Here is a 144,179-nt window from a genome sequence, read left to right on the forward strand (position 1 = left end):
TTAATGACTTGGAGAAGATCTGCAAAGAGGAGTGGGACAAAATCCCTCCTGAGATGTGTGCAAACCTGGTGGCCAACTACAAGAAACGTCTGACCTCTGTGATTGCCAACAAGGGTTTTGCCACCAAGTGCAGAGGGGTCAAATACGTATTTCCCTCATTATAATGCAAATCAATTCATAACATTTTTGACATGCATTTTTCTGGATTTTGTTGTTGTTATTCTGTCTCTCACTGTTCAAATAAACCTACCATTAAAAATATAGACTGATCATGTCTTTGTCAGTGGGCAAACGTACAAAATCAGCAGGGGATAAAATACTTTTTTCCCTCACTGTATATGTGCTTTCTTGAGCAGGCGGACCTTGCGTGCGCTGCAGGATTTCAGTCCTTCACGGCGTAGTGTGTTACCAATTTTTTTCTTGGTGACTATGGTCCCAGCTGCCTTGAGATCATTGACAAGATCCTCCCGTGTAGTTCTGGGCTGATTCCTCACCGTTCTCATGATCATTGCAACTCCACGAGGTGAGATCTTGCATGGAGCCGCAGGCCGAGGGAGATTGACAGTTCTTTTGTGTTTCTTCCATTTGCGAATAATCGCACCAACTGTTGTCACCTTCTCACAAGCTGCTTGGCAATGGTCTTGTAGCCCATTCCAGCCTTGTGTAGGTCTACAATCTTGTCCCTGACATCCTTGGAGAGCTCTTTGGTCTTGGCCATGGTGAAGAGTTTGGAATCTGATTGATTGCTTCTGTGGACAGGTGTCTTTTATACAGGTAGCAAGCTGAGATTAGGAGCACTCCCTTTAAGAGTGTGCTCCTAATCTCAGCTCGTTACCTGTATCAAAGACACCTGGGAGCCAGACTTCTTTCTGATTGAGAGGGGGTCAAATACTTATTTCCCTCATTAAAATGCAAATCAATTTATAACATTTTTGACATGCGTTTTTCTGGATTTTTTTGTTGTTATTCTGTCTCTCACTGTTCAAATAAACCTACCATTAAAATTATAGACTGATCATTTCTTTGTCAGTGGGCAAACGTACAAAATCAACAGGGGATCGAATACTTTTTTCCCTCATTGTATGTGAGGAGTCTGTGGGTCGCAACAGCACGTACGGCTGGAAGTAGGACATTCCAGACTAAGATGGTTCATAATGGCCGTGTCAACGAGACTGAACGAGCCAGCACAACTCACTGCCAATAACACATCACGTAATTCACCCTTAAGCAATTGTTCAATCAATTAATTGAATCACTACAATTAAAATCAAAGAATATCCCAGAACAAACACTTCGCACTCTCCTCCGTCAGCCACCTGCATCCACAATAGAAACGCATCAGTCCAGCAGTGGATAAAACCTGGTGTGGGAGGTATGGGGGGGCGGCTTACACTTGCGGTGGGCAGCAGGGGGGTGGCTGCATGCAGTAGCCATCGCAGATCAAGCGGTAGAACTTGTCATCGACTGCCATGCGCCAGGGTAAGGGGCCTCTCCTACACCCACACACGTCACACCGAGCGTCACGCACGTCACACCGAGGAGCACGCACGTCAAACCAAGGAGCACGCACATCACACATCCAGCGGCACGCACATCACACACCGAGGAGCACGCACATCACACACCGAGCAGGTTGCACAGGTCTCCTTTATCAAGACAAACGTGGAGCAGATTACACCTACTACAATACGCCTGTCACAATGCCCCTCTCTCCCCCCCCCCCCCAGTTTATGGGGGGGCGCGGGCCTCACTCCCCCCTTCGCGTCAGCCCCCCCTAATAAATGGTCCGGTTGCATTGTGAATGCACCACTCGAATGACGTGCAGTCCCGTGGCGCACTGTAACGGGCTCGTGATTTACTCACTAAAATTCAATGTAAAAAAATAAAAACGATCCCAAGACATTATTTAAAATAAAGTATGGCCATCGTGTGTCAGCATCACAGGCGAAAATTGTCATGTAAAAAAAAACTTCACTGCGACTCACTCAATTGGGATTGCTCGCAGCAAACAGCACTTGACCTGCTTACAGGTTAGGTGCAGAATAACCGTGTGTCACACAGAGAACAGTTGCCACTGTGGGTGCCCTTTTCAAATGCTTGAGATGAGACGTGATTATCGCGTATAAATGTACACACTCAAATAACGAAAAAATTATAAGCGAACTATTATCGTTTCAGGTGGCAGGGTGGTGCAGCGGTGATATTTGACCCTCGCAACAAGAAGGGCCTTGGTTAATTATCCGACTGGCACTTTGCGGAGTTTTCTACGTTCTCCCCTTTGTTCTGTATGGGTTATCCAGTTTGCTCACATAGCTAGAAAACACACAATCACAATGTAACTGGGTATTGGCCAAGCATCCCAATGCTAAAGTTACCTGCAAATTACTTCATTGGGATGACACTCGGCAGCAGAGCCGGATGATGGCATTGCTGGGGCCCTATGCCATTGTCAAGCTTAAGAGGCCCCTTCTATGAATGCCTGTATATTTTTGTTAGCAGAATGAAAATAACTGCTTTGGAGAGTCTTTTTTTCTCACCGATCTTTATTTATTAAACAATTATGTTAAAACTCTAAACCTCGTGTCTATTTCTTGTTTCGTATTTAGAGACCCCCCCCCTCTCTTAATGCGAGGCCCTAAGCTGTAAGTGTAGCCGGTGTGAGCTCGCCTGTGATGAATCACACGTATAATTGTGCACTCTTATTTTCTATGGGTGGCCAGGAGAATTTATTATTATTTAAGTGAATGCAATTGTGATCAGGGGATTGGACCCAGAGCCCCACGTAGACAGTAGAGTACAAGGGAACGCCCACAATACAGATTTGAGCTGACCTCCGGATTGAGAAATTGAACTGTTTTGTGACGTGGAGGGTGTTTCTGAACGCTATTGTGACCGACCCGTCCCGACGGGAGGAGAGAGGACAGGGTGGACCGGCTGCATGAGCTTACTCTCCGGCACTGCACAGCACAACATCGCCTCCCTACTGCAATAATAGGACCCTCCTGAAAATAAAAGTCTTCGGAATCAGTGAGGCCTGTCCTTGGGAGGACAGGCGTAGCCTTGGTCGTCACAAGCGAACATTTGTTTCTCCACATTAATTTGTATCCCCGGGTTACCATCAGGGCTGGGCATTGCAAGCTTAGCTTCTGAGATCTGATGAGACTGGTAGCCGTTTTTTAAAAGGTAATTTCGGCATCTGGAGCCCAAGCATGCAACAACTCTATGCAACTTCTTGGTTCTTTTGGTAAAGTCACGTTGAATGGAAATAAAATAATAAAAATAAAACATAATAAAAAATTAAATTCTCACGACGTTTCGGCCACAACGCAAGTAGCCTTCAGGTGAAGGAACAGAACTGTAGGACGACAGCGCTTCAATAACTGCTGCTAAGATTTGCAGCGTCTTTTAAGCTCGCTGGGAGAGGTAAAGCGCCTTGACAAAGGAGTTTACATATCAAACAGGAGAATTTAGCATTGAAATCGCTGTGTTAAAGTGTTGGATCAGCAGAGTGTTAAAGTCAGAAATTAGCATGTAACTGGGAGATTAGCATCATGTTAATATGAGGGATTAGCATGTGACTGGTCACGGAAATAGCTATGTTAAAGTCAAAGTTTACATCTCAACAGAGGCGTTTAGTTTATGGACGCTAAAGGACTGCAACTACCCAACTATCATACAATAAACCGATGTGAAAAAACTAAGTATAAACTACATCAATATAATAAATGTACTCAATATATTCTTCAATAAGTTGAGCTATAAACATAAAGTAACTGGGTATACACTACACTATATAATGAATACCATATAGTAAACGAATTAATACAACTAAAATATAAACTACATCAATGTTATCAATAAACTCTATATACTCTCCAATCAGCTGAGCTACTAACAATAAGTCATACATTACAATGCCATATGGCGAAAAAAAGGGTGGCGGTTTTTTCCTTCTTTCCAACGTTAGCACCACGGAGAGCGACGAGCCTCGTTCAGACGGACGAGTCCATCCATGCTCGGAACGGAGGAGGGGGGAGAAACAGCCACGATGTGCTGCTCTGTCCTGTGTTGCGTTACAACCATGCCATAAACTAGACTACTATACATTGTAATGTTATACCTTCCAATCTAAACTACATTGTATAATATCGTATACACAGCCCAATGTAAGCTCGAACATTATGCAGTATATTGATATGTCTCCAACTAAACTTTTTCCTACATTACACAACTATACACCGTAATATACACTACCATAGACAAACCCACCCTTGAATTATACAATGCGTTACTTTACACTACCCTATACTTTAGACTGTAAAATGTTAGACTTGTAATATTACACTATGTATTATTCTACCAACCCTACTGTATACCACACTGCTGTATATTCACTATACAATTACGATACTATATATTGCCTTATGAATTATGTTAAACATTACAATGTTATACTATTTTGTATTATTATATAACATGCTATAAACCATACCATTGATCGTCGTGTGAAGAGGCAGTGCCAGCGAATGGACTGCGGTCTGAAAGTCACCATAAAATACAAGCCGGATGGCTTGCAGAGAACCTCCGTCTTGGAGAAGTCAATGTCATGTGAGCCCACTGAATTATAACAGTGATCTGCCACGGCTAAGGTGTTCGTCCTACAGTGTTTCAAGTCTGCTTTATGTTCACGGATGCGGTCCGAGATATGTCGTTTGTTTTCTCCAATGTAACTGCTACCACAAAGGCAACTTAGTTTGTAGACGCCCAGGTACTGTATGTCTGGAACCACATCTTTTACAGACGGAACCAGATCACGGATTTTATGTACTGTGTTGAATCGGACCTGGATCTTGTGTTTATTCAGGATTTTGGAGATCTTATTTGTGACCCCCGCAATGTAGGGTAAGGTGATGGTTTTGAATGGCTCCTCAAGAGGATCCTTCTTCATGGCTGGAGTGATGGCTTTGCGGATTGTGTAGTCGGAGTAACCATTAGCCTTGAGAGCTTGGTGTACATGCTTGAGTTCACTGGCAATGTGTTCCTGGTCGGAAATGCATTGGGCTCTATGGTATAGAGTCTTGATGAGGGAGTTCTTCTGGGATGGATGGTGGTGGGAATCCGGTTTTAAGTAAGCATCCGTATGGGTAGCTTTACTGTAGACAGAGTGGCTCATTGAACCATCAGCTCTCCTTTTAATTAGGACATAAAAAAGGGTCCCTTGCCATCTTTTTCGACTTCCATGGTAAATCTGATGGCTGGGTATATGGAATTGATGTGGTCGAGGAATTGGTCTAGAGCAGGCCAGCCATGTGGCCAGATGACAAAAGTGTCATCCACGTACCTCTTCCATAACGTCGGGCGTAGAGTGGCAGTCTGGATGGCGTCAGTTTCAAATTTCTCCATGAAAACGTTGGCTACAACCGGAGATAGGGGGGTGCCCATTGGGGTGCCCTCAGTTTATTTGTAGAAAGTTCCATTCCAGGTGAAATATGTGTTGGTTAAGCAGTGTCTCACCAGGGGGAGTACATCAGTATGCAGTCCTTGATGAACCAAGTCTTCAGTGATTGCGATGGTGTCAGGTATCGGAACTTTGGTGAATAAGGAAAGCACATCAAAACTGACAAGCAAGTCGTCTGGGGACAGGGAAATGCCCTTAACCACACGTCGCTCTGCACCTTGTAGAGCCCATGGAACATGCTTTCTGGAGACATGACCGCATGGCCACAAGCACAACAACAATACGTTCAGTAAATTCAGTTCAGGGCGATGCTTCGCGATTCGTCATACGTTTTTTTGCCTGAGGCCACATTCATCTGGCCAAATTAGCGTAATCTAGCCCTCCACTACCCTGAAGGGTTAAATGTGTAATGATATCACGGGATGTCACTGTGTAGTGCCAGGTGTAGTCCCGGCCCTAGAAGGGCTCGGTCAGCGCTGATTGATCAGCTGGATGGCATCACGCTTGGCGTGCAGTGCCAGCCCGACAGGATAGGGTGTGGGAATGCCGGCCGTAGTAAAGGGGTTACTAAAGGCCATGGCACTCTGGTTGACCCGAGAGGACACGTGACCGGCTAAGTCTACAAAGGGGCCCCAAGTGGGGGCTAGGGGTGGTCACGTGGTCGGGGTCCAGATCCTGCTGCTCGAGGATTCTAGAAGGTGGTCGTGGCCAAGGGCGGAGCCAGCCACGCCACAGAGAATATAAGCCGGGTCCCCTAGAGGGACTGGCGTTGTTGTTCATCTTGAAGAAACCTTTGTCTGCGTCTACGTTCTACCGAGTCTCCAACACGTGGACCTGGACCCGAGCTGTGGTCCCGGTCTGTCGTAGCTAGTCATGTTGTAATTAGTGTAGTTAGCCTGGTGGTCACCACCACAGGTTGTTATTCTGGGCCAGTTACCCCGTGTACCACATGGTGGGGGGGGGGGGAGGCGATTTGTAAAATTGCGCCATATTTTAAACTGTCGGCAGAGCAGAGAGATTGAATCCAATTACCGACCTCTGGATTGCAAGTCCAGGGTGGGAGAGCCATTGCACCACCGTGTGTGGCAGCACCCCCACTCTTTTTTTCTTAGGGGCTGTGCAAAATAAAATAAAAACATTGAGTACAATTAAAGTGATGGGCCTTCTATCCCGATGATGGTGATGACATTAGCGATACTGATAATGATGCTGATGATGCTAAGTAAGGCTAAGGACTCACATTGCCCTTCACCACGTAGTTGGGGTCAAGCTGGACGTCCCGTGCCAGCCCAAAGTCGCAAATCTTGGCGATGTGTCCATGGGTTACCAGCAATTTCCTCGCAGCCAGGTCGCGGTGGATGCACTAAAAAAAAGAAAAAAAATCCCTGTGTGGCCTTCAACAAACTTGGGGCAACTTCTGTGAAGGTCGGCCACGGTACAAGACGGGGTGGGTGCCCAGCACCACGCTCGGCCGCCTTTGTCTCCCCAGTGTAGATGTTTACACACCGCACCAGGTACTCATTTGAGACTGAGTCCACCTGGGGAGGCCCAAGACCGGTTCAGATAATTGTCACTGGTGTTGGCCATGAGCGGGAATCGAACTCTGGCCGTTGGGTTCGTAGCGCAGTGAACTAACCACTGAGCGACCACTCGCCACCCAGACAGCCATATTAAGGGCAACAAAGACGTGCACCACAGACACAGTCACATACAAAGACACAGTTAAACACGCACAGTCACAGAGACACAGTTAAACATACTCTTTGGTTCTTTCGGTAAAGTAACATAGGTATAAAATTAAACAAATCACGACGTTTCGGGCGCTAAACCCTGTTTGTTTAGTATGCTTCTCTCTCTGTGTCCCCTGTTGTATCTGTGTTAGTTCCCCCCTACTTGTGTGTCTGTATATACATCTGGGGTTATGTGTTTCCTCTCTCTCGTAAATTTAGCTCTTCTGTACCTGATGATGGCTGCTTGTGTTGCAACCGAAACGTCGTACGCTATTATGTTATTTTATTATTTCTTATTTATACGTGACTTTACCGAAAAAACCAAAGAGTAATTCCTGCAGTCACGAAAGCTTTGAATCAAGTCTGTAGTGCCTCTTGTTAAACAGTGCTTCAGTTAAACAGGAAAATTAATAAATCCAGCAGGCATGACTTGAAAAGTAACAAATTTACATTTTGGGTGGCACTCTAAATCGTCCGGTAAATCGTGTCGCCAATTATAATTTCTGCGTTTATCTGCGCGTGTCTGTGTACCCCCAGTGGAGGAATACGTGCGCAGCTTGCTGGACAACCCTGACTTGATTGACCGTCTGGCACTGGCCTCGGAGCAGGTGAGACTCCGTATGCGTGCATCAGCTCTGCCCCCCCCTCATATTTTTGGTGCGGGCCTGTACCCTTGTCCGACCCCTCACTTCCGCGTTGCATCCAGCTGCCTCACTGAAGAAAGGGACACTTGCCTTGCGCTGAGTACGACGTTTCGCTGGTTGTAATCGCCAGGGAAACGATATACTCGATTTGTAAGTGTTGTGGGTTTACTCTCCAATACACTGGCGTGCTGCAGTAGTAACTAATTGACACGTTTTGTTTTACGTAACAAACCTTACTAATTGGCTGTACCGGGTTAACTACACCAATTTACGTGCTCTTACCCAAAAAAACCTTTATTATGGATAATATTGGTCGCAAAATAATACGTGTTAAACAGCTCCCTTTTAGAATGTCTCATCCTCACCAGCAATGGTCAATCAATCAAATAAATCGGTTTAACACGTAGGCTTTCGCGACCAATATTATTCATAATAAAGGTTTTTGGGTTAGATCGCGTTATTTATAAATGTCTCGTAACCCTCCACCACCTGACACGGCCAATCAGTAAAAAAAGTGTCACGTTGACAAAAGACAAATAATTCACTACTTTAGCCCACCGGTGTGTTGAAGAGTGAATCCACAACATTTACAGTTTGAGTACTCAATTGGATTCACTCTTCAACACACCGGTGGGCTAAAGTAGTGAATTATTTGTCTTTTGTCAACGTGACACTTTTTTTGCTGATTGGCCGTGTCGGGTGGTGGAGGGTTACGACACATTTATAAATAACGCGATCTAACCCAAAAACCTTTATTATGAATCAAATAAATCCTAGATTTATAACGTGGCATATTTATCAAAAAGCAGAGACGGAAGGGTGAAACTCTAGAGGTAGCTCTATGATATCCGCTTTTGTGGAACGTTCTCTAACACGGATGGCCGTACTGCTCTGAGATAAATCAGAATGGATCCTTCGTTTCGTTACGTGATGGCGGTTGCAAAATTGTTGTTGACGCGTGCATGTGCCGTGCATGTGCTGTGTACGTGTGCAGGATGTGGTGGAGTCCTGGGTAATCTTCTCCGAACATCTCTCGCTGTCCCAGCTGCAGCAAGGTGTGCGCTCCGGCCGGTTTGTCCAGGGAACCTTCCTTGCGAGTCGTGAGAATTACCTGGAGGGGACTCTGAGGGTGCGAGGGGACGGTGACAGTGATAAAGAGGTACACGTTTCACAAGCCTGCGTCCGGAAGGAACAATGCTGTTCGATCGTATCTGTGTGAGTTTTAAAAACAAATTTATAATGAAGCAGTGGCATAGCGTTCTTGGCATGAGCAGTAGCTCTTAACCTTTACTGAAAGGCTGCAGTAAAGGTTAAGAGCTACTGGGCTAAAATATTTGTATTTTGAACGTCTTTTGCACCCTACGTAGGTGTCGTAGCCTGGCTCCTGCCCCCCCGGCCTGTGGGTCCTGGTGCAGTTGCACTGCCTGCACACTCGATAGCTACGCCACCACAACCACAGTATATACGTTAATTGTGACTACTTTAATAATAGGGTTTTTCCCTTTTTTTCTGGCAACAAAACTGAAACCTTTTACAAGGAATCATGTGTGCATTAACTACAATACTTGTGGTCAAAATGCAAACAAAAAACACACTATGATAATATATGCATTGTCCTTGAGACTGATTGGTCCACACCAGGGACGGCTTTCTTTTGAGCCTCGACCCAATTGGTGCGAGGCCAGAGGACGCCAAAAGGCGTACGCATATATGGCAAATATTATCAGTGTGTTTTTGTTTGCATTTTGACCACAAGTATTGTGGTTAATGCACACATGATTCCTTGTAAAAGGTTTCATTTTTGTTGCCAGAAAAAAGGGGAAAAACCCTATTATATTTTGGTACTGGCAAAGGAGGTCTAATGATGGTTGTGACTACTTTGTTAACAAAATGAATGGTCTATTTCCACCTCCAAAATGTAACGTTAAATAACAATTAGGTACATTGGCCCTTTGTTGGAAAAAAAAACCCAGTCCAGAAATTGCCCTGCTTGAACATATGTTACTGAAAAACATTGGTTTCAGAAGATTCATGGGCTCACTCTTGTACAGTAAAACCTTGGATTGCGAGCATAATTCGTTCCGGAAACGTGTTTGTAATCCAAAGCACTCGTATATCAAAGCACTCGTATATTAGTTGTGATCACGTGACGCTCGGCAGTACAAAGCTGCTCGTATTGCAAGACCCTCGCTCGTTTATCAAATTAATATTTATTAAAAATTTTGCTCGTCTTGTAAAACACTCGCAGACCAAGTTACTCGCAATCCAAGGTTTTACTGTATATGCTGCTCTCTAACAGCACTTGGCCCAGCGGTCTGTTAAGGCTATAGGGGGGATCTTTTTTTTTCCTGCGTGCAGGTGTTGATCCAGGGGCTGCAGCATTTAAACCGCGCGATGCACGACGACATCGTGTGCGTGGAGATGTTCCCCGAGGAGCGCTGGGTTGCCCCCTCCTCGCTGGTCCTGCACGATGAGGGCGTCGCAGGGGACGTTGCAGAAGAGAATGAAGAGGATGTGGTGAGTGGAGCGCCAACACTGCCGAACCAAAATCAAACCCAGACACCTGCAGTGTGCGTGTCTCTCTCCCCGTGGTCGCATGGATTTTTCTCCAGGTCCTCCGGCTTTTCCCTCCACAGTTACAATCTGACATGCACTTAGAGTATTTGGCTGCTATCAATTTCAAATGTGATAAGATACTTCATTGAACGATCATTTGTGGCCAGGTCACTTAAAAAGAGCTATATAGCTCTCAGGGTCCTTACCTGGTAAAGTTATTTAGTTTATAGTTTTTAAATAGTTTTAATATAGTTTAAACAAAGAATAACAACAAAGACTCAACCACTTCAAGAGAGACCTTAGACATAATGAACACCGTGTGACCAGACAACAATCCACATTAGAGATGCTGTTAGCTTGATTTTGCATTTATTAAATGACTTTACATTACATTACTTCAAAATCAAGTCAGGAGTGCTAATCATTTCGTACTATTTTTGTATGTACGTAGGGGTTATTTGACCATACTTCGGTGCGGGTTGGTGAAGGGGGGGGGCATAGATCAGGAGCATAGAAGGACAGGATAACAGTTCATTTTGCTGTACTGCGCTCTGCTGCCAGCAATTTTGGCGCAGAGCCTATACCACCTGTTATGCATATCCAGGCTCAACACGGCGTCGCTTCCACGGTCTGAGCTCCTTTTTAATGTTCATTTTAATTAACTTAATTAGAACTCAAGAGATCAGGACACGTATCATTTGCGAGAGTGACCTGGGTCACAGGGTGGCCTCTATATTGAAAACTAATTTCTTTAGTACTGCTTTTTGTATTTAGATTGTAGTCCTTGTCACGCACCTCTTTTTAGCATGGTTGGCTGTGTACGGTGCGAAATAAGTTCTACATGCATACATACCACAGTGACAAAATGCAAAACATAATAAAGTACAGCAATGAAGTTAATTGAAATTGGCACAAAAACAACCGTGGTTTATGAAAAGTCGACAATATTTCACAAACATAAACAAGTGTTAGATATGAAATCGCATGTAGTGCAAGTTGGCTTGGGCAGATTATTTATATACTGATCATTGCACAGTTATACTTATAAAAACGTTACGTAAACATTAAACACATATAGGGTGACTGATGTGCTAAGCAGGTAAGAGAAAATGTCAATCACAATTGCAAGTGAAATCATAAAGAATCGAGAGATTAAGCATCAAATTGTGAATTAGATGGGAGGGTAACCTTTGTTGTACATAATATTGGTCGCAACAGCCTACGCGTTTTTTTAAACGTGTGGTATCTGATGGGCGTGTTCCGGTTGATTCTATCAATCGCCAGAACTGTTTTAACTTATAAATATTTACTGAGGACTCCTCACTGTGATCTTTTGTCATTTTAACAAAGCGTCAGTCTCATTATTGACATTGATGAGACACAGCATGAAACCACATCCGCAGGTTAAGCGCTATTGTTTTGGATTGCTCCTTCCCCTGTAAGCCAAATTGTATTGTGTTACGCAGTGAGCTGGTAAAAAAATAGTTATTTAATTACTTCAGTGTGTGAGAGAGACGCCACTGTGGTGAGTGCTCATTTGAGTTTGAGTTGTCATCTCCCGGTGCTATCCCAGCTGCTGCTGCTGTCATCGCTCTTGCTTAGATTAAGCAACACGATGTTTGTCCTTTGTTTTGGTCTCCAGCTGAAAGCCGAAAGTGGGAAGATGCGTCGACCCACTGGCAAAGTGGTCGGCATCATCAAGCGGAACTCGAGGCCGCTGTGCGGCATGCTCATGCCCAGCCCAATCAAGGAGGTGGGCTGATCTTCATGTGTGTGTGTACGTGTGGGGAGCGGTGATGTAGCGGTTAGCGCGCTGCGCTACGAATTCTGGGACCCGAGTTGGATTATATTTATCGCTCATAACCAATAAACAGCGGCAAATGTCTGAACCTGTCTTGGGCCCTTCCCTAGGTCGACTCGGCCATAAATGAGTCTCTGATGTGGCATGTAAACATCAGCGCTGTGGAGACAAAGGCGGTCGGGCATGGTGCTGGCCGTACCCACCCCGTCGTTTGCCGTACCAGCTTGAATAGGTGTGTGCTGACGGCACTCGCCCAAACAGTTTGTTGAATGCCTTACTGGGGGCTCTTTGTGCGTGTTGCAGGCCACCCGCCACCTGTTCACGCCCGCGGACCGCCGCATGCCACGAGTGCGGGTGGAGACAAGACAAGCAGCGTCCCTGCAGGCCCACCGCATCGTGGTGGCCATCGGTGACTGGCTGCGACACTCCCGCTACCCGAACATACGACTGCACCGTGACGCCCCGCACGCCGTGACACCTCACCCGTCCGTCCCGTGGTCGGCATCGTCGGGCTCATCCTTCTGTCACTTGACGCGCGGCCACGTGGCTCTGTATGCAATACAGCCGTCGAACCCAAAACACGAACGGTGACACGGTGAATTGGAAGTCAGGGTGGATGAGCTGGCACCACTGTGATTTATTTGTTTGAAAGCATGGCAAACTCACCTGTGATTCAACCTAGGTTATTAAGGTGTTGTAAGTTGATAGTCTCAGCCCAGTCACCAATAACTGCACCAAAAACGATATTAAATTTGGTCGTGCACTTCTATTGTTTAATTTCAATCTCTGAGAAAACTACTGCGTTTGACTGCCATGTGATGAACATTACTTTGATTGGCAGAGTGGTTGGAAAAGCACTGCCCCCCTACAATTTGGACTGCATTTCACTTCAATGGATCTTAGAAGTAGCTCTGTTATGTCTGCGCCTGTGGGTCGTCCTTGACCACGAAGGGTTTGTATAGATTGCTTGTTTTGTGTGATACCATTAACACAATGAGAAACAAAATTGGTGAAAAGTTAAATATATTGTTAAGATGTATTCTTTGGGTTGTATCTTTGTTTAAACAGATGCCGGTTAATATTCTACATAATGTACGTTAGGTACAAGGTTGGCATTGTGGTTGTGCTTTTCATACCTATTTGCCACTGCACAACCGAGCGGCACCATGGCTGGCACGGTTTAGTAGGCTGCAGGTTGTTTATCCACTGCAAAAGCAGATCCATGCCATGGACGGTCAATGCTTTGAACAAGTCTAGGCACATGCAGATGACGCTGTGGTGCCACGTCCCCGTGGTGTACCGACTGCCGTCACACAATTAACGTGTCTCTAGCCCCGCCCCTGGCCTTCCTCGGCCCCCGGATAGATTTGGATGCCTTGTGGGGCCAGCATATCACGGTTTGGTTCTGGTTCAACACGGCAAAAAGCCAGTGGGTGACCACAGACACCTCGAGAGCTCTGCGCTGTCTGGGTTCCAATGTACCGGTGGAACAGGGATACCGGTGACGATTGGCCACGTATGTGCATATGCATGTTGAACTTCTTCCGTACCATACGTAGACAACCGTGCTAATCGTCGGTGTGCTTGTGCAGGGCCATTTTGTGCGCTCTCTGGGCGAATGTGGGGATAAGGAGACGGAGACAGAGGTGCTGCTGCTGGAGCACGACGTGCCACACCAGCCCTTCAGCCAGGCCGTACTTGCATGCCTGCCCCCTCCCACGTTCAGCATCACAGCAGAGGTACGCATGAGACATGTGACGATATGTCAATTCATCGATTGAGTTCAATTCTTACGCCTGCGGTGTGTTGGTGTGTTCGGTCGTGCATGTGAGAATCCTTTACTTCAGTGCTCTTTATTACAAGGCCCACGGGCCACTGGTGGCCCCTGGGTGGCCTTTGGTGTGGCCAATGACGTGTGGATCCCCGACGTATAGGCCCCTGACAATAGACAAATGCGAAAACACCCCCCATCATCATCATCGTGCTGTCAAACCTCAATAGTTTCAAGATGTTTGGCCTGCGTAGAATACCTTCTAGAGGGCCTCTCTGGAGCTCTCCCTCCAGTCGAGGTCCTTCCGCTGCACTGGCATAAACGAGAAGCCACGGGGCTCTACACCTTTACCGCAGACCGGATATAGAAAAGCCGTCGACCTGAAAGAAAGTCGATGGCTCGGACACATTATCGTAAGAAGAGAGGAAATTCACATCGGAGGAAGGAAGGCGACGGACTTATGGAAGCACCAGGGCGGAGACCCGAGAGGCAGGCCTCGAGAGATGCGGATCAAAGTGGTGAGCCAGGATATGGAGGACTCTGCAGTAGCCGTGGAGATGGTCCAGTACAGAAATAAATGGAGCAAGGGGACTACAGACTTTTTTCCTATAACGCTGTACTTGCGTTCCTGAACAACACCGAATTGTGGAAAAATCGCATAATAAATAATATAGGGTAAAGCACAGTCCGCGATAACACGTGATATGCGTACGCAGGCTTAACAAAGACTTCGGGTACGTGAGTAGCATCTAGAAGCATCCAGAAACATCCCGCCTTGTGTGATGCTACACCGAGGCAACCGTACAACCGCATATTCTGCCTCGCACAACGCAGTTCTGTTCACTCGATCGCCTTTTATCCAATTCGCATCCATGTTATGAAAAAAATGTGTTCCCTAATGCATTCATCGCATTATATCTAATTCACGATATGAAAACACGCAGAGTTATAGGAGAACGGACTGTACTTTCAAAATATTCAGTCGCCTATTGAGAAGATAGAACGCCATTAGCATGAAGTTGGTTTACCCATGTATGGCTCACCCTGTATTTTGTTTGTTGTAAGGCAGCGTTTTGTTGAACCTGGTGCTGTGTGTGTCCCGTACAAGGACCAGGCTGGCAGGGAGGACCTCCGTGCGTTGTCCATCTGCAGTGTGGATCCTCCAGGCTGCACAGACATCGACGATGCCCTACACTGCAAACCGCTCGACAATGGGAACACCGAGGTATTCATTTGGTGGTGGTAATCGTGGTCACGGTCGCGGTAATTCGTGCCTATTCCTTTCATGGTTTTGTCAATGCTAGCGGAGGTGACAAGGGGAGTTTAGTGGCACAATGATAAGTGCACTGCACATTTATCCTGTCAAGCTGGTTTAGTTCCAGTCATGGCTAACACCGGTACAGAGTGATATCTAAAAAAACTGCCCAAGTTCTCCCCTTCACCACCTGCATTGACCATCGTAATAAAGCAAGGTCAAATGACAATCGCGACCAATTACGGCATGGAGAAGCCCTCATCCTGCAGTGGATTGACAAAGGGGTGGACAATATTCCCGTTATTAAGTTTCCAAACATTGTTGCCTTAGTGCCCGTATTCTTGGTCTCTGCTCGGCTCAGGACTGACTTCAAAATGGCTCGGTTCTGGCTTGATCTGCTCCGTTGCCTCCAAAGAAGTATGAGTGGCTCAGCTGTGCCTTGGCTCAGGCTCAGCTCACAGAAATTCTGAGCGTGGCTGGGAGCATGCAGAGATATACGAGGAGGCACAAGAGACACAGAGGCTCAGGGCTGGAACCATGCTTAGAGGCAGCTGAGGTTTTAAGTGTTGATTTGATGTGGCTTATTGAGAATTAGAATCAGAATATTTATACTGGAGGAATCCAATGAGCTATAAAGCTATTTTTCACATGTCCAGTAGAGTCGGGTAAGAACGTTACAACAACAAACAGTGAAACAACATAATAGTAGTGCAAAGTACAAGAAAGATAAACAAATAACCCAAACACAAACAAATACAACGAAACCATCCCCATCCTACCAGGCAAAGCCCACTGAGGCATTGATTTATTTTTGATTAGTGACCTGGCCACAAATGAATAGCTCAACAAAGTGGCCCATCATTTGCACATTTATAGCAGCCAAAATAATAGAAATAATCTCAATGCATGTTGCGCGAGAGCCAAGCCTGAGCCAAGCCATGGCTAAGACCCCACTGGCCTAAGTGTCCACGTCACTGACCGAATGCCTGGTTCACAATGAATGCACCAGGTAGTAATGGATGTGCATTTCATTTCACATTATTGTGCTTTGGTTGAAGTGGCTATGGTGGAGGTTATACATGCATGTGGAGTGAGCGACTTCCGACAGACGTCTAGTAGAAGGCGTCTTCTCCTCCCTGTTAGTGAATGGGTTTCCTCTGCATTCATCAGATTTCCTCTAAATAAAACCCATACAATCTTAACTGGCATTCACGAAAACATCTCCTTGCTGAACAGTTACCTGCAGGCGACTTAATCATGTGTGGGTTTGCTTGCAAAACACTCGTTGAGTTGGTGCATATGTATTCGCCAGATTGTGTTTATTGACAGAGAAGTGTTTGCGTTTATGTGTTTGTGTGCCTGCAGAGGATTGATATGGTGCCAGAGTTATTGAGCTCAAACCTGTGTTCGTTGAGATCCAACATCGACCGTCGAGATGCACCAACAACTGTTAACTCGCGAGTGCGCACATTGCAACCCATACTCAGCAGCTAACGTGCGTTGTTGCCAGGTGCACATGTAATCCCATGATGCGTGGCACTGTTAAAGTGTCATTGTACAGATCCACACAAGCATGTGTACATACATAAGCAGCCAAACCAGGATGGCACAATAGTAACACGTGTCTCACAGCAAGAATGGCCTAGGATTGATGCCCGACTTGGTTGCCTTTCCATGTAGATTTTGTATGTTCTCCCCCTATTTAGCATGGGTTGACTCCAGGTTATCAGGTTTCCTCTCATCGCTAACATAAACGTGTTATTACTACTATGATCCTTAACCAAGGAAAGCCTCACTGAATCTCATAACTTCGGGAGGGTACTGCAAAGCTTTTGCAGTCGAACAATGGTTGCTACGTATATATTCCAGTTGAATAATTTGTAACAACCCAAACCGGTATTTGGCCAAACATCCCGCTGCTGAAAGAATGACTCGACTACCAAAAACTTGGCAAGACCCTCCTGAAAAAGAGTCTCGAGACTTTGCGAGGCTTTCCTGAGTGAACACCCTGCACCACTCCAATGACGACTCCGCCACTCGACGGTGAATGGCGACGGTGCATGTGCTGTGCGCGTGCAGGCTGGCGTTCTCGTGCATATGGGAGATGACTCCAAAGGATGAGATCGTGAGCACACGTTTTACCAAGAGCATCATCAATTCCAAGGTGATTTCCCCCCACCCCCACAGACGTTCAGTTTTTGTAAAACTCTCGTTTGCTTTCACGTTTATTGTATCGATGCCTTGCTATGTTGGTGCAGTTGAGGTTTCCGGATGGCTGAGAGGTCAGAGCATTGAGCTTGCACCTCTGGGTTCACAAGTGGAGCAAGAAGAACCGGGTTCACAAGTGGCAGTATGTATGTTGAACTTCTTTTGCACCGTACGTAGCCAACTGTGCTAATCGGAGGTGCGAGGTAGAACATGAAAGTAGTGAGTTGATGGTCTCTGTCCAGTCAACAATCACTGCACAAAACACAGGTTTTTTTTTTAGGTTAGATCGTATACATATGTAAATGTGTCATTAAACCCACCCCCACCCGACACAGCCAACTAATAAGGGTTGTCACGTAAACAGAACATGCCAATTCGTCACGAGTACAGCACACCGGTGTGTTGTACAAGTGACGAATTGGCCACGTTCTGTTTATGTGACAACCCTTACTAGTCGGCTGTGTCGGGTGGTGGCGGGTTTAACGACACATTTATGTATTTACACAATCTAGCCCAAAAAACCTGTATTATGGATGATATTGATCACGAAAGCCTACGTGTTAAACTCACTGCACAAAAAACCACCAAATTACATTGCACTAAATTTGGTTAAATTCCAGCTTTGAGAATTCAAAAAATATCAATTTTGCTGTCTTTGGGTGAGCGTAACCCTCAGTGGTCATCGGGAGCCACGTAGACATCTGTTGAGTTCTGGCTTGGGCTTGGATCAGGCGTGGGCATTGTGTAATTGCGAGGACCCCATGGTTCACCCGTGGTGTGTTCATCGTATCCCCGCAGGCGTCTCTGACGTACGCAGAGGCTCAGCTAATGATGGATGACGCCGGGCGGAAGGACCCGGTCACCAGCAGCTTGCGTGGCCTCAACTCCCTGGCCAAGATCCTCAAGCAGAGGCGCATTCAAAACGGGTAACTCATTGTCAAGATCCTCATCCCCTCCACCGCCTCTGGAGCGCTGAGCAGTATTAATGGGTGCACCACATTTAGTCGATCGGCAGGTCGCCTGTGGCGCGGTAAAGTGTGGTTACTCCCGTGTCTTCTAAGACATCCGGCCAGCGTGAAAGAGTAGGCTAAAATACATTGAGAGGGACTGTAAAAGGGTGTATCTCTAGAGGGGCCCCCTCTTATGGGAGCCCCCTTCTTCCAGCAGTGGCTTGAGCAAGCAATTGCAAGGCTGCACCTGTAGCTTTTTTTGACCCCATGATGCATGAGGCTTGGGTGAATACCATGCACAAACAAGTGTTACAGGATTCATACTCTTTGTTTTTTTTTCAGTAAAGTCACGTAGGTAACCTCTTCTTTGGTTCTTTCGGTAAAGTCACGTAGAATGAGAATAAAATAATAAATTGATAAAATAAAATAACACAATAATATTCTCACGACGTTTCGGCCACAACACAAGCGGCCTTCATCAGGTGAAGGGGGCGAGACTGTCTGGTAGGACAGCGCTGGAGGTAAAACTATAAAATAACTAAATTAAATCACGACGTTGCGGGCGCAACACAAGCGTCCTTCTTCAGGTGGGACAACCACAGACAGAAAAAATTGCTGAAGTGGGCAAAAAAGGGCTGTTGTAACAAGAGGCTATATAGGTAAGAGAGTGTTGGGAAGCAAGGGGGGAGAGATAGAGAGGGGGGATGTGGGATAGGGGAAGTGGGGTGCTGCTAGAGGGATTAAAGGGGCGAGCACGGCAAAATGCCGGGGGGGGGGGGGAAGTGAGCGGGGCTGGGAGTGGGAGGCTGAAGAAGCTGGAGATGCGGAAATGAAGGCAACAATAAAGAAGTTAAGGTTTTACCTGGTTAATAACATCCTTTTAGATTGGAGTGTTACAGGCTGCTGCGGGGCTACATTGTGGGCAATAGAGGACAATGCAGTGACACAAATTGTTTTACTCTTCTTAATGCTCCCATGTCTGTGCTCCCCCACCTTTGCCAAAGCGTACTGACCACCACGGTTAAGTACCACCCCACGACCCGCATGACATGGGGCGGCCCTCATCCAGCAGTGGATTGACTTAACGAGCTGTGCATGTTCAACTCAAATATCTGAGTTTGTGAAGTGTCTTATATTAAGATTCTGTGTTGTTTTGGCTGGACATGATACTCGCTCATGTCCCTTCTCCACCCGTAGGGCATTGACTCTGGCAGCCCCTGAGGTCCGATTCCACATGGACAGCGAAACCCACGACCCGATCGACCTGCAGACCAAGGAACTCAAGTGAGTCTCGTCAACAAGACACCTCCCATGACTGCAATCCGACTGTTGTGCAGATCTCTCTATCAGAATCAAAATATATTTCTACTGGAAGAATCCGATGAGCTATAAAGCTCTTTTTTCACAGATGTCCAGTTGGGGCAGGTCACAACGTTACAACAACAAACAATACAAGCACACGTTAGGATTGCAAAGTATTGGAAAGGTAAACAAATAACTTAAACAAATATACAAATAAAACTAAACTATTTTTATCTTATTCTTAGTTTTTTCGGTAAAGTCACGTTGAAGAGAAACAACAAAATAACAAAAGTAAAACCCTGACCACAAACGATAGCTGAACAAAGTGGCTTATCACGTAGGAAATTTATTATCGGCAAAATAATCTAAGATAAAGATTCTTGACCCTTGTGGTTGATGTGTTGTGGTGGCGGAAACTGGTGCGTGTACACAGGGAGACCAACTCGATGGTGGAGGAGTTCATGTTGCTCGCCAACATCTCCGTGGCGGAGCGCATCGTAGGCGAATTCCCCGAGTGTGCGCTGCTCCAACGCCATCCGGCGCCTCCGCCTTCCAACTACGACATCTTGGTGAAGGCGGCGAAATCAAAGGTAGAGTTAGAACCCCTTTTAACGACCACCCTTGTTAACTAATCGCTTAACAACGGGCCTCCATAGAGCTCAATGTGTAGGCTTAACCGACCATTTCCCTGTTAACGACGAGCTGTTGTAGGTACAATAAATATGAATTAATGCCACGTAGAAGGAAAACAATAAAATAAAAAAAAATATAAAACAATAAAATTCTCACGACGTTTCGACTGCAACACAAGCAATCATCATCAGGTGTGAAAACCACAACAAGAAAATTTGAAAAAAGTGGCAGTTATTTTTAATGTTAGCACCACGGAGAGAGATTTGACAGTTTGTTCAGATGGACGAGTCCAACTATGTTCGGAAAAGAGGAGGGGGGAGACAAAAAATAATGGATGCGTTCTGACAGCCACCTTAAGCGTGATCAATCAATTAAGACCCGAAATGGTTTATCAAATCTCTCTCCGTGGTGCTAACGTTAAAATAACCACCACTTTTGTCACATTTTCTTGTTGTGGTTTTCACACCTGATGATGATTGCTTGTGTTGCAGTCGAAACGTCGTGAGAATTTTATTGTTTTATATTTTTATTATTTTATTGTTTCCCTTCTACGTGAATTTACCGAAAGAACCAAGAATATGAATCCCTGCAGTCACGAAAGCTTTAAATCAAAATGAATTAATGCATTTATTCACAGTGTTTATTTTAATATGATGTGCTTATAATGTTAGTATCTTTATGTATTAATATCCATTGTTTAAATATTATAAAGTACGTTTTTTGGGTGAACAAGGGAAACTTTCGATGCTATCGGACCGAATTAAGCTTTTAACACGTATTTCCTATACTCGCTTAATGACCAAATCCTTTAATGCTCGGGTTCGTGGAACCAATTACCGTCTTAAAGAGGGGTTCTACTGTCTCTAGATTGCTGTTAACCTAACTTCAATATCATCCTCCTCGCAAGGAATTCAGAGGTCGCCGGGTGGCTCAAATTTTTGTTTGAGGTCTTTTGGTTTAACCGGGTGAGAACTCAAGAGACCATAATAGTCTCATTTGCAAGGGTCACCTGGGTCACCCTATGACGCAGAGATTACAGCTGGGACCCTGGCTTCAAAATCCAGCAGCCGCATTGAACATACTGTGTTATCAAGTGTAGGGAGTTGAAGGACTCGGCTCGTTTCCCAGCTACTCCACAGAAATAAGCAACAAAAAACCATCACGATAAATGTAGTACTGTATTTAATTTTAGATAAATTCCAGCACTGAAATGTTTAAATATCAGGTCGACTTATTGTGATGAACATTATGCTCAAGATGGGTGGGAATGTGCTACCCCCTACTGTGAAGCAGAGGTGTCTTGAAACGATGTCAGTATTGGCCTGAGCGAGCAGTTGCAGGGCTGCACCTTTTACCTTTATCTTGAGATGTAGCCGTATAGTTTCCACTCGCCCTTAGAGGCAGAACAACTCAAAAGCTGTGACGAACCACAGACAACGCTGGAAGGCAGCCAGGCACTGTGCCAGATGTAGATTAATCCACTTGCTGTACTGCCTTCTCCTGGCAAGCCAGGTTATGGAAACCTGAATGCCTACAGGAAGTGCGCTGAATAACGTTTTCTTTCCAATACACCACAACCCTTGCTGCTTCCCCAGCACTGAACTACAAGCCACGTGTGGGATAGTCACCTCACAAACGCCGGTGTGCCCGATTTTTTTGCGCAGAACATCGAGATCCAGGTGGATTCAGCTAAGGCGTTGGCCGAGTCCCTGGACCGGGCGGCGGTGCCGGGAGCGCCACCATACCTCAACACTCTGCTGCGCATCCTGGCCACGCGCTGCATGATGCAGGCCATCTACTTCTGCTCCGGCATGGAGCCCGACACCCACCACTACGGGCTCGCCACCGCCATCTACACCCACTTCACGTCGCCCATTCGACGGTGACGTGCTCTGGCGTCAGGCACACGCGTGAAATCGACCTTCGCGATTATTGAGGGGACTATGTTGTTGTCTTGGTGTGGTCTGGGACTGTGCTGCCTTTCCCAAGTTTAGGAATTTATTCATTAATTGATGTACTTATGCAATGTTAATTTGTCATTATGGCACACCTCCGATTAGCACGATTGGCTACGTACTTGTATATCTTTTTTCTATTATTTACTTTTAGTGATTTGTTTACCTTTCCTATTCTTAGCACTCTCTATCATCTACCAACTGGACATCTGTCAAAAAGAGCTTTTATCACGAATCGGATTTCTCCAGGATAAAGATTCAGATTTTGACTTATTTTTCTAAAAGGTCCTATAAACGGGAAGTTTGGCCAATTCCTTAAATGGTTGTTTGGCTTGTGTTGGAGAAAAACTAGAGGATCGGGAGAACACCAACGCCTACAAGGACGGTGACAGTGTTCCACGTGCAGAATCAAGAATCCATTGCCGTGTTGTAGCGGCGGCCAAAAGTGAATTGCAATTCTGCCATGGATCGCTAACGATTTTGTTGTGGATCTTAAATAAGAACACAGATATGAGCAGGCAGCAATTTGCATTACATCTGATGACAAATTAAAAATCCTCAACAAAGAATTAAATTCATACATTAACAAAGATAATTTCCACCAGCAGATGGTGCTAGAACGTGGTATGTCCAGAGTACAGTATTCTATCACAGCGTTAAATCCATCTGAGTCATTGTTTGCGTAGCTTTCTGGTGGATCGTGAAACCCGCTGAGATCCACCAGAATGAATCGCGGTGCTTGGTGGATTAATACCGCTGCTCCGTTGGCATCTCGTGGCCATACCGCAGCCTGTATCTACTGTAAATTTAATCTTCATATTAAATAGAGGCTACAACAAATGTGAATATTGTTGTTGTCTCCCTGTACAGTTACAGATACTCGGATGTGATTGTGCACCGGCTGCTGACCGTGTGCGTGGGCGCCGACCCCACGTACCCGGCGCTCACCGACAAGCAGAAGCAGCAGCAGCTCTGCAACAATCTCAACTACCGCCACAAGATGGCGCAGTACGCCCAACGCTCGTCTGTAGCTTTCCACACGCAGGTGGGAGGCGGAAGTGTCGGCCACGTGGAGCTTGCACGGCTTGTGCTTAGGCACCTGATAATGTGTCCATTCGTCTCTTGAAAACCATTTTTAAGGTCACGAAAGCAGGCATCGTATTGTGCGTGTAGTAAGAATCAATTGTTTTCTATTCGCACGCTTACGTGTGGTGGTGCCGTGGCTGTACTGGTTGGCTACACTTGACATTGCTTTTCAGCATTCTTCTGTGTTTGCTGAAAAACCTAGTCACTTGGCACATTTGCCCATGATGTGACAACTTTATTTGATTGGCTCTGTCAGGTGATGGAGGATTATAGTCAATACAATTGACATTGTACCTTCACGATTGAACTCAAACTAATCCCCATGACATGATGCCAATAGCACAACTGGAATAAATTAGCGGGGGGATGCAGAAAAATACCTTAAATTTTGTTAAGTAATTATGGGCTTGGTAAGTGATGCGCGTGTGTCTGCTCTTGGCCACGTAGCGGTGATTAACGGCTGCTGTTGTTGTGGTCTCAGTTGTTCTTCAAGAGCAAGGGAGTGGTGAGCGAAGAGGGCTTCGTGCTGTTTGTGCGCAAGAACGCCGTGGTGGTGCTCATTCCCAAGTACGGCTTGGAGGGGACGGTTTTCTTTGACTCCAAAGATCTCAAGCTCAACGTTACCTTCGACGAGGAGGTAGGGCATGTGTTCACTTAACCGGGAGGCATTGGCATTTCCCGAACGGCTGAATTCTGCATTTAAACCCAGGACTGGCTTAATGCACTGGGACCCAAGCCCCCTGACCATCTCTGTACGATTAGGTTTCTATCAGACACACAGACACTTGGTTTAAGGTGGAAGAACGCAGTGAGATACGAAGCTCCGTTTTTTTGCCATTTGGCAGTGTGGACTATTACAGAGGAAGTTACACCGGTGGATACATTAGAGTCGGATGGCTCACAGGGCTATACCAAAATAAACTGAAACCGAATTAAATGATGTAAATGCGTTTCAAATATAAAACGGTCACAATTAAATGTGCTTTGGAAATAACTGCCATGACGGAGCCCGTATTGTCACGGAGAGGACATCACATTAAAAATACTGTAAAATCCCTCAGATCCGGAAGAATTATAGAGAAAATTTAATGCTTTCTGTAAACAATGAGAAACTCGAAGGGCAGAAAAGTACTTGTAGAATAAAAACAAATGAGGGGAATAGTAGTTGATGCAAAAAATTATCTCTAGATGGCAAAAAGCACATTTGTGACCAGTGGATCTGGTCCTTTCCAGCATGCCTTGTATGCCGCATTACATTGTCACTCTGCGTGGATAATGCACACAGCCTAATTTGGACCAGAAGCTCAAAAGGGTCAACATTTGCAGCCATATTTTAGGTATGTTCTTAACTGCAATTGTACACTCCATATAACCTAAGGGGGGTTGCATCTACTCCTTAATGATGGCCAAATAAGGCTTTAAAATTCCTTGGCTGGCCCGCACATCACGATCCCTCGGTTGGTTTGGTCATTGCAGCCATCGGCTTCTCATGCCTGGTTTTCAGCTCGCGGTGTTGTACGTTTGTGCCATTTGTGTGTCCGCTGTCACAGATTCCAGGCTACAACCCTGTGGAGTCCACCCCATGGGGCTCGCCTTCTCCCCGGCCTAAGAAACCCAGACAGCACTAGTGTATCGTGGATGCGGTGTCAACAAGATGTCGGAGGAGGTGCATGAGTGGGCACACACTCTGGGTTTTACATCTGCAGAGTTAATTAAGTGTACATTTTGCTCGCAAGCAGAGGTGAACAATTGAAAAAAAAGCAGTGGCGGTTATGAGAAATGCTACCCTGAAGTAACAGACGGTTTGGACTCTGAATTTGCAATCCAGAGGTCACCGGTTCTTCGTTCTCCTGTCGCAGCGGTTCAAATGGTAGCGCAATTTTTTTTTTTATTTAGAATTTTTACCTTGCCAACCAGTACAATCAGCCAATTAAGGTGTATACGCGTCAAGATGTATGAAAGGTTTAGGATATCTTATGCCTCACTTCTTTGCCAGCCAAGACACTGACCCCCTTGTGATGAAGGTGATTTCACAAAAATATGGGTTACTGAATCGGTGGTGTTTATTGACTAACGCAGCAGTGTCCAACCCACAAAGCACTGTGATCCATTCTGGTATATCTCAACATGTTCCGTGATCTACCAGCAATATATGACCAACAGTTACCCGGATGGATTTAACCGACTAATAGAACACTGTAGACATGCCAAGTGCTAGTGCGATCTATTGGTTTAAAATATATATTATTTATCCATTAATTCTTAATCGGGGATTTTGTTTTGCCATCTGCTATAACAAGAATTGCTTTATATTAGAGGTGTTTATTCCTATTTGTCCCGAGATCCACAATCAAAATCTTTTGCGATCATCCACACATGGATCGCGATTCACATATCGGCTACCACTGATCTAACAGTTGAAAACCAGTTTAAGACGTAGGCTTTCGCGACCAATATCCATAACACTGTTTTTTTGGGTTAGATCGCGTAATAAATATTTAAATGTCGGTAAACCCGCCACCACCCGACACAGCCAATTCGAAAGGTTTGTCACATTAACAGAACGTGCCAATTCGTTACTAGTAACATCACACCGGTGTCTTGGAGAGCAAAGCCACAACATTTACAATCTGAGTACAATGTTTCACCAGTAATTACAACCAGCTTCATCAGGCGACAGCCAGATTCGTGGAGAATCCTCGTTCCTTAATGCGCATGCATAATGTGTGTTGATTAACATATAAATAACCCAATCGGCAATGGATACCCATAGTCATATGCATTCATTGATTCCCCTCCCAATTCGCGAAAGAAGTGCTCACAAGTGATGGCTGTCGCCTGATGAAGCTAGTTAGTGCTGGCGAAATGTTGTACTTAGATTGTAAATGGTGTGGCTTTGCTCTCCAACACACTGGTGGACTGTACTAGTAACGAATTGACATGTTCTGTTTATGTGACAAACCTTACTAATTGGCTGTCGGGTGGTGGTGGGTTTAACAACACATTTATATATTTAAACGATCTAACCCATAAAACGTGTATTATAGTTGAAAACCTACAATTGTTCCAGGTTTGGCCTGTCGGAGTGGGCCATTAGGGTGGCCACTCGGAGGGCAAAGCTCTGGGGAATCCGAGCAAGAGCTTCGAAGTATGATTGTGCACGGTGACACCCGCAGGGGTCTCGTGATGGATGGCAAATGGAAGATTTTTTATCGCGAGAGGATTCCCTGCAAGGGATGTTAGGTTACTTATTCTTGTGAGGATGCCATTTACTGTATGAAGGGGCAGCGGTCAGCTGCATAGAACAGAGTATAAAATTCCCCGAGCTGTTGCTGTTTAAATCGTCGGTTTAACGGAGAATTTCACCGCAGGTTTTTTTACACAGCTGCCCCACCCCTCATCGGACTCTGTGCAATTACACAAGGAATGTTTTTGGAAAAAATGTCGGTGTCAGAAAATTTTAAGGTTTAATCGTTTACAAATGCGCATTTCGTTACAGCTTCTCTTGTCCTTTAGACGTGCAAAGATAATTTCTGACAAAATATTGACACGTTTTCAAATTTTTTCGTAAATGGTCGTAACTTTGCTCACGTATATACAGTACTTGGGCAATAATTCTGAGCTCCTGGAGTAATGGTAAAGATTTAAGCGAGTTGATGTCTTTGCGACTTTGTGTAAATGTGTTTAACATTTTTTAGCTGAATCGTATATTTACAAGCATGTACACATGAGTTATACGCGTTTATATACAAAATTAAACCGATTTATTTTCCATGCATCTTCTGTTATTTTGGTTACTTTAAGTTACGTTTTCCACTGCTGGATGAACATCTCGCCACGTGATGTTGGATGTCAGGTTTAGTTTGACCATACTTCACCATGCTGGTCACTGTTGGATGATAATAATGTCCACTTGCAATGCACCACTGCGCAGTATTCACTTGCCTTCGAATCGAGTCCTGCACCGCCGTTTCACATGCAAATTTGATTCTCAATCCTTGGGCCAACTTGCTCCTAATTAGCATGCGATTTGCCACATTTCGATCTCGGAGGTGATTAAACGCGCCGGCTTCCAGGCTTGTTGAGCCGCTCGGAGCCCAATTAACGAAAATTGTTGCCAAAGCAAAAGCGTGAGCTTGAATGTTTGTCCGTGTTCTTTTCAAACCACCAGTCGAACGCCGGCCTCTGTCCACACCGACCGTGCGGAGGCCCTGGCCGTCGGGGAGGCCCTCATGGTGCCTCACAGCAAACGTGGGGCCCGGGTGGGCGCGTCGACGGTTGATCGCGTACAGGCGGTGCAACTCCCACAAATGAAACATCACACCTTGCTGATCTCGTGTCCAGGAGCATAAACGATAATCACGCAAACTCCGGTCATCCTCGCAGCAGCAGCTCTTGGCCATCGAACAAAGACGATCACCGCTTCCTTCCGATATTAGAAGCCACGAGCTATGAACGACTCGGAGGTTCGAGCAACCACAGCCGAGTGGGAAGGCAGCAGCAGCCCAGGCGGTGAGCCAGCTCCAAAATCCCCCAAGCACTGAAGTTCTCGATTTAGTACATTGAAAAACACGACGGTAAGTAAAACGTAAATCGAAACCAATTTTGCCATTCACTTGAGGGGCCGTCCATAAATGACGTCACGCAATTTTTGACCTCTCGTCACTCGGCGTCACAAAAAGTCAGACCCCCCCTCAAATATGACGTCACAAAGCGCTGCCAACCCCCCAAAACCATATTTCCATTTTGAAAATAAAACAATGCTTCAACTATTGTCATTGTAGTGCATGGCGCTGCACTGATGTAGGAGTGTTATAACAATTAGTGTTATAACAATTCTATACTTAAAGTTGCGCATTTTGATGTGACATCACATTTCTCAAACCCCCCCCCCTCCCCCTCGTCACACATCGTCACAAATGTCTGACCCCCCCCCCCCCCCCCCCGAGGTGCATGACCGCGTTACCGTGTTCATTCTGTGAAGGGATGAGGAAAAGGAAGAGGGAAAAGCATCCAGCGTCGCCGCACGCAGGCAACGTGTTTATCACACAGTGGTCAAAATATAAAAATATATATGTAGTGGGTTCCACGGAACGGAGACTGGAGACGTCTTTAGACGCAACACGGTTTATTTGTAACTATGAACAGAACTCCCCTTAACTCCCACTATCTAGGGAGGTACAGCCTCTGGGCTAGCGTGCCCTGGCACTGATCAAACCTGGCTCTCAGCCCTCTGGCTATCTGTGCCCTAGGGGAGGCTAACTGACCCGACCCAGCCAAGGTGCGGGTCCTGACCACTGGTCCGAGCTCGGCCCGGCCCTTACAAGGACGTCGGGCTCGAGGTCCCAGGGTCCTAGCTAGGGAGGCTACTCTGACCCGACCCAGCCAAGGTGCGGGTCCTGACCATTGGTCCGCGCTCGGCCCCGACCCTTATAAGGATGTCGGGTCCCAGGGTCCTAGCTAGGCTGGTCTTCTGTTCTTCGTCTTCGGAGCACTGCCCCGAGCTGTCCCAGAGGTGCCCCTTTAATACACCTCTCGGGGGCTCTCCGCCCCCGGTACCGCCCCCTCTCTAGAACCTTCCAGGGGGCTCTGGAAGAACCCCCCAACCCCTCACCTGGGGCCTGGCTCTCTCTGTCCTTCCCCAGCTCAGGGTGGCACCCCCTATGGGCTTGTGCCCGCAACTGCAGGTAAGTATACCGACGGTATAGGATGTGCATTTATTACGCTACATCTATGCGAGAGAGGCTGTGGACAAGAGTCTGCTCTGCGGGAAGCAAGCATTGCCATACGAATGAGATGAGCTCGCGTTCGATGCGGGCAGTCTTGAGGACGACCGTCGACAGGCACGCGTGGAGGCACGCCGTGGTCACAGCGCAGCGCCGACTCGTGTAGGTGGTGATGGCCCAGTTGTAGAGAGGAATGCCGGAGCTTCGAGCAGATGTAGCCGAATGTAGGATAGAGCATCTTGAGGAGCGTTGCCCTCGACCCCATCCGGGAGGCCGTATGGTTTACTTGGCACTTCCGTCCCTTAGAGTCCAGTCTGATGTAAGCCTCCTCAGGTTCCAGCAGCCTGGCTTCGTAGGTCTTCACTGCACTGCTCTGCTCGTCTAGCATAGTCTGAAGGGTCATATGTGGCTGCCTCCTGAATCTTCACCCTCCTGCAAACCTTACTCGACATCTCGTTGAGGACCCGAAGAAGGGCAGTATTCTCTTAGTTTTTTTACAAAAGGGCTTGTAAGAGCTCTCGTTCCTCCCACCGGGATCTCTGGTGTCAACTTGAACGGGGGGGGGGGGGGGGGCGGGGAGACAAAGCTATGGCTTTTTTCCCAGGGGATCTGTCTTCCATGGAGCACAAAGATACAGACGGAAGGTCCCCTTGGCCTAGCCATGAGGTCAGGCTCGAGTTGCTTACTGAGGACCCTACACCTAAGTAGGCTGTGGATCGCCCTAGGAAGCTCCAAAGTAGAAAACCAGCTTTCCAAGGCCCCCTATAAAGTGCCTGAGGCCAGGTAGAAAAATAAGAAAACTATCAAACAGGAAAGCGAGTGGTTATGTTGGGTCGAAAAAGGTAATGTTCTAATGTAGGGGTTGGAGCGGTCATTGCTGCTTACTCGGCCATGACGTCACTGCAACTCGTTTGATTAACACTTTTAAAATACAAAAATCACGACGCGTACTGAACATATTATTCCGAATCGGTTTTACCACCACTACCACCATGACACAGTGGCAAGGCTGGCACATCGCAGTGCAGCTGCTAGGCTGAATCATATGAATAAATATAATCAAATCTAGAAATATCCTTTATGTACCCAGGAGAGCCACATTGAGTCTCGAGACTCATTATTAGCTCCGTGCTGCATTAAGATGTTTGGACAATTTCAAGCATCAGGGTTCGGCACGTAGGAGGAAACCGGAGAAACGCGCAAATGTTGTGAAGCTGGCTTGGTGGTAGAAGTCAGTCCAGAACATTTGGCCCCACACCTATCACTGTAACGAATCAGTGTTCTACGGGGGCATTCTAAGCAAGGACTGATTGTATTAAAATCTACTTTGATCTACGAATCGTAATGTATCAATAATGTTAACGTGTAACATGCCCCACGGTTTTTCTTAATCTGGAAGGAGAGAACAACTGATGATCTGTGTGCTGATGATGTTGGTGATGATCTCGTAATGGCTGTTCACTTCGAGGAGTGGGAGAGTCTGATGGTGAACCTGGATCGTGCCAATAAGAGGTAGGGCCTTACCATTTGCCCTAGCAAATAAATCAAAGCAGTACCTGCCTTGATATTTTGTATGTCTTCAAGGACTCCACCCCCTCAACTCCGCATGATAGGTAGTTGTGGAAAGAGTGGAGGTATTCCCATATCTGGGCAGTTGTTTATGACCAGCTCCGATTTCAGAGCGGAGGTCTTACTCTGAATTAGTTCAGTGGCATATCCTTTTTTTCAGCTGCTTAGCGCTGTATAAAAGTTACATGGCCTATCACTTCATACAAAGCTCTGGTTCTTTTCTGCCAAACTTGTCCTCTCCCTCCCAGCTATAACCTCCCGAAAGCAACATGTGACCTTTGTTTTGGCGTAACAAACACCAGTGAAAGCAAAACAGCGAAAGTGTAATGACTACACGTAATGCAAGAATCTCAGTTGTATTTCTCAACGGGTATTGAATATGAAGTCCCAGGAGTGGTGAAGGTTCATCAGCCTGCAGACCCACAGGTGGCAGCGGTGGATTGGCCTGCAGACGTTGGGGTGGTGGTGGATTGGCCTGCAGACGTTGGCGTGGTGGTGGATTGGCCTGCAGACGCTGGGGTGGCGGCGGTAGATCGGCCTGCAGACGCAGGGGTGTCGGTGGTGGATCGGCCTGCAGACGCAGGGGTGTCGGTGGTGGATCGGCCTACAGATGTAGGGGTAGCGGCGGTCGATCTTCCAGCAGTAGCCGACCAGTGAAGTTCTCGAATAAATTTACGCAATTTGCCGAACCTGGTGGCTTTGGCACAGGCGGTGGTGGTGGTGGATCTCCCAGCAAAAGCTGGGGAGGCAGTGGTGCATCTGTCAGCATGAGCTGGGTTGGGATGACAGCGTTGGATCTCCCGGCAGCAGCCGGGGTGGTGGTGGCGGTGTTGGAGATGCCAGCAGCAGCCGGGGTGGCAGCGCTGATTCTGCCAACATCAAGCGCCATGGCGGTGGGGGTGAATAATATGCCAGAAGCAGTTGGGGTGGGGGTGTCGATGCATCTCCCAACAGCATCCCTGGTGGTGGCGGCGGAACTGCATGTGGCTGCCAGGATGGCGTTGAAGGCAGTGGTGGTGTTGGTGGAGACCGTGGCCGTGGCTTTCTCCAGCTCCTTGAGTTATCGACGCATCATTTCCAACTGCAGATGGCGCTCCACATTCTCCCGTTTGTATACTTGAGTGCAGGGAAATCATCGACAGTTTGGTCAACATTAGCCCCTACACGAGCCTTCTAATCATCGCAACTCTTCAAACTATATCGCTTATATAATGTACATCATTTCAGTCACAACAAAAATTACATATAACACATCGGGGCTGTGAAAATTACGGCTTCGTATTACCAATATCTTGCCTGTCCAGAGAAGCCCATGAACTAACGTTGTACATACAAACTCATAGACTCAGAGGGCCATAGACTGAGTCACAAAGAGCAGTGGATAGGGCCCGGAACGGTGTGGTGGTAGTGAAAATATGAACCCAACTGCGTCCTTTTCAATGGAACCAGGGACCCAAGTGTCATCATAGGCTTTCCCTCGCAATCGAGGATTGCCTTCCAGAGAAAATTTGGATTTTCTGTGGGTCCAAAGATGGCTGAAGAGACCAATCTGGGATCGACAGATTCTGCCGCAACTCTGGCACATGTGTCCAGAAATAGTGGTGGGTGGAACTGCATTAGTAAGTCGGGCTGCAGGCTGTTGTTTCCGCCATTCCCACTTTTTCTGTTTCTGCTGTTAAGTTTTAAAATGTTTGGCTTCTTGAAATAGACTCTGTCTCCATCTGAGGTGATCCTGGGAAAGATACTCCCTTGAGTTAGTGTCGATGGAGCACTTCTTCATGTTGGACTTGAGGACATCCTTGAAGCACTTTCTCTGACGAACTACATTCTCCCACTTTTGGTTAATCAAGTTTGACAGTTTTTCATTGAGGCATTGGCGGAAGAGGTCTTGCTTAATGGAGTGCTATAAAGCTTCAATGTTAATCTTCTGTAGACATCTCTTCCGATGAAGCCGTCATTTGGGAGCCAGTTTTATGAGCATGGTTGAGCAGATGAGTCGATGATCAGTCCAGCCACCAGCAGCTACTAGAACAGCCTGGATGATGCAGACATCTTTGGGATCCTGGGCATGGACAATGACGTAATCGATCAAGTGGCGGTGCTTAGATCACGGATGATGCTATGATGTTTTGTATTTGTTTTTCTGGCGTAACAGGGTGTTAGAATTGACTTTACCCACTCCTTCTTTCCCGATGGTTCCATTACAGAGGTTTATGTTTCTTCCAACTCTGGCATGCATATCACCGAGCAGAATACGTTTGTCTCCCACAGGAACAGTAGAAAGGATCTGATCAAGGTTGACGTAACATTCATAATCGGAGTGAAGAATCAGGGCATATACGCTGATAACAGTAAAATATTGGCTCCCCACCAGTTTGAGACATAGAGTCATGAGGCGCTCACTCATCAAGTTAATTCTTGATGGAGAAACCAACTCTGTGCAGCCGCCGCTGTTCTTCCTGTCTGTCTTTCCAGAAGAGGGTACAGCCAGCTCCTTGTTCCTTGAGCTGCCCCTCCTCTTATCGTAGAGTATCATTGAGGGCAGGTACGTCAGTGTTGTGTCGTCTGAGTTTCTGGGCCACGATTAAGGTGCAGCATTCTGGGCGTTCACTTTTAGTGTTGTCCATGAGGGTCCTGACATTCCAGTTCCCAAAGGTAATTATCTGACTTTTAGTTTTGTTTCCACCACAGTAATGGGGATCCTTCTGAACGTGGTTATCCAGTCGGGAAGGAGTGAGACAGACTATGTTTAGGGCCACTTTCCTAGCTCCTTCCCCACGTGGGGTGAGCAGAGTGGATCATTTGAAAGGACTTCTTAGTCGCAGGAACAGCTGCAGAAACACACTCTTGTTTCTGCTGAGTGTTAGACGACCTTCTTGTAGCTGCCACTAGAAGCTTCCAGACTTCACAATCATGCTCCCGTCGTCACTAGCTGGTCACCAAAAACATTGTATTGAATGGGCCAGAAGATGTTGTTCCTTTAATGAAACACGCCTGTGCATGATTTATTTTATTGTGGAGAAGCTGATAATTGTTTTTTTACCCTGTTATCTGGCAACAAAACTGACACCTTTTTTAACAAGGAGTCATGTTTGCATTGACCACAATACCTGCGGTCGGAGTGCAAACAAAAAACATAACTCTGATAATGTATGCACTGTCCTTGAAATTGATTGGTCCACACCCGAGACAGCTTTCCTTAGAGCCTAGTCTCACATGGTGTTGGACCAGATTAAGCCAAAAGCTGTTGTACAGTAGCTTCCACACAGTTCTTGAGAGAATGGGACCATGAATCCAATGGCAAGGAGACCAGTACGATTGGAGATATCGTTCTGCTGCAGTCTTGGTCCGCCTTCACAGCTGTTGAGATGTTAACATCTTCTTCCGCCTGCTCTGCCGTTGAGGACTTGTTAACCCATGGCTGGTGGCAGACATGCTTATTATAATGGCGGCCTATACTCGCAATGTGGCAGCATCGTTAAAGGGTATATGTCGCTTTTCAAGAGGAAAACCATTGGCATGTTCAGTCCTAACCACACCCTGATGGTGCTGTCACTACTTGGTCCACAACTGCTTATCCGCCAGGGTTGCCGCTGCTTATTTTGCAGCTAACGTTCACAGAAGGTCGTTCCACTATCCACCACCTGCGGACGCGCTGGGTCCCTGATATACAATACCCTGGCGTCTACAAACTAAGCCGTGTCTGTGGCAGTAGTTACATTGGGGAAACTAACCGACATGTCTCGGACTGTGTTCATGAGCATAAGGAAGATTTGAAACACGGTAGGACCAACACGGTAGCCTTGGCTGATCATTGTTTTAATGCGGTTGGCTCACACGCCAATTGATTTCTCTAAGACGAAGGTACTTTGTAAGCCCACTGGCTATCAAAAAAATTCGTTCATGAAGCCATCCACATATACAGACACAGTCACAATTTCAACCGAGAGGATGGGTACAAACTCAGCAATCATTGGAAGAACGTCATCAACCAGTTTAAGTCATAACTGGTGTTGTTCTCATCCTGCCACCTTCCGATGTTAGTTTTTATTTTCCCCATAGGTTCGGCTCTCCGATCTTACATTAACAGGTGAAACAAATTTCACACCAACATAGCCCCTTCCGCGTGCTGACCTCGACGTGGCGGCAGCTCTGCGATCTTACATTAACATGCCAATCTCTCACATTAACATAGCCACCTCCGCGCCCTCATCATGGAGGCCGCTCTCTGATCTTACATTAATGTGCTAATTTATCGCATTAACATCACTAGCCACGTCGTTTATGACCCTTGGGCTACATCCATTTTCAACCTTTAAAAGTCTGCCTCAGCAGCTTTCCCCCTCTTTCTTCTTCCTGATGACGATCACTTGTGTTGTGATTAAAACGTCAGAGTTTTTTGTTTATTTTATTTTTATTAATTTGAACCTATCTACGTGACTTTACCGAAAGACCCAAATAATATGAATTCCTGCAGTCACGAAAGCTTTAAGTCAAAATTTATAGTAATGACTCTTCCTCAGATCTAATTAGATGAAATAACTACCAGATGTATTTGCACCATTCCTACAATGCAAGGCTCTCACGAAGGTGATATGTTTTACAGATGGGTAGAGTGTGCCATGGTTTCACATTAAGGGCAATGCTGCTCTGTGGTTTTAACCAATTGGATAATTGGAAAGTATTATTTAAAGTCTGGTAAATTTGGACTGTGGCACTGACGCATATGGCCGGCTCTTTTTTGAATAACAACCACCATTAGTTTAACAAGCCTAACTGATGAAACCCAAATGGAAGCCGGTATAATTATATTGCTTAAAACAAATGCTGCTGGGGAATGTTGGTGGGAAAAGCCATTAGGCTGATGTATTTAAACATCGTATTCTGATTTATGTGGAGACACAAAAAGCGAGTTATGCTTCTACAGTATTTGCTTGTGCAAAGCATGGACAATCATTGCCACAGTGAAAGAATCAGCTCGGTGGCTAGGAGATGTTAACTACCTCACCTGGTATGGAGGAGGCCGAGGGTTTGATCCCGACCCTGATGCCTTTATAAGGAGTACCTTGGATATCGAGGTGGTTAAATTTTTGGAAAGTGCAGCAAAAGCCAAAAGCGTGATATTCAATACTTAAGCTTGACCTAAATAATGAGCTTACATACACGGCAACCAAAAATAGACACATCACAATAGAAATGTGCTGTACTGAATGCCAAATTTACTACTATAATGAGTAAAGAATGTCTGTGTCCTGCACGTGACGTCACTCACGTCGAGCAGGCCCCCTCATTAATACTCATGAATAGACTAATCTCTCACAATACAAAGGCCACTGCCACAGCCATTGACATGCTAATCTCACAATACAAAGGCCACTGCCCCAGCCTCTGTGGTTGGACCATCTCTAGCTCCACCCACCTACCTTGATGCACTCATCTCAGGCCTATATAAGACCTTGTCTCAGCAACTTTCGGGTGACGTCACTCCACATGGGGGGGGCGAGGTGCCTCCTCCCCCCTCCTCAGCGTCAACTTAGAAACTCACTACAAAGGCAGAACCCTCACGTCATGCGATCTCCCTAACGCTATTGAGACATCGAAGTAAAAAGGACGTCATGATGAACAAGGGATTATAACCTTTAAATGAAAAAGGTCTGTCACTGCGGCTTTACAAATTGCACACAAATGGATGCAATGAATATCACTTCGCGGTCTGATTTACTGCAATAGATTTACTGCAATACACCCATCCTTGGATGGGCAAAAGGCTAGTAAACAAATAATCCCCTCGCCCGCTCCCCACCACGATATCACACAATGATACATTACTTGTACAGTATACCCGCTAAAGACCAAAACTAATCCCCAAGATAGGTAAATTGATATACATAGAGCTTGCCGGCGATAGGTCTAAACCACGAACTATGAACTCGTGATATTCAAGGGTCTCCCGTATTTGAAGTTTGCATGTTCTCCCCATGGGCACGTATCCTTTTCTCCAGGTCCTCCGGTTTTTTTCTCCACATCTAAAAACATGCGTTAAGATAATTACTGCTATAAATATTCACATAAGCCACTTCATTGAGCAATCATATGTGGCCAGGCTGCTTCTGGAAAAGAGCTATATATCTCAGTGGGCCTTACCTGGTCAAATAAAAATAGGTCGCTTACAGGAGCTGCATGGATTGCCACATCACAGGGACGCAAGGAATCGCAGCATGGAGAGGGCTTCATCCAGCAGTGGATTGATCCTGGTTTATGTTTTGCAAATAGTAAACTGCAGTGTGCACTTCCAAATGAAGGTGTTTAAAGTGTCTGTTTATCTTCTTTGGTTATTTCGGTAAAGTCACGTAGAATGAGAATAAAATTAATAAAATAAAAATAAGACAATAAAATTCTCACGACGTTTCGGCCACAACACAAGCGGCCTTCTTCAGGTGAAAGAACAGAACTGTCGGGACGATAGTGCTTCAATGAGTGCTGCTGAGATTCGTGGCGTCTTTTAAGCTCGGTGATAGGTGTGAATGACCTAGAAAGCAGGAGAATTTAGCATTGAAATAGCAAGGGATTAGCTTGTGACAAAAAATAGCTGTGTTAAAGTCAAAGTTTACATATCAACAGAGGCATTTAGTATATGGACGCTAAAGGGCCTCCAACTACCCAACTATCATACAGTAAACCAATGTGAGAAAAAACTAAGTCTATATTACATCAGTATAATAATTGTACTTGATATATTCTTCAATAAGCTGAGCTATTAATCACAAAGCAACTGGGTATACACTATACTATATAATGAATACCATATAGTAAAACCAATGAAAACCAAAATATAAAGTACCTCAATGTTATCAATAAACTCTATATACTCTCCAATCAGCTGAGCCACCAACAATAAGTCGTTATATATCACAATGCCATATTGCAAAAAATGGCGTTTTTTCTTCCCATCAACGACCAGCACCACGGACAACGAACGAGCTTCGTTCAGACGGACGACTCAATCCATGCTCGGAAACGGAAGAGGGAGAGAGACAGCCATAATGCGTTGTTATACTCCATGTTATAAACCATACCATTAACCGTGGTGTGAGAGGTATTAAGAGGCAATATCAGCGAAAGAGCTGTGGTCTGACAGTAACCGTAAAATACAATTAATTAAGAACCATTGGAAAGATGTTTTAAACCATTTCGGAACTTCATTAAATTTATTGGCTGGTTGGGGAGGCCATATTAAGTTTGCGAGGTCTGAAACTCCAGGCCAAACATAAATAAACTTCCGTTATCTCCGAAAAAGTAAGATGGATTGATGACCAAGCTGTGGAGGTCTGCCTAAATTTATAAGATGTCCATTGTTTCACAAGAGATAGCATGAATCGGATAAGAAATACACTATTAATTCTTATACACTGGTCCATTCATACAATTAGTATATTAGTGGGCTACATTAGAGAAGATAAAGGGAGGAGAGGAGAAGAGGAGGGCCGGGGTGCCCGGAGCCCAGAGAGTGCCCAGAGGGGCCAGAGAGCCAGGGGCAACCCTGATGTTTATGTTGGCTGGATAGCATGTGCTCCTGTGCATGTGAGGTTGCTCTCAACAGAAGTCGTTTCTTGCACGAGAATGGCTGAAACGTTGAGTAACCACTCAGAGGTATAGTGGTTAAGCAGTGAAGACGGTATAGTGGAAAAACAGTGGAGATTTCTGAAGCAGAGTTTACGATTTGCAGTTGTCAAATAATATTGAGCCGATCCATATGGCAAGTGAAATAAAGAAGACTTAAAGTGTGTTGCTAAAACAATCTTGGAGGAAAGAGGATACATGTGTGCCTCTTGGAGAAGGAAAGGCATTGCTCAAAACTGTGCTGCAAGGTCACGTGCCATGAATCACATGAGTTTAAAAAACGTGACTGTAAACCAACAAGCTTGTGAATAATATTAATGGTGAAGACACCTCTATACTTTGGATACTGCACTTTGTCTTTTCATAAATGTCATGTTGGCACTGGGTTTTGGCTTATTAACCTAAATTCTGAATTCAGCTATTCATGTATTTCTATTACAGTATCACATATTCTTTGGACCAAGTGTCAATTGCCTATTTGATGACTGGTACTCTGATTATTTTTTGCAAATAAGGGACTTGTTTTATTTAAAATGTGTCTGTGTGTGTGGTTGAACAGTGTAACAAATCCATGCGTTACATGTGTAGTGTTGCAGCGCCGACCTGGGCAAGGCCTATGATACAATCAGTAGGCCAGGGCTCTGGATTGTTATTCGTGTTTTCAGAGTTCCTTACCCTCTGCTCACAATGATTAAGGACCTTCACGATGGTGGGCAGGCCCGGATAAAGTTGCGTGCCCGGGAGTCAGAGCAATTTCCTGTTTACAGTGGGGTGTGACAGGGATCTACAGTGAGGGAAAAAAGTATTTGATCCCCTGCTGATTTGTACGTTTGCCCACTGACAAATAAATCATCAGTCTATAATTTTAATGGTAGGTTTATTTGAACAGTGAGAGACAGAATAACAACAACAAAATCCAGAAAAACGCATGTCAAAAATGTTATAAATTGATTTGCATTTTAATGAGGGAAGTAAGTATTCGACCCCCTCTCAATAAGAAAGATTTCTGGCTCCCAGATGTATTTTATACAGGTAATGAGCTGAGATTTTGAGCCCACTCTTAAAGGGAGTGCTCCTAATCTCAGCTTGTTACCTGTATAAAAAAACACCTGTCCACAGAAGCAATCAATCAATCAGATTCCAAACTCTCCACCATGGCCAAGACCAAAGAGCTCTCCAAGGATGTCAGGGACAAGATTGTAGACCTACACAAGGCTGGAATGGGCTACAAGACCATTGCCAAGCAGCTTGGTGCGAAGGTGACAACAGTTGGTGTGAGTATTCGCAAATGGAAGAAACACAAAAGAACTGTCAATCTCCCTCGGCCTGGGGCTCCATGCAAGATCTCACCTCGTGGAGTTGCAATGATCATGAGAACGGTGAGGAATCAGCCCAGAATTACACGGGAGGACCTTGTCAATGATCTCAAGGCAGCTGGGACCATTGTCACCAAGAAAACAATTGGTAACACACTACGCCGTGAAGGAATGAAATCCTGCAGCGCCAGCAAGGTCCCCCTGCTCAAGAAAGCTCAAATACATGCCCGCCTGAAGTTTGCCAATGAACATCTGAATGATTCAGAGGACAACTGGGTGAAAGTGTTGTGGTCAGATGAGACCAAAATGGAGCTCTTTGGCATCAACTCAACTCACCGTGTTTGGAGGAGGAGGAATGCTGCCTATGACCCCAAGAACACCATCCCCACCATCAAACATGGAGGTGGAAACATTATGCTTTGGGGGTGTTTTTCTGCCAAAGGGACAGGACAACTTCACCGCATCAAAAGGACGATGGACGGGGCCATGTACCATCAAATCTTGGGTGGTTCTCACCCAGGGCATTGAAAATGGGTCGTGGATGGGTATTCCAGCATGACAATGACCCAAAACACACGGCCCAGGCAACAAGGGAGTGGCTCAAGAAGAAGCACATTAAGGTCCTGGAGTGGCCTAGCCAGTCTCCAGACCTTAATCCCATAGAAAATCTGTCGAGGGAGCTGAAGGTTCGAGTTGCCAAACGTCAGCCTCGAAACCTTAATGACTTGGAGAAGATCTGCAAAGAGGAGTGGGACAAAATCCCTCCTGAGATGTGTGCAAACCTGGTGGTCCAACTACAAGAAACGTCTGACCTCTGTGATTGCCAACAAGGCTTTTGCCACCAAGTACTAAGTCATGTTTTGCAGAGGGGTCAAATACTTATTTCCCTGATTAAAATGCAACTCAATTTATAACATTTTTTACATGCGTTTTTCTGGATTTTGTTGTTATTCTGTCTCTCACTGTTCAAATAAACCTACCATTAAAATTATAGACTGATAATTTCTTCGTCAGTGGGCAAACGTACAAAATCAGCAGGGGATCAAATACTTTTTTCCCTCACTGTGTGTGAGGAGTCTGTGGGTCGCAACATCACGTACGGCTGGAAGTAGGACATTCCAGACTAAGAGGGTTCATGATGGCAATGTCAACTGCACTGAACCAGCCAGCAAAACTCACCGCCAATGACACATATCACATAATTCACTCTTAAGCAATTGTTCAATCAATTAATTGAATCACTACAATTAAAACCAAATAATCTCCCAGAACAAACACTTCGCACTCTCCTCCGTCAGCCACCTGCCTCGACAATAGAAACGCATCAGTCCAGCAGTGGATAAAACCTGGCGTGGGAGGTATGGGGGGCGGCGGCTTACACTTGCGGTGGACAGCAGGGGGGTGGCTGGATGCAGTAGCCATCGCAGATCAAGCGGAAGAACTTGTCATCGACTGCCATGCGCCAGGGTAATGGGCCTCTCCTACATCCACACAAATCACACTGAGCAGCACACACGTCACACCGAAGAGCACGCACGTCACACACCGAGGAGCACGCACATCACACACCGAGCAGGTTGCACAGGTCTCCTTTATCAAGACAAACGTGGAGCAGATTACAACTACAACTCTTCTACGCCTGTCACAATGCGTCCCCTCTCCCCACCCCCAGTTTATGGGGGGCCGCGGGCCTCACTCCCCCCTTCGCGTCAGCCCCCCCTAATAAATGGTCCGGTTGCATTGTGAATGCACCACTCGAATGACGTGCAGTCCCGTGGCGCACTGTAACGGGCTCGTGATTTACTCAATAAAATTCAACGTAAAAAATAAAAACGATCCCAAGACATTATTTAAAATAAAGTATGGCCATCGTGTGTCAGCATCACAGGCTAAAATTGTCATGTAAAAAAAAACTTCACTGCGAAACACTCAATTGGGATTGCTCGCAGCAGACAGCACTTGACCTGCTTGCAGGTTAGGTGCTGAATAACCGTGTGTCACACAGAGAACAGTTGCCACTTAGGGTGCCCTTTTCAAATGCTTGAGATGAGATGTGATTATCGCGTGTAAATGTGCACACTAAAATAAAAAAAATCATAATTATAAGCGAACTATTATCGTTTCAGGTGGCAGGGTTGTGCAGCGGTGATCTTTGACCCTCGCAACAAGAAGGGCCTTCTTCTTTGGTTCTGTCGGTAAAGTCACGTAGAATGAGAATAAAACAATAAATTAATAAAATAAAATAACACAATAAAATTCTCACGACGTTTCGGCCACAACACAAGTGGCCTTCATCAGGTGAAGGGACGAGACTGTCTGGAGGACAGCGCTGGAGCGAACACAGCCAAGCTCAGACCGCGACCTTTAAGCTGTGTGATTAGAAACAGAGCGCCTTGACAAAGGAATAAGCATAAAAAGTTAGCATTTAATTGGCGGACTTAGCATGATGAACGGTGTAGAGGGGGTGAACATGTGCGGACAGGCGAGGGGGGGAGGGGTAGTTTACATATTGATGGTGTGAAAAGGGAATTTAAGCTGCTGCGAAAGTTTGGGATACCATCACTTGAAAAATATACTGTACCATTGAAAATTAGTTTAATGTTTGGTTCCGATAATTTAGCATTGAAATAGCTGCGTGATTAGCTTGTGACTGGTCACAGAGATGACTATGTTAAAGTCAAAGCCTACACATCCACAGAGGCACCTAGTACAAATCAAACAGGATAATTTAGCATTGAAATAACTGAGGGATTAGCTTGTGACTGGTCATAGAAATAGCTATGTTAAAGTCAAAGCCTACACATCTACAGAGGCACCTAGTACATGGACGCCAAAGGGGGCTGCATCCAATCGACTATCATATAGTAAACCAATGTGAAAAAAACCTAAGTCTAAATTACGTCAATATAATAAATGTACTCAATATATTCTTCAATTAGCTGAGCTATTAACAGTAACTGGATATACACTACACTATATAATGAATACCATATAGTAAACCAATAAAAAACTAAAATATAAACTACCTCAATGTTATCAATAAACTCTATATATTCTCCAATCAGCTAAGCTACCAACAATAAGTCGTTATATGTCACAATGCTATATGGCGAAAAAATGGGTGGATTCTTACCCTCAACTTTAGCACCACGGATAGCTACGAGCCCCGTTCAGACGGACGAGTTCATCCATGGTCGGAACGGCGGAGGGGGAGAGAGACAGCTGCGACGCGCTGTTATACTCCATGATACAAACCATACCATTAACCGTGGTGTGAGAGGTATTAAGAGTCAATGCCAGCGAAAGAGCTGTGGTCTGAAGCTCATCGTAAAATACAATTAATTAAGAACCTAAATGGTTTAAAACATCTTTCCAATGGTTACTAAGCCAGAATCCATCTTCTCGGTTGAAATTGGCTCTGTGCTTGTATATGTGAATGGCCTCATGAACGAATCTCTCATGGTAGCCGGTTGGTTTGCAAAGAACCTCCGTCTTGGAGAAGTCAATGTCATGTGAGCCCACTGAATAATAACAGTGAGCTACCACGGCAGAGGATTTCGTTCTACCGTGTTTCAAGTCTGCTTTATGTTCGCGGATGAGGTCCGAGCTATGTCGTTTGGTTTCTCAAATGTAGCTACTACCACAGAGGCACTTTAGTTTGTAAACGCCCGTGTACTGTATGTCTGGAACAGCATCAAGAAGGGCCTTGGTTAATCATCTGACTGGCACTTTGCGGAGTTTTCTACGATCTCCCTTATGTTCTGTATGGGTTATCCAGTTTGCTGACATAGCTTGAAAACACACAATCACAATGTAACTGGGTATTGGCCAAGCATCCCAATGCTTAAGTTACCTGCAAATGACTTCATTGGATGACACTTGGCAGCAGAGGCGGATGATGGCATTGCTGGGGCCCTATGCCATTGTCAAGCTTAAGAGGCCCCATCTATGAATGCCTGTATATTTTTGTCATCAGAATGAAAATAACTGCTTTGGAGAGTCTTTTTTTCTCACTGATCTTTATTTTTTAAACAATCATGTTAAAACTCAACCCTCGTGTCCATTTCTTGTTTCGTATTTAGAGCCCCCCACCCCCCCCCAGTGTGAGCTCGACTGTGATGGATCACACGTATAATTGTGCACTCATATTTTCTCTGGGTAGCCAGGATAATTTATTATTTAAGTGAATGCAATGGTGATCAGGGGATTGGACCCAGAGCCCCACGTACACAGTAGAGTACAAGGGAACGCCCACAGAACAGATTTGAACTGACCTCCGGATTGAGAAATTGAACTGTGGTGTGACGTGGAGGGTGTTTCTGAACGTTATTGTGACCGACCCGTCCCGACGGGAGGAGAGAGGACAGGGTGGACCGGCTGCATGAGCTTACTCTCCGGCACTGCACAGCACAACATCGCCTCCCTACTGCAAAAAACTCGGCAGGACCCTCCTGAAAATAAAAGTCTTCGGAATCAGTGAGGCCTGACCTTGGGAGGACAGGCGAAGTCTTGGTCGTCACAAGCGAACATTTGTTTCTCCACATTAATTTGTATCCCCGGGTTACCATCAGGGCTGGGCGCTGCAAGCTTAGCTTCTGAGATCTGATGAGACTGGTAGAAGTTTTTTAAAAGGTAATTTCGGCGTCTGGAGCCCAAGCATGCAACAACTTTATGCAACTTCATGGTTCTTTCGGTAAAGTCACATAGAATGGAAATAAAATAATAAAAATAAAACATAATATAAAATAAAATTCTCACGACGTTTCGGCCACAACACAAGTAGCCTTCTTCAGGTGAAGGAACAGAACTGTCGGGACGACAGCGCTTCAATAACTGCTGCTAAAATTCGCAGCGTCTTTTAAGCTAGGTGGGAGAGGTAAAGCGCCTTGACAAAGGAGTTTACATATTAAACAGGATAATTTAGCATTGAAATTGCTGTGTTAAAGTGTTGGATCAGCAGGGTGTTAAAGTGAGAAATTAGCATGTAACTGGGAGATTAGCATGATGTTAATGTGAGGGATTAGCATGTGACTGGTCACGGAAATAGCTATGTTAAAGTCAAAGTTTACATCTCAACAGAGGCATTTAGTATATGGACGCTAAAGGACTGCAACTACCCAACTATTATACAATAAAACCGATGTGAAAAAAAACTAAGTATAAACTACATCAATATAATAAATGTACTCAATATATTCTTCAATAAGTTGAGCTATAAACATAAAGTAACTGGGTATACACTACACTATAAAATGAATACCATATAGTAAACGAATTAATAAAACTAAAATATAAACTACATCAATGTTCTCAATAAACTCTATATACTCTCCAGTCAGCTGAGCTACTAACAATAAGTCGTTATACATTACAATGCCATATGGCGAAAAAATGGGTGGCGGTTTTTTCCTTCTTTCCAACGTTAGCACCACGGAGAGCGACGAGCCTCGTTCAGACGGACGAGTCCTTCCATGCTCGGAACGGAGGAGGGGGGAGAAACAGCCACGATGCGCTGCTCTGTCCTGTGTTGCGTTACAGCCATGCCATAAACTAGACTACTATACATTGTAATGTTATACCTTCCAATCTAAACTACATTGTATAATATCGTATACACAGCCCAATGTAAGCTCGAACATTATGCAGTATATTAATATGTCTCCAACTAAACTTTTTCCTACATTACACGACTATACACCGTAATATACACTACCATAGACAAACTCACCCTTGAATTATACAATGCGTTGCTTTACACTACCCTATACTTTAGACTGTAAAATGTTAGACTTGTAATATTACACTATGTATTATTCTACCAACCCTACTGTATACCACACTGCTGTATATTCACTATACAATTACGATACTATATATTGCCTTATGAATTATGTTAAACATTGCAATGTTAAACTATTTATTATTATATAACATGCTTAAACCATACCATTGACCGTCGTGTGAAAGCTATTAAGAGGCAGTGCCAGCGAATGGACTGCGGTCTGAAAGTCACCATAAAATACAATCAATTAAGAACCGAAATGGTTTATAATGTCTTTCCAATGGTTACTAAGCCAGAATCCATCTTCTCGGTTGAAATTGTCTCTGTGTTTGTATATGTGGATGGCCTCATGAACGAATCTCTCATGGTAGCCGGATGGCTTGCAGAGAACCTCCGACTTGGAGAAGTCAATGTAATGTGAGCCCACTGAATTATAACAGTGATCTGCCACGGCTGAGGTGTTCGTCCTACCGTGTTTCAAGTCTGCTTTATGTTCACGGATGCGGTCCGAGATATGTCGTTTGTTTTCTCCAATGTAACTGCTACCACAGAGGCAACTTAGTTTGTATTCGCCCGGGTACTGTATGTCTGGAACCACATCTTTTACAAACGTAACCAGATCACGGATTTTATGTACTGTGTTGAATCGGACCTGGATCTTGTGTTTATTCAGGATTTTGGAGATCTGTTTTGTGACCCCCGCAATGTAGGGTAAGGTGATGGTTTTGAATGGCTCCTCAAGAAGATCCTTCTTCATGGCTGGAGTGATGGCTTTGCGGATTGTGTAGTCGGAGTAACCATTAGCCTTGAGAGCTTGGTGTACGTGCTTGAGTTCACTGGCAATGTGTTCCTGGTCGGAAATGCATTGGGCTCTGTGGTATAGAGTCTTGATGAGGGAGTTCTTCTGGGATGGATGGTGGTGGGAATCCGGTTTTAAGTAAGCATCCGTATGGGTAGCTTTCCTGTAGACAGAGTGGCCCATTGAACCATCAGGTCTCCTTTTAATTAGGACACACAAAAAGGGTAGCTTGCCATCTTTTTCGACTTCCATGGTAAATCTGATGGCTGGGTGTATGGAAGTGATGTGGTCGAGGAATTGGTCTAGAGCAGGCCGGCCATGTGGCCAGATGATAAAAGTGTCATCCACGTACCTCTTCCATAACGTCGGGCGTAGAGTGGCAGTCTGGATGGCGTCCGTTTCAAATTTCTTCATGAAAACGTTGGCCTCCGTGGTGCCTCACCACAAACGTGGGGCCCGGTCAGCCACGTCGACTGTCGTGATCGCGTACAGGTGGTGAAACTGCCACACATGAACCATGATACCTTGCTGATCTCGTGTCAAGGAGAATAAACCAGCAGCCCTTCGTTAACAATGGGAATGATCGGTAAGGGAACACATTGGGCTCTACAGAGGCACTCCACTATTATACACCACTACTCTACAGTACACATTGGGCTCTATGGAGGCCTGTCGTTAAGGAATTACTCGTTAGCATGGGGTGGTCGTTAAGAGGGGTTCTATTGTGTATAACAAGTTTAAATATTTAATAAGTTAATAGAGAGTACTCAACTGAGATGGCGGAGGAGTTTGCTAAACTCACAATACAAAGGCCACTGTCCCAGCCTCTGTGGTTGGACCATCTCTAGCTCCACCCACCTACCTTGATGCACCTATCTCAGGCCTATATAAGACCTTGTCTCAGCAACTTTATCTCTCACCTGAAGACGATTGCTTGTGTTGCGATCGAAACGTCGTGATATTTTTATTATTTTTTTATCTACGTGGCTTTACCAAAAGACCTATAGAATATAATCATGAATAGGTTACGTACTCTACATGGACCCCCCCCCCCCATTATTAATCATGAGCAGGTGACGTCCTCCAAATGGACACCCCCCTCCATTGATAATAATTAGTGGGTGACATCACTCCACATGGGGGGGGCGAGGTGCCTCCTCTCCCCTCCTCAGCATCAACTTATAAACTCACTACAAAGGCAGAACCCTCACGTCACGTGATCTCCATAACGCTATTGAGACATCTAAGTAAAAAGGATGCCATGATGAACAAGGGATTATAACCTTTAAATGAAATAGGTCTGTCACCGCGGCCTTACAAATTGCACACAAATGGATGCAATGAATATCACTTCGCGGTCTGCTTTGCGCTTGCAAGTTTCAGATTTACTGCAATACACCCACGCTTGGAAGGGCAAAAGGCTAGTAAACAAATAATCGCCTCGCCCGCTCCCCACCACAATATCACACAATGATATAGTACTTCCTTGTACAGTATACCCACTAAAGACCAAATATAATCCCCATGATAGGTAAATTGATATACATAGAGCTTGCCGGCGATAGGTCTAAATCACGAACTATGAACTCGTGATATTCAAGGGTCTCCCGTATTTGGAGTTTGCATGTTCTCCCCATGGTCACGTATCCTTTTCTCCAGGTCATCCGGTTTTTTTCTCCACATCTAAAAACATGCGTTGAGATGACTGCTAAAAAATTTCACATAATCCACCTCGTTGAGCAATCATATGTGGCCAGGCTGCTTCTGGAAATAAAAATAGGTCGCTTACAGGAGCTGAATGGATTGCCACATCACAGGGATGCGAGGAATCGCAGCATGGAGAGGGCTTCATCCAGCAGTGGATTGATCCTGGTTTGCTTTGCAAATAGGTGCACTTCAGCATGCACTTCCAAATGGTGTCTAAAGTGTCTGTTTAGTCAAGTACACTTTTTTTTACATACGAGAGAAAATAATGTGTGTACTCGTGTGTCACGAAGCACCTCTCTTACTCCCCAAATGCATTAAAATGTTATAAAAAGCCTACTTGAGCAATTTTCAATCCACAGCTGGACGAAGGCCTCTCCACATCATGTCATCCATAGGTGTTTTATAACCATGTATCACCACGCTGCTCAGTGCAGATCAGTGGAGGGAAGGGAGGACACGATATCACTCTCCACTGATGTTAGCCATTGCTTGGAACAGCCACCCCTGGTAATGGCGAATCGGGGCAACTTCCCTGGGCCTCAGGCTGTGGGTGGACCCTGTGCTTTGACGTTGCGGTATCAGATGTAAAACTTCTGGTTTAAAATTTGACTTAAAGCTTTTGTGACTGCAGGAATTCATATTATTTGGGTCTTTCGGTAAAGTCACGTAGATAGGTTCAAAGAAAACCAAAAAACTGTGACAATTCGATCACAACACAAGTGATCGTCATCAGGAGGAAAGAGGAAAGCTGCTGAATGCAGACTGTTTTATAGGGTGTCGTCCTAGGGTCTTAAACGAAGTGGGCGGGGCTAGTGATGTTAATGTGAGACATTAGCATGTTGATGTAAGCTCGGAGAGCGGCGTCCACGACGAGTGCATGGGTGGCGATGATAATGTCAGAGATTAGCGTGTTAATGTAAAATCGCAGAGCCACCACGACGTAGAGGTCGGCATCCGTAGTTGGCCACGTTGGCGCGATAAATTCAACCTGTTAATGTGAAATCTGAGAGCCGAAGCCACGGGAATTTTTTTTAATTTACATCGAAAGGTGGCATGAAGCATCACAGCCAGTTATGCCTTAAACTGGTTGATAACGTCCTTCCAATGATTTATAAGTTTGTACCCATCTTCTCGGTTGAAATTGTGTCCATCTGCATATATGGATGGCTTCATGAACGAATATTTGTTGATAGCCAGTGGGTTTGCAAGTACCTTCATCTTAGAGAAATCAATTTTGTGAGCCCACCGCATTAAAACAATGATCAGCCATGACCGAGGTATTGGTCCTTCCGTGTTTCAGATCTGCCTCATGTTCACGAACACGGTTCGAGACATGTCGCTTAGTTTCCCCAATGTAACTACTGCCACAGACACAGATTAGTTTGTAGACGCCGGGGGTATTGCATGTCAGGGATCACATCCTTCACAGATTGGATCAGATCACGAATTTTATGTACTGTGTTAAATCGAACCTGGATCTTTCGTTTGTTCATGATTTTGAAAATCTTTTTGGTGACCCTTGCTATGTATGAACCTATCTACGTGACTTCCAGTTTAGTTTGAAGGCTTCAGGAATCCCACACGGTGAGATTTGCACCAGGCCCCACACTCCCTATGGATGGCTGACTGGTTTATAGTGGAGTGCACCAAATCAATATTCCACCACCGTGGACGACATTGTTTTGTGTGTAGAGCTGCCGTGACGTCACCTGTATAGCTGAACACGAATGGGAACTGAGCTGTGACTTCACGTACGACTTGATGCATGGAAGGAGACTGAGAGAAGTGATCAATGATTTTCTGAATGAGTAAATGGATTAAGTGCCTAATTAATTAATTAACAAATACCTCATTTAATGAACCTATGAATTGAAGAATGAACAGATGAAAGACGAAATGAACGAACCAGTGAGTTACTCAATTAATGCTGGTGACGCGCTCCCTTTTGCGCTGTCACTATCTGCTGGGAGTGCACAGACTGCATGAGTCTCGGGTTCAATATGAGACTGGGGACCATGGTGCATCATCATCAATACATCGATTACAAGCATTTCTTGAGGCGACCCCATACATGAGCTATAAGTGTAACTTGGTTGCATGCAACTGAATAGGGTTAGATCGCGTAAATATGTCATTAAAACCCGGCACCACTTGACACAGCTAACTAGTAAGGGTTGTCACGTAAACAGAACATGCCAATTCGTCACTAGTACACACCGGTGTGTTGGAGAGCCAAGCCACAAGATTTACAATCTGAGTACGACGTTTCGCCAGTAATTACAACCAGCTTCATCAGGCGACGGCCAGATTTGTGGAGAAGTCCACGTGTTTCGTTCCTTATATAGAGGCATCGATGTGGTGACCACACTTCTGCGAGCCCTTTGATCTTGTCCTTCCTGTCCATTGTGTGTGTTAAAATAGCCGTACCAACAGTAATCCCTCTTGTAGTATGGTACTCTGTATAGGCATGCATTAAAAACAATGTATTATTTGATGATTTGCTTCCACTCAGCACTAAGTTCGTAGCTATCGAAACGGTTAAAATTATTTTTATTTATTTCAATTTCGATAGATTCTCTAATTAGTCTTGGGCAGTCATAGCTAGTTTTGCAAATAACTTCAACATTATCAAAATCAATTGAGTGTTCTTGTTGACACGTGTGTATTTAATATTTCTCTGATGTTCTTTTAGTCTCGTGCTGATAATTCGTCCTGTTTGCCCAACATAACATTTGCCACAAGTGCAGTTAATCCTGTACAAACCTTCTGTTGATAGCTTCAGTAATACATATTTTGTACCAGAAGTAGAGTTGAAGAAACATAAGTACGTTTTTATTACAATTGAAATATATATAAATATCCATGTCCATCCAACCACATCTCAATGTCTGTGTCTGGGAGAACACGCTAGTTTCTCCCTCTGCGGAGTCTCCACCACTTTTCTTTCTTCTTGTTTCCCGGCTCCTGGTCTTGGTGCTCCTTCCCTCTGTCTCCTCCTCGTTCATTCTCCTCTTCCTCATCTTTCTCCAGCTGCCGTGTGCAGCCCATGAAGCTCCAAATTGCCCAACGCCAGAAACTGTTCTTTCTCTCTCCCTTAGAAGATGGGATGTGCTTAATCTCTTTCTTCTCTTCCTGAACACTCTCTGCCCTCCAAGGTTGCTCACATCTTCCTTCCTCATTCACCACTTGCTGCTTTGCATCGTCTTCAACCGTGTCGACCTCCTTCAGCTCTACTTCATTTGCCTTTAACTCAATAGCTCCTACTTCTTTTGCCTCTACATCATTCTCCTCTACCAAAATCCCCTCACTCTCCTCCACCTCAATAGCCCCTACCTCCACTTCTACCTCAATCACCTCTACATCATTCGCCTCTAACTCATTCGGCTCTACCTCCATAACCACTTCCTGCTTGGCCTCTCCCTCAATCTCCTCTACCTCTTTTGCCACTTCCTGGATGGCATCTACTTCATATGCCTCAACCTCATTTGCCCCTTCCTGCTTTATCTCCTCCACCACGTTCTCAACTTTTTTTGCCATTTCCTGTTTGGCCTTTACCTCATTTGTATCTACCTCATTGATCAAGACCTGCATGGCCTTTTCTTCGATCGTGTCGACCTGAATTGCCTCGACCTGTTTCACCAATTCCTGCTTTGTATCTCTCTCAATCCCTTCTACGACATTGGCCACTACCTCTTTCACCACTTCCTGCTTGGCCACTGCATCAACCTCAATCACCACTACCTCTACCTCACTCGCCACTTCCTTCTTGGGCTCTCCATCATTCCTCTCTCCCTCAATCTCGTTTTCCTTCATCTCTTCTACTTCCCGAACTTTCATCTCAGTCCTTCGTAGCTTCCTATTCCTACGTTTCCTCTGAACACCATCCTCTCCCTCTTTCTTTGTCTCCACAACATTATCAACTTTCTTAGCCACTTCCTGTTTGGCTATTCCCTCATTCCCATCTACCTCACTTGCCTCTACCTCTTTCCCTAAGTTCTCCTTGGCATCTCTCTCAATCCCTTCTACGACATTGGCCACTACCTCTTTCACAAATTCCTGTGTGGCCACTGCATCTACCTCAATCACCGCTACCTCTACCTCACTCGCCACTGCCTTCTTGGGCTCTCCATCATTCCCCTCTCCCTCAATCTCGTTTTCCTTCATCTCTTCTACTTCCCGAACTTTCATCTCAGTCCTTTGTAGCTTCCTATTCCTACGTTTCCTCTGAACACCATCCTCTCCCTCTTTCTTTGTCTCCACAACATTATCAACTTTCTTAGCCACTTCCTGTTTGGCTATTCCCTCATTCCCATCTACCTCACTTGCCTCTACCTCTTTCCCTAAGTCCTCCTTGGCATCTCTCTCAACCCCTTCTATGACATTGGCCACTACCTCTTTCACAAATTCCTGTGTGGCTACTGCATCTACCTCAATCACCGCTACCTCTACCTCATTCGCCTCTACGTCACTCGCCACTTCCTTCTTGGGCTCTCCAGCATTCCCCTCTCTCTCAATCTCGTTTACCTTCATCTCTTCTACTTCCCGAACTTTCATCTCAATCCTTCGTAGCTTCCTATTCCTACGTTTCCTCTGAACACCATCCTCTCCCTCTTTCTTTGTCTCCACAATATTCTCAACTTTCTCCACCACTTCCTGTTTGGCCATTCCCTCATTCCAATCGACCTCATTTGGCTCTATCTCTTCTGCTAATACCTGTTTTGCATCTCTCTCAATCCCCTCTATGACATTGGCCGCTATATCTGTCACCACTTCCTGCTTGGCCACTGTTTCTACCTTAATCACCGCTACCTCTGCCTCATTTGCTAATTCACGCTTGCCATCTCCTTCTAACACCTCTACCTTATTCAACTCTACCTCATTCATCACATCCTCCAAAGCCACTGCCTCAATCATCTCTACCTCAATCGTCCCAACCTCCACCACTTCCTGCATGGGCTCTCCCTCACTCCCCTCTCTCTCAGCCACCTCTTCTTTCACTGTCTCCTCCAGAACTTTCTTCTTGTTCTTATGTTTCTTCCTACTCCCACGTTTTCTCTTCATACCATTTCTCTCCCCCACTTTCTCCATCTCTTCCATCTCGCTCTCAACCTTGTTGCTATTCTGACATGTCTGTTGCACATCCTCATTATTAGTGTTGACGTTTGCCTCCTGCTGCTCTTCTGCCTTTTGCTGCTGCTGCTGCTGGTGGTGGATGATGAAGTTCTTCAGCTCGGTGCTGTTCTGGAATTCCAGCAGCTCCCGCTGATACTTGGCCTGCTGCTGTGCACAATGATCCATCAGGATCATCTCAAGCTCCCGAATGTGGTGCTCAGCTTCTAGTTTTGCAGCACAGAGCATCCTCTTGTGCTGCCTCTTCGAGCGACGGTCTGGGGAGTCACATGGGGAGGAGAGAGCAGCACCACAATTGATTCGTTAATGGGTGTTTGAGTATTTCCAGTATGATAATAGGTTTTTCCCATTTTTTCTGGCAACAAAACAGGTATTAAGATGTTAAAACACCAAACTGAAACCTTTCACAAGGAATCATGTCTGCATTAACCACGATGCTTGTGGTCAGAATGCAAACAAAAAACATACTCTGATAATATATGCATTGTCCTTGAAACTGATTGTTCCACACCAGGGACAGCTTTCTTTTGAGCCTCGTCTCAAACGGTGTTAGACCAGAGGACGCCAAAAGGCGTATTTCCTGTATGTTATTTTGGTAAAGAAACTTGGCACCATTGACAGGAATCTAACTTAACTTGAGACCGATGTAACAATGATAACACTGTAGGGAGGTCTGGAGGTTGACTCATATGCCGGAGACACCTCCTCCTCCAAAGAACTTTATTAGATTAATAAGCTGGCTGGGGAGGCCATATTAAGCTTGCGAGGTCTGGAAACTCCAGGCCAAAACATAGATAAACTTCCGTTATCTCCGAAAAAGTAATATGGATTGATGACCAAGCTGTGGAGGTCTGGCTAAATTTATAAGATGTCCATTGTTTCACAAGAGAGAGCATGAATCGGATAAGAAATCCACTTTTAATTCTTATACACTGGTCCATTCATACAATTAGTATATTAGTGGGCTACGTTAGAGAAGATGAAGGGAGGAGAGGAGAAGAGGAGGGCCGGGGTGCCCGGAGCACAGAGAGTGCCCAGAGGGGCCAGAGAGCCAGGGGCAACCCTGATGTTTATGTTGGTTGGATAGCATGTGCTCCCGTGCATGTGAGGTTGCTCTCAACAGAAGTCATTCCTTGCACGAGAATGGCTGAAATGCTGAGTAACCACTCAGAGGTATAGTGGTTAAGTAGTGGAGATGGTATAGTGGTAAAAGAGTGGAAATTTTAAAAGCAAAGTTTAAGATTTGCAGTTGTCAATTTATATTGAGCCGATACATATGGCAAGTGAAATTAAGAAGAGTTAAAGTGAGTTTTGCAGAAGAAATCTTGAAGGAAAGAGAGGATACATGTGTGCCTCTTGGAGAAGGAAAGGCATTGCTCAAAACTGCTGCAAGGTCACCTACCATGAATCGGATGAGTTTAGAAAAACGTGACTGTAAACCAACAAGCCTGTGAATATTTATCATGGTAAAGACACCTCTGTACGTTGGATACTGAAGGAAATCCATCGTGCTACACATCGTCAAAGCCCGACAACAACTGACATTCGAGAAAGAAGTACAATTTCATCGTTCTGCACATCCTCAATACCCCACCACATCTGGAAAGTCACCAGCTGCATCAAGCACCTGACTGTTGTATTGTTCGAAAGACACTGTGTGTAACGACTTTACATCCACTGGCACAGCGGGTTTCTAAACGCTTGCCATGTCACCTTCTCAACACTAGCGTCTGAGACCGTCTGATACAGACTGAAAGCTGATTTCCTTTGTTGCACTATTTGCCTTTTCATGAATGTCATATTGTGCACTGGGTTATGCCTTATTAACCAAAATTCTGAATTTAGCTATTCATGTATTTCTATTACAGTATCACATATTCTTTGGACCAAGTGTCAATTGCCTATTTGATGACTAGTACTCTGATTCTTTTTTTACAAATCAGGGACATGTTTTAATTAAAATGTGTCTGTGTGTGTGGTTGAAAAGTGTAACAATTCCATGCGTTACATGTGTAGTGTTGAAGCGCCGACCTGGTGAAGGCCTATGATACAATCAGTAGGCCAGGGCTCTGGATTGTTATTCGTATTTTCGGAGTCCCTAACCTTCTGCTCACAATCATTAAGGACCTTCACGATGGTGGGCAGGCCCGGATAAAGTTGCATGCCTGGGAGTCAGAGCAATTTCCTGTTTACAGTGGGGTGCGACAGGGATCTACTCTGGCTGACACATTATTTAGCATCATCTTCGACCACATAGTTGTAGAAGCTTTTCATGGCTGTACCGGTGGATTTTTTTCTATTTGCTACAGATACAATGGGAGGCTGATTGATGCCTGGGTGAGGTCAAGGGATTGCTCCCTACTGGTCAACTATGTTATGTATACTGATAATTTGGAAGTTGATGCTCACACTGAAAAATAGTTGGAGGTTCTGCTGCTAAGCCTGGAGCGTGCGACAAAGAGGTGGGGCCTTACCATCAGCACCACCAAAAGTAAGCACCCGGCTGAGTATGTTGTGTAATTTAATACTCCGCCCCCTCAACTACTCTTGAGTGATGGGGTAGTTGTAGAGAGAAGAAGTTTACGTACCTGGATAGTGTGCTTATGCAAAAATTCCAGTTTGGCAGCAGAGGTGTCACTCCGAATCGGCATATTTTCATCAGCTTCGTAACACTTTGGGGTATCTACCTGGTCTGTCACTCGACACAAAGCGCTGGGTCTTCTTGGCCAATGATGGAATAAATAAAAAATCTGAACCAGCTTTAAACTTTCAGACTGGCCTGCCTACGATCCACCCTGGGTTTAACTAGGCTGGAATGTGTGAAGAGCTCACAGTGAGCTCCACTGGTGGGCAGGGCTGCATTGCCTGGGTCATGTAGCCTGCTTGCTCAGCCACCGCATGCCCAAGCAGCCTCTGTTTTCTAGATAGAGGGGGCTAAATGGGCGTGGCACGGCCTGGAGAAGAGATGGACTGATGCAGTGCAGGAGGATACGGAACTAAGTGGACTTGCCAAAGACTGGTACCACTGGTGTCAAGATCTGCCTCTATGGAGGAAGCTCGTGAAGGATGCTTATGGGAAGTTGGTGGCAGTTGCCCTCAAGCAAAAAAGGAGGGTGAGAGGAGCGACGCTCACAACAACAGACGGTGCACTGGATGACTAAAACGCAGCAAGTTGGCACAGTAGGATGCAAAGGTGGTGCGTCTGCCAGTCATCTCAGTCAGTCAACCCATCGCACTGGGGTCTGTCCCCTGATCTCCTGTCGGCAAGCCTTCGACACTTCAAGTGGCCTCACAGTGTACCAGGCCTGGCACAAGCGCCATGGTGACGTCTCCGTCACTTAGTGGCGAATGAGGGCTGTTGTTATTATCTGAGTCGGTTAGGGGCCTCCCCTAGGTCCACTCAGCCTCAAAAAAGTATCTGATGCGGTGTGTAAATATCGCAACTTGGGAGACAAAGACGGACAAGTGTGGTGCTGGCAAACCACCCCTCGTGTGCGGTGCCGGCCGTCATAGGTGCTCACTAACAGCACTTGCTCCTACAGTGTTTCAAGGCTATACACAAGATTTCTGTCTTTGTTTGTGTCTATGTGCAGTGTCTGTATGAGTGGTTGGGAGCAGTTGTGTCTGTGGGGATCGACCTGAGTTCGATTCCCATTCACAACCATCAGTGACTAATAAATAAAACCGGTCGTGTGCCTCCCCTACATCTACTCAAACTTAAAATAGTACCTCGTGCAACGTATAAACATCAACACTGGGGAGACAAAGGCATCCGGATGCGGTGCTGACCACCCACCCCATCATAGGTGCTAACTCGCTAACAGCACTTGACTCAATAGTCTGTTAAGGCTATACGGGGATCTGTCTTTGTATACATGTGCATGTGTCTGTGTGTATGTCTGTGTGTGGAATTACAGTACTCACTTCCCGTCGGCTTGCTCTTCTCTCCACCCTGCAACAAAATCACAGCAGCGCACGTGAGACTCTAATCACATCACAGCTTACAACCACCACCACCATCATCATTACCGTCCTCATCATAACCACCATAACGATCACCATGGTAACCATCATCTTATTTCTCACTCCCCGTGCCCCTCCCCACGTGTGTCACTCCCCATACCTAACTTCACGTGTGTGGATACCGCTTCGACCAATTACTGCAAAGTATTGCAAGTCTACGGAAAATAGAACAACGGGACGCCCCCCCACTTGCCCTCTGCCCCCCCCCCGTGGATCCCACATCAACTCCCGTGCCCCCACCCCTATCCCGCCCAGGCAGGGGGGGGCGGCTGTAGGGGGCCACGCGGGGGTGAGGGAATAGAGAAAGGTCGACTAAGCTTTCACTGATGACCCAGTGCGGTGTATAAACATCAACACTGGGGAGGGAAAGGCAGCATGGTGCGGACCAAAAGGATCACTCGTTAGCTGCCTCAGTCTAAATAGAAGCACACTAACGATGCTTTCCCCAGCGGTCCATATGAATCTAGGGTGACATTCATCTGTGTGTTTGTTTGTGTGAAGGTGACACGGGGGTGTGTGTAACATATGTGCATGTGTGTCGACGAATGCGAGGGGCAAATGTACTCACGGGAGACATGGTCTTGACGGTACAAGAGATGTCGTGGATCTTCACCTTGTCAACGACTTTGTTAACGATGTTACGGACGTGTTCAACCTCGTTAATGTTAGTCAACGAAATTTACCAAGTCAGTTAACTGTCAACGATGTTTTTTGGCAATGTTGTCAAAGTATGGTCCCGTATGCGATGTTGAAGTGCACAGCGAGTACGTCGGATCCTCAAGGTGAACTGAAGTCACTACTTGTCAAGACCGCGTACCCACAGCACCTAGACGCCACAGATAATGAAGCAGAGTGAGCTCGGGTCCAATGTTGCCAACTAACTCCATGACTCACATCTTATGGCACCTATACGTATACGTACAGTGTCCACCATGTACGGGTCAGTACCGAAAGAACCAAGAATATAGTGATCAAGCTATGACATTTTAATATGTATGTCGAAATTATTGATCATTGATTCAGCAGTGATCCAGATATGACATTTTTAATACAGGTGTCTATGTGTTCGAGCTATGACATTTCGAATACACGTGTCTATATGATTGAGCATTGATTGAGCAGTGATCGAGCATGTGTCTATTTGTTCGAGCAGTGATCAAGCCATGACATTTTTAACATGTGGCTATCTGATCGAGTAGTGATCGAGCTTTGACATTTTGAATAAGCATGTTTATGTTTTCGAGCAGTAATTGAGCTGATATTTTGACAATGAACTAAAAACTATAAATATTTGTTTTTATTTTACCAGGTAAGGCCAACTGAGCTATATTGTGCTTCTTGGGAAGCAACCTGATCCAAAAATTATAGCCTGGCCATAAATGATAGCGCAACTAATTGTTTTATCGTGTGGAACTGTAGAGCAGACAATTAATCAAAATGCATGTTTCAAAATTTGAAAAAATAATGGAGGACCTGAGAAAAACCCACACGACCAGGGTGAGAACATGCAAAGTCTGAATATGCAGGGGTCAGGGTTAGGATCAAAACCACAACCTCCTGTATACCAGCCGAAGTCGTGAACATCTCGCCTCTGTGGCACCCCCATTTCTTGTGTCTGTGTGATGAAGCATTGATCGAGCAGTGATCGAGCTATGATATTTAATACTTGTGTATACGTGATCAATCAGTGATTAAGCAAAGGTGATTTTTTTGATCGGTAAAGTGATTTCTGTAAGACGATTTACGTATCGTAAAAAAGACAATTTGTAGATCAAAAAAGCCCAATGGTGGATTTTTTTGGCTGTCAGTCCTCCCATTGTACCTGATTGGCTTTCCTAAGCATGAACATAATGTATAATTAATTTTGTCGTAGATTAATTTAATTCTGTTACAGCGCCTGTGTGCATGAATGCGAGGGGAGAATGTACTCACTGAAGATGTCGCCGTGACGGTACAAGAGATGTCGTGGATCTTCACCTTGTCAACGACTTTGTTAACGATGTTACGGACGTGGTAAACCTCGTTAATGTTAGTCAACGAAGTTTACCAAGTCAGTTAACTGTGTCAACGATGTTTCTTAGCGATGTTGACAAAGTGGGTCCCGTATGCGATGCTGAAGTGCACAGCGAGCACGTCGGACCCCCACGGAGAACTCAAGTCACTACTTGTCGAGCCGCTTGTGGAGATCACGTACCCACAGCACCTAGACGCCACAGATAATGAAGCTGAGTGATCTCGGGTCAAATGTTGCCAACTAACTCCATGACTCACAACTTGTGGCACCTACCGTATACTTAGTGTCCACCATGTATGGGTCAGTCGAGAACGAGCTATGACATTTTGAATACATCTGTCTATGTGTTAAAGCAGTGATCGAGCTATGACATTTTGAATACATCTGTCTATGTGATCGAGCAGTGATCGACCTAAGACATTTTGAATACGTGTCTATGTGATCGAGCATTGATTGAGCAGTGATCACGGTGTGACATTTTGAATACATGCGTCTATATGATCGAGCAGTGATCGAGCAATTAAATTTTGAATATTTGTTTCTATGTGATCGAGCATTGGTCGAGCGTTGACAAATTAGATAATAAAAAACGATTAATTCCTAATTTACCAGGTTAGGCCCACTGAACGACATAGCTCTTTTTCAGACGTGTCCTGGCCACAAATGATAGCTCATTGAAGTGGCTTATCACGTGGAAATTTATCTCAGCCAGGGCTCAAACCCACAACCTTCTGTACACCAGACGAGGTCGTTAACATCTCGCCACCATGGCACCACATTACATGTGTCTATGTGATCGAGCATTGATCGAGCAGTGATCGAACTATGATTCTTAATACTTGTGTTTACGTGACCAAGCAGTGATCAAGCAGAGGCATTTTATTTCAATCGGCAGTGATTCCTGTCACACGATTTGTGGATCAAAAAAGCACACTGGTGAAATTCCTTGGCTGTTAGCCCTCCCATTGATGCTGATTGGCTTCCCTGAGGATTAACATAATTGATCAGAGATTAGCTTTACTACCCGGCTTCGCCTGGGACTTGGATTATTGTCTTGGATTAATACACGGCCTACGCGGAGGGTGGGGGGGGGGGGATGCGTGACGTCAGCAGGCACACTGCGTAACGCTGCCGCATGCCGGTGACATCACAGATGTGTGCAATATATTATATCCATTATTCCCCCCCCCCCAAATTAAAAAAAGTATATTTTTTATACTTTTTACATTGTGTACAGTATGGAAGCTAGCCACATGCCAAATTTAAAGTTTGTAGCCTAGTATATTATATCCATTATTTCCCATCGCCCCAGCCGCGCATTTGTGCGGGATACACGGCATACAAGGAGGGTTGGGGGCGGGGGATGCGTGACGTCAGTAGGCACACTGCGTGACACTACTGGATGCGGGTGACGTGAACAGTGACGTCACTAATGTGACTAATGTGACATCACTGCTCACTTGGCGTGCAATATATTATATCCATCTTCTTTGGTTCTTTCGGTAAAGTCACGTAGAATGAGAATAAAATAATAAATTGATAAGATAAAATAACAATAATATTCTCACGACGTTTCGGCCACAACACAAGCGGCCTTCATCAGGTGAAGGGGACGAGACTGTCTGGAGGACAGCGCTGGAGTGAGAAAGCCACGCTGAGATCACGACCTTTAAGCTGTGTGAGAAGAAACAAAGCGCCTTGACAAAGGAATTAGCATATTATTTAGCATTGAAATGGCTGAGTGATTAGCTTGTGACTGGTCACAGAAAAGGCTATGTTAAAGTTAAAGCATACACATCTGCAAAGGCACCCCTTGACAAAGGAATTAGCATAGAATTTAGCATTGAAATAGCTAAGTTAAAGTATACACATCCGCAGAGGCATTCCTTGACAAAGGAATTAGCATAGAATTTAGCATTGAAATAGCTGAGTGATTAGCTTGTAACTGGTCACAGAAATAGCTATGTTAAAGTCAGAGCATATACATTCACCGAAGCAACTAGTACAAATCAAACAGGAGAATTTAGCATTGAAATAACTAGGCGAATTTAGCATTGAAATAACTGAGTGATTAGCTTCTGACTGGTCACAGAAACGGCTTTGTTGAAGTTAAGGCCTACACATCTGAGCTATTCACAGTAACTGGGTATGCAATACAATATAAAATGAATACTATATAGTGAACCAATAAAAAATACTAAAATATAAATTACCTCAATGTTATCAATAAACTCTATATTCTCCAATCAGCTAAGCTACCAACAATAAGTCGTTATATATCACAATGCTATATGGCGAAAAATGGGTGGATTCTTACCCTCAACTTTAGCAACACGGATAGCTACGGGTCCCATTCAGACGGACGAGTTCATCCATGGTCGGAACAGAGGAGGGGGAGAGAGACAGCTGCGAGGCGCTGTTATACTCCATGTTGTAAACCATACCATTAACCGTGGTGAGAGGTATTAAGAGTCAATGCCAGCGAAAGAGCTGCGGTCTGAAGGTCATCGTAAAATACAATTAATTAAGAACGGAAATGGTTTAAAACATCTTTCCAATGGTTACTAAGCCAGAATCCATCTTCTCGATTGAAATTGTCTCTGTGCTTGTATATGTGAATGGCTTCATGAACGAATCTCTCATGGTAGCCGGTTGGTTTGCAAAGAACCTCCGTCTTGGAGAAGTCAATGTCATGTGAGCCCACTGAATTATAACAGTGATCTGCCACGGCAGAGGAGTTCGTCCTACCGTGTTTCAAGTCTGCTTTATGTTCGCGGATGCGGTCCGAGATATGTCGTTTGGTTTCTCCAATGTAGCTACTACCACAGAGGCACTTTAGTTTGTAAACGCCCGGGTACTGTATGTCTGAAACAGCATCTTTTACAGATGGAACTAGATCACGGATTTTATGTACTGTGTTGAATCCGACCTGGATCTTGTGTTTATTCAGGATTTTGGAGATCTTTTTAGTGACCCCTGCAATGTAGGGTAAGGTGATGGTTTTGAGTGGCTCCACAAGAGGATCCTTCTTCATGACTGGAGTGATGGCTTTGCGGATTGTGTAGTCGGAGTAACCATTAGCCCTGAGAGCCTGGTGTACGTACTTGAGTTCACTGGTAATGTGTTCCTGGTCGGAAATGCATTGGGCTGTATGGTATAGAGTCTTGATGAGGGAGTTCTTCTGGGATGGATGGTGGTGGGAATCCGGTTTCAAGTAAGCATCTGTATGGGTAGCTTTCCTGTAGACAGAGTGGCTCATTGAACCATCATGTCTCCTTTTAATTAAGACATCCATAAAGGGTAGTTTGCCATCTTTTTCGACCTCCATGGTAAATCTGATGGCTGGGTGTATGGAATAGATGTGGTCGCGGAATTGGTCTAGAGCAGGCTGGCCATGTGGCCAGATGACAAAGGTGTCATCCACGTACCTGTTCCATAAGGTCGGGCGTAGAGTGGCAGTCTGGATGGCGTCAGTTTCAAATTTTTCCATGAATACGTTGGCTACAACCGGAGATAGGGGGGAGCCCATTGGGGTGCCCTCAGTTTGTTTGTAGAAAATTTGAAACTGACGCCATCCAGACTGCCACTCTACGCCCGACCTTATGGAAGAGGTATGTGGATGACACCTTTGTCATCTGGCCACATGGCCAGCCTGCTCTAGACCAATTCCGCGACCACATCAATTCCATACACCCAGCCATCAGATTTACCATGGAGGTCGAAAAAGATGGCAAACTACCCTTTTTGGATGTCTTAATTAAAAGGAGACATGATGGTTCAATGAGCCACTCTGTCTACAGGAAAGCTACCCATACAGATGCTTACTTGAAACCGGATTCCCACCACCATCCATCCCAGAAGAACTCCCTCATCAAGACTCTATACCATAGAGCCCAATGCATTTCCGACCAGGAACACATTACCAGTTAACTCAAGCATGTACACCAAGCTCTCAAGGCTAATGGTTACTCCGACTACACAATCCGCAAAGCCATCACTCCAGCCATGAAGAAGGATCCTCTTGAGGAGCCATTCAAAACCATCACCTTACCCTACATTGCAGGGGTCACTAAAAAGATCTCCAAAATCCTGAATAAACACAAGATCCAGGTCCGATTTAACAAAGTACATAAAATCCGTGATCTAGTTCCATCTGTAAAAATGCTGTTCCAGACATACAGTACCCGGGCATTTACCAACTAAAGTGCCTCTGTGGTAGTAGCTACATTGGAGAAACCAAACGACATATCTCGGACCGCATCCGCGAACATAAAGCAGACTTGAAACACGGTAGGATGAACTCCTCTGCCGTGGCAGATCACTGTTATAATTCAGTGGGCTCACATGACATTGACTTCTCCAAGACGGAGGTTCTTTGCAAACCAACCGGCTACCATGAGAGATTCGTTCATGAGGCCATTCACATATACAAGCACAGAGACAATTTCAATCGAGAAGATGGATTCTGGCTTAGTAACCATTGGAAAGATGTTTTAAACCATTTCCGTTCTTAATTAATTGTATTTTACGATGACCTTCAGACCGCAGCTCTTTCGCTGGCATTGACTCTTAATACCTCTCACACCACGGTTAATGGTATGGTTTACAACATGGAGTATAACAGCGCCTCGCAGCTGTCTCTCTCCCCCTCCTCTGTTCCGACCATGGATGAACTCGTCCGTCTGAACGGGACCCGTAGCTATCCGTGTTGCTAAAGTTGAGGGTAAGAATTCACCCATTTTTCGCCATATAGCATTGTGATATATAACGACTTATTGTTGGTAGCTTAGCTGATTGGAGAATATAGAGTTTATTGATAACATTGAGGTAATTTATATTTTAGTATTTTTTATTGGTTCACTACATAGTATTCATTATATATTGTATTGTATACCCAGTTACTGTGAATAGCTCAGATGTGTAGGCCTTAACTTCAACAAAGCCATTTCTGTGACCAGTCACAGGCTAATCACTCAGTTATTTCAATGCTAAATTCGCCTAGTTATTTCAATGCTAAATTCTCCTGTTTGATTTGTACTAGTTGCCTCGGTGAATGTATATGCTCTGACTTTAACATAGTTATTTCTGTGACCAGTTACAAGCTAATCACTCAGCTATTTCAATGCTAAATTCTATGCTAATTCCTTTGTCAAGGAGTGCCTCTGCCAATGTGTATACTTTAACTTAGCTATTTCAATGCTAAATTCTATGCTAATTCCTTTGTCAAGGGGTGCCTTTGCGGATGTGCATGCTTTAACTTTAACATAGCCTTTTCTGTGACCAGTCACAAGCTAATCACTCAGCCATTTCAATGCTAAATTATATGCTAATTCCTTTGTCAAGGCGCTTTGTTTCTTCTCACACAGCTTAAAGGTCGTGATCTCAGCGTGGCTTTCTCACTCCAGCACTGTCCTCCAGACAGTCTCGTCCCCTTCACCTGATGAAGGCCGCTTGTGTTGTGGCCGAAACGTCGTGAGAATATTATTGTTATATTATTTTATCATTTTATTATTTTATTCTCATTCTACGTGACTTTACCGAAAGAACCAAAGATGAATCCTTGCAGTCACGAAAGCTTTACATCGAAATATTATATCCATTTTTGCGCCCCCCCCCCCCCCCCCCCAAATAGAAAAGTCTATTTTTATACTATTGTATACAGTCAGGAAACTACCCACATGCCAAATTTCAAGTTTGTTGCATGTCGGCAAGTATATTAAACATTTCGAACACACATTCACATATAGATGTTCTCTCAGATTAATGTTATCCTGATACAGCGCGCGTGTGGATGTACTCACGGAAGATATCGCCCTGAAGGCAGAACGAGAAGTCACGGATGGTCACGTTTGGTCAATAGATTTCGTTAACTGTGTTAATGAAGTGTTCAACCTCACGGATGTTTGTCAATGAGGTTTACCAAGTAATTTAACCGCGTTATCGATGTTCACTGACGACGTTGTCGAAGTGTGCTCCCGAATGCGATCTTAAAGCACACAGAGCGCGCGTCCACCTCCGTCTGTAACGATCGCCCGTTGCTAAGGAAGTGACGTCACTAGTTGTTAAGGTAACAAACCCCGGAAACCACGTGACCCACTGTATCCTCCAGGCCTCATTAGTTACACGACTGTCAAATTTTTACTTTAAACTTTCGTAACTTGCAGGAATTCATAATTTTTGGTTCTTTCGGTAAAGTCACGTAGATAGAAAATAACATTTTAAGTTAAGGCAAAAAACCCACGACGTTTCGATGGCAACACAAGCGGTCTTTATCACGTGTTGCGATCGAAACGTCTTGGGTTTTTTGCTTTTATTTTAATTTATTTTTATTTTATTGTTATTATTTTCTATCTACGTGACTTTACCTGAAAGAACCAAGAATATAGTAACGATTGTACCCTGGTCGCCACGGATGAAGAGGCCGAGCGGGCTCGGTTCAACTGTTGCTAGGTACCTCCACCACTCAGCTCGCAGCACACACACACACAGTGTCCACTATGTACGGTGTGAAAGAAGTCTAACATACTGTAAACACGTACGGGCCAGTAGTAGACCCTGTGTGTGTGTGTGAGTTGCACGTGCGCGGGTTCGGCACGCGGTGAGGTGGAGGGGCCGTGAGGGCCGCGCGGGGGATGGGAGCGGTGTAGAGGGAGGGGGGGGGCTCTGCCACTTTGCTGTAGAACCTCGTGGCAACTTGCTACGTTGTGCTCAGCCAGCAAAGTTCATTCACGCTCACGGCCAAAAGCAGTAGCGGCGAATATCTGAACCTGTCCCGGGCCTCCCTCAAGGTCGACTCAGCCTTAACCGAGTCGAGTGTGTAAACGTCAACACTGGCAAGACGAAGGTGGCCGGGCGTGGTGCGGACCGCATGGACTGCTCAGTTTCATTTATTTGGAATAACCCTGTGAGCCATTCGGCTCTTGATTCGGGTGCAACCGCGACAAACAATACAATTACAAGATGCATTGATAATTTACTGTACACAAATTGAGACATCCCCTACAAAAACAATGAAATCTTCTGGAAAAAGCACCATTTGTTTATGCTGCGTACTAAAGTGTGCAAAAAAATCCCATTTTGATGTTAGATAACAATAACAATCATAATACAGTTTAAATTACAATTTTAAGTCTAACTCTACACTACATAAAAAAAATCAGGCTAAACTAAACCTTTCTAGAAATTACTAAAATAATGCTATAAAAACAATGCAACAGTGATCAAAAGAAATGTGATTGAAAGTTAACAATAGCGACATATATAACATATTACTAAACCTAGCATCCTTCGCTAGCTGCTTGAGTTAATCCATAATAGCAGGAGTAACAATTATGTATGTTGATTAACTGCGAATAACCCAATCAATAACAGATATCCATTGTAATTTACATCAATACATTACCCCCCCCCCCCCGTCTTCGTATCGGATCTGCTTACAAGCGACGACGTCACATTTATCCCCCGTCTACGTCTATTAAAGACCGAAACAGGGGAAGGATTTCACCACAACTCTGGCTGTCACCTGACGAGGCGGGTTGTTGTTGTAGTTACAGGCGAAACGTCACGGTACTTGATTTGTAAATGTTTTGGGTTTACTCTCCAACACACCGATGTGCTGAATTAGTCACTAATTGGCATGTTTTGTTTACGTGACAAACTTGACTAAGATTTACGCGATATAACCCAAACAAACAAAAACACCCTCTAATAAGTAAATATTTGTATTAATTCCACGAATGGACCTTGGCCTGGGACTGTGGGGATTGAGAAGTTATGGATGCAGCTTCTGTTGTGCTGCCATCAGAATGACCAACGAATAAATAAATAATACACGCGGATTGGTGACTACAGTACTAGACCCCCAGTGCTTTTATATTTAAAAGTGCATGTGCTTTGTGGTTGCTTTATTGCGCGTGTGTATGTACTGTGTAACACTTGTTTGAACGCAGGTGATGGGGTTGTCCATGTTGGGTGTCATTACAGCCAAAAACAAGCAGCAGTACGAAGACCAGGACGCCGTGGCCGACCATGAGGACGGAAATTGGCCTCGCCCGGTCACAACGTACGACAGCAGTACAGGTTTCCCTCCACACATGTAGGCACCTACGAGTTTCCCACTACAGAGACGAAGATCCCCCATATAGCCTTAACAGACTGTTGTGGCAAGTGCTGTTCGCAAGCACCAATGAAGGTCGGCATGGTATACCAGGGGGTAGGTGGCCAACACCACACCCGGCCGCCTTTGTCTCCCAAGTGGTGATGTATACACACACCGCTCCAGGTATTCATTTGAGGTTGAGTCGACCCAGGACCAGTTCAGATAAATAATCGCTATTGGTGTTGGCCATGAGCGGGACTCCAACTCGCATGTTTGCGGGGTTCGGAGCGTAGCTTACTATCCACTGCGTCACTGCTACCCTCACATAACGCACACAGAAACAACACACACACACAGGGACCCACACGCACGGACACACAGGGACCTGCTCAACATTGAAATGTGCAGCCCTTGTGTGGCGGCCTGCGTTGAATTTGGGCGTTCATCTCGTCACCCATACAAAAGGTCTCGACACAATCAATGGCAGTCCCCCTTGCCCTGCCTGGCACGCACATCGGGCCAGTCACCCCACGCACAGCGCACACAACGTGCGCGTCGCGTATGCCAAATCAAGAGTCGTCCCCGAGTGTCCGGCAAATTGGACCGACTATCCCGGGCCTCGCGCTTCGGGGGAGACCCCACGTGTAGACATCAGTGTCACATGTAATGCTTCCGGTTTAGTTTGAAGGCATCAGGGGGGTGCCCACGCACCCCCTATGGACGGCCCTGGTCAAAGCACACGGCAGCGCGGAGCACGCGCGTCACGCGCACGGGCCACGCGCGTCACGGGTACGTGACATCTACAAGGCAAGCACCTGCATCGCGTGGTCATCACTTGTAAGGCATGCCCTTTGTGCATGGGACGTGCGTAGTGTGTGCAACACGTGGCACATGTATGTCACACATGCGCATCGCAATGTGATGTCATGTGTACGTGGACATTTGAATCGCATGTAGCTGTCTGGTGGGCAGGACGGATCTACGCGTGGGCAAGTAAGGGGGTGGCTGAGTAAGACTGATACGGAGACACGTCAAGCCACACACTCACCACACACTCACCGGCACACTCACACACACCACATTCACCGCACACTCACCGGCACACTCGCACACTGGCACTCACTGCACACTCACACACCGCACACTCACCACGCACTCACTTACCGGCACACTGACTGCACATCCACACACACTCACCGCTCTCACCACGCACTCACTTACCGGCACACTGACTGCACATTCACACACTCACTGGACCCTCACTGCACACTCACCACGCACTCACCGGCACACTGACTGCACATTCACACACTCACCGCACACTCACTTACCAACACTCTGACTGCACACTCACACACACCGCACTCACACCGCATTCACACACACTCACACACACTCAAACCGCACTCATTCACTCACACACACTCACTCACACACACTCACACAAATTTACACACACTCACCGCACACTCACACACACTCACACTCACCGGCACACTCGTGTGCAAGCACACTAGTGAGCTTCCGCAAAATGTGCTGCACATTAGTGAGGCCACACACCAGCAGATTTACACATCAGTGAGCTTACACACTAGTGTGCACACACACAGTCGTAAGCTTACAGATTAGATAGCGTACACACCAGCTCACCGGTGAGGTGAGGTGACCTACACACTGGTGAGTTAACACACCCACCTGTTTACGTGCGCAATGCTCCTAACCCTAAACCTAACATATCCCAAATGTCATTGCTAAAGTTATTTTACACACGCACGTGCATACACGCATGCGCATATGAAGGCACGCATGCACACATACGTGCACACAAACACACATGCACGCACATGTTTAAACATATACAATTCCATGGCGTTGGACTTGAGACTCCCAGAAGTGGAATCAGGACTCCTGAGTGTGCGATATAGCGCAGTGGGCCTTACTTGGAAAAATTGAAATAATTAATTTAGTTTCAGGATGTAGGGTTCTGAAGATATTTCATCTTTCAGTCCTTTCTGACCGTTTGAGTGTGGGTGAGTGAGTGACAACTACTTATGCATTTTTTGTTATTACAAATACAAGCATTTCCAGCTATTGACATGAAATGTATTAACTCTGGAAGATGGTGGTGATACAGGTGGTGGGTAGCGGTAGTGTAGCGTTTAGCACGCTGCGCTACGAACCCGGCGACCCGAGTTAAATTCTCGCTCATGCCCAACGCAGGTAACGACTCTCTGAACCGGTCATGGGCCTCCCCTAGGTCGACTCAGCCTCAAATGAGTACTTAGTGTGGTGTAAACATCACTACTGGGGAGACAAAGGCGGCCGGGCGTGGTGTTGGCCACCCACCCCTCGTGTGCCATGCTGGCCTTCACAGGTACTCGCTAACAGCACTTGCCCCAACAGTCTATTCGGGCTATACGGGGAGTCTTTGCTTTGGTGGTGATGATACAGATGGTGATTGATTATACAGATGGTTAGGATGATGACAATGATACATTTGGTGATGATAGTGGTGATGATGGTAATATTAAGACACACTAATATAAAATGTAATCATTAAAGCACAATATATAACATTTGTAATTTCTGTTGAAAGCATGTGCTTATAATGGTCACGTGTATTTCTACGTGGTTGTGCATGAATGCACGTGTTTTTTTAATTTTCTGTATTAGGTGCTTGACGACAGCACTTGGCCCAACAGTCTATATTGGTTGTACAGGAAATCTTTGTGTTTTGATTTACGAATGTTCCATTCACGAAATTTAGTGAAAACGAAATTGACAAATTAAGGATACTTTTCGACTTACGAAATAGAATTTCAGCGGAAACAATATATCACATGGCACGCGCCATGAGATCATCAAGTAAAAAGCTGTCATCCATCCACGACAGTGTCACGGTATCCCCATAGTGCAAAAGTAACGCCTCGTCACCTCTCCAGTCATTCCAACATGCAGATCTTTTGGTGAGTTCCTTGAAGATGTTAATTATTTTTGTCTTAAATTGATTATTATTCAACCGTTATAATATTTGTTCTTTATTATTTTTTTATTGTGAAATATTGGTGTATATTTTGGGTTTAGGAGTATAGCAGAAATGACTGTCTGAAACACATGGCAAGTTTTTCGTATTCAATTAATGGGAAAGGCCATTCCAATTTACGATATTTTGTTTTGCGTGCGTTTTTAGAAGAACGCATCCCTTTCGTAAATAGAGGCATACATGTACAGGAATCCATTGCCAACCGCGAATTTACCAACCACGAGATTTTAGTAAACACGGATTGACTACTGGACACCTGTTTACTAACCACGAGCATCTCGTTTTGAGTATTCGCGAGTCGCGCCGAGTCGTGAAATCAAAACAACACGATGTACCTTATGGGGGGGGGGGTTCTTGTATTTGTTCTTGTATTTGTACGAGCTGTTGTTTGTTTATGTTATTGATGTTTACGGGGAGCGTTAGTGCAGCGGGTTAGCGAGCTGTACTATGGAGCCATAAATCCTGGCATTATTCCTGCTCACGGCCAACACCAGTGGCAATTATCTGAACCATTCCTGGACCTACCCTCGGCCTCAAATGAGTACTTGGTGCATTGTGGAAACATCAGCACTGGCAGAGACAAACCCCATATGCTGTGCTGGCCTGCATAAGTGCTCATAACGGCACTTACCCAACAGTCTGTTACATGGGGGGATCTTAGTCTTGGCGTGTAAGTGAGAGTTTGTGGACTTTGCATGTTCTTCCCCTGTTGTGCACGCGTTTTCTCAGGGTTCTCAGCTTTCAAAAAAGAACAACCAATTCTAACAGTGAGATTTTACTTGCAAATTACTTAAACAGGGATGACACACTGTGGCAACATCGCCCCCTTCTGTGAAAGCTGGACAGGACCCTCCTGCAAAAGAGTGAGACTTCCCTGAATAAACAAATGTAGCATGGTAATCTTTGAAATAATAAAAAAAACTTCACCCCTAGAGTGGACAAGGTAGTGAGGGTGATTCTAGCAAGTGAGGGAGCTGTGCTCGGACGGAATGGACGACGGCTCCCAGCCGACCTCTTCGCCTTTGTCGATCTTGTCATCGTTGGAGGCCGGTCTCAGCTCTGCGAGGATCGCCTCAAACGTGGGGCGCTCTAACGGCGCGTAGCTCCAGCAGCGGTGCATCACCTTGCGGCTGTGGGGCGAGGGGAGGGTGCGGTGAGGGTGCGAGGAAGGCGAATCGTGCACAAGCTCGGACTGCGCTTTCACCTCTTCCAGTGCGCGTTCGTTCTCAGAATGGTTGAATGAGTGCCGATGATGTTAATGACGTCACAGAGGGGGATGAAGGGGGTCAGGTGGCGAGGGGGGTGAGTAGGTAGAGGGTCATGAAGGCATAAAATATCTACAGTATGGATTCACACAGCGGCGTCTAAATGCCACTGCATCTCCATACGTAGTGCAGAAACACTGGTCATGTTTATCTTGTAGAGAGAGAAGAAGTCTGTGGGTCTCTACAGTGAGGGAAAAAAGTATTTGATCCCCTGCTGATTTTGTACGTTTGCCCACTGACAAAGAAATGATCAGTCTATAATTTTAGTGGTAGGTTTATTTGAACAGTGAGACACAGAATAACAACAAAAAAATCCAGAAAAACGCATGTCAAAAATGTTGTAAATTTATTTGCATTTTAATGAGGGAAATAAGTATTTGACCCCTATGCAAAACATGACTTAGTACTTGGTGGCAAACCCCTTGTTGGCAATCACAGAGGTCAGACGTTTCTTGTAGTTGGCCACCAGGTTTGCACACATCTCAGGAGGGATTTTGTCCCACTCCTCTTTGCAGATCTTCTCCAAGTCATTAAGGTTTCGAGGCTGACGTTTGGCAACTCGAACCTTCAGCTCCCTCCACAGATTGTCTATGGGATTAAGGTCTGGAGACTGGCTAGGCCACTCCAGAACCTTAATGTGCTTCTTCTTGAGCCACTCCTTTGTTGCCTTGGCCGTGTGTTTTTGGTTATTGTCATGCTGGAATACCCATCCACGACCCATTTTCAATGCCCTGGCTGAGGGAAGGAGGTTCTCACCCAAGATTTGACGGTACATGGCCCCGTCCATCGTCCCTTTGATGCGGTGAAGTTGTCCTGTCCCCTTAGCAGAAAAACACCCCCAAAGCATAATGTTTCCACCTCCATGCTTGACGGTGGGGATGGTGTTCTTGGGGTCATAGGCAGCATTCCTCCTCCTCCAAACACGGCGAGTTGAGTTGATGCCAAAGAGCTCCATTTTGGTCTCATCTGACCACAACACTTTCACCCAGTTGTCCTGACAAGATCCTCCCGTGTAGTTCTGGGCTGATTCCTCACCGTTCTCATGATCATTGCAACTCCACGAGGTGAGATCTTGCATGGAGCCCCAGGCCAAGGGAGATTGACAGTTCTTTTGTGTTTCTTCCATTTGCGAATAATCGCACCAACTGTTGTCACCTTCTCACCAAACCGCTTGGCAATGGTCTTGTAGCCCATTCCAGCCTTGTGTGGGTCTACAATCTTGTCCCTGACATCCTTGGAGAGCTCTTTGGTCTTGGCCATGGTGAAGAGTTTGGAATCTGATTGATTTCTTCTTTGGACAGGTGTCTTTTATACAGGTAGCAAGCTGAGATTAGGAGCACTCCCTTTAAGAGTGTGCTCCTAATCTCAGCTCGTTACCTGTATGAAAGACACCTGGGAGCCAGAAATCTTTCTGATTGAGAGGGGGTCAAATACTTATTTCCCTCATTAAAATGCAAATCAATTTATAACATTTTTAACATGGGTTTTTTCTGGATTTTTTGTTGTTATTCTGTCTCTCACTGTTCAAATAAACCTACCATTAAAATTATAGACTGATCATTTCTTTGTCAGTGGGCAAACGTACAAAATCAGCAGGGGATCGAATACTTTTTTCCCTCATTTTATGTGAGGAGTCTGTGGGTCGCAACAGCACGTACGGCTGGAAGTAGGACATTCCAGACTAAAAGGGTTCATAATGGCCGTGTCACCGAGACTGAACCAGCCAGCACAACTCACTGCCAATAACACATCACGTAATTCACCCTTAAGCAATTGTTCAATCAATTAATTGAATCACTACAATTAAAATCAAAGAATATCCCAGAACAAACACTTCGCACTCTCCTCCGTCAGCCACCTGCATCCACAATAGAAACGCATCAGTCCAGCAGTGGATAAAACCTGGTGTGGGAGGTATGGGGGGGCGGCTTACACTTGCGGTGGACAGCAGGGGGGTGGCTGCATGCAGTAGCCATCGCAGATCAAGCAGTAGAACTTGTCATCGACTGCCATGCGCCAGGGTAATTGGCCTCTCCTACACCCACACACATCACACTGAGCGGCACACACGTCACACCGAGGAGCACGCACGTCACACCAAGGAGCACGCACATCACACACCGAGCAGGTTGCACAGGGCTCCTTTATCAAGACAAACGTGGAGCAGATTACACCTACTACAATACGCCTGTCACAATGCCCCCCTCTCCCCCCCCCCCAGTTTATGGGGGGGCGCGGGCCTCACTCCCCCCTTCGCGTCAGCCCCCCCTAATAAATGGTCCGGTTGCATTGTGAATGCACCACTCGAATGACGTGCAGTCCCGTGGCGCACTGTAACGGGCTCGTGATTTACTCAATAAAATTCAACGTAAAAAAATAAAAACGATCCCAAGACATTATTTAAAATAAAGTATGGCCATCGTGTGTCAGCATCACAGGCGAAAATTGGCATGTAAAATAAAACTTCACGGCGACTCACTCAATTGGGATTGCTCGCAGCAAACAGAACTTGACCTGCTTACAGGTTAGGTGCAGAATAACCGTGTGTCACACAGAGAACAGTTGCCACTGAGGGTGCCCTTTTCAAATGCTTGAGATGAGATGTGATTATCGCGTGTAAATGTACACACTAAAATAACGAAAAAATTCTAAGCGAACTATTATCGTTCAAGGTGGCAGGGTGGTGCAGCGGTGATCTTTGACCCTCGCAACAAGAAGGGCCTTGGTTAATTATCCGACTGGCACTTTGCGGAGTTTTCTACGTTCTCCCCTTTGTTCTGTATGGGTTATCCAGTTTGCTCACATAGCTAGAAAACACAGAATCACAATGTAACTGGGTATTGGCCAATCATCCCAATGCTAAAGTTACCTGCAAATTACTTCATTGGGATGACACTCGGCAGCAGAGCCGGATGATGGCATTGCTGGGGCCCTATGCCATTGTCAAGCTTAAGAGGCCCCTTCTATTAATGCCTGTATATTTTTGTCAGCAGAATGAAAATAACTGCTTTGGAGAGTCTTTTTTTCTCACCGATCTTTATTTATTAAACAATTATGTTATAACTCGAAACCTTGTGTCCATTTCTTGTTTCGTATTTAGAGACCCCCCCCCCCCCCCTCTCTTAATGCGAGGCCCTAAGCTGTAAGTGTAGCCGGTGTGAGCTCGCCTGTGATGAATCACACGTATAATTGTGCACTCTTATTTTCTATGGGTGGCCAGGAGAATGTATTATTATTTAAGTGAATGCAATGGTGATCAGGGGATTGGATCCAGAGCCCCACGTATACAGTAGAGTACAAGGGAACGCCCACAATACAGATTTGAGCTGACCTCCGGATTGAGAAATTGAACTGTTTTGTGAAGTGAAGGGTGTTTCTGAACGCTATTGTGACCGACCCGTCCCGACGGGAGGAGAGAGGACAGGGTGGACCGGCTGCATGAGCTTACTCTCTGGCACTGCACAGCACAACATCGCCTCCCTACTGCAATAATACTCGGCAGGACCCTCCTGAAAATAAAAGTCTTCGGAATCAGTGAGGCCTGTCCTTGGGAGGACAGGCGTATTCTTGGTCGTCTCAAGCGAACATTTGTTTCTCCACATTAATTTGTATCCCCGGGTTACCATCAGGGCTGGGCGCTGCAAGCTTAGCTTCTGAGATCTGATGAGACTGGTAGCCGTTTTTTAAAAGGTAATTTCGGCATCTGGAGCCCAAGCATGCAACAACTCTATGCAACTTCTTGGTTCTTTTGGTAAAGTCACGTAGAATGGAAATAAAATAATAAAAATTAAACATAATAAAAAATTAAATTCTCACGACGTTTCGGCCACAACACAAGTAGCCTTCTTCAGGTGAAGGAACAGAACTGTAGGACGACAGCGCTTCAATAACTGCTGCTAAGATTAGCAGCGTCTTTTAAGCTAGGTGGGAGAGGTAAAGCGCCTTGACAAAGGAGTTTACATATCAAACAGGATAATTTAGCATTGAAATAGCTGTGTTAAAGTGTTGGATCAGCAGGGTGTTAAAGTCAGAAATTAGCATGTAACTGGGAGATTAGCATGATGTTAATGTGAGCGATTAGCATGCGACTGGTCACGGAAATAGCTATGTTAAAGTCAAAGTTTCCATCTCAACAGAGGCATTTAGTATATGGACGCTAAAGGACTGCAACTACCCAACTATTATACAATTAACCGATGTGAAAAAAAACTAAGTATAAACAACATCAATATAATAAATATACTCAATATATTCTTCAATACGTTGAGCTATAAACATAAAGTAACTGAGTATACACTACACTATATAATGGATACCATATAGTAAACGAATTAATAAAACTAAAATATAAACTACATCAATGTTTTCAATAAACTCTATATACTCTCCAATCAGCTGAGCTACTAACAATAAGTCATTATACATTACAATGCCATATGGCGAAAAAAAGGGTGGCGGTGTTTTCCTTCTTTCCAACGTTAGCACCACGGAGAGCGACGAGCCTCGTTCAGACGGACGAGTCCATCCATGCTCGGAACGGAGAAGGGGGGAGAAACAGCCACGATGTGCTGCTCTGTCCTGTGTTGCGTTACAACCATGCCATAAACTAGACTACTATACATTGTAATGTTATACCTTCCAATCTAAACTACATTGTATAATATCGTATACACAGCCCAATGTAAGCTCGAACATTATGCAGTATATTGATATGTCTCCAACTAAACTTTTTCCTACATTACACAACTATACACCGTAATATACACTACCATAGACAAACCCACCCTTGAATTATACAATGCGTTACTTTACACTACCCTATACTTTAGACTGTAAAATGTTAGGCTTGTAATATTACACTATGTATTATTCTACCAACCCTACTGTATACCACACTGCTGTTTAGTCACTATACAATTACGATACTATATATTGCCTTATGAATTATGTTAAACATTACAATGTTATACTATTTTGTATTATTATATAACATGCTATAAACCATACCATTGATCGTCGTGTGAAGAGGCAGTGCCAGCGAATGGACTGCGGTCTGAAAGTCACCATAAAATACAAGCCGGATGGCTTGCAGAGAACCTCCGTCTTGGAGAAGTCAATGTCATGTGAGCCCACTGAATTATAACAGTGATCTGCCACGGCTAAGGTGTTCGTCCTACAGTGTTTCAAGTCTGCTTTATGTTCACGGATGCGGTCCGAGATATGTCGTTTGTTTTCGCCAATGTAACTGCTACCACAGAGGCAACTTAGTTTGTAGACGCCCGGGTACTGTATGTCTGGAACCACATCTTTTACAGACGGAACCAGATTACGGATTTTATGTACTGTGTTGAATCGGACCTGGATCTTGTGTTTATTCAGGATTTTGGAGATCTTATTTGTGACCCCCGCAATGTAGGGTAAGGTGATGGTTTTGAATGGCTCCTCAAGAGGATCCTTCTTCATGGCTGGAGTGATGGCTTTGCGGATTGTGTAGTCGGAGTAACCATTAGCCTTGAGAGCTTGGTGTACATGCTTGAGTTAACTGGCAATGTGTTCCTGGTCGAAAATGCAGTGGGCTCTATGGTATAGAGTCTTGATGAGGGAGTTCTTCTGGGATGGATGGTGGTGGGAATCCGGTTTTAAGTAAGCATCCGTATGGGTAGCTTTACTGTAGACAGAGTGGCTCATTGAACCATCAGGTCTCCTTTTAATTAGGACATAAAAAAGGGTAGCTTGCCATCTTTTTCGACTTCCATGGTAAATATGATGGCTGGGTATATGGAATTGATGTGGTCGAGGAATTGGTCTAGAGCAGGCCGGCCATGTGGCCAGATGACAAAAGTGTCATCCACGTACCTCTTCCATAACGTCGGGCGTAGAGTGGCAGTCTGGATGGCGTCAGTTTCAAATTTCTCCATGAAAACGTTGGCTACAACCAGAGATATGGGGGAGCCCATTGGGGTGCCCTCAGTTTGTTTGTAGAAAGTTCCATTCCAGGTGAAGTATGTGTTGGTTAAGCAGTGTCTCACCAGGGGGGGTACATCAGTATGCAGTCCTTGATGAACCAAGTCTTCAGTGATTGCGATGGTGTCAGGTATCAGAACTTTGGTGAATAAGGAAACCACATCAAAACTTCTTTGGTTCTTTCGGTAAAGTCACGTAGAATGAGAATAAAATAATAAATTGATAAAATAAAATAAACAATAATATTCTCACGACGTTTCGGCCACAACACAAGCGGCCTTCATCAGGTGAAGGGACGAGACTGTCTGGTAGGACAGCGCTGGAGTGAAAGAGCCACGTTCAGATCACGGCCTTTAAGCCTCAACTTTAGCACCACGGTTAATTGTATTTTTACGATGACCTTCAGACCGCAGCTCCTTCGCCAGCATTGACTCTTAATACCTCTCACACCACAGTTAATGGTATGGTTTTACAACATGGAGTATAATAACGCCTCGCAGCTGTCTCTCTCCCCCTCCTCTGTTCCGACCATGGACGAACTCGTCCGTCTGAACGGGGCCCGTAGCTATCCGTGGTGCTAAAGTTGAGGCTTAAAGGCCGTGATCTGAACGTGGCTCTTTCACTCCAGCGCTGTCCTACCAGACAGTCTCGTCCCTTCACCTGATGAAGGCCGCTTGTGTTGTGGCCGAAACGTCGTGAGAATATTATTGTGTTATTTTATTTTATCAATTTATTATTTTATTCTCATTCTACGTGACTTTACTGAAAGAACCAAAGAAGATGAATCATTGCAGTCACGAAAGCTTTAAACCACATCAAAACTGACAAGCAAGTCGTCTGGGGACAGGGAAATGCCCTTGACCACACGTCGCTCTGCACCTTGTAGAGCCCAGGGAACATGCTTTCTGGAGACATGACCGCATGGCCACAAGCACAACAACAATACGTTCAGTAAATTCAGTTCAGGGCAATGCTTCACGATTCGTTATGCGTTTTTTTGCGTGAGGCCACATATTCATCTGGCCAAATTAGCGTCATCTAGCCCTCCACTACCCTGAAGGGTTAAATGTGTAATGACATCATGGGATGTCACTGTGTAGTGCCAGGTGTAGTACCAGCCCTAGAAGGGCTCGGTCAGCGCTGATTGATCAGCTGGATGGCATCACGCTTGGCGTGCAGTGCCAGCCCGATAGGATAGGGTGTGGGAATGCCGGCCGTAGGAAAGGGGTTACTAAAGGCCATGGCACTCTGGTTGACCCGAGAGGACACGTGACCGGCTAAGTCTACAAAGGGGCCCCAAGTGGGGGCTAGGGGTGGTCACGTGGTCGGGGTCCAGATCCTGCTGCTCGAAGATTCTAGAAGGTGGCTGTGGCCAAGGGCGGAGTCAGCCACGCCACAGAAAATATAAGCCGGGTCCCCCAGAGGGACTGGCGTTGTTGTTCATCTTGAAGAAACCTTTGTCTGCGTCTACGTTCTACCGAGTCTCCAACACGTGGACCTGGACCCGAGCTGTGGTCCCGGTCTGTCGTAGCTAGTCATGTTGTAATTAGTGTAGTTAGACTGGTGGTCACCACCACAGGTTATTCTGGGCCAGAGTTACCCCGTGTACCACATGGTGGGGGGGGGGGGGGAGGCGATTTGTAAAATTGCCCCATATTTTAAACTGTCGGCAGAGCAGAGAGATTGAATCCAATTACAGACCTCTGGATTGCAAGTCCAGGGTGGGAGAGCCATTGCACCACCGTGTGTGGCAGCACCCCCACTCTTTTTTTATTAGGGGCTGTGCAAAATAAAATAAAAACATTGAGTACAATTAAAGTGATGGGCCTTCTATCCCGATGATGGTGATGACATTGGCGATACTGATAATGATGCTGATGATGCTAAGTAAGGTGAAGGACTCACATTGCCCTTCACCACGTAGTTGGGGTCAGTCTGGACGTCCCGTGCCAGCCCAAAGTCGCAAATCTTGGCGATGTGTCCATGCGTTACCAGCAATTTCCTCGCAGCCAGGTCGCGGTGGATGCACTAAAAAAAAGAAAAAATTCCCTGTGTGGCCTTCAACAAACTTGGGGCAACTTCTGTGAAGGTCGGCCACGGTACACGACGGGGTGGGTGCCCAGCACCACGCTCGGCCGCCTTTGTCTCCCCAGTGTAGATGTTTACACACCGCACCAGGTACTCATTTGAGACTGAGTCCACCTGGGGAGGCCCAAGACCGGTTCAGATAATTGTCACTGGTGTTGGCCGTGAGCGGGAATCGAACTCTGGCCGTTGGGTTCGTAGCACAGTGAACTAACCACTGAGCGACCACTCGCCACCCAGACAGCCATATTAAGGGCAACAAAGACGTGCACCACAGACACAGTCACATACAAAGACACAGTTAAACACGCACAGTCACAGAGACACAGTTAAACATACTCTTTGGTTCTTTCGGTAAAGTAACAGGTATAAAATAAAACAAATCACGACGTTTCGGGTGCTAAACCCTGTTTGTTTGGTATGCTTCTCTCTCTGTGTCCCCTGTTGTATCTGTGTTAGTTCCCCCCCACTTGTGTGTCTGTATATACATCTGGGGTTACGTGTTTCCTCTCTCTCTCGTAAATTTAGCTCTTCTGTACCTGATGATGGCTGCTTGTGTTGCAACCGAAACGTCGTACGCTATTATGTTATTTTATTATTTCTTATTTATACGTGACTTTACCGAAAAAAAAGAGTAATACCTGCAGTCACGAAAGCTTTGAATCAAGTCTGTAGTGCCTCTTGTTAAACAGTGCTTCAGTTAAACAGGAAAATTAATAAATCCAGCAGGCATGACTTGAAAAGTAACAAATTTACATTTTGGGTGGCACTCTAAATCGTCCGGTAAATCGTGTCGCCAATTATAATTTCTGCGTTTATCTGCGCGTGTCTGTGTACCCCCAGTGGAGGAATACGTGCGCAGCTTGCTGGACAACCCTGAGTTGATTGACCATCTGGCACTGGCCTCGGAGCAGGTGAGACTCCGTATGCGTGCATCAGCTCTCCCCCCCCCTCATATTTATGGTGCGGGCCTGTACCCTTGTCCGACCCCTCACTTCCGCGTTGCATCCAGCTGCCTCACTGAAGAAAGGGAAACTTGCCTTGCGCTGAGTACGACGTTTCGCTGGTTGTAATCGCTAGGGAAACGATATACTCGATTTGCAAGTGTTGTGGGTTTACTCTCCAATACACTGGCGTGCTGCAGTAGTAACTAATTGACACGTTTTGTTTTACGTAACAAACCTTTCTAATTGGCTGTTCCGGGTTAACTACACACATTTACGTGCTCTTACCCAAAAAACCTTTATTATGGATAATATTGGTCGCAAAATAATACATGTTAAACAGCTCCCTTTTAGAATGTCTCATCCTCACCAGCAATGGTCAATCAATCAAATAAATCGGTTTAACACGTAGGCTTTCGCGACCAATATTATTCATAATAAAGGTTTTTGGGTTAGATCGCGTTATTTATAAATGTCTCGTAACCCTCCACCACCTGACACGGCCAATCAGTAAAAAAAGTGTCACGTTGACAAAAGACAAATAATTCACTACTTTAGCCCACCGGTGTGTTGAAGAGTGAATCCACAACATTTACAGTTTGAGTACTCAATTGGATTCACTCTTCAACACACCGGTGGGCTAAAGTAGTGAATTATTTGTCTTTTGTCAAAGTGACACTTTTTTTGCTGATTGGCCGTGTCGGGTGGTGGAGGGTTACGACACATTTATAAATAACGCAATCTAACCCAAAAACCTTTATTATGAATCAAATAAATCCTAGATTTGTAACGTGGCATATTTAGCAAAAAGCAGAGACGGAAGGGTGAAACTCTAGAGGTAGCTCTATGATATCCGCTTTTGTGGAACATTCTCTAACACGGATGGCCATACTGCTCTTAGATAAATCAGACTGGATCCTTCGTCTCGTTACGAGATGGCGGTTAAAAATTGTTGTTGACGCGTGCATGTGCCGTGCGTGTGCTGTGTACGTGTGCAGGATGTGGTGGAGTCCTGGGTAATCTTCCCCGAACATCTCCCGCTGTCCCAGCTGCAGCCAGGTGTGCGCTCCGGCCGGTTTGTCCAGGGAACCTTCCTTGCGAGTCGTGAGAATTACCTGGAGGGGACTCTGAGGGTGCGAGGGGACGGTGACAGTGATAAAGAGGTACACGTTTCACAAGCCTGCGTCCGGAAGGAACAATGCTGTTCGATCGTATCTGTGTGAATTTTAAAAACAAATTTATAATGAAGCAGTGGCATAGCGTTCTTGGCATGAACAGTAGCTCTTAACCTTTACTGCAAGGCTGTAGTAAAGGTTAAGAGCTACTGGGCTAAAATATTTGTATTTTGAACGTCTTTTGCACCCTACGTAGGTATCGTAGCCTGGCTCCTGCCCCCCCGGCATGTGGGTCCTGGTGCAGTTGCACTGCCTGCACACTCGATAGCTACGCCACCACAACCACAGTATATACATTAATTGTGACTACTTTAATAATCGGGTTTTTCCCTTTTTTTCTGGCAACAAAACTGAAACCTTTTACAAGGAATCATGTGTGCATTAACCACAATACTTGTGGTCAAAATGCAAACAAAAAACACACTATGATAATATATGCATTGTCCTTGAGACTGATTGGTTCACACCAAGGACGGCTTTCTTTTGAGCCTCGACCCAATTGGTGCGAGACCAGAGGACGCCAAAAGGCGTACGCATATATTGCAAATATTATCAGTGTGTTTTTGTTTGCATTTTGACCACAAGTATTGTGGTTAATGCACACCTGATTCCTTGTAAGAGGTTTCAGTTTTGTTGCCAGAAAAAAGGGGAAAAACCCTGTTATATTTTGGTACTGGCAAAGGAGGTCTAATGATGGTTGTGACTACTTTGTTAACAAAATGAATGGTCTATTTCCACCTCCAAAATGTAACGTTAAATAACAATTAGGTACATTGGCCCTTTGTTGGAAAAAAACCAGTCCAGAAATTGCCCTGCTTGAACATATGTTACTGAAAATCATTGGTTTCAGAAGATTCATGGGCTCATGAATCTTCTGAAAACTCTTGTACAGTAAACCTTGGATTGCGAGCATAATTCGTTCCGGAAACGTGTTTGTAATCCAAAGCACTCGTATATCAAAGCACTCGTATATCAGTTGTGATCACGTGACGCTCGGCAGTACAAAGCTGCTCGTATTGCAAGACCCTCACTCGTTTATCAAATTAATATTAAAAATTTTGCTCATCTTGTAAAACACTCGCAGACCAAGTTACTCGCAATCCAAGGTTTTACTGTATATGCTGCTCTCTAACAGCACTTCGCCCAGCGGTCTGTTAAGGCTATACGGGGGATCTTTATTGTCTCCGTGCAGGTGTTGATCCAGGGGCTGCAGCATTTAAACCGCGCGATGCACGACGACATCGTGTGCGTGGAGATGTTCCCCGAGGAGCGCTGTGTTGCCCCCTCCTCGCTGGTCCTGCACGATGAGGGCGTCGCAGGGGACGTTGCAGAAGAGAATGAGGAGGATGTGGTGAGTGGAGCGTCAACACTGCCGAACCAAAATCAAACCCAGACACCTGCAGTGTGCGTGTCTCTCTCCCCGTGGTCGCATGGATTTTTCTCCAGGTCCTCCGGCTTTTCCCTCCACAGTTACAATCTGACATGCATTTAGAGTATTTGGCTGCTATCAATTTCAAATGTGATAAGATACTTCATTGAACGATCATTTGTGGCCAGGTCACTTAAAAAGAGCTATATAGCTCTCAGGGTCCTTATCTGGTAAAGTTAAAATAGTTTATAGTTTTTAAATAGTTTTAATATAGTTTAAACAAAGAATAACAACAAAGACTCAACCACTTCAAGAGAGACCTTAGACATAATGAACACCGTGTGACCAGACAACAATCCACATTAGAGATGCTGTTAGCTTGATTTTGCGTTTATTAAATGACTTTACATTACATTACTTCAAAATCAAGTCAGGAGTGCTAATCATTTCGTACAATTTTTGTATGTACGTAGGGGTTATTTGACCATACTTCGGTGCGGGTTGGTGAAGGGGGGGGGCATAGATCAGGAGCATAGAAGGACAGGACAACAGTTCATTTTGCTGTACTGCGCTCTGCTGCCAGCCATTTTGGCGCAGAGCCTATACCACCTGTTATGCATATCCAGGCTCAACACGGCGTCGCTTCCACGGTCTGAGCTGGGTCACAGGGTGGCCTCTATATTGAAAACTAATTTCTTTAGAACTGCTTTTTGTATTTAGATTGTTGTCCTTTCCGCGCACCTCCGATTAGCATGGTTGGCTGTGTACGGTGCGAAATAAGTTCTACATGCATACATACCACAGTGACAAAATGCAATGAAGTTAATTGAAATTGGCACGAAAACAACCGTGGTTTATGAAAAGTCGACAATATTTCACAAACATAAACAAGTGTTAGATATTAAATCGCATGTAGTGCAAGTTGGCTTGGGCAGATTATTTATAGACTGATCATTGCACAGTTATACTTATAAAAACGTTACGTAAACATTAAACACATATAGGGTGACTGATGTGCTAAGCAGGTAAGAGAAAATGTCAATCAGTGAAATCATAAAGAATCGAGAGATTAAGCATCAAATTGTGAATTAGATGGGAGGGTAACCTTTGTTGTAGATAATATTGGTCGCAAAAGCCTACGCGTTTTTTTTTAAACGTGTGGTGTCTGATGGGCGTGTTCCGGTTGATTCTATCAATCGCCAGAACTGTTTTAACGTATCAATATTTACGGAGGACTCCTCACTGTGATCTTTTGTCATTTTAACAAAGCGTCAGTCTCATTATTGACATTGATGAGACACAGCATGAAACCACATCCGCAGGTTAAGCGCTATTGTTTTGGATTGCTCCTTCCTCTTCAAGCCAAATTGTATTGTGTTACACAGTGAGTTGGTAAAAAAATAGTTATTTCATTATTTCAGTGTGTGAGAGAGACGCTACTGTGGTGAGTGCTCATTTGAGTTTGCGTTGTCATCTCCCGGTGCTATCCCAGCTGCTGCTGTTGCTGTCGTCGCTCTTGCTTAGATTACGCAACACAATGTTTGTCCTTTGTTTTGGTCTCCAGCTGAAAGCCGAAAGTGGGAAGATGCGTCGGCCCACTAGCAAAGTGGTCGGCATCATCAAGCGGAACTCGAGGCCGCTGTGCGGCATGCTCATGCCCAGCCCAATCAAGGAGGTGGGCTGATCTGCATGTGTGTGTGTACGTGTGGGGAGCGGTGATGTAGCGGTTAGCGCGCTGCGCTACGAATCCTGGGACCCGAGTTGGATTATATTTATCGCTAATAACCAATAAACAGCGGCAAATGTCTGAACCTGTCTTGGGCCCTTCCCTAGGTCGACTCGGCCATAAATGAGTCTCTGATGTGGCATGTAAACATCAGCGCTGTGGAGACAAAGACGGTCGGGCATTGTGCTGGCCGTACCCACCCCGTCGTTTGCCGTACCAGCTTGAATAGGTGTGTGCTGACGGCACTCGCCCAAACAGTTTGTTGAATGCATTACTGGGGGCTCTTTGTGCGTGTTGCAGGCCACCCGCCACCTGTTCACGCCCGCGGACCGCCGCATGCCACGAGTGCGGGTGGAGACAAGACAAGCAGCGTCCCTGCAGGCCCACCGCATCGTGGTGGCCATCGATGGCTGGCTGCGACACTCCCGCTACCCGAACGTACGACTGCACCGTGACGCCCCGCACGCCGTGACACCTCACCCGTCCGTCCCGTGGTCGGCATCGTCGGGCTCATCCTTCTGTCACTTGACGCACGGCCACGCGGCTCTGTATGCAATACAGCCGTCGAACCCAAAACACGAACGGTGACACGGTGAATTGGAAGTCAGGGTGGATGAGCTGGCACCACTGTGATTTTTTTGTTTGAAAGCATGGCAAACTCACCTGTGATTCAACCTAGGTTATTAAGGTGTTGTAAGTTGATAGTCTCAGCCCAGTCACCAATAACTGCACCAAAAACGATATTAAATTTGGTCGTGCACTTCGATTGTTTAATTTCCATCTCTGAGAAAACTACTGCTTTTGACTGCCATGTGATGAACATTACTTTGATTGGCAGAGTGGTTGGAAAAGCACTGCCCCCCTACAATTCGGTCCGCATTTCACTTCATTGGATCTTAGAAGTAGCTCTGTTATGTCTGCTCCTGTGGGTCGTCCTTGACCACGAAGGGTGGTATAGATTGCTTATCTTGTGTGATACCATTAACACAATGAGAAAAAAAATGGGTGAAAAGCTAAATATATTGTTAAGATGTATTATTTGGATTGTATCTTTGTTTAAACAGATGCCGGTTAATATTCTACATCATGAACGTTAGGTACAAGGTTGGCATTGTGGTTGTCCTTTTCATACCTATTTGCCACTGCACAACCGAGCGGCACCATGGCTGGCACGGTTTAGTAGGCTGCAGGTTGTTTATCCACTGCAAAAGCGGATCCATGCCATGGACGGTCAATGCTTTGAACAAGTCTAGGCACATATTCTTAGTTTTTTTCGGTAAAGTCACGTTAAAGAGAAACAACTAAATAATAAAATATATATAAAACAATAAAAAAATTCTCACGACGTTTCGACCATAACTCAAACGGTCGTCTTCAGGTGTGTTGGTTCGCATAAATTTATTTTGAAACGGCGCATTTATTTATTTATAAAAAAACGTTAGCGCCACGCGCAACGATTTGGCAGTTTACCCAGGACTAGTCCATCTATATTCTGAAAAGAGGAGGGGGGAGACGAATTTTTTTATAATGTATGCTGTCTGAAAGCCACTGTAAGCGTGAACAATCAATTAAGACCTGAAATGGTTTATGAAATCTTTCCAATGATTGCTAAGATAGAATCCATCTTCTCGGTTGAAATTGTCTCTGTGCTTGTATATGTGGATAGCCTCATGAACGAATCTCTCATGGAAGCCAGATGGCTTACAAAGAACCTCTGTCTTGGAAAAGTCAATGGCATGTGAGCCTACTGAATTAGAACAATGATCTGCCACGGCCGAGGTGTTGGTCCTACCGTGTTTAAGGTCTGCTTTGTGTTTCTGATTCAACCGCATTAATTGATTTCGTTGAAAACTGTTTAGATTGATCAATTAATGCGGTTGAATCAGAAATTATTTCTGCTGCCAGGCCACCAAGATTATACGGCTTACCAAAAATACATAAAGTAGATACACCCCTTCGTCCCATAGTCTCTACTATCGGCTCCCCCACCTACAAACTAGCTCGTTTTTTGTCTGAAATCCTGCGTCCTTTCACTGGAAAGACCACCTCTGCGGTACAAAATTCTACTCACCTGGTATCGACAATCAAGGGTATTTCCCTGTCCCCAGACGACCTGCTTGTCAGTTTTGATGTAGTTTCCTTATTCACCAAGGTTCCTGTACCTGACACCATTGCAATCATTGAATACTTAGTTCATCAAGGACTAAACACTGAGGTACCCCCCCTGGTGAGACACTGTTTAACCAATACATACTTCACTTGGAATGGAACTTTCTACAAACAAACTGAGGGCACCCCAATGGGCTCCCCCCTTTCTCCAGTTATAGCTAACATTTTCATGGAGAAATTTGAGACTGACGCCATCCAGACTGCCACTCTGCGCCCAACCTTATGGAAGAGGTACGTGGATGACACTTTTGTCATCTGGCCACATGGCCGGCCTGCTCTAGACCAATTCTTTGACCACATCAATTCCATACACCCAGCCATCAGATTTACCATGGAAGTCGAAATAGATGGCAAGATACCTTTTTTGGATGTCCTAATTAAAAAGAGACCTGATGGTTCAATGAGCCACTCTGTCTACAGGAAAGCTACCCATACGGATGCTTATCTGAAACCGGATTCCCACCACCATCCATCACAGAAGAATTCTCTCATCAAGACTCTGTATCATAGAGCCCAATGCATATCCGACCAGGAACACATAAGCAGTGAACTCAAGCACGTACACCAAGCTCTTAGGGCTAATGGTTACTCCGACTATACAATCCGCAAAGCTATCACTCAAACCATGAAGAAAAACCCTCTTGAGGAGCCTTTCAAAACCATCACTTTACCCTACATTGCTGGGATCACAAAAAAGATCTCCAAAATCTTGAATAAACACAAGATCCAGGTCCGTTTCAACACATTACATAAAATCCGTGATCTGGTTCCGTCTGTAAAAGATGTGATTCCGGACATACAATACCCTGGTATCTACAAACTAAGTTGCCTCTGTGGTAGTAGTTACATTGGAGAAACCAAACGCCATGTCTCGGACCGCATTCGTGAACACAAAGCAGACCTTAAACACGGTAGGACCAACACCTCGGCCGTGGCAGATCATTGTTCTAATTCAGTAGGCTCACATGCCATTGACTTTTCCAAGACAGAGGTTCTTTGTAAGCCATCTGGCTTCCATGAGAGATTCGTTCATGAGGCTATCCACATATACAAGCACAGAGACAATTTCAACCGAGAAGATGGATTCTATCTTAGCAATCATTGGAAAGATTTGATAAACCATTTCAGGTCTTAATTGATTGTTCACGCTTACAGTGGCTTTCAGACAGCATACATTATAAAAAATTTCGTCTCCCCCCTCCTCTTTTCAGAATATAGATGGACTAGTCCTGGGTAAACTGCCAAATCGTTGCGCGTGGCGCTAACGTTTTTTTATAAATAAATAAATGCGCCGTTTAAAAATAAATTTATGCAAACCAACACACCTGAAGATGACCGTTTGAGTTATGGTCGAAACGTCGTGAGAATTTTTTATTGTTTTATATATATTTTATTATTTTGTTGTTTCTCTTTAACGTGACTTTACCGAAAAAACTAAGAATATGAATTACTGCAGTCACGAAAGCTTTAAATCAAAAAAAGTCTAGGCACGTGCAGATGACGCTGTGGTGCCACGTCCCCGTGGTGTACCGACTGCCGTCACACAACGTGTCGCTAGCCCCGCCCCTGGCCCTGCTCGGCCCCCGGAGAGATTTGGATGCCTTGTGGGGCCAGCATACTACGGTTTGGTTCTGGTTCGACACGGCAAAAAGCCAGTGGGTGACCACAGACACCTCGAGAGATCTGCGCTGTCTGGGTTCCAATGTACCAGTGGAAAAGGGATACTGGTGACGATTGGCCACGTATGTGCATATGCATATTGAACTTCTTCCGTACCATACGTAGACAACCGTGCTAATCGTCGGTGTGCTTGTGCAGGGCCATTTTGTGCGCTCTCTGGGCGAATGTGGGGATAAGGAGACGGAGATAGAGGTGCTGCTGCTGGAGCACGACGTGCCACACCAGCCCTTCAGCCAGGCCGTACTTGCATGCCTGCCCCCTCCCACGTTCAGCATCACAGCAGAGGTACGCATGAGACGTGTGACGATATGTCAATTCATCGATTGAGTTCAGTTCTTACGCCTGCGGTGTGTTGGTGTGCTTGGTCGTGCCTGTGAGAATCCTTTACTTCAGTGTTCTTTATTACAAGGCCCAGGGGCCACTGGTGGCCCCTGGTGGCCTTTGATGTGGCCCATGACGTGTGGCCCCCGACATATAGGGCCCCGACAATAGACAAATGTGAAAACACCCCCCATCATCATCGTCGTGCTGTCAAACCTCAATAGTTTCAAGATGTTTGGCCTGCGTAGAATACCTTCTAGAGGGCCTCTCTGGAGCTCTCCCTCCAGTCAAGGTCCTTCCGCTGCACTGGCATGAACGAGAAGCCACGGGGCTCTACACCTTTACCGCAGACCGTATATAGAAAAGCCGTCGACCTGAAAGAAAGTCGATGGCTCGGACACATCATCGTAAGAAGAGAGGAAATTCACATCGGAGGAAGGAAGGCGACAGACTTATGGAAGCACCAGGGCGGAGACCCAAGAGGCAGGCCTCGAGAGATGCGGATCAAAGTGGTGAGCCAGGATGTGGAGGACTCTGCAGTGGCCGTGGAGATGGTCCAGTACAGAAATGAATGGAGCAAGGGGACTACAGACTTTTCTCCTGTAACGCTGTACTTGCGTTCCTGAAGAACACCGAATTGTGGAAAAATCGCATAATTAATAATATAGGGTAAAGCACAGTCCACAAGGACATGTGAGATGCGTACGCAGGCTTAACAAAGACTTCGGGTACGTGAGTAGCATCTAGAAGCATCCAGCATCATCCCGCCTTGTGTGATGCTACACCGAGGCAACCGTACAACCGCTTATTCTGCCTCGCACAACGCAGTTCTGTTCACTCGATCGCCTTTTATCCAATTCACATCCATGTTATGAAAAAAATGTGTTCCCTAATGCATTCATCGCATTATATCTAATTCACGATATGAAAACATGCGGAGTTATAGAACGGACTGTACTTTCAAAATATTCAGTCGCCTATTGAGAAGATAGAACGCCATTAGAATGAAGTTGGTTTACCCATGTATGGCTCACCCTGTGTTTTGTTTGTTGTAAGGCAGTGTTTTGTTGAACCTGGTGCTGTGTGTGTCTCGTACAAGGACCAGGCTGGCAGGGAGGACCTCCGTGCGTTGTCCATCTGCAGTGTGGATCCTCCAGGCTGCACAGACATCGACGATGCCCTACACTGCAAACCGCTCGACAATGGGAACACCGAGGTATTCATTTGGTGGTGGTAATCGTGGTCACGGTCGCGGTAATTCGTGCCTATTCCTTTCATGATTTTGTCAATGCTAGCGGAGGTGACAAGGGGAGTTTAGTGGCACAATGATAAGTGCACTGCACATTCATCCTGTCAAGCTGGTTTAGATTCCCAGTCATGGCTAACACCGGTACAGAGTGATATCTAAAAAAACTGCCCAAGTTCTCCCCTTCACCTGCATTGACCATCGTAATAAAGCAAGGTCAAATGACAATCGCGACCCATTACGGCATGGAGAAGCCCTCATCCTGCAGTGGATTGACAAAGGGGTGGACAATATTCCTGTTATTAAGTTTCCAAACATTGTTGCCTTAGTGCCCGTATTCTTGGTCTCTGCTCGGCTCAGGACTGACTTCAACACGGCTCGGTTCTGGCTTGATCTGCTCCGTTGCCTCCAAAGACGTATGAGTGGCTTAGCTGTGCCTTGGCTCAGGCTCAGCTCACGGAAATTCTGAGCGTGGATGGGAGCATGCAGAGATATACGAGGAGGCACAAGGGACACAGAGGCTCAGGGCTGGAACCATGCTTAGAGGCAGCTCGGGTTTTAAGCGTTGCTTTGATGTGGCTTATTGAGAATTAGAATCAGAATATTTATACTGGAGGAATTCGATGAGCTATAAAGTAGAGGCGGGTAAGAACGTTACAACAACAAACAGTACAAAAACACAATAGTAGTGCAAAGTACAAGAAAGATCAACAAATAACCCAAACACAAACAAATACAACGAAACCATCCCCATACTACCAGGCAAAGCCCACTGAGGTATTGATTTATTTTTGATTAGTGACCTGGCCACAAATGAATAGCTCAACAAAGTGGCCCATCATTTTGACATTTACAGCAGCCAAAATAATAGAAATAATCTCAATGCATGTTGCGCGAGAGCCAAGCCTGAGCCAAGCAATGGCTAAGACCCCACTGGCCTAAGTGTCCACGTCACTGGCCGAATGCCTGGTTCACAATGAATGCACCAGGTAGTAATGGGTGTGCATTTCATTTCACATTATTGTGCTTTGGTTGGAGTGGCTATGGTGGAGGTTATGCATGCATGTGGAGTGAGCGACTTCCGACAGACGTCTAGTAGAAGGCGTCTTATTTATTAAAAGCACACAGGGCGATACACTTCGTAACGCGGCTACACCTAGGCTGTACAAACACGCAGCCCATCTCCGTCCTGCGTAGCTACGCTGGCTGGTTGACGAGCGTAGCGGCGGAGAGAGAGCTGCTCTTGCAGAAGAACCAGCCACGTGGTCGAAGACGAAGAGATGACGACGGTAGCGACGCAACCAGGACCCAGACCCCACGCTAACAGCCCCGAAGCTCTGATTCGGTGCTCTTTATATCTGCCTGGAGTGGCCAAGCTCCACCTCTGGCCACGCCCCCTTTCTAGAACCTTCTAGGCCCTTCGGGATGGTTCCCGGAGCTTCTCGACTGACTCCGCCGTTGACCTTTACCCCAGATATGCCCCTTCATAATGAGGCATTATGTAATGCATCTATTACCTTTATTACCCTTACAGGCCGGCAGGTATCACCCTGTCATTAAACATCCATGCATGTGAGGGTGGTGATGGTGTATTAATGTGTGTTCTAGGTTGGGGTACACATCGCCGATGTGAGCTACTTTATCCGGCCGGGGAATGCCTTGGATGAGGAGGCATCTCTGCGTGGTACCACAGTTTACCTGTGTGAGAAGGTGAGATGTGGATTTCTTCTTGCCACAATATCAATTGTTTTACGACCCGCCATTTCATCCTTTCATTCTTAACTTTACGACATGATGTAAAATATTATGATGTAACGATCATCGCGGTACCAGTTTCCCCACAACTGTAATTGTATTTGACATTTTCACCACATTTTTTTGCGTGCTTTTCAGTACTTCCCGTATGAATAACGATAACTTAAAAATGAATTAGAATTAAAAAATGTGCAACAACAATGCTAAATATCTCTCATGATGTTTTAAACGAGGTGATTTTTGCGGATTTCTTATCATATGATGTACCGTGACATCATGAGCGGCAGGCTATCGGCGCAGTGGTAACACTCGTGCCTTGCAGCAAGGAGACGCTGGGTTTGATTACTCAACTCTTGTGCCTTTTTGCTTGCAGTTTTGTTTGTTCTCCCCCCTGTTAGTGAATGGGTTTCCTCTGGATTCATCAGATTTCCTCTAAATAAAACCCATACAATCTTAACTGGCATTCGCGAAAACATCCCCTTGCTGAACAGTTACCTGCAGGTGACTTAATCATGTGTGGCTTTGCTTGCAAAACACTCGTTGAGTTGGTGCATATGTATTTGCCAGATTGTGTTTATTGACAGAGAAGTGGTTGCGTTTATGTGTTTGTGCGCCTGCAGAGGATTGATATGGTGCCAGAGTTATTGAGCTCAAACCTGTGTTCCTTGAGATCCAGCATCGACCGGTGAGATGCACCAACAACTGTGAACTCGCGAGTGCGCACATTGCAACCCATACTCAGCAGCTAACGTGCGTTGTTGCCAGGTGCACATGTAATCCCATGATGCGTGGCACTGATAAAGTGTCATTGTACAGATCCACACAAGCATGTGTACATACATAAGCAACCAAACCAGGATGGCACAATGGTAACACGTGTCTCACAGCAAGAATGGCCTAGGATTGATGCTCGACTTGGTTGCCTTTCCATGTAGATTTTGTATGTTCTCCCCCTATTTAGCATGGGTTGACTCCAGGTTATCAGGTTTCCTCTCATCGCTAACATAAACGTGTTATTACTACTATGATCCTTAACCAAGGAAAGCCTCACTGAATCTCATAACTTCAGTAGGGTACTGCAAAGCTTTTGCAGTCGAACAATGGTTGCTACATATATATTCCAGTTGAGTAATTTGTAACAACCCAAACCGGTATTTGGGCAAACATCCCGCTGCTGAAAGAATGACACGACTACCAAAAACTTGGCAAGACCCTCCTGAAAAAGAGTCTCGAGACTTTGCGAGGCTTTCCTGAGTGAACACCCTGCACCACTCCAATGTCGAGGACTCCGCCACTCGATGGTGAATGGCGACGGTGCATGTGCTGTGCGCGTGCAGGCTGGCGTTCTCGTGCATATGGGAGATGACTCCAAAGGCTGAGATCGTGAGCACACGTTTTACCAAGAGCATCATCAATTCCAAGGTGATTCCCCCCCCCCCCCCCACAGACGTTCAGTTTTTGTAAAACTCTCGTTTGCTTTCACGTGTATTGTATCGGTGCCTTGCTATGTTAGTGCAGTTGAGGTTTCCGGATGGCTGAGAGGTCAGAGCGTTGAGCTTGCACCTCTGGGTTCACAAGTGTAGCGAGATGAACCGGGTTCACAAGTGGTAGTATGTTGATCTTCTTTCGCACCGTACGTAGCCAACTGTGCTAATCGGAGGTGCGAGGTAGGACATCAAAGTAGTGAGTTGATGGTCTCTGTCCAGTCAACAATCACTGCACAAAACACAGGTTTTTTTTTAGGTTAGATCGTGTAAATATGTAAATGTGTCATTAAACCCACCCCCACCCGACACAGCCAACTAATAAGGGTTGTCACGTAAACAGAAAATGCCAATTCGTCACGAGTACAGCACACGGGTGTGTTGTACCAGTGACGAATTGGCCACGTTCTGTTTATGTGACAACCCTTACTAGTCAGCTGTGTCGGGTGGTGGCGGATTTAACGACACATTTATGTATTTACACAATCTAACCCAAAAAACTGTATTATGGATGATATTGGTCACGAAAGCCTACGTGTTAAACTCACTGCACAAAAGACCACCAAATTACATTGCACTAAATTTGGTTAAATTCCAGCTTTGAGAATTCAAAAAATATCAATTTTGCTGTCTTTGGGTGAGCGTAACCCTCAGTGGTCATCGGGAGCCACGTAGACATCTGTTGAGTTCTGGCTTGGGCTTGGATCAGGCGTGGGCATTGTGTAATTGCGAGGACCCCATGGTTCACCCGTGGTGTGTTCATCGTATCCCCGCAGGCGTCTCTGACGTACGCAGAGGCTCAGCTAATGATGGACGACGCCGGGCGGAAGGACCCGGTCACCAGCAGCTTGTGTGGCCTCAACTCCCTGGCCAAGATCCTCAAGCAGAGGCGCATTCAAAACGGGTAACTCATTGTCAAGATCCTCATCCCCTCCACCGCCTCTGGAGCGCTGAGCAGTATTAATGGGTGCACCACATTTAGTCGATCGGCAGGTCGCCTGTGGCGCGGTAAAGTGTGGTTACTCCCGTGTCTTCTAAGACATCCGGCCAGCGTGGAAGAGTAGGCTAAAATACATTGAGAGGGACTGTAAAAGGGTGTATCTCTAGAGGGGCCCCCTCTTATGGAAGCCCCCTTCTTCCAGCAGTGGCTTGAGCAAGCAATTGCAAGGCTGCACCTGTAGCTTTTTTTGACCCCATGATGCATGAGGCTTGGGTGAATACCATGCACAAACAAGTGTTACAGGATTTATACTCTTTGTTTTTTTTTCAGTAAAGTTACGTAGGTAAAACTATAAAATAAAACAACTAAATTAAATCACCACGTTTCGGGCGCAACACAAGCGTCCTTCTTCAGGTTGGACAACCACAGCCAGAAACAATTGCTGAAGTGGGCAAAAAAGGGCTGTTGTAACAAGAGGCTATATAGGTAAGAGAGTGGGGGGGAGCAAGGGGGGAGAGATAGAGAGGGGGGGTGTGGGGTAGGGGAAGTGGGGTGCTGCTAGAGGGATTAAAGGGGTGAGCACGGCAAAATGCCAGGGGGGGGGGAAGTTAGCGGGGCTGGGAGTGGGAGGCTGAAGAAGCTGGAGATGCGGAAATGAAGGCAACAATAAAGAAGTTAAGGTTTTACCTGGTTAATAACATCCTTCTAGATTGGAGTGTTACAGGCTGCTCCGGGGCTGCATTGTGGGCAATAGAGGACAATGCAGTGACATAAATTGTTTTACTCTACTTAATGCTCCCATGTCTGTGCTCCCCCACCTTTGCCAACGCGTAATGACCACCACGGTTAAGTACGGTAAAACCACCCCACGACCCGCATGACATGGGGCGGCCCTCATCCAGCAGTGGATTGATTTAACGAGCTGTGCATGTTCAACTCAAATATCTGAGTTTGTGAAGTGTCTTATATTAAGATTCTGTGTTGTTTTGGCTGGACACGATAATCGCTCATGTCCCTTCTCCACCCGTAGGGCATTGATTCTGGCATCCCCTGAGGTCCGATTCCACATGGACAGCGAAACCCACGACCCGATCGACCTGCAGACCAAGGAACTCAAGTGAGTCTCGTCAACAAGACACCTCCCATGACTGCAATCCGACTGTTGTGCAGATCTCTCTATCAGAATCAAAATATATATTTCTACTGGAAGAATCCGATGAGCTATAAAGCTCTTTTTTCACAGATGTCCAGTTGGGGCAGGTCACAACGTTACAGCAACAAACAATACAAGCACACGTTAGGATTGCAAAGTATTGGAAAGGTAAACAAATAACTTAAACAAATATACAAATAAAACTAAACTATTTTTATCTTACCAAGTAAAACCCTGACCACAAATGATAGCTGAGCAAAGTGGCTTATCACGTGGGAAATTTATTATCAGCAAAATAATCTAAGATAAAGATTCTTGACCCTTGTGGTTGATGTGTTGTGGTGGCGGAAACTGGTGCGTGTACACAGGGAGACCAACTCGATGGTGGAGGAGTTCATGTTGCTCGCCAACATCTCCGTGGCGGAGCGCATCGTAGGCGAATTCCCCGAGTGTGCGCTGCTCCGACGCCACCCGGCGCCTCCGCCTTCCAACTACGACATCTTGGTGAAGGCGGTGAAATCAAAGGTAGAGTTAGAACCCCTTTTAACGACCACCCTTGTTAACTAATCGCTTAACAACGGGCCTCCATAGAGCTCAATGTGTAGGCTTAACCGACCATTTCTCTGTTAACGACGGGCTGTTGTAGGTACAGTAAATATGAATTAATGCCACGTAGAAGGAAAACAATAAAATAATAAAAATATAAAACAATACAATTCTCACGACGTTTCGACTGCAACACAAGCAATCATCATCAGGTGTGAAAACCACAACAAGAAAATTTGAAAAAAGTGGCAGTTATTTTTAACGTTAGCACCACGGAGAGAGATTTGACAGTTTGTTCAGATGGACAAGTCCATCTATGTTCGGAAAAGAGGAGGGGGGAGACAAAAAATAATGGATGCGTTCTGACAGCCACCTTAAGCGTGATCAATCAATTAAGACCCGAAATGTTTTATCAAATCTCTCTCCGTGGTGCTAACGTTAAAATAACCTCCGGTTTTTTCAAATTTTCTTGTGGTTTTCACACCTGATGATGATTGCTTGTGTTGCAGTCGAAACGTCGTGAGAATGTTATTGTTTTATATTTTTATTATTTTATTCTTTCCCTTCTACGTGAATTTACTGAAAGAACCAAGAATATGAATCCCTGCAGTCACGAAAGCTTTAAATCAAAATGAATTAATGCATTTATTAACAGTGTTTATTTTAATATGATGTGTTTATAATGTTAGTATCTTTATGTATTAATATCCATTGTTTAAATATTATAAAGTACGTTTTTTGGGTGAACAAGGGAAACTTTCGATGCTATCGGAACGAATTAAGCTTTTAACACGTATTTCCTATACTTGCTTAATGACCAAATCCTTTAATGCTCGGGTTCGTGGAACCAATTACCGTCTTTAAGAGGGGTTCTACTGTCTCTAGATTGCTGTTAACCTTCCTTCAATATCATCCTCCTCGCAAGGAATTCAGAGGTCGCCGGGTGGCTCAAATTTTTGTTTGAGGTCTTTTGGTTTAACCGGGTGAGAACTCAAGAGACCATAATAGTCTCATTTGCAAGGGTCACCTGGGTCACCCTATGACCCAGAGATTACAGCTGGGACCCTGGCTTCAAAATCCAGCAGCCGCATTGAACATACTGTGTTATCAAGTGTAGGGAGTTGAAGGACTCGGCTCGTTTCCCAGCTACTCCACAGAAATAAGCAACAAAAAACCATCACGATAAATGTAGTACTGTATTTAATTTTAGATAAATTCCAGCACTGAAATGTTGAAATATCAGGTCGACTTATTGTGATGAACATTATGCTCAAGATGGGTGGGAATGTGCTACCCCCTACTATGAAGCAGAGGTGTCTTGAAACGATGTCAGTATTGGCCTGAGCGAGCAATTGCAGGACTGCACCTTTTACCTTTATCTTGAGATGTAGCCGTATAGTTTCCACTCGCCCTTAGAGGCAGAACAACTCAAAAGGTGTGATGAACCACAGACAATGCTGGAAGGCAGCCAGGCACTGTGCCAGATGTAGATTAATCCACTTGCTGTACTGCCTTCTCCTGGCAAGCCAGGTTATGGAAACCTGAATGCCTACAGGAAGTGCGCTGAATAACGTTTTCTTTCCAATACACCACAACCCTTGCTGCTTCCCCAGCACTGAACTACAAGCCACGTGCGGGATAGTCACCTCACAAACGCCGGTGTGCCCGATTTTTTTGCGCAGAACATCGAGATCCAGGTGGACTCGGCTAAGGCGTTGGCCGAGTCCCTGGACCGGGCGGCGGTGCCGGGAGCGCCACCATACCTCAACACTCTGCTGCGCATCCTGGCCACGCGCTGCATGATGCAGGCCATCTACTTCTGCTCCGGCATGGAACCTGACACCCACCACTACGGGCTCGCCACCGCCATCTACACCCACTTCACGTCGCCCATTCGACGGTGACGTGCTCTGGCGTCAGGCACACGCGTGAAATCGACCTTCGCGATTATTGAGGGGACTATGTTGTTGTCTTGGTGTGGTCTGGGACTGTGCTGCCTTTCCCAAGTTTAGGAATTGATTTATTAATTGATGTACTTATGCAATGTTAACATGTCATTATGGTACACCTCCGATTAGCACGATTGGCTACGTACGGTGCGAATGAAGTTCAACATACAACTTGTATATCTTTTTTCTATTATTTACTTTTAGTGATTTGTTTACCTTTTCTATTCTTAGCACTCCTTTCATTTACCTACTGGACGTCTGTCAAAAAGAGCTTTTATCGCGAATCGGATTTCTCCAGGATAAAGATTCAGATTTTGACTAAATTTTTCTAAAAGGTCCTATAAACGGGAAGTTTGGCCAATTCCTTAAATGGTTGTTTGGCTTGTGTTGGAGAAAAACTAGAGGATCCGGAGAACACCAACGCCTACAAGGAGGGTGACAGTGTTCCACGTGCAGAATCAAGAATCCATTGCCGTGTTGCAGCGGCGGCCAAAAGTGAATTGCAATTCTGCCATGGATCGCTAACGATTTTGTTGTGGATCTTAAATAAGAACACAGATATGAGCAGGCAGCAATTTGCATTACATCTGATGACAAATAAAACATCCTCAACAAAGAATTAAATTCATACATTAACAAAGATAATTTCCACCACGCAGATGGTGCTAGAACGTGGTATGTCCAGAGTACAGTATTCTATCACAGTGTTAAATCCATCTGAATCATTGATTGCGTAGCTTTCTGGTGGATCGTGAAACCCGCTGAGATCCACCAGAATGAATCGCGGTGCTTGGTGGATTAATACCGCTGCTCTGTTGGCATCTCGTGGCCATACCGCAGCCTGTATCTACTGTAAATTTAATCTTCATATTAAATAGAGGCTACAACAAATGTGAATATTGTTGTTGTTGTCTCCCTGTACCGTTACAGATACTCGGATGTGATTGTGCACCGGCTGCTGGCCGTGTGCGTGGGCGCCGACCCCACGTACCCGGCGCTCACGACAAGCAGAAGCAGCAGCAGCTCTGCAACAACCTCAACTACCGCCACAAGATGGCGCAGTACGCCCAATGCTCGTCTGTAGCTTTCCACACGCCGGTGGGAGGCGGAAGTGTGGGCCACGTGGAGCTTGCACTGCGTGTGCTTAGGCACCTGATAATGCGTCCATTCGTCTCTTGAAAACCATTTTTAAGGTCACGAAAGCAGGCATCGTATTGTGCGTGTAGTAAGAATCCATTGTTTTCTATTCGCACGCTTTCGCGTGGTGGTGCCGTGGCTGTACTGGTTGGCTACACTTGACATTGCTTTTCAGCATTCTTCTGTGCTTGCTGAAAAACCTAGTCACTTGGCACATTTGCCCATGATGTGACAACTTTATTTGATTGGCTCTGTCAGGTGATGGAGGATTATAGTCAATACAATTGACATTGTACCTTCACGATTGAACTCAAAATAATCCCCATGACATGATGCCAATAGCACAACTGGAATAAATTAGCGGGGGGATGTGGAAAAATACCTTAAATTTTGTTAAATAATTGTGGGCTTGGTAAGTGATGCGCGTGTGTCTGCTCTTGGCCACGTAGCGGTGATTAACGGCTGTTGTTGTTGTCTCAGTTGTTCTTCAAGAGCAAGGGAGTGGTGAGCGAAGAGGGCTTCGTGCTGTTTGTGCGCAAGAACGCCGTGCTGGTGCTCATTCCCAAGTACGGCTTGGAGGGGACGGTTTTCTTTGACTCCAAAGATCTCAAGCTCAACGTTACCTTCGACGAGGAGGTAGGGCATGTGTTCACTTAACCGGGAGGCATTGGCATTTCCCGAACGGCTGAATTCTGCATTTAAACCCAGGACTGGCTTAATGCACTGGGACCCAAGCCCCCTGACCATCTCTCTACGATTAGGTTTCTATCAGACACACAGACACTTGGTTTAAGGTGGAAGAAAGCAGTGAGATACGAAGCTCCGTTTTTTTGCCATTTGGCAGTGTGGACTATTACAGAGGAAGTTACACCGGTGGATACATTAGAGCCGGATGGCTCACAGGGCTATACCAAAATAAACTGAAACTGAATTAAATTACGTAAATGCGTTTCAAATATAAAACGGTCACAATTAAATATGCTTTGGAAATAACTGTCATGATGGAGCCCGTATTGTCACGGAGAGGACATCATATTAAAAATACAATAAAATCCCTCAGATCCAGAAGAATTATAGAGAAAATCTAATGTTTTCTGTAAACAATGAGAAACTCAAAGGGCAGAAAAGTACTTGTAGAATAAAAACAAATGAGGGAAATAGTAGTTGATGCAAAAAGTGATCTCTAGATGGCAAAAAGCACATTTGTGACTAGTGGATCCGGTCCTTTCCAGCATTTCTTGCATGCCGCATTACATTGTCACTCTGCATGGATAATGCACACAGCCTAATTTGGACCAGAAGCTCAAAAGGGTCAACATTTGCAGCCATATTTTAGGTATGTTCTTAACTGCAATTGTACACTCCATATAACCTAAGGGGGGTTGCATCTACTCCTTAATGATGGCCAAATAAGACTTTAAAATGCCTTGGCTGGCCCGCACATCACGATCCCTCGGTTGGTTTCATTGCAGCCATCGGCTTCTCATGCCTGGTTTTCAGCTCGCGGTGTTGTACGTTTGTGCCATTTGTGTGTCCGCTGTCACAGATTCCACGCTACAACCCTGTGGAGTCCACCCCATGGGGCTCGCCTTCTCCCCGGCCTAAGAAACCCAGACAGCACTAGTGTATCGTGGATGCGGTGTCAACAAGATGTCGGAGGAGGTGCATGAGTGGGCACACACTCTGGGTTTTACATCTGCAGAGTTAATTAAGTGTACATTGTGCTCGCAAGCAGAGGTGAACAATTGAAAAAAAAGCAGTGGCGGTTATGAGAAATGCTACCCTGAAGTAACAGACGGTTTGCACTCTGAACTTGCAATCCAGAGGTCACCGGTTCTTCGTTCTCCTGTCGCAGCGATTCAAATGGTAGTGCAATTTTTTTTTTATTTAGAATTTTTACCTTGCCAACCAGTACAATCAGCCAATTAAGGTGTATACGCGTCAAGATGTATGAAAGGTTTAGGATATCTTATGCCCCACTTCTTTGCCAGCCAAGACACTGACCCCCTTGTGATGAAGGTGATTTCACACAAATATTGGTTACTGAATCGGTGGTGTTTATTGACTAACGCAGCAGTGTCCAACCCACAAAGCACTGTGATCCATTCTGGTATATCTCAACATGTTCCGTGATCTACCAGCAATATATGACCAACAGTTACCCGGATGGATTTAACCGACTAATAGAACACTGTAGACATGCCAAGTGCTAGTGCGATCTATTGGTTTAAAAAATATATTATTAATCAATTAATTCTTAGTCGGGGATTTTGTTTTGCCATCTGCTATAACAAGAATTGCTTTATATTAGAGGTGTTTATTCCTATTTGTCCCGAGAGCTACAATCAAAATCTTTTGCGATCATCCACCCATGGATCGCGATTCACATATCGGCTACCACTGATCTAACAGTTGAAAACCAGTTTAAGACGTAGGCTTTCGCGACCAATATCCATAACACGGGTTTTTTGGGTTAGATCGCGTAATAAATATTTAAATGTGTCGGTAAACCCGTCACCACCCGACACAGCCAATTCGAAAGGTTTGTCACATTAACAGAACGTGCCAATTCGGTACTAGTAACATCACACCGGTGTCTTGGAGAGCAAAGCCACAACATTTACAATCTGAGTACAATGTTTCACTAGTAATTACAACCAGCTTCATCAGGCGACAGCCAGATTCGTGGAGAATCCTCGTTCCTTAATGCGCATGCATAATGTGTGTTGATTAACATATAAATAACCCAATCGGCAATGGATACCCATAGTCAATGCATTCATTGATTCCCCTCCCAATTCGCGAAAGAAGTGCTCACAAATGATGGCTGTCGCCTGATGAAGCTAGTTAGTGCTGGCGAAATGTTGTACTTAGATTGTAAATGGTGTGGCTTTGCTCTCCAACACACTGGTGGACTGTACTAGTAACGAATTGACATGTTCTGTTTACGTGACAAACCTTACTAATTGGCTGGTGATGGTGGGTTTAACAACACATTTATATATTTAAACGATTTAACCCATAAAACGTGTATTATAGTTGAAAACCTACAGTTGTGCCAGGTTTGGCCTGTCGGAGTGGGCCATTAGGGTGGCCACTCAGAGGGCAACGCTCTGGGGAATCCGAGCAAGAGCTTCGAAGTATGATTGTGCACGGTGACACCCGCAGGGGTCTCGTGATGGATGGCAAATAGAAGATTTTTTATCGCGAGAGGATTCCCTGCAAGGGATGTTAGGTTACTTATTCTTGTGAGGATGCCATTTACTGTATGAAGGGGCAGCGGCCAGCTGCATAGAACAGAGTATAAAATTCCCCGAGCTGTTGCTGTTTAAATCGTCGGTTTAACGGAGAATTTCACCTCAGGTTTTTTTACACAGCTGCCCCACCCCTTATCGGACTCTGTGCAATCATACAAGGAATGTTTTTGGAAAATATGTCGGTGTCAGAAAAAATTAAGGTTTAATCGTTTACAAATGCACATTTCGTTACAGCTTCTCTTGTCCTTTAGATGTGCAAAGATAATTTCTGACAAAATATTGACACGTTTTCAAATTGTTTTGTAAATGGTTATAAATTTGCTCACGTATATACAGTACTTGGGCAATAGTTCTGAGATCCTGGAGTAGTGGTAAAGATTTAAGCGAGTTGATGTCTTTGCGACTTTGTGTAAATGTGTTTAACATTTTTTAGCTGAATCGTATATTTACAAGCATGTACACATGAGTTATACGCGTTTATATACAAAATTAAACCGATTTATTTTCCATGCATCCTTTGTTATTTTGGTTACTTTAAGTTACGTTTTCCACTGCTGGATGAACATCTCGCCACGTGATGTTGGATGTCAGGTTTAGTTTGACCATACTTCACCATGCTGGTCACTGTTGGATGATAATAATGTCCACTTGCAATGCACCACCGCGCAGTATTCACTCGCCTTCGAATCGAGTCCTGCACCGCCGTTTCACATGCAAATTTGATTCTCAATCCCTGGGCCAACTTGCTCCTGATTAGCATGCGATTTGCCACATTTCGATCTCGGAGGTGATTAAATGCGCCGGCTTCCAGGCTTGTTGAGCCGATCGGAGCCCAATTAACGAAAATTGTTGCCAAAGCAAAAGCGTGAGCTCGAATGTTTGTCCGTGTTCTTTTCAAACCACCAGTCGAACGCCGGCCTCTGCCCACTCCGACCGTGCGGAGGCCCTGGCCGTCGGGGAGGCCCTCATGGTGCCTCACGGCAAACGTGGGGCCCGGGTGGGCGCGTCGACGGTTGATCGCGTACAGGCGGTGCAACTCCCACAAATGAAACATCACACCTTGCTGATCTCGTGTCCAGGAGCATAAACGATCATCACGCAAACTCCGGTCATCCTCGCAGCAGCAGCTCTTGGCCATCGAACAAAGACGATCACCGCTTCCTTCCGATATTAGAAGCCACGAGCTATGAAGTTCTCGATTTAGTACATTGAAAAACACGACGGTAAGTGAAACAACGTAAATCGAAACCAAATTTGCCATTCACTTGAGGGGCCGTCCATAAATGACGTCACGCAATTTTTGAACTCGTCACTCGGCGTCACAAAAAGTCAGACCCCCCCCCTCAAATATGAGGTTACAAAGCTCTGCCCCCCCCCCCCAAAACCATATTTCCATTTTGAAAATAAAACATGCTTCAACTATTGTCATTGTAGTGTGTGGCGCTGCACTGATGTTGTAGGAGTGTAATAACAATTAGTGTTATAACAATTATATACTTAAAGTTGCGCATTTTGATGTGACGTCACATTTCTCAAACCCCCCCTCCCCCTCATCACACATCGTCACAAATGTCTGACCCCCCCCCCCCCCCCCCCCGAGGTGCATGACCGCGTTACCGTGTTCATTCTGTGGTGAAGGGATGAGGAAAAGGAAGAGGGAAAAGCATCCAGCGTCGCCGCACGCAGGCAACGTGTTTATCACACAGTGGTCAAAATATAAAAATACATATATATGTAGTGGGTTCCACGGAGACTGGAGACGTCTTTAGACGCAACACGGTTTATTTGTAACTATGAACAGAACTCCCCTTAAATCCCACTATCTAGGGAGGTACAGCCTCTGGGCTAGCGTGCCCTCGCACTGATCAAACCTGGCTCTCAGCCCTCTGGCTATCTGTGCCCTAGGGGAGGCTAGCTGACCCGACCCAGCCAAGGTGCGGGTCCTGACCACTGGTCCGAGCTCGGCCCGGCCCTCACAAGGACGTCAGGCTCGAGGTCCCAGGGTCCTAGCTAGGGAGGCTACTCTGACCCGACCCAGCCAAGGTGCGGGTCCTGACCACTGGTCCGCGCTCGGCCCCGACCCTTATAAGGATGTCGGGTCCCAGGGTCCTAGCTAGGCTGGTCTTTTGTTCTTCGTCTTCGGAGCACTGCCCCGAGCTGTCCCAGAGGTGCCCCTTTAATACACCTCTCGGGGGCTCTCCGCCCCCGGTACCGCCCCCTCTCTAGAACCTTCCAGGGGGCTCTGGAAGAACCCCCCAACCCCTCACCTGGGGCCTGGCTCTCTCTGTCCTTCCCCAGTTCAGGGTGGCACCCCCTATGGGCTTGTGCCCGCAACTGCAGGTAAGTATACCGACGGTATAGGATGTGCATTTATTATGCTACAGCTATGCCAGAGAGGTTGTGGACAAGAGTCTGCTCTGCGGGAAGCAAGCAATGCCATACGAATGAGATGAGCTCGCATTTGATGCGTGCAGTCTTGAGGACGACCGTCGACAGGCACGCGTGGAGGCACGCCATGGTCACAGCGCCGACTCATGTAGGTGGTGATGGCCCAGTTGTAGAGAGGAATGCCGGAGCTTGGAGCAGATGTAGCCGAATGTAGGATAGAGCATCTTGAGGAGCGTTGCCCTCGACCCCCTCCGGGAGGCCGTATGGTTTACTTGGCACTCCCGTCCCTTAGAGTCCAGTCTGATGTAAGCCTCCTCAGGTTCCAGCAGCCTGGCATCGTAGGTCTTCATTGCACCGCTCTACTCGTCTAGCATAGTCTGAAGGGTCATATGTGGCTGCCTCCTGAATCTTCACCCTCCTGCAAACCTTACTCGACATCTCGTTGAGGACCCGAAGAAGGGCAGTATTCTCTTTGTTTGTTTTTTTACAAAAGGGCTTGTAAGAGCTCTCGTTCCTCCCACCGGGATCTCTGGTGTCAACTTGAACGGGGGGGGGGGGGGGGGGGGGTGGGGGAGACAAAGCTATGGCTTTTTTCCCAGGGGATCTGTCTTCCATGGAGCACAAAGATACAGGCGGAAGGTCCCCTTGGCCTAGCCATGAGGTCAGGCTCGAGTTGCTTACTGAGGACCCTACACCTAAGGAGGCTGTGAATCGCCCTAGGAAGCTCCAAAGTAGAAAACCAGCTTTCCAAGGCCCCCTATAAAGTGCCTGAGGCCAGGTAGAAAAATAAGAAAACTATCAAACGTGAAAGCGCGTGGTTATGTTGGGTCGAAAAAGGTAATGTTCTAATGTAGGGGTTGGAGCGGTCATTGCTGCTTACTCGGCCATGACGTCACTGCAACTCGTTTGATTAACACTTTTAAAATACAAAAATCACGACGCGTACTGAACATATTATTCCGAATTGGTTTTACCACCACTACCACCATGACACAGTGGCAAGGCTGGCACATCGCAGTGCAGCTGCTAGGCTGAATCATATGAATAAATATAATCAAATCTAGAAATATCCTTTATGTACCCAGGAGAGCCACATTGAGTCTCGAGACTCATTATTAGCTCCGTGCTGCATTAAGATGTTTGGACAATTTCAAGCATCAGGGTTCGGCACGTAGGAGGAAACCGGAGAAACGCGCAGATGTTGTGAAGCTGGCTTGGTGGTAGAAGTCAGTCCAGAACATTTGGCCCCACACCTATCACTGTAACGAATCAGTGTTCTACGGGGGCATTCTAAGCGAGGACTGACTGTATTAAAATCTACTTTGATCTACGAATCGTAATGTATCAATAATGTTAACGTGTAACATGCCCCACGGTTTTTCTTAATCTGGAAGGAGAGAACAACGGATGATCTGTGTGCTGATGATGTTGGTGATGATCTCGTAATGGCTGTTCACTTCGAGGAGTGGGAGAGTCTGATGGTGAACCTGGATCGTGCCAATAAGAGGTAGGGCCTTACCATTCGCCCTACCAAATAAATCAAAGCAGTACCTGCCTGATATTTTGTATGTCTTCAAGGACTCCACCCCCTCAACTCCGCATGATAGGTAGTTGTGGAAAGAGTGGAGGTATTCCCATATCTGGGCAGTTGTTTATGACCAGCTCCGATTTCAGAGCGGAGGTCTTACTCTGAATTAGTTCAGTGGCATATCCTTTTTTTCAGCTGCATAGCGCTGTATAAAAGTTACATGGCCTATCACTTCATACAAAGCTCTGGTTCTTTTCTGCCAAACTTGTCCTCTCCCTCCCAGCTATAACCTCCCGAAAGCAACATGTGACCTTTGTTTTGGCGTGACAAACACTAGTGAAAGCAAAGCACCGAAAGTGTAATGACTACACGTAATGCAAGAATCTCAGTTGTATTTCTCAACGAGTATTGAATATGAAGTCCCAGGAGTGGTGAAGGTGCATCAGCCTGCAGGCAGACCCACAGGTGGCAGCGGTGGATTAGCCTGCAGACGCAGGGGTCGTCGGTGGTGGATCGGCCTGCAGACCGAGGAGTGTCGGTGGAGGATCGGCCTGCAGATGTAGGGGTAGCGGCGGTGGATCTTCCAGCAGTAGCCGACCAGTGAAGTTCTCGAATAAATTTACGCAATTTGCCGAACCTGGTGACTTTGGCACAGGCGGTGGTGGTGGTGGATCTCCCAGCAAAAGCTGGGGAGGCAGTGGTGCATCTGCCAGCATGAGCTGGGTTGGGATGACAGCGTTGGATCTCCCGGCAGCAGCTGGGGTGGTGGTCGCGGTGTTGGAGATGCCAGCAGCAGCCGGGGTGGCAGCGCTGAATCTGCCAACATCAAGCGCCATGGCGGTGGGGGTGAATAATATGCCAGAAGCAGTCGGGGTGGGGGTGTCGATGCATCTCCCAACAGCATCCCTGGTGGTGGCGGCGGAACTGCATGTGGCTGCCAGGATGGCGTTGAAGGCAGTGGTGGTGTTGGTGGAGACCGTGGCCGTGGCTTTCTCCAGCTCCTTGAGCTATCGACGCATCATTTCCAACTGCAGATGGCGCTCCACATTCTCCCGTTTGTATACTTGAGTGCAGGGAAACATTCGACAGTTTGATCAACATTAGCCCCTACACGAGCCTTCTAATCATCGCAACTCTTCAAACTATATCGCTTATATAATGTACATCATTTCAGTCACAACAAAAAATACATATAACACATCGGGGCTGTGAAAATTACGGCTTCGTATTATCAATATCTTGCCTGTCCAGAGAAGCCCATGAACTAACGTTGTACATACAAACTCATAGACTCAGAGGCCCATAGACTGAGTCACAAATAGCAGTGGATAGGGCCCGGAACGGTGTTGTGGTAGTGAAAATATGAACCCAACTGCGTCCTTTTCAATGGAACCAGGGACCCAAGTGTCATCATAGGCTTTCCCTCACAATCGAGGATTGCCTTCCAGAGAAAATTTGGATTTTCTGTGGGTCCAAAGATGGCTGAAGAGACCAATCTGGGATCGACAGATTCTGCCGCAACTCTGGCACATGTGTCCAGAAATAGTGGTGGGTGGAACTGCATTAGTAAGTCGGGCTGCAGGCTGTTGTTTCCGCCATTCCCACTTTTTCTGTTTCTGCTGTTAAGTTTTAAAATGTTTGGCTTCTTGAAATAGACTCTGCCTCCATCTGAGGTGATCCTGGGAAAGATACTCCCTTGAGTTAGTGTCGATGGAGCACTTCTTCATGTTGGACTTGAGGACATCCTTGAAGCACTTTCTCTGACGAACTACATTCTCCCACTTTTGGTCAATCAAGTTTGACGGTTTTTCATTGAGGCATTGGCGGAAGAGGTCTTGCTTAATGGAGTCCTATAAAGCTTCAATGTTAATCTTCTGTAGACATCTCTTCCGATGAAGCCGTCACTTGGGAGCCAGTTTTATGAGCATGGTTGAGCAGATGAGTCGATGATCAGTCCAGCCACCAGCAGCTACTAGAACAGCCTGGATGATGCAGACATCTTTGGGATCGTGGGCATGGACAATGACGTAATCGATCAAGTGGCGGTGCTTAGATCACGGATAATGCTATGATGTTTTGTATTTGTTTTTCTGGCATAACAGGGTGTTGATGATGATTACTCCATTTTCCGTGCATTTAGTCAAAGGAAGGATACCGTTGGAATTGACTTTACCCATTCCTTCTTTCCCGATGGTTCCATTACAGAGGTTTATGTTTCTTCCAACTCTGGCATGCATATCACCGAGAAGAATAAGTTTGTCTCCCACAGGAACAGTAGAAAGGACCTGATCAAGGTTGATGTAACATTCATAATCGGAGTGAAGAATCAGGGCATATACGCTGATGACAGTAGAATATTGGCTCCCCACCAGTTTGAGACATAGAGTCATGAGGCGCTTACTCATCAAGTTCATTCTTGATGGAGAAACCAACTCTGTGCAGCTGCCGCTGTTCTTCCTGTCTGCCTTTCCAGAAGAGGGTACAGCCAGCTCCTTGTTCCTTGAGCTGCCCCGCCTCTTCTCGTCGAGTATCATTGAGGGCAGCTACGTCAGTGTTGTGTCGTCTGAGTTTCTGGACCACGATTAAGGTGCAGCATTCTGGACGTTCACTTTTAGTCTTGTCCATAAGGGTCCTGACATTCCAGTTCCCAAAGGTAATTATCTGACTTTTACTTTTGTTTCCACCACAGTAATGGGGATGCTTCTGAACGTGGTTATCCAGTCGGGAAGGAGTGAGACAGACTATGTTTAGGGCCACTTTCCTAGCTCCTTCCCCACGTGGGGTGAGCAGAGTGGATAATTTGAAAGGACTTCTTAGTCGCAGGTACAGCTGCAGAAACACACTCTTGTTTCTGCTGAGTGTTAGACGACCTTCTTGTAGCTGCCACTAGAAGCTTCCAGACTTCACAATCATGCTCCCGTCGTCACTAGCTGGTCACCAAAAACACTGTATTGAATGGGCCAGAATATGTTGTTCCTTTAATGAAACACGCCTGTGCATGATTTATTTTATTGTGGAGAAGCTAATAATTGTTTTTTTACCCTGTTATCTGGCAACAAAACTGACACCTGTTTTTTACAAGGAGTCATGTTTGCATTGACCACAATACCTGCGGTCGGAATGCAAACAAAAAACATAACTCTGATAATGTATGCACTGTCCTTGAAATTGATTGGTCCACACCCGAGACAGCGTTCCTTAGAGCCTAGTCTCACATGGTGTTGGACCAGATGACGCCAAAAAGCTGTTGTACAGTAGCTTCCACACAGTTCTTGAGAGAATGGGACCATGAATCCAATGGCAAGGAAACCAGTACGATTGGAGATATCGTTCTGCTGCAGTCTTGGTCCGCCTTCACGGCTGTTGAGATGCTAACATCTTCCTCCTCCTGCTCTGCCGTTGAGGACTTGTTAACCCATGGCTGGTGGCAGACATGCCTATTATAATGGCGGCCTATACTCGCCATGTGGCAGCATCGTGAAAGGGTATATGTCGCTTTTCAAGAGGAAAACCATTGGCATTTTCAGTCCTAACAACACCCTGGTGGTGCTGTCACTGCTTGGTCCACAACTGCTTATCCGTCAGGGTTGCCGCTGCTTATTTTGCAGCTAACGTTCACAGAAGGTCGTTCCACTATCCACCACCTGCGGACACACTGGGTCCCTAATATACAATACCCTGGCGTCTACAAACTAAGCCGTGTCTGTGGCAGTAGTTACATTGGGGAAACTAACCGACATGTCTCGGACTGTGTTCATGAGCATAAGGAAGATTTGAAACACGGTAGGACCAACAGGGTAGCCTTGGCTGATCATTGTTTTAATGCGGTTGGCTCACACGCCAATTGATTTCTCTAAGACGAAGGTACTTTGTAAGCCCACTGGCTATCAAAAAAATTCGTTCATGAAGCCATCCACATATACAGAAACAGTCACAATTTCAACCGAGAGGATGGGTACAAACTCAGCAATCATTGGAAGAACGTCATCAACCAGTTTAAGTCATAACTGGTGTTGTTCTCATCCTGCCACCTTCCGATGTTAGTTTTTATTTTCCCCGTAGGTTCGGCTCTCCGATCTTACATTAACAGGTGAAACAAATTTCACACCAACATAGCCCCTTCCGCGTGCTGACCTCGACGTGGCGGCAGCTCTGCGATCTTACAGTAACATGCAAATCTCTCACATTAACATAGCCACCTCCGCGCCCTCGTCATGGAGGCCGCTCTCTGATCTGACATTAATGTGCTAATTTCTCGCATTAACATCACTAGCCACGTCGTTTATGACCATTGGGCTACACCCATTTTCAACCTTTAAAACAGTCTGCCTCAGCAGCTTTCCCCCTCTTTCTTCTTCCTGATGACGATCACTTGTGTTGTGATTAAAACGCCAGAGTTTTTTGTTTATTTTATTCTTATTAATTTGAACCTATCTACGTGACATTACCGAAAGACCCAAATAATATGAATTCCTGCTGTCACGAAAGCTTTAAGTAAAGATTTATAGTAATGACTCTTCCACAGATCTAATTAGATGAAATCATTACCAGATGTATTTGCACCATTCCTACAATGCAAGGCTCTCACGAAGGTGATATGTTTTACAGATGGATAGAGTGTGCCATGGTTTCACATTAAGGGCAATGCTGCTCTATGGTTTTAACCAATTGGATAATTGCAAAGTATTATTTAAAGTCTGGTAAATTTGGACTGTTGCACTGACGCAAATGGCCGGTTCTTTTTTGAAAAACAACCACCATTAGTTTAACAAGCCTAATTGATGAAACCCAAATGGAAGCCGGTATAATTATATTGCTTAAAACAAATTCTGCTGGGGAATGTTGGTGGGAAAAGCAATTAGGCTGATGTATTTAAACATCGTATTCTGATTTATGTGGAGACACAAAAAGCGAGTTATGCTTCTACAGTATTTGCTTGTGCAAAGCATGGACAATCATTGCCACAGAGACTGAATCAGCTCGGTGGCTAGGAGATGTTAACTACCTCACCTGGTATGGAGGAGGCCGAGGGTTTGATCCCGACCCTGATGCCTTTATAAGGAGTACCTTGGATATCGAGGTGGTTACATTTTTGGAAAGTGTAGCAAAAGCCAAAAGCGTGATATTCAATACTTAAGCTTGACCTAAATAATGAGCTTACATACACGCAACCAAAAATAGACACATCACAATTGAAATGTGCTGTACTGAATGCCAAATTTACTACTATAATGAGCCAAGAATGTCTGTGTCCCGCGCGTGACGTCACTCCACGTCGAGCAGGCCCCCTCATTAATACTCATGAATAGACTAATCTCTCACAATACAAAGGCCACTGCCACAGCCTCTGTGGTTGGACCATCTCTAGCTCCACCCACCTACCTTGATGCATTCATCTCAGGCCTATATAAGACCTTGTCTCAGCAACTTTCTGGGGACGTCACTCCACATGGGGGGGGCGAGGTGCCTCCTCCCCCCTCCTCAGCGTCAACTTAGAAACTCACTACAAAGGCAGAACCCTCACGTCATGCGATCTCCCTAACGCTATTGAGACATCGAAGTAAAAAGGACGTCATGATGAACAAGGGATTATAACCTTTAAATGAAATAGGTCTGTCACCGCGGCCTTACAAATTGCACGCAAATGGATGCAATGAATATCATTTCGCGGTCTGATTTACTGCAATAGATTTACTGCAATACACCCATCCTTGGACGGGCAAAAGGCTAGTAAACAAATAATCCCCTCGCCCGCTCCCCACCACAATATCACACAATGATATAGTACTTCCTTGTACAGTATACCTGCTAAAGACCAAAACTAATCCCCATGATAGGTAAATTGATATACATAGAGCTTGCCGGCGATAGGTCTAAACCACGAACTATGAACTCGTGATATTCAAGAGTCTCCCGTATTTGGAGTGTGCATGTTCTCCCCATGTTCACGTATCCTTTTCTCCAGGTCCTCCGGTTTTTTTCTCCCCATCTAAAAACATGCGTTAAGATAATTACTGCTATAAATATTCGCAAAAGCCACTACGTTGAGCAACTATTTGTGGCCAGGCTGCTTCTGGAAAAGAGCTATATATCTCAGTGGGCCTTACCTGGTCAAATAAAAATAGGTCGCTTACAGGAGCTGAATGGATTGCCACATCACAGGGACGCAAGGAATCGCAGCATGGAGAGGGCTTCATTCAGCAGTGGATTGATCCTGGTTTATGTTTTGCAAATAGTAAACTTCAGCGTGCACTTCCAAATGAAGGTGTTTAAAGTGTCTGTTTATCTTATTTGGTTCTTTCGGTAAAGTCACGTAGAATGAGAATAAAATAATAACATAAAAATAAGACAATAAAATTCTCACGACGTTTCGGCCGCAACACAAGCGGCCTTCTTCAGGTGAAAGAACAGAACTGCCGGGACGACAGTGCTTCAATGAGTGCTGCTGAGATTCGTGGTGTCTTTTAAGCTCGGTGATAGGTGTGAATGACCTAGAAAGCAGGAGAATTTAGCATTGAAATAGCTAGGGATTAGCTTGTGACAAAAAATATCTGTGTTAAAGTCAAAGTTTACATATCAACAGAGGCATTTAGTATATGGACGCTAAAGGGCCTCCAACTACCCAACTATCATACAGTAAACCAATGTGAGAAAAAACTAAGTCTATATTACATCAGTATAATAATTGTACTTGATATGTTCTTCAATAAGCTGAGCTATTAATCACAAAGCAACTGGGTATACACTACACTATATAAACAGGTCCCTGCAGGGTGGGCTGGTAGGAACATTGGAATTTTGTCTATTGCAGGCTGGTACACTCAGTTTACAACTTCGTTCCGTCCAGTATTAATACCATATAGTAAAACCAATGATAACCCAAATATAAACTACCTCAATGTTATCAATAAACTCTATATACTCTCCAATCAGCTGAGCCACCAACAATAAGTCGTTATATATCACAATGCCATATTGAGAAAAATGGCGGTTTTTCTTCCCATCAACGACCAGCACCACGGACAACGAACGAGCTTCGTTCAGACGGACGACTCAATCCATGCTCGGGAACGGAAGAGGGAGAGAGACAGCCATAATGCGTTGTTATACTCCATGTTATAACCCATACCATTAACCGTGGTGTGAGAGGTATTAAGAGGCAATATCAGCGAAAGAGCTGCGGTCTGACGGTAACCGTAAAATACAATTAATTAAGAACCATTGGAAAGATGTTTTGAACCATTTCGAAACTTCATTAAATTTATTGGCTGGTTGGGGAGGCCATATTAAGTTTGCGAGGTCTGAAACTCCAGGCCAAACATAAATAAACTTCCGTTATCTCCGAAAAAGTAAGATGGATTGATGACCAAGCTGTGGAGGTCTGCCTAAATTTATAAGATGTCCATTGTTTCACAAGAGATAGCATGAATCGGATAAGAAATACACTATTAATTATTATACACTGTTCCATTCATACAATTAGTATATTAGTGGGCTACATTAGAGAAGATAAAGGGAGGAGAGGAGAAGAGGAGGGCCGGGGTGCCCGGTGCCCAGAGAGTGCCCAGAGGGGCCAGAGAGCCAGGGGCAACCCTGATGTTTATGTTGGCTGGATAGCATGTGCTCCCGTGCATGTGAGGTTGCTCTCAACAGAAGTCGTTCCTTGCACGAGATTGGCTGAAACGCTGAGTAACCACTCAGAGGTATAGTGGTTAAGCAGTGGAGACGGTATAGTGGAAAAACAGTGGAGATTTCTGAAGCAAAGTTTAAGATTTGCAGTTGTCAAATTATATTGAGCCGATCCATATGGCAAGTGAAAGAAAGAAGACTTGAAGTGTGTTGCTAAAAAAATCTTGGAGGAAAGAGAGGATACATGTGTGCCTCTTGGAGAAGGAAAGGCATTGCTCAAAACTGTGCTGCAAGGTCACGTGCCATGAATCACATGAGTTTAAAAACGTGACTGTAAACCAACAAGCTTGTGAATAATATTCATGGTGAAGACACCTCTATACGTTGGATGCTGCACTTTGTCTTTGCATAAATGTCATATTGTGCACTGGGTTATGCCTTATTAACCTAAATTCTGAATTTAGCTATTCATGTATTTCTATTACAGTATCACATATTCTCTGGACCAAGTGTCAATTGCCTATTTGATGACTGGTACTCTGATTATTTTTTGCAAATAAGGGACTTGTTTTATTTAAAATGTGTCTGTGTGTGTGGTTGAACAGTGTAACAAATCCATGCGTTACATGTGTAGTGTTGCAGCGTCGACCTGGGCAAGGCCTATGATACAATCAGTAGGCCAGGGCTCTGGATTGTTATTCGTGTTTTCAGAGTTCCTTACCCTCTGCTCACAATGATTAAGGACCTTCACGATGGTGGGCAGGCCCGGATAAAGTTGCTTGCCCGGGAGTCAGAGCAATTTCCTGTTTACAGTGGGGTGTGACAGGGATCTACAGTGAGGAAAAAAAGTATTTGATCCCCTGCTGATTTGTACGTTTGCCCACTGACAAATAAATCATCAGTCTATAATTTTAATGGTAGGTTTATTTGAGCAGTGAGAGACAGAATAACAACAACAAAATCCAGAAAAACGCATGTCAAAAATGTTATAAATTGATTTGCATTTTAATGAGGGAAGTAAGTATTCGACCCCCTCTCAATAAGAAAGATTTCTGGCTCCCAGATGTATTTTATACAGGTAATGAGCTGAGATTTTGAGCACACTCTTAAAGGGAGTGCTCCTAATCTCAGCTTGTTACCTGTATAAAAAACACCTGTCCACAGAAGCAATCAATCAGATTCCAAACTCTCCACCATGGCCAAGACCAAAGAGCTCTCCAAGAATGTCAGGGACAAGATTGTAGACCTACACAAGGCTGGAATGGGCTACAAGACCATTGCCAAGCAGCTTGGTGCGAAGGTGACAACAGTTGGTGTGATTATTCGCAAATGGAAGAAACACAAAAGAACTGTCAATCTCCCTCGGCCTGGGGCTCCATGCAAGATCTCACCTTGTGGAGTTGCAATGATCATGAGAACGGTGAGGAATCAGCCCAGAACTACACGGGAGGACCTTGTCAATGATCTCAAGGCAGCTGGGACCATAGTCACCAAGAAAACAATTGGTAACACACTACGCCGTGAAGGAATGAAATCCTGCAGCGCCCGCAAGGTCCCCCTGCTCAAGAAAGCTCATATACATGCCCGCCTGAAGTTTGCCAATGAACATCTGAATGATTCAGAGGACAACTGGGTGAAAGTGTTGTGGTCAGATGAGACCAAAATGGAGCTCTTTGGCATCAACTCAACTCACCGTGTTTGGAGGAGGAGGAATGCTGCCTATGACCCCAAGAACACCATCCCCACCGTCAAACATGGAGGTGGAAACATTATGCTTTGGGGGTGTTTTTTCTGCCAAGGGGACAGGACAACTTCACCGCATCAAAAGGACGATGGACGGGGCCATGTACCATCAAATCTTGGGTGAGAACCTCCTTCCCTCAGCCAGGGCATTGAAAATGGGTCGTGGATGGGTATTCCAGCATGACAATGACCCAAAACACACGGCCAAGGCAACAAGGGAGTGGCTCAAGAAGAAGCACATTAAGGTCCTGGAGTGGCCTAGCCAGTCTCCAGACCTTAATACCATAGAATATCTGTGGAGGGAGCTGAAGGTTCGAGTTGCCAAACGTCAGCCTCGAAACCTTAATGACTTGGAGAAGATCTGCAAAGAGGAGTGGGACAAAATCCCTCCTGAGATGTGTGCAAACCTGGTGGTCCAACTACAAGGAACGTCTGACCTCTGTGATTGCCAACAAGGCTTTTGCCACCAAGTACTAAGTCATGCTTTGCAGAGGGGTCAAATACTTATTTCCCTGATTAAAATGCAACTCAATTTATAACATTTTTTACATGCGTTTTTCTGGATTTTGTTGTTATTCAGTCTCCCACTGTTCAAATAAACCTACCATTAAAATTATAGACTGATCATTTCTTCGTCAGTGGGCAAACGTACAAAATCAGCAGGGGATCAAATACTTTTTTCCCTCACTGTATGTGAGGAGTCTGTGGGTCACAACATCACGTACGGATGGAAGTAGGACATTCCAGACTAAGAGGCTTCATGATGGCAATGTCAACGGCACTGAACCAGCCAGCAAAACTCACCGCCAATAACACATATCACATAATTCACTCTTAAGCAATTGTTCAGTCAATTAATTGAATCACTACAATTAAAATCAAAGAATCTCCCAGAACAAACACTTCGCACTCTGCTCCGTCAGCCACCTGCATCGACAATAGAAACGCATCAGTCCAGCAGTGGATTAAACCTGGCGTGGGAGGTATGGAGGGGGGGGGGGCTTACACTTGCGGTGGACAGCAGGGGGGCGCTTGGATGCAGTAGCCATCGCAGATCAAGCGGTAGAACTTGTCATCGACTGCCATGCGCCAGGGTAATGGGCCTCTCCTACACCCACACACATCACACTGAGCGGCACACACGTCACACCGAGGAGCACGCACGTCAAACCAAGGAGCACGCACATCACACATCCAGCGGCACGCACGTCACACACCGAGGAGCACGCACGTCACACACCGAGCAGGTTGCATAGGTCTCCTTTATCAAGACAAACGTGGAGCAGATTACAACTACAACTCTTCTACACCTGTCACAATGCCCCCCTCTCCCCCCCCCCAGTTTATGGGGGGGCGCGGGCCTCACTCCCCCCTTCGCGTCAGCCCCCCCTAATAAATGGTCCGGTTGCATTGTGAATGCACCACTCGAATGACGTGCAGTCCCGTGGCGCACTGTAACCGGCTCGTGATTTACTCACTAAAATTCAATGTAAAAAAATAAAAACGATCCCAAGACATTATTTAAAATAAAGTATGGCCATCGTGTGTCAGCATCACAGGCGAAAATTGTCATGTAAAAAAAAACTTCACTCCGAATCACTCAATTGGGATTGCTCGCAGCAAACAGCACCTGACCTGCTTGCAGGTTAGGTGCTGAATAACCGTGTGTCACACAGAGAACAGTTGCCACTGAGGGTGCCCTTTTCAAATGCTTGAGATGAGATGTGATTATCGCGTGTAACTGTGCACACTTAAAAAAAATTTATAAGCGAACTATTATCGTTTCAGGTGGCAGGGTGGTGCAGCTGTGATCTTTGACCCTCGCAACAAGAAGGGCCTTGGTTAATTTTCCGACTGGCACTTTGCGGAGTTTTCTACGTTCTCCCCTTTGTTCTGTATGGGTTATCCAGTTTGCTCAAGTAGCTAGAAAACACACAATCACAATGTAACTGGGTATTGGCCAAGCATCCCAATGCTAAAGTTACCTGCAAATTACTTCACTGGGATGACACTCGGCAGCAGAGCCGGATGATGACATTGCTGGGGCCCTATGCTATTGTCAAGCTTAAGAGGCCCCTTCTATGAATGCCTGTATATTTTTGTCAGCAGAATGAAAATAACTGCTTTGGAGAGTCTTTTTTTCTCACCGATCTTAATTTTTTTAAACAATTATGTTAAAACTCGAAACCTCGTGTCCATTTCTTGTTTCGTATTTAGAGCCCCCCCCCCCCTCTCTTAATGCGAGGCCCTAAGCTGTAAGTGTAGCCGGTGTGAGCTCGCCTGTGATGAATAACACGTATAATTGCGCACTCTTATTTTCTATGGGTGGCCAGGAGAATGTATTATTATTTAAGTGAATGCAATGGTGATCAGGGGATTGGACCCAGAGCCCCACGTACACAGTAGAATACAAGGGAACGCCCACAGTACAGATTTGAGCTGACCTCCGGATTGAGAAATTGAACTGTGTTGTGACGTGGAGGGTGTTTCTGAACGCTATTGTGACCGACCCGTCCCGACGGGAGGAGAGAGGACAGGGTGGACCGGCTGCATGAGCTTACTCTCCGGCACTGCACAGCACAACATCGCCTCCCTACTGCAAAAAAACTCGGCAGGACCCTCCTGAAAATAAAAGTCTTCGGAATCAGTGAGGCCTGTCCTTGGGAGGACAGGCGTAGTCTTGGTCGTCACGAGCGAACATTTGTTTCTCCATATTAATTTGTATCTCCGGGTTACCATCAGGGCTGGGCGCTGCAAGCTTAGCTTCTGAGATCTGATGAGACTGGTAGCCGTTTTTTAAAAGGTAATTTCGGAACGTGGAGCCCAAGCATGCAACAACTTTATGCAACTTCTTGGTTCTTTTGGTAAAGTCACGTAGAAAGGAAATAAAATAATGAAAATAAAACAAATAAAAAATATAATTCTCACGGCGTTTCGGCCACAACACAAGCAGCCTTCTTCAGGTGAAGGAACAGAACTGTCGGGACGACAGCACTTCAATAACTGCTGCTAAGATTCGCAGCGTCTTTTAAGCTAGGTGGGAGAGGTAAAGCGCCTTGACAAAGGAGTTTACATATCAAACAGGAGAATTTAGCATTGAAATCGCTGTGTTAAAGTGTTGGATCAGCAGGGTGTTAAAGTCATAAATTAGCATGTAACTGGGAGATTAGCATGATGTTAATGTGAGGGATTAGCATGTGACTGGTCACGGAAATAGCTATGTTAAAGTCAAAGTTTACATCTCAACAGAGGCGTTTAGTATATGGACGCTAAAGGACTGCAATTACCCAACTATCATACAATAAACCAATGTGAGAAAAAACTAAGTATAAACTACATCAATGTTATCAATAAACTCTATATGCTCTCTAATCAGCAGAGCGCTTCAATGAACGCTGCTAAGATTCGCAGCGTCTTTTAGGCTAGGTGGGAGAGGTAAAGCGCATTGACAAAGGAGTTTACATATCAAACAGGATAATTTAGCATTGAAATAGCTGTGTTAAAGTGTTGGATCAGCAGGGTGTTAAAGTCAGAAATTAGCATGTAACTGGGAGATTAGCATGATGTTAATGTGAGGGATTAGCATGCGACTGGTCACGGAAATAGCTATGTTAAAGTCAAAGTTTACATCTCAACAGAGGCATTTAGTATATGGACGCTAAAGGACTGCAACTACCCAACAATTATACAATTAACCGATGTGAAAAAAACTAAGTATAAACTACATCAATATAATAAATGTACTCAATATGTTCTTCAATACGTTGAGCTATAAACATAAAGTAACTGAGTATACATTACACTATATAATGAATACCATATAGTAAACGAATTAATGAAACTAAAATATCAACTACATCAATGTTATCAATAAACTCTATATACTCTCCAATCAGCTGAGCTACTAACAATAAGTCATTATACATTACAATGCCATATGGCGAAAAAATGGGTGGCGGTTTTTTCCTTCTTTCCAACGTTAGCACCACGGAGAGCGATGAGCCTCGTTCAGACAGACGAGTCCATCCATGCTCGGAACGGAGGAGGGGGGAGAAACAGCCACGATGTGTTGCTCTGTCCTGTGTTGCGTTACAACCATGCTATAAACCAGACTACTATACATTGTAACGTTATACCTTCCAATCTAAACTACATTGTATAATATCGTATACACAGCCCAATGTAAGCTCGAACATTATGCAGTATATTTATATGTCTTCAACTAAACTTTTTCCTACATTACACGACTATACACCGTAATATACACTACCATAGACAAACCCACCCTTGAATTACACAATGCGTTACTTTACACTACCCTATACTTTAAACTGTAAAATGTTAGACTTGTAATATTACACTATGTATTATTCTACCAACCCTACTGTATACCACACTGCTGTATATTCACAATACAATTACGATACTATATATTGCCTTGTGAATTATGTTAAACATTACAATGTTATACTATGTATTATTATATAACATGCTATAAACCATACCATTGACCGTCGTGTGAAGAGGCAGTGCCAGCGAATGGACTGCAGTCTGAATGTCACCATAAAATACAATCAATTAAGAACTGAAATTGTTTATAACGTCTTTCCAATGAAATTTTGATTTAAAGCTTTCGTGACTGCAGTAAATCATAATCTTAGTTCTTTCGGTAAAGTCACGTTGAAGGGAAACAACAAAATAATAAAATATATAAAACAATACAAATTCTCACGACGTTTCGACCATAACACAAACCAATTCATCGACCACATCAATTCCATACACCCAGCCATCAGATTCACCATGGAGGTCGAAAAAGATGGCAAGCTACCCTTTTTGGATGTCCTAATTAAAAGGAGACCTGATGGTTCAATGAGCCACTCTGTCGACAGGAAAGCTACGCATACGAATGCTTACTTAAAACCGGATTCCCACCACCATTCATGCCAGAAGAACTCCCTCATCAAGACTATATACCATAGAGCCCAATGCATTTCCGACCAGGAACACATTGCCAATTAACTTAAGCACGTACACCAAGCTCTCAAGGCTAATGGTTACTCCGACTACACAATCCGCAAAGCCATCACTCCAGCCATGAAGAAGGATCCTCTTGAGGAGCCATTCAAAACCATCACCTTACCCTACATTGCAGGGGTCACAAAAACGATCTCCAAAATCCTGAATAAACACAAGATCCAGGTCCGATTCAACACAGTACATAAAATCCGTGATCTGGTTCCGTCTGTAAAAGATGTGGTTCCAGACATACAGTACCCGGGCGTCTACAAACTAAGTTGCCTCTGTGGTAGCAGTTACATTGGAGAAACCAAACGACATATCTGGGACCGCATCCGTGAACATAAAGCAGACTTGAAACACGGTAGGACGAGCACCTCAGCCGTGGCAGATCACTGTTATAATTCAGTGGGCTCACATGACATTGACTTCTCCAAGACGGACGTTCTATGCAAGCCATCCGGCTATCATGAGAGATTCGTTCATGAGGCCATCCACATATACAAACACAGAAACAATTTCAACCGAGAAGATGGATTCTGGCTTAGTAACCATTGGAAAGACGTTATAAACCATTTTGGTACTTAATTGATTGTATTTTATGGTGACTTTCAGATCGCAGTCCATTCGCTGCCACTGTCTCTTAATACCTTTCACACGACGGTCAATGGTATGGTTTATAGCAGGGGTGTCCAAACTTTTTTTCCCGAGGGCCACATACAGAAAAATATACGAAGGATTGGGCCACTCACTAGACGTGAGGTATACTGTCTCACCTCTCATGCACTAATATTGTCAAAATCAATCAAATGCAGGTAAATTACGTTTGATTATTGAACATGTTTGAAGAAAAAAAGCCTCCATCATAGCTCTTCATTAGTAGATTTTAATTTTATTTTTTACAAAAAGGTTGGCAGGTAATTCTCTCAGTGACAGCCTCAGATTTGTTCTTAGGGTGCTGATCCCCCTTCATTGTCCATATGAAGGGAGAGACAAGAAGACAAATAGAGGATGTGGATATTTCAAGCTTATTACACAAATAAATTATTGGGCTTGTTAACACATCAACTAACGTTTGTTAAAAAAAATTGTCATCAACTTTAATTGACTGAATTTATGAAGTAATTGGGCTTATTAACAAATGAAAACGGTGTGTATATTTTTAACTCACCTGTAATGGGAATAATGTTACGCTCAGTGGGAGCAGTGATGCTGCGCTTTGGTCTGAAGGATAGCTGGCAGGTCAGGAGTAAGTTTGGTGGTTGAGATGCGAAGGACGTCACGGAGATGGCTGTCGGTCGTTCTGGTTCTCAGCCTGCTTTTGTTCAGCGTTAACAGAGAGAATGTCTGCTCACATATGTATGTTGAGCCGAACAGACTCATCATTCGTTTTGCATGGCGTCTCGTCAGAGGAAACTTGGCCTTTTCCAAACTCCGGTAGAAGTCAGGTAGGGAGAGAAGCTGATGCTGATTCTTCAGAGAATCATCACACTGAATTTCGATCAGTTCTAATTGCAGACTCTCCTCCACTTCTTTTGCATCCATTGAAAACGGAGCCGCAAACAGTGTGATTTCCTTCTCAATGACAGAAAAATCTTGGAAGCGCTGACTGAATTCTGTCATGAGAGATGTGATCACAGACACATATTCTCCCATTTTTGCAGAGAGCTTGGCATTGGGAAATGCGCATTGATTTCGGTCAGCGTGGGGAAGTGCGCTACATTGAAGTTGCGCAGTTGTGACTCGAAGAGACGGAGCTTCGCACGGAATGCTTTCATGTGCACATACAGCTGTGGTACCAGCTGCTCTTTGCCTTGTAGTCTCTTGTTCGGGGTGTTGAGATGATCAGTGAGATCAACTAAAAAAGCCAGGCCTGCCAACCATAAAGGGTCACTGATCTCTCATGGAGAGGTCTGCCCTTTTCTTTCAAAAACTTGTCGATATTTGATCTCAGGGAATAAAACCACTGCAGCACGGAGCCGCGACTGAGCCAGCGCACTTGAGAATGGTAGAGTAGGTCCCCGTATTCAGCATCGACATGAGAGAGGGAACGCTTGCAATTCTCTGTGGTAAAGCCCTCGGGCCATAATTTTTTTTGACATTTTTCACAACTGTGTTCATCACATCGCCAAGCTGGATTATCTTGGCACAGAGGGCTTCTTGGTAGATGATACAGTGCATTTTAACAGTCTCACCTCCGCTCTCCTGCACCTTGGCACTCACCATAGAAGCCATTCCTTTGCGCTCGCCTGTCATTGCTGGAGCCCCATCCGTTGTAATTCCACACAGCTTGTCCCATTTAAGTCCAGCCTGGTTAATTGAATCTGACACAGCTTCAAAACATGTCCTTCCCAGTTGTTGTCCCCTTTAGACTCCGAAAATCAAGCAGTTCCTCCGTAATGCAAAAATTCTCATCAACTCCCCGCAAAAAAATTAACAGCCGTGCAGTGTCCGTGGCATCTGTGCTCTCATCACATGCAATTGAGTAAAAATCGAAAGCACAAGCTTTATCTGACACTTGCTGTTTTAAGTTAGCCGACAAGTCTTCAATTCGCCGCACAACCTTATTTCTGGACATACTAACATCGTTAAAATCCTGCATTTTCTCCAGGCACATTCCCACGACTTTAGTGAGGCACTGTTTGATGAAGTCACCGTCTGAGAAAGGTTTCCCGTGTTGGGCACTGAGTTGAGCTACTTAATTGCTGGCTATTGTTGCATTTTCTTGAGCTTTGTTAGCACGGAAAAAAAAACCCTGCTGCTGCGTTAGCAGGCTAGCTTGCCATTTGCTTTACCTTCTCTCTCCGCTCGGCGCCAGTGTAGGACGTGAAGGTCTGATGTTTCGTTTCATAATGCCGTCGTACATTGTACTCTTTCATCACGGCAACACTCTCATTACAAATCAAACAAACACACTTCCCCTTGGTTTCTATGAAAAAAATCATTTTTCCACCGAGTCTGAAATTTTCTGCACTCGCTTGCAACCTTGCGTCTCTTCGGTTCCGGCATTTCTGGTGACCCTGAGCAAATGTTTTCTTCGATTGCTTGCTTTGTGGAGACGCTGCCTTGTTCAAGACAATGGCGCCATCTAGTGTTTAAATTAAGAAATGCAATACAGTGGGCCATAGTCCATTATATTTTTAAACTTTGATACGGGCCAATTAAAAATGGATGGCGGGCCGCAGTTGGCCCGCGGGCCGTAGTTTGGACACCCCTGGTTTATAGCATGTTATATAATAATAAATAGTATAACATTGTAATGTTTAACATAATTCATAAGGCAATATATAGTATTGTAATTTTATAGTGAATATACAGCTGTGTGGTATACAGTAGGGTTGGTAGAATAATACATAGTGTAATATTACAAGTCTAATATTTTACAGTCTAAAGCAGTGGTTCTTAACCTGGGTTCGATCGAACCCCAGGGGTTCGGTGAGTCGATCTCAGGGGTTCGGCAGAGCCCCCGCCACGGAGGTCCGGACACACTTGAATTATTGTGTAAATTTGTGATGACACACACGGCCCGCTTGGCCATCACTGGCTGCAGATGATCATGCTACACTGCTTGGCCAATCAGCGCTGCGGGGAATTTAGTGCGTACTCAGTAGTCAACGTGTGACTGTTGTTGTCGTACGTCGTGTGATTTCTTTAATATTTTATCCATACTAACTATGTCGGGCAAAAGAAGAAAGTGGTCGGACGAATATGTACAACATGGATTCTCATGTATCACGGAACGTGATGGGAGTGAGCGTCCTATCTGCATGATTTGCAACGCCAAGTTGAGCAACTCTAGTCTTGCACCGGCAAAACTAAAGGAACACTTCTTGAAGCTGCGTGGAGACGGGGAATACAAGAACACAACACTTGCTGAATTCAGGGTGAAGAGAGCCAGATTCGATGAAAGGGCCACTCTGCCTGCTCTTGGATTTGTACCTGTTAACAAACCGATCCTGACAGCATCGTACGAAGTTGCTTACCTGATCGCAAAGCAGGGCAAGCCACACACCATTGGTGAAACACTTGTGAAACCAGCTGCATTAAAGATGGCGAATCTGATACTCGGAACAGCGGCCGAAGGTAAATTATCCCAAATTCCCCTTTCAAATGACACCGTCAGTGACAGAATAGAAGACATGAGTAAAGACATCTTGGCTCAAGTAGTCGCGGATCTGATTTCAAGCCCGGCAAAATTCAGCCTTCAACTCGACGAAACCACAGACGTTTCTGATCTAAGCCAGCTTGCTGTTTTTGTACGCTATGTGAAAGACGACATGATAAAAGAAGAGTTTTTATTTTGTAAGCCTCTTACAACAACAACGAAGGCAGCCGATGTGAAGAAGCTTGTGGATGACTTCTTCAGAGACAACAATCTTTCATGGGATATGGTTTCTGCAGTTTGTACGGACGGAGCTCCAGTCATGCTGGGAAGAAAGTCTGGTTTTGGTGCGCTAGTAAAGGCCGATGCACCACACATTCTGCACAGGCATGCGTTGGCAACAAAAACCTTACCTCCAAAAATGGCAGAAGTATTAAAAACTGTGGTGGAATGTGTGAACTATGTGCGAAAAAGTGCTCTGAGGCACCGCATCTTCAGTGAGCTGTGTAAAGAAATGGGCTCTGAATTTGAGGTACTTCTGCTCCATTCTAATATTCGGTGGTTATCCCGGGGACAGGTGCTGAATCGTGTTTTTGCCATGCGTGTGGAATTAGCCCTGTTTTTGCAAGAGCACCAACACTGCCATGCAGATTGCTTCAAAAATCCTGAGTTCATTCTCATTTTAGCGTACATGGCTGATATATTCGCAGCTCTCAATCATCTCAATCAGCAGATGCAGGGTGGTGGAGTCAATATCATGGAAGCGGAAGAACACCTGAAGGCTTTTCAAAAAAAGCTACCGTTATGGAAACGACGAACAGAGAACAATAACTTCGCAAACTTCCCGCTTCTGGACGACTGTGCAAGTAAGATCGAAGATGTGTCTGGAATCGGAGATATTTCTGTATCCACGGAACTGAAGCAAACAATTGCCACGCACTTAGATGAGCTTGCAAAGTCTCTCGACGGATATTTCCCTACAAGAGAGTCATATCCAGCATGGGTGAGACAGCCGTTCACGTTTGCTGTTGAAACAGCAGATGTCAATGATGAATTCCTCGACGAAATCATTGAAATTCAGCAGAGCCAGGTTCAACAGCAACTCTTCAGAACAACAACGCTCTCAACGTTTTGGTGTCGACAAATGAACAAGTATCCAGTTATTGCTAAGAAATCCCTGGATTTTTTTTATACCATTTGTTACAACATATCTTTGTGAGCAATCCTTTTCGAGGATGCTGGACATAAAAACGAAGAAAAGGAACAGACTTTGCTGTGAAAATGACATGAGAGTGGCACTTGCCAAGGTGAAGCCACGCATATCTGAACTGATCTCTCAAAGGCAACAGCAGAAGTCACATTGATTTCCAGGTATGTAATTTGTTGTGAGTTTATGCATTGTGTTGGTTTTATTCTTTGAACAAGGTAATGTTCATGCACGGCTCATTTTGTGTACCAGTAAAAAACATATCTATGTCTTGAATTTGAAAAAAATCACATTTTATTTTTCACTAAAGAGGGGTTCGGTGAATGCGCATATGAAACTGGTGGGGTTCGGTACCTCCAACAAGGTTAAGAACCACTGGTCTAAAGTATAGGGTAGTCTAAAGTAACGCATTGTATAATTCAAGAGTGGGTTTGTCTATGGTAGTGTATATTACGGTGTATAGTTGTGTAATGTAGGAAAAAGTTTATTTGGAGACATATCAATATAATGCATAATGTTAGAGCTTACATTGGGCTGTGTATACGATATTATACAATGTAGTTTAGATTGGAAGGTATAACATTACAATGTATAGTAGTCTAATTATGGCATGGTTGTAATGCAACACAGGACAGAGCAGCACATCGTGGCTGTTTCTCCCCCCTCCTCCGTTCCGAGCATGGATGGACTCGTCCGTCTGAACCAGGCTCGTCGCTCTCCGTGGTGCTAACGTTGGAAAGAAGGAAAAAACCGCCACCCTTTTTTTTCGCCATATGGCATTGTAATGTATAATGACTTATTGTTAGTAGCTCAGCTGATGGAGAGTATATAGAGTTTATTGATAACATTGATGTAGTTTGTATTTTAGTTTTTTTTATTAGTTTACTATATGGTATTCATTAGATAGTGTAGTGTATACCCAGTTACTTTATGTTTATAGCTCAATTTATTGAAGAATATATTGAGTACATTTATTATATTGATGAGGTTTCTACTTACTTTTTTCACATCGGTTTATTGTATGATAGTTGGGTAGTTGCAATCCTTTAGCGTCCATATACTAAATGCCTCTGTTGATATGGAAACTTTGACTTTAACATAGCTATTTCCGTGACCAGTCACATGCTAATCCCTCACATTAACATCATGCTAATCTCCCAGTTACATGCTAATTTCTGACTTTAACACCCTGCTGATCCAACACTTTAACGCAGCTATTTCAATGCTAAATTATCCTGTTTGATATGTAAACTCCTTTGTCAAGGCGCTTTACCTCTCCCACCTAGTTTAAACGACACTGCGAATCTTAGCAGCAGTCATTGAAGTGCTGTCGTCCCGACAGTTATGTTCCTTCACCTGAAGAAGGCTACTTGTGTTGTGGCCGAAACGTCGTGAAAATTTTATTTTTTATTACGTTTTATTTTTTTCATTTTTTTCCATTCTACGTTACTTTACCGAAAGAACCAAGAAGATGAATCCCTGCAGTCACGAAAGCTTTAAATCTGAACTTTACGCAATTAAAAATCATAGTGTAAGATAAGACTACAATCGTTGTCTGCTGTGAGGATCTTCTGTACTCAGGGCCCCGAATGTTTGTGGTAAGTGAAAGTTTGTCTCAGCAAAATATAAGATTTCTCACAGTAGCATACCGTATGACCACACGTCGCTCTGCACCTTGTAGAGCCCATGGAACATGCTTTCTGAAGACATCTACTTTACAGGCAGAGGCACCTAATGGACATGACCGCATGGCCACAAGCACAACAACAATACGTTCAGTAAATTCAGTTCAGGCCGATGCATCGCGATTCGTCATACGTTTTTTGCGTGAGGCCACATATTCATCTGGCCAAATTAGCGTCATCTAGCCCTCCACTACCCTGAAGGGTTAAATGTGTAGTGACATCACGGGATGTCACTGTGTAGTGCCGGCCCTAGAGAGGCACGGCGTGCGGTGTATTGACATCGCGGATACCACTCTGGTGTGGGTGTAGTACCGGCCCTAGAGGGGCTCGGTCAGCGCTGATTGATCCCGCTGGATGGCATCACGCTTGGCGTGCAGTGCCAACCCAACAGGATAGGGTGTGGGAGTGCCGGCCGTAGGAAACGGGTTACTAAATGCCATGGCACTCTGGTTGACCCGAAAGGACACGTGACCGGTTAAGTCTACAAAGGGGCCCCAAGTGGGGGCTAGGGGTGGTCACGTGGTCGGGGTCCAGATCCTGCTGCTCGATGATTCTAGAAGGTGGTCGTGGCCAAGGGCGGAGCCAGCCACGCCACAGAGAATATAAGCTGGGTCCCCCAGAGGGACCGGCGTTGTTGTTCATCCTGAAGAACCTTTGTCTACGTCTACGTTCTACCGAGTCTCCAACACATGGACTGGGACCCGAGCTGTGGTCCCGTTCTGTCGTAGCTAGTCATGTTGTAATTAGTGTAGTTAGCCTGGTGGTCACCACCACAGGTTGTTATTCTGGGCCAGTTACCCCGTGTACCACATGGGGGGGGGGGGAGGAGGAAGGGGATTTGTGAAATTGCCCCATATTTTGAACTGTCGGGAGAGCAGGGAGATTGAATCCAATTGCCGACCTCTGGATTGCAAGTCCAGGGTGGGAGAGCCATTGCACCACCGTGTGTGGCAGCACCCCCCACTCTTTTTTTCTTAGGGGCTGTGCAAAATAAATAAAAACATTGAGTACAATTAAAGTGATGGGCCTTCCATTCCAATGATGGTGATGACATTGGCGATACTGATAATGATGCTGATGATGCTAAGTAAGGTGAAGGACTCACTTTGCCCTTCACCACGTAGTTGGGGTCAGTCTGGACGTTCCGTGCCAGCCCAAAGTCGCAAATCTTGGCGATGTGTCCATGCGTTACCAGCAAATTCCTCGCAGCCAGGTTGCGGTGGATGCACTAAAAAAAAGAAAAAAAATTCCTTGTGTGGCCTTCAACAAACTTGGGGCAACTTCTGTGAAGGTCGGCCACGGTACACGACGGGGTGGGTGCCCAGCACCACGCCCGGCCGCCTTTGTCTCCCCAGTGTAGATGTTTACACACCGCACCAGGTACTCATTTGAGACTGAGTCCATCTGGGGAGGCCCAAGACCGGTTCAGATAATTGTCACTGGTGTTGGCCGTGAGCGGGAATCGAACTCTGGCCATTGGGTTCGTAGCACAGTGAACTAACCACTGAGCGACCACTCGCCACCCAGACAGACATTAAGGGCAACAAAGACGTGCACCACAGACACAGTCACATACAAAGACACAGTTAAACACGCACAGTCACAGAGATACAGTTAAACATACTCTTTGGTTCTTTCGGTAAAGTAACATAGGTATAAAATAAAACAAATCACGACGTTTCGGGCGCAACACAAGCGTCCCTCATCAGGTGGGAAAGCATGATCTGCTGCTGAGGCAGACTGTTTTAAAAGGTTTGAAATGGGTGTAGCCCAAGGGTCATAAAGAAGTGGGCGGGGCTAGTGATGTTAATGTGAGAAATTAGCATGTAAATGTAAGATCGGAGAGCGGCCTCCTCGACGAGGGCTTCAAATCAAGACAGTTAAACACGCGCAGTCACACATGGTCAAATTGAAACACAGAGGTGAATTTCCGGAGGTTCTTAAAGATGGTCATGGCCCTGTAGGGATAGAGACAGACAGGCACGGAGACACATACCGAGAGACACAGAGACAGGTTAAAATCATCACGTATTTTCATCATTATGTTCCACCACTCTTTTAACCGAGGAGAGAGGCTCACTGCTGATTCACTCCTCTCGCGACTCACGTTCTTGTGAGCGAGGAAGGCCATACCGCTCGCGACCTGCTCCAAGAAGCTCGGGAGGTTGTCCACCCCGGATGGAGTAGAGTCGCTCACGATCGCTTCTCTCTCCGACGACGACGCGTCCCAGCCTGCGGCGCACAAGGAAGCCCGGACGATTCAGAAATGCTCTAACTATAGAGTATCTATAGTAGATCATCGATTATTCGGCGGCTACGGGGGGGAAGGGGACGCCAAATTTTTTAACAACGCCGGATATTCACTACATAATAATTTTAAAAGCTAATTTTTTGCACATTCTTGCATAGCATTGTTTTTAAATGTTGTGAATGTTTTGTTGTCTTTTAAATTAGTTTACTATATGAAATTGGTATGAATGAACATAGAAATACACAAAAATAAATATCCTACTGTAAAATGTAACCTATTTACTGTACCGTACTTACCAATCCAATCTCAAAGACTCTGAATGGAGTGATGTATATACGTGCAGTATTGTCATTTTTTAAGTTGTATTTAGTGTATAATGTACCGTCTATAATATTTAACACTGAAATCAAGTCGGTGGCCGCTCTGGTTAATACCGCGGTCTACTTCGCAGTAGACACTGTTAGAGCGAACACGTACATGATTCGAAAAAGAGAGTCGGCCAAGTGTTGTGTGGTGTAATTATCCAAATTTGAGGAATTTACTCGCAAATTATTCCATCGGGGAAGCTGCCTAATAACATCACAAACCCACTTGGCAGGGTAAAGCCCGCTTGCAAGGCTGTGGCTGCACAGGGGCAGCTGCCCCCAGTCCATGGAAACTGGTATTGATGTAGTTTACGAATCGCCATGGGCGGCATGGTGGCACATTGGTAAGTAACCATTGCGCCTTGCAGCAAGAAAGCTGGGTTTGATTCCTGACTCGGGCGCGTTTCGGCGTGGAGTTGTCATCTTCTCTCCCCCTGTTCGTGAGTGTGTAAGTGCAATGAAGTGTTTGAGTGTGTGAGTGAGTGAGTTAGCGTGAATGTGTGAGTGTGTGAAGATTGTATGTTCTCCCCCTCTTCTGGGTCTCCTCCGTGTTCTCGAGTTTCCTCCCATAGTAAAAAAAAAACCCAATACAACGAGTCTGGCATTGGGCAAAACATCCCAATACTGAAAAATCACCTGCAAATTACTCAAATGGGACTACACAGTGACGGCAAAAACTTCGCAGGACCCTCATGAAGAAGTCTTGAGTTTTTGCACAGTAAACAAATGTAATAATAAATCTTGACTTAAAGCTTTTGTGACTGCAGGAAGACATATTCTTTGGGTCTTTCGGTAACGTCACGTAGATAGGTTCAAATAAAATAACCAAAAATAACAAAAAACTACGACGTTTCGATCGCAACAGAAGCCTTCGTCATCAGGAAGAAAAAAAGAGAGGGGGACAGCTGCTGAGACAGACAGTCTGCCTTATCTGAACCGGTGTTGTGCCTATCCTAGGTAAACTCTGTCTTAAATGAGTACCTGGTGCAGTGTGTAGGCATGAGCACTGGGGAGACAGAGGTGGCTGCATGCGCGTGGTGCTGGCCACCCACCTCCTCGTGGGCCATGCCGCCAAATAGCAGCACAGTCTGTTAAGGCTTATTTGGGTGATCTTCATCTTTGTTGTACGCTTGTGCCATCTTGTGTGTCCGCTGTCACAGATTCCAGGCTACAACCCTCCGGAGTCCACCCCATGGGGCTCCCCTTCTCCCCGGCCCAAAAAACCCAGACAGTACTCGTGCATCATGCATGCGGTGTCAGCAAGAGGTAAGAGGTGCATGAGTGGGAACACACTCTGGGTTTTACATCTGCAGAGTTAGTTAAGTGTACATTGTGCTCGCAAGCAGAGGTGAACAATAAAAAAATCAGTGGCGGTTATGAGAAACGCTACCCTGAAGTAACGGGCGGTTTGCACTCTGAACTTGCAATCCAGAAGTTACTGGTTCGTTTTCCCATCGCAGCGTTTGAAACAGTATCGCAATTTTCTTAAATTTACAATTTTTACCTTTCCAACCAGTAGAAACAGCCAGGTGAGGTGTATAAGCGTCACTATTTATGAATAGTTTAGGACATATTATGCCCACTTCTTAACCAGCCAAAACACTGACCCCCTTGTGACGAAGGTGATTTCACTAAAATATTGGTTAATGAATCGGTGGTGTTTATTGACTAACCACAAAACACTGTGATCCATTCTGGTATATCTCAAGATGTTCCGTGATCCACCAGAAAGCTATGCACAACAGTTACCCGGATGGATTTAACAGAGTAATACAACACGACAGACATGCCAAGTGCTAGTGCGATCTATTGGTAGAAAAGTTATGTTTTTAATCCATGAATTCTTAGTCAGGGATTCTTATTTGCCATCGACTATGAGGATTATTACTTTATATTAGAGGTGTTTGTTCTTATTTGTCCTGAGATCCACAACCACCATTTTTTGCGATCATCCACCTCTGAATTGCGATCAACATATCGGCCACCACTTATCTAAAGTTCAAAACCTGCAATTGTGCCAGACTTGGCCTGCAGGAATGGGCCTTTAGGGCGGCCACTCAGAGGGCAAAACTCTGTGGGGAATACAAGCAACAGCTTCGTAGGCTGTGTCTCCACTCTCACAGTCACAAAGTGTAATTGTACATGGTGATACCTGCACGGGTCACGTGATGGATAGCCAATTGAATGTTTACATCGCGAGAGAATTTCCTGCAAGGCATGTTAGGTTTACTTATTCTTGTGAGGAGCCGTTTACGTTATGAAGGGGTAGGGATCAGCTGCATAGAGCAAAGTGAATATGAAATTCCCCGAGCTGTTGCTGTTTAAACCGTGGTGGGTTTAAAGGAGACACGAGGTGTTTTACGCAGCAGACCCCCATCGGCCTCTGTGTGAACACACAAGGAGTGTTTTTGTTAAGAAAAATGTCGGGTTGTCAGAAAATTGAAAGGTTTGTTTTCAAATGCGCAGTTCAATTTCGTTAGAGCTACTATTTTCCTTTAGACGTGCAAAGATAATTTATGACAAAAACATTGACACGTTTGCAAATTGTTTCGTAAATGGTCGTAACTTTGCTCAGTATATACTTGGGGAATAATTCTCAACAGTGGTAAAAATTTGAGCGAGTAAACGTCTTCGACACTTTGTAAATGTCTTTCAACTTTTTTAGCTGAATCGTATATATACAAGCATAAACACGTAATTAGTTCTACGCATTTATATACAAAATTAAACCGATTTATTTTCCATGCATGCTCTGTTGTCTTGGTTACTGTAAGTCGTTACGTGCACCACTGCTGGATGAACATCTCGCCACGTTGTGTTGTTGGACGTCAGGTTTAGTTTGACCATACTTCACCATGCTGGTCATTGTTGGATGATAATCATATCCACTTGTAACGCGCCACCGCATGGTATTCGCTCGCTCTCGAATAGAGAGTTGCTCGAATGTTTGTCCGTGTTCTCTTCAAACCACCAGTTGAAGGCTGGCCTCTGCCCACTTCGACCGTGCGGAGGCCCTGGCCATCGGGGAGGCCCCCTGGCCCCCGTGGTGCCTCACCACAAACGTGGGGCCCGGTGGGCCGCGTCGACTGCCGTGATCGCGTACAGGCGGTGAAACTGCCACACATGAACCATAATACCTTGCTGATCTCGTGTCAAGGAGAATAAACCAGCAGACCTTCGTTAACAATGGGAATGATCGGTAAGGGAACACATTGGGCTCTACAGAGGCACTCCACTATTATACACCACTACTCTACAGTACACATTGGGCTCTATGGAGGCCTGTCGTTAAGGAATTACTCGTTAACATGGGGTGGTTGTTAAGAGGGGTTCTATTGTATATAACAAGTTTAAATATTAAATAAGTTAATAGAGAGTACTCAACTGAGATGGCGGAGGAGTTTGCTAAACTCACAATACAAAGGCCACTGTCCCAGCCTCTGTGGTTGGACCATCTCTAGCTCCACCCACCTACCTTGATGCACCTATCTCAGGCCTATATAAGACCTTGTCTCAGCAACTTTATCTCTCACCTGAAGACGATTGCTTGTGTTGCGATCGAAACGTCGTGATATTTTTGTTATTTTTTATCTACGTAGCTTCACCAAAAGACCTATAGAATATAATCAAGAACAGGTTACGTCCTCTACATGGACCCCCCCCCCCCTCATTATTAATCATGAGCAGGTGACGTCCTCCAAATGGACACCCCCCTCCCTTGATAATAATTAGCGGGTGACATCACTCCACATGGGGGGGCGAGGTGCCTCCTCCCCCCTCCTCAGCGTCAACTTATAAACTCACTACAAAGGCAGAACCCTCACGTCACGCGATCTCCCTAACGCTATTGAGACATCTAAGTAAAAAGGACGCCATGATGAACAAGGGATTATAACCTTTAAATGAAATAGGTCTGTCACCGCGGCCTTACAAATTACACACAAATGGATGCAATGAATATCACTTCGCGGTCTGATTTACTGCAATAGATTTACTGCAATACACCCATCCTTGGACGGGCAAAAGGCTAGTAAACAAATAATCCCCTCGCCAGCTCCCCACCATAATATCACACAATGATATAGTACTTCCTTGTACAGTATACCCACTAAAGACCAAATCTAATCCCCATGATAGGTAAATTGATATACATAGAGCTTGCCGGCGATAGGTCTAAACCACGAACTATGAACTCGTGATATTCAAGGGTCTCCCGTATTTGGAGTGTGCATGTTCTCCCCATGGTCACGTATCCTTTTCTCCAGGTCCTCCGGTTTTTTTCTCCACATCTAAAAACATGCGATGAGATAATGACTGCTATAAATTTTCACATAATCCACCTCGTTGAGCAATCATATGTGGCCAGGCTGCTTCTTGAAATAAAAACAGGTCCCTGCAGGGTGGGCTGGTAGGAACATTGGAATTTTGCGCAATTTTACGACATTGTTACGTAAAATTGTGCAAATTGAGAGCGTCTTCCCACCTTTTTGCCCTCAAAATCGTTGAGGGTTCTTCGGACAAATTAACCTCTGTAGACGAATGGAATGGTGAAATCCTTATTGACTGAAAAATGACAACAATTGCATTTTTAAATGAGGAATTGTTTCCCGGTATACGGTAGTATGGGGCTTTTGAAAGGGGACGGACGGACGGACACATTAATCTATTGCAGGCTGGTACACTCAGTTTACAACTTCGTTCCTACCAGTAATAGGTCGCTTACAGGAGCTGAATGGATTGCCACATCACAGGGATGCGAGGAATAACAGCATGGAGAGGGCTTCATCCAGCAGTGGATTGATCCTGGTTTATGTTTTGCAAATAGTAAACTTCAGCGTGCACTTCCAAATGAAGGTGTTTAAAGTGTCTGTTTAGTCAAGTACACTTTTTTACATACGAGAGAAAAAATGCGTGTACTCGTGTGTCACGAAGCACCTCTCTTACTCCCCAAATGCATTAAAATGTTCTAAAAAGCCTATTTGAGCAATTTTCAATCCACAGCTGGACAAAGGCCTCTCCACATCATGTCATCCAAAGGTGTTTTATGACCATGTATCACCACGCTGCTCAGTGCAGATTAGTGGAGGGAAGGGAGGACACGATATCACTCTCTACTGATGTTAGCCATTGCTTGGAACAGCCATCCCTGGTAATGGCAAATCGGGGCAACTTCCCTAGGCCTCAGGCTGTGGGTGGACCCTGTGCTTTGACGTTGCGGTATCAGATGTAATACTTCTGGTTTAAATCTTGACTTAAAGCTTTTGTGACTGCAGGAATTCATATTATTTGGGTCTTTCGGTAAAGTCACATAGATAGGTTCAAAGAAAATAACAAAAAAACTGTGACATTTCGATCACAACACAAGCGATCGTCATCAGGAGGAAAGAGGAAAGCTGCTGAATGCAGACTGTTTTATAGGGTGTCGTCCTAGGGTCATAAACGAAGTGGGCGGGGCTAGTGATGTTAATGTGAGAAATTAGCATGTTAATGTAAGATCGGAGAACGGCGTCCACGAGGAGTGCATGGGTGGCGACGTTAATGTGAGAGATTAGCGTGTTAATGTAAGATCGTAGAGCTAGCTCGACGTAGAGGTCGGCATCCGTAGTTGGCCACGTTGGCGCGAGAAATTCAACCTGTTAATGTGAAATTGGAGAGCCGAAGCCACGGGAAATTTTTTTAATTTACATCGAAAGGTGGCATGAAGCATCACAGCCAGTTATGCCTTAAACTGGTTGATAACGTCCTTCCAATGATTGCTAAGTTTGTACCCATCTTCTCGGTTGAAATTGTGTCCGTCTGTATATATGGATGGCTTCATGAACGAATTTGTTGATAGCCAGTGGGTTTGCAAGTACCTTCGTCTTAGAGAAATCAATTTTGTGAGCCAACCGCATTAAAACAATGATCAGCCATGACCGAGGTATTGGTCCTTCTGTGTTTCAGATTTGCCTCATGTTCACGAACACGGTTCGAGACATGTCACTTAGTTTCCCCAATGTAACTACTGCCACAGACACAGGTTAGTTTGTAGACGCCGGGGGTATTGCATATCAGGGATCACATTCTTCACAGATTGGATCAGATCACGAATTTTACGTACTGTGTTAAATCGAACCTGGATCTTGTGTTTGTTCATGATTTTGGAAATCTTTTTAGTGACCCCTGCTATGTATGAACCTATCTACGTGACTTCCAGTTTAGTTTGAAGGCTTCAGGAATCCCACACGGTGAGATTTGCACCAGGCCCCACACTCCCTCTGGATGGCTGACTGGATTATAGTGCAGTGCACCAAATAAATATTCCACCACCGTGGACGACATCGTTTTGTGTGTAGAGCTGCCGTGACGTCACCTGTATAGCTGAACACGAATGGGAACTGAGCTGTGACTTCATGTACGACTTGATGCATGGAAGGAGACTGAGAGAAGCGATCAATGATTTTCTGAATTAATGAATGACTAAATGGATTAAGTGCCTAATTAATGAATTAATTGACAAATAAATTATTTAATGAACCTATGAATTGAAGAATGAACAGATGAAAGACGAAATGAACGAACCAGTGAGTTACTCAATTAATGCTGGTGACGCGCTCCCTTTTGTGCTGTCGCTATCTGCTGGGAGTGCACAGACTGCGTGAGTCTCGGGTTCAATATGAGACTGGGGACCATGGTGCATCATCAATACATCGATTACAAGCATTTCTTGAGGCGACCCCATACCTGAGCGATAAGTGTAACTTGGTTGCATGCAACTGAATAGGGTTAGATCGCGTAAATATGTCATTAAAACTCGGCACCACTTGACACAGCCAACTAGTAAGGGTTGTCACGTAAACAGAACATGCCAATTCGTCACTAGTACACACCGGTGTGTTGGAGAGCCAAGCCACAAGATTTACAATCTGAGCACGACGTTTCGCCAGTAATTACAACCAGTTTGATCAGGCGACGGCCAGATTTGTGGAGAAGTCCACGTGTTTCGTTCCTTATATAGAGGCATAGATGTGGTGACCACACTTCTGCGAGCCATTTGATCTTGTCCTTCCTGTCCATTGTGTGTGTTAAAATAGCCGTACCAACAGTAATCCCTCTTGAAGTATGGTACTCTGTATAGGCATGCATTAAAATCAATGTATTATTTGATGATTTGCTTCCACTCAGCACTAAGTTCGTAGCTATCGAAACGGTTAAAATTATTTTTATTTATTTCAATTTCGATAGATTCTCTAATTAGTCTTGGGCAGTCGTAGCTAGTTTTGCACATAACTTCAACATTATCAAAATCAATTGAGTGTTCTTGTTGACACGTGTGTATTTAATATTTATCTGATGTTCTTTTAGTCTCGTGCTGATAATCCGTCCTGTTTGCCCAACATAACATTTGCCACAAGTGCAGTTAATCCTGTACAAACCTTTTGTTGATAGCTTCAGTAATACATATTTTGTACCAGAAGTCGAGTTCAAGAAACATAAGTACGTTTTTATTACAATTGAAATATATATATATAAATATCCATGTCCATCCAACCACATCTCAATGTCTATGTCTGGGAGAACACGCTAGTTTCTCCCTCTGCGGAGTCTCCACCACTTTTCTTTCTTCTTGTTTCCCGGCTCCTGGTCTTGGTGCTCCTTCCCTCTGTCTCCTCCTCGTTCATTCTCCTCTTCCTCATCTTTCTCCAGCTGCCGTGTGCAGCACATGAAGCTCCAAATTGCCCAACGCCAGAAACTGTTCTTTCTCTCTCCCTTAGAAGATGGGATGTGCTTAATCTCTTTCTTCTCTTCCTGAACACTCTCTGCCCTCCAAGGTTGCTCACATCTTCCTTCCTCATTCACCACTTGCTGCTTTGTATTGTCTTCAATCGTGTCGACCTCCTTCAGCTCTACCTGATTTGCCTTTAACTCAATAGCTCCTACTTCTTTTGCCTCTACATCATTCTCCTCTACCAAAATCCCCTCACTCTCCTCCACCTCAATAGCCCCTACCTCCACTTCTACCTCAATCACCTCTACATCATTCGCCTCTAACTCATTCGGCTCTACCTCCATAACCACTTCCTGCTTGGCCTCTCCCTCAATCTCCTCTACCTCTTTTGACACTTCCTGGATGGCATCTACTTCATATGCCTCAACCTCATTTGCCCCTTCCTGCTTTATCTCCTCCACCACCTTCTCAACTTTTTTTGCCATTTCCTGTTTGGCCTTTACCTCATTCGTATCTACCTCATTGATCAAGACCTGCATGGCCTTTTCTTCGATTGTGTCGACCTGAATTGCCTCGACCTGTTTCACCAATTCCTGCTTTGTATCTCTCTCAATCGCTTCTACGACATTGGCCACTACCTCTTTCACCACTTCCTGCTTGGCCACTGCATCAACCTCAATCACCACTACCTCTACCTCACTCGCCACTTCCTTCTTGGGCTGTCCATCATTCCTCTCTCCCTCAATCCCTTTTTCCTTCATCTCTTCTACTTCCCGAACTTTCATCTCAGTCCTTCGTAGCTTCCTATTCCTAAGTTTCCTCTGAACACCATCCTCTCCCTCTTTCTTTGTCTCCACAACATTATCAACTTTCTTAGCCACTTCCTGTTTGGCTATTCCCTTATTCCCATCTACCTCACTTGCCTCTAACTCTTTCCCTAAGTCCTCCTTGGCATCTCTCTCAATCCCTTCTACGACATTGGCCACTACCTCTTTCACAAATTCCTGTGTGGCCACTGCATCTACCTCAATCACCGCTACCTCTACCTCACTCGCCACTTCCTTCTTGGGCTCGCCATCATTCCCCTCTCCCTCAATCTCGTTTTCCTTCATCTCTTCTACTTCCCGAACTTTCATCTCAGTCCTTCGTAGCTTCCTATTCCTACGTTTCCTCTGAACACCATCCTCTCCCTCTTTCTGTGTCTCCACAACATTATCAACTTTCTTAGCCACTTCCTGTTTGGCTATTCCCTCATTCCCATTTACCTCACTTGCCTCTACCTCTTTCCCTAAGTTCTCCTTGGCATCTCTCTCAATCCCTTCTACGACATTGGCCACTACCTCTTTCACAAATTCCTGTGTGGCCACTGCATCTTCCTCAATAACCACTACCTCTACCTCACTCGCCACTTCCTTCTTGGGCTCTCCATCATTTCCCTCTCCCTCAATCTCGTTTTCCTTCATCTCTTCTACTTCCCAAACTTTCATCTCAATCCTTCGTAGCTTCCTATTCCTATGTTTCCTCTGAACACAATCCTCTCCCTCTTTCTTTGTCTCCACAATATTCTCAACTTTCTCCGCTACTTCCTGTTTGGCCATTCCCTCATTCCAATCGACCTCATTTGGCTCTATCTCTTCTGCTAATACCTGTTTTGCATCTCTCTCAATCCCTTCTATGACATTGGCCGCTATATCTTTCACCACTTCCTGCTTGGCCACTGCTTCTACCTTAATCACCGCTACCTCTGCCTCATTTGCTAATTCCTGCTTGCCATCTCCTTCTAACACCTCTACCTTATTCAACTCTACCTCATTCATCACATCCTCCAAAGCCACTGCCTCAATCATCTCTACCTCAATCGTCCCAACCTCCACCACTTCCTGCATGGGCTCTCCCTCACTCCCCTCTCTCTCAGCCACCTCTTCTTTCACTGTCTCCTCCAGAACTTTCTTCTTGTTCTTATGTTTCTTCCTACTCCCACGTTTTCTCTTCATACCATTTCTCTCCCCCACTTTCTCCATCTCTTCCATCTCGTTCTCAACCTTGTTGCTATTCTGAAATGTCTGCTGCACATCCTCATTATTGGTGCTGACTTCTGCCTGCTGCTGCTCTTCTGCCTTTTGCTGCTGCTGCTGCTGGTGGTGGTTGATGAAGTTCTTCAGCTCGGTGCTGTTCTGGAATTCCAGCAGCTCCCGCTGATACTTGGCCTGCTGCTGTGCACAATGATCCAGCAGGATCATCTCAAGCTCCCGAATCTGGCGCTCAGCTTCTAGTTTTGTAGCACAGAGCATCCTCTTCTGCTGCCTCTTCGAGCGATGGTCTGGGGAGTCACATGGGGAGGAGAGAGCAGCACCACAATTGATTCGTTAATGGGTGTTTGAGTATTTCCAGTATGATAATAGGTTTTTCCCATTTTTTCTGGCAACAAAACAGGTATTAAGATGTTAAAACACCAAACTGAAACCTTTTACAAGGAATCATGTCTGCATTAACCACGATGCTTGTGGTCAGAATGCAAACAAAAAACATACTCTGATAATATATGCATTGTCCTTGAAACTGATTGTTCCACACCAGGAACAGCTTTCTTTTGAGCCTCGTCTCAAACGGTGTTAGACCAGAGGACGCCAAAAGGCGTATTTCCTGTATGTTATTTTGGTAAAGAAACTTGGCACCATTGACAGGAATCTAACTTAACTTGAGACCGATGTAACAATGATAACACTGTAGGGAGGTCTGGAGGTTGACTCATATGCCAGAGACACCTCCTCCTCCAAAGAACTTTATTAGAATAATGGGCTGGCTGGGGAGGCCATATTAAGTTTGCGAGGTCTGGAAACTCCAGGCCAAACATAGATAAACTTCCATTATCTCCGAAAAAGTAATATGGATTGATGACCAAGCTGTGGAGGTCTGGCTAAATTTATAAGATGTCCATTGTTTCACAAGAGAGAGCATGAATCGGATAAGAAATCCACTTTTAAGTCTTATACACTGGTCCATTCATACAATCAGTATATTAGTGGGCTACGTTAGAGAAGATAAAGGGAGGAGAGGAGAAGAGGAGGGCCGGGGTGCCCGGAGCACAGAGAGTGCCCAGAGGGGCCAGAGAGCCAGGGGCAACCCTGATGTTTATGTTGGTTGGATAGCATGTGCTCCCGTGCATGTGAGGTTGCTCTCAACAGAAGTCATTCCTTGCATGAGAATGGCTGAAATGCTGAGTAACCACTCAGAGGTATAGTGGTTAAGTAGTGGAGACGGTATAGTGGTAAAAGAGTGGAAATTTTAAAAGCAAAGTTTAAGATTTGCAGTTGTCAATTTATATTGAGCCGATACATATGGCAAGTGAAATTAAGAAGAGTTAAAGTGAGTTTTGCAGAAGAAATCTTGGAGGAAAGAGAGGATACATGTGTGCGTCTTGGAGAAAGAAAGGCATTGCTCAAAACTGCTGCAAGGTCACGTGCCATGAATCGGATGAGTTTAGAAAAACGTGACTGTAAACCAACAAGCCTGTGAATAATTATCATGGTAAAGACACCTCTGTACGTTGGATACTGAAGGAAATCCATCGTGCTACACATCGTCAAAGCCCGACAACAACTGACATTCGAGAAAGAAGTACAATTTCATCGTTCTGCACATCCTCAATACCCCACCACATCTGGAAAGTCACCAGCTGCATCAAGCACCTGACTGTTGTGTTGTTCGAAAGACACTGTGTGTAACGACTTTACATCCACCGGCACAGCGGGTTTCTAAATGCTTGCCATGTCACCTTCTCAACACTAGCGTCAGAGACCATCTGATACAGACTAAAAGCTGATTTCCTTTGTTGCACTGTTTGCCTTTTCATGAATGTCATATTGTGCACTGGGTTATGCCTTATTAACCAAAATTCAGAATTTAGCTATTCATGTATTTCTATTACAGTATCACATATTTTTTGGACCAAGTGTCAATTGCCTATTTGATGACTAGTACTCCGATTCTTTTTTTTACAAATCAGGGACATGTTTGAATTAAAATGTGTCTGTGTGTGTGGTTGAAAAGTGTAACAATTCCATGCGTTACATGTGTAGTGTTGCAGCGCCGACCTGGTGAAGGCCTATGATACAATCAGTAGGCCAGGGCTCTGGATTGTTATTCGTATTTTCGGAGTCCCAAACCCTCTGCTCACAATCATTAAGGACCTTCACGATGGTTGGCAGGCCCGGATAAAGTTGCATGCCTGGGAGTCAGAGCAATTTCCTGTTTACAGTGGGGTGCGACAGGGATCTACTCTGGCTGACACATTATTTAGCATCATCTTCGACCACATAGTTGTAGAAGCTTTTTATGGCTGTACCGGTGGATTTTTTTCTATTTGCTACAGATACAATGGAAGGCTGATTGATGCCTGGGTGAGGTCAAGGGATTGCTCCCTACTGGTCAACCATGTTATGTATACTGATAATTTGGAAGTTGATGCTGACACTGAAAAATAGTTGGAGGTTCTGCTGCTAAGCCTGGAGCGTGCGACGAAGAGGTAGGGCATTACCATCAGCACCACCAAAACTAAGCACCCGGCTGAGTATGTTGTGTAATTTAATACTCCGCCCCCTCAACTACTCTTCAGTGATGGGGTAGTTGTAGAGAGAAGAAGTTTACGTACCTGGATAGTGTGCTTATGCAAAAATTCCAGTTTGGCAGCAGAGGTGTCACTCCGAATCGGCATAGTTTAATCAGCTTCGTAACACTTTGGGGAATCTACCTGGTCTGTCACTCGACACAAAGCGCTGGGTCTTCTTGGCCAATGATGGAATAAATAAAAAATCTGAACCAGCTTTAAACTTTCAGACTGGCCTGCCTATGATCCACCCTGGGTTTAACTAGGCTGGAATGTGTGAAGAGCTCACAGTGAGCTCCACTGGTGGGCAGGGCCGCATTGCCTGAGTCATGTAGCCCGCATGCTCAGACACCGCATGCCCAAGCAGCTTCTGTTTTTCTAGATAGAGGGGGCTAAATGGGCGTGGCACGGCCTGGAGAAGAGATGGACTGATGCAGTACAGGAGGATACGGAACTAAGTGGACTTGCCAAAAACTGGTACCACTGGTGTCAAAATCTGCCTCTATGGAGGAAGCTCGTGAAGGATGCTTATGGGAAGTTGGTGGCAGTTGCCCTCCAGCAAAAAAGGAGGGTGAGAGGAGCGATGCTCACAACAACAGATGGCGCACTGAATGACTAAAACGCAGCAAGTTGGCACAGTAGGATGCAAAGGTGGTGCGTCTGCCAGTCATCTCAGTCAGTCAACCCATCGCACTGGGGTCGGTCCCCTGATCTCCTGTCGGCAAGCCTTCGACACTTCAAGTGGCCTCGGAGTGCACCAGGCCTGGCACAAGTGCCATGGTGACGTCTCCGTCACTTAGTGGCGAATGAGGGCTGTTGTTGTTATCTGAGTCGGTTAGGGGCCTCCCCTAGGTCCACTCAGCCTCAAATAAGTATCTGATGCGGTGTGTAAACATCGCCACTTGGGAGACAAAGACGGACAGGTGTGGTGCTGGCAACCCACCCCTCGTGTGCGGTGCCGGCCGTCATAGGTGCTCACTAACAGCACTTGCTCCTACAGTGTTTCAAAGCTATACACAAGATTTCTGTCTTTGTGTCTATGTGCAGTGTCTGTATGAGTGGTTGGGAGCAGTTGTGTCTGTGGGGATCGACCTGAGTTCGATTCCCATTCACAACCATCAGTGACTAATAAATAAAACCGGTCGTGTGCCTCCCCTACATCTACTCAAATTTAAAATAGTACCTCGTGCAACGTATAAACATCAACACTGGGGAGACAAAGGCATCCGGATGCGGTGCTGACCACCCACCCCATCATAGGTGCTAACTCGCTAACAGCACTTGACTCAATAGTCTGTTAAGGCTATACGGGGATCTGTCTTTGTATACAGGTGCATATGTCTGTGTGTATGTCTGTGTGTGGAATTACAGTACTCACTTCCCGTCGGCTTGCTCTTCTCTCCACCCTGCAACAAAATCACAGCAGCGCACGTGAGACTCTAATCACATCACAGCTTACAACCACCACCACCATCATCATTACCGTCCTCATCATAACCACCATAACGATCACCATGGTAACCATCATCTTATTTCTCACTCCCCGTGCCCCTCCCCACGTGTGTCACTCCCCATATCTAACTTCACGTGTGTGGATACCGCTTCGA

At 45.3% G+C, this 144,179-nt stretch overlaps 3 protein-coding genes and 1 pseudogene across 3 annotated transcripts; all 4 read left to right on the forward strand.

Annotated features, from left to right (window-relative positions):
* The first annotated feature begins 8,069 nt into the window (after positions 1 to 8,069).
* On the forward strand, positions 8,070 to 12,795 carry LOC142922852 (exosome complex exonuclease RRP44-like). The gene is made up of 4 exons (XM_076063795.1): positions 8,070 to 8,991; positions 10,191 to 10,349; positions 12,031 to 12,141; positions 12,493 to 12,795. Exons 1-4 carry the CDS (start codon positions 8,806 to 8,808, stop codon positions 12,778 to 12,780), a joined length of 744 nt encoding a protein of 247 aa, XP_075919910.1. The 5' UTR covers positions 8,070 to 8,805; the 3' UTR covers positions 12,781 to 12,795.
* Positions 12,796 to 13,485: 690 nt separating this feature from the next.
* LOC142922854 (exosome complex exonuclease RRP44-like) lies at positions 13,486 to 20,094 on the forward strand. Its single transcript, XM_076063797.1, has 5 exons — positions 13,486 to 13,928; positions 15,069 to 15,185; positions 17,295 to 17,379; positions 18,222 to 18,349; positions 19,571 to 20,094. The coding sequence occupies exons 2-5, from the start codon at positions 15,145 to 15,147 to the stop codon at positions 19,659 to 19,661; spliced, it is 345 nt and encodes a 114-aa protein (XP_075919912.1). The 5' UTR covers positions 13,486 to 13,928; positions 15,069 to 15,144; the 3' UTR covers positions 19,662 to 20,094.
* A 14-nt stretch (positions 20,095 to 20,108) lies between these two features.
* On the forward strand, positions 20,109 to 23,719 carry LOC142922853 (exosome complex exonuclease RRP44-like). Its single transcript, XM_076063796.1, has 2 exons — positions 20,109 to 20,265; positions 21,973 to 23,719. The coding sequence occupies exons 1-2, from the start codon at positions 20,122 to 20,124 to the stop codon at positions 22,192 to 22,194; spliced, it is 366 nt and encodes a 121-aa protein (XP_075919911.1). The 5' UTR covers positions 20,109 to 20,121; the 3' UTR covers positions 22,195 to 23,719.
* A 41,317-nt stretch (positions 23,720 to 65,036) lies between these two features.
* On the forward strand, positions 65,037 to 99,134 carry LOC142922859 (exosome complex exonuclease RRP44-like; annotated as a pseudogene).
* Positions 99,135 to 144,179: the final 45,045 nt, after the last annotated feature.

This window comes from Petromyzon marinus, unplaced genomic scaffold, assembly GCF_048934315.1.
Source record: "Petromyzon marinus isolate PM22_M1 ecotype Great Lakes invasive population unplaced genomic scaffold, UKy_Petmar_22M1.pri1.0 PM_Scaffold_19, whole genome shotgun sequence".
Taxonomy (NCBI): domain Eukaryota; kingdom Metazoa; phylum Chordata; class Hyperoartia; order Petromyzontiformes; family Petromyzontidae; genus Petromyzon; species Petromyzon marinus.

What these genes read in the sequence shown, in the direction of transcription:
- LOC142922854 (XM_076063797.1), top strand. Translation starts at nt 15,145, where the DNA reads ATGCCCTACACTGCAAACCGCTCGACAATGGGAACACCGAG. An exon ending in AGAGCATCATCAATTCCAAG is followed by an intron (nt 17,380 to 18,221) that starts GTGATTTCCCCC and finishes GTATCCCCGCAG; the next exon opens with GCGTCTCTGACGTACGCAGA. An exon ending in CAGAGGCGCATTCAAAACGG is followed by an intron (nt 18,350 to 19,570) that starts GTAACTCATTGT and finishes CTCCACCCGTAG; the next exon opens with GGCATTGACTCTGGCAGCCC.
- LOC142922852 (XM_076063795.1), top strand. Translation starts at nt 8,806, where the DNA reads ATGTGCTGTGTACGTGTGCAGGATGTGGTGGAGTCCTGGGTAATCTTC. An exon ending in ACGGTGACAGTGATAAAGAG is followed by an intron (nt 8,992 to 10,190) that starts GTACACGTTTCA and finishes TCCTGCGTGCAG; the next exon opens with GTGTTGATCCAGGGGCTGCA. An exon ending in TGCCCAGCCCAATCAAGGAG is followed by an intron (nt 12,142 to 12,492) that starts GTGGGCTGATCT and finishes TGCGTGTTGCAG; the next exon opens with GCCACCCGCCACCTGTTCAC.
- LOC142922853 (XM_076063796.1), top strand. Translation starts at nt 20,122, where the DNA reads ATGGTGGAGGAGTTCATGTTGCTCGCCAACATCTCCGTGGCGGAGCGC. An exon ending in TGAAGGCGGCGAAATCAAAG is followed by an intron (nt 20,266 to 21,972) that starts GTAGAGTTAGAA and finishes TTTTTTGCGCAG; the next exon opens with AACATCGAGATCCAGGTGGA.